We start from the raw sequence: 137,547 nt of genomic DNA on the forward strand, positions 1-137,547 counted from the left end.
ATAATTGTACACATTGGTGTTTTTATTTTATGCATATCTGGGTACTATATTATGTTACAGTAGGTATTTATATTTTGTTTTATTCTTAAGGAAAACCAGAATGAAATGAGGGGACCGAAGTAGATAAGATTCTATTAAAAATCATCCAACCTTGTCTGATGCTGTTTGTTCCCCAACTCAGCAAGCCATAGCCGTTGTTGTCTTGATGCCCCCGTTTTCTGCTCTGCCAGTTAAATCCCACCTTCCTTTGATGCCTTGCTCAAAACCTTGTCCCAGAAGCCTTCTGGTGCCAACCTGATTCTACAGTGACCTTATTCTTTAATACCTTGTATTGTTTTCTAGGTTTTGTAGGGATGGGGGGAAGGTAGGTTTCTCACCTGGTTCCTCTTAAGCAAGAGGGGCCAAGTGGTTAAGAGTGCAATCTCCAGTCAAGGCCATCTGGCTTAAAAAACTAGACTCCACCATGTTTCTTGGTACTGTGACCCCAGGGAAGCTACTTAACCTCTTAGCTTCCTCACTTGTAAAAATAGGCATAATAATAATACCTACCTCATTGTGTTGTTGTGAGGATTAAACAGCATAGAGCATGTAAGGCACAAGGCAGCAGGGTCTTTAGCACATACGTGTTGTATTAAGCTCAGCTGCTTTATTTGGTTGCTTGCCAATAAACACCTTACAGGCAGTACAGCTCAAGGTCAGGGAGTATTGTTTGATTTGGTTTTGTTTTTAAATAGTACCAAGACAGTGGACTAGTCACAGATTGAACTCAACACAGAAAAAGATGAAAGAAGACTATGATTATAGCATACCAAATAGCTTCATTAAAATAGAAACAGTCCACTGATTCACCCCCCCCCAATATTTTTGAATACCCAAATAGTTGAAAGTCTGCAGCAAAGAACCTGAACTTTTGCTGAGCTTTTGGTGTCCTTCAGACTCAGTCATAATCTTAAAAATATATAAAGTGGAGGTAAAGGAAGAGTATATACAGAGTACATAATAGGAGAATACTGTGACCAGTTCAGTCCTCTTTCATTAGCCATTCTAAGGAAGGAAATACATTTAAATTTCAATAGAAGGTATTAAAGAAGAAAGACTTTTCTGACAATGAGGCATAAAAAGGATTCAAAATATCCCCCAGAAAGAATCATCCCACAAAGAGAATAGTAGATGTTTGACGTGTAAAATTTCCAGCTAACATTATAGCACTGTAACATTGTATAAAACATTATAGGGCAGGTACTAATTGTTTTAAAATGCACATACAGTGTCAGACAGAGGGCAAAGTGTGGGGTTTAGATCAGGAAACCATGTGAGAATCCCAGAGCTTATATTTATTAACTAGCTGTTCAAAGTGGAGCAAGTTCCCTACTCTCTCAAACCTCAGTGCCCTCATTCTTAACACAATTGCTTGATTAAGATGATTTATAAGACCATATGTAGTATCATATCTGACATGTAACAGCCACTCCATAACCATCAATTTCTATTTCTTTCCTTTTCACTGAATTCATAGAAAGTGCCTGGAATCAAAGTAAGACTATAATTAGAAAACTGAAAAGGAACCTTGCTCTAGAATCAATTTCTAAAGTATTGAAGAATAAATATCAAGTTAATTAGAACCTACTTACATATCTATTATTTTCTTGCATGATTTATGAGATTTCTCTTGTTGATTAAAGTTATTAGTAATCTTGAATACATGAAAATTTAACTTTTTAAAAAAAGATTTTATTTATTTACTTTTGGAGACAGGGGGAGGGAAGGAGAAAGAGAGGGAGATACATTGATCGGTTGCCTCTCACACAGCCCCAACTGGGGACCTGCCCTGCAACCCAGGTATGTGCCGTCACCGGGAATCGAACCGGCGGTGACCTTTCTGTTCACAGACCAGCACTCAATCCACTGAGCCACACCAGCCAAGCTAACTTTTAAAAATACAATTGAACTATGTATTTTCACAGTAAGAACACGCTCAGCCAACACAAAACCACAAGCATTTTATTCACTCAGTTATGTGCCAGACTGCTAAGGCATTTGCCTAGCACTTGGATCTAACAGAAAATGATTACAGGAGTCTTCTTATTCAGGGTGCTAGGTGATAAAGTGTCAAAAGACCTCACCTGAACTCTGTAGCATAATGAGTTTGAAACAGGGAACTTAAGAAATCAATTTAGCTGTTTTTGACTTACTAAAAATAACAGAATGATATAAAACAGAAAATGTCCAGAATCATTGTGGTCAAAGTATTATTTCACGATACAGTTCTCTCCAGTTCCATATGTGTATATGTATATTTTTATGGTGGGTTGGGACAAAAAGTTGGGAGAGCTACGCTGTATTATAAGGCTGTCCTGCAGTGCTCAAGTAGTGAACAAGACTGACATTCCCTGTCCTCATTGGCTTTCCAGTCTAGGCATAAGATAACAGTCCGAACTGGCCTGGTTGAAGACTATAAAAATGGTGGGGGTGAGAGGAACTTGAGACCAATGGGCTTAAAAATATTATTTCTTTGTTTTTCAACTGCTGGCCAAGCTAAACATATCTGTAGCGAATTTGCTGGCTGATGAGAACATGTGACTCTGGATAGATTATCTCATCAAAACACAGCTTATCCATGCAATTTCATTTTTATTAACTAATTGATTTTAGAAATAGAGGGGAAGGGAGAAAGAGAGAAACATTGATTTGTTGTTCCACTTATCTATGCACTCATTCGTTGCTTCTTGTATATGCCCTGACCAGGGATGGAACCTGCAACCTTGGCGTATTGGGATGATGCTCTAACCAACTGAGCTACCCTGCCAGGGCCACTTGTCCATCTAATTTAGCATGCCGTACCTCAGAGACATGAAGAAGCCATTGTGTGGTCAGAAGAATGAAAGAAAATCTAGGAAGTGCTAGGAATTCTCTGCTTGGAAAATAAAATAAATAGGATTGTGATTAAAGTCAATGAAGGAAGTAGATTAGCTGAACATCAATTAAATTGACCTGTAAGTCAGAGATAACTTGAATCTCAAGTAAGATATTTAAGACTAAAAGGAAGTACTTTTTTACACAGCAAATTCTGACCATATAGAATTTAATTCAAAGACAAAATTATTTTGCAAAAGTTAACTTTGTTAACAGTTGGAAAAGGAGACAGCCCAAAGTGGTTCACCTCCTCTTAGTTAAAGCATTTCTTGAGTGCTCCCTGGACCCGCTGCTGAGTTAGCTTTGTGGGGTGGGGAAGTAAAAGAAAATATAATACACATTTGACACAGGGAGCTTACCATCTAGTTGCAAAGATAAATAACATCCGGGAAGCCCTTAGATAACAGCAAGGGATCATAGTAAGAGGCGGAAGGGGCAGAGTGAGAAGGGAAGATTGCTTTGGGCTGGGGGCCTCCAGGCCTGCACTTGGTATCTGAGTCACTGTGGGTTGCTCTCAGAACTCTGAGTCTCTTTCCCTTCTATAAACCAATGATGGTGCTTGAGTAGATTCAGGAAAAAGCATGAAAATATCTAGCACAGTCTGGCACATAGAAGATACTATGTATGTCAGTGTTTGTTGAATCTTAATGGGGAGAATTTTTATTTATCTGGGGCAGAGGATATAGCAGAAGCTAAGGCAGGAGTGAGCAAGTCTGCCCTGTGGTACACCAGAGAACAGGAGTTATGTGCTGAGAAATAGTAGAAAATAAGGAAGTAGCGTAGGGCCCAATTAAGAGGACTTTGAAAGCCAAGCCAAAAAGTTCAAACAGGTATAACAGGCAATAAAGAACCATTATTTGTACTTAAGCAAAAAGGATCTTCTGCTATTTATTTAAAAAGGATGTGCTATTATTTAATTATTCTCCTGATTTTGTAGGACATGATGGATTATACCATGTGCTCCTCAAGGTAACTTGGCAGCTGTTAATTGACTAACATTATTCCCTGAGTTTTGCTGTCACTGTAGATAATTCTAGAACAGAAGAACAAAGCTTTGCAAGAATAGCTTTCATAGTACAAGTTTCCTTTAAATTACAGAGGGGAAAAAGTCAATATTGACCAACTGGGAAGAACTAATTAAGTATTTCTATATAGTCATTAATCTTTTCATTTTTCTCACAGGTTACTACCATGATGTTTTATATATTTAAATGTTTTAAATGTATAAAGCAAGAGCAATTAAGTAATTTAAGACCAACAGAATTTATACTTCAAATGGGGAAAGACTGGATCATCTGAGTTTGTGGTAAGATACACAGATGCTTCCTGTTGCTCTGTCCAGAAAGATGTTAACATTAACCTCAGAGGAGGCCGTTAGCCAGCCTTGGGCTGGAGCGCAAGCACAGCCTTTCTCTGTGGAGGAAGGAGAGAAGAATTATGTTACCTAAATATATGAGCAGCAAAGTCCGAGTACTTCATACAATAATCACTGATATTTTGATAAATTATTACCCCCTACAGTATGTATGTGTCTATCTCTCTGAAATGAAGCTAAGAAAAAAATTATAATCATAACTCATGTAAATACTCCATGAAGACCATTTGTCCTTTTTGTTTTTTTTCCTATTGGAAGGGAGTTTCTGTCTTTTGTGAATCAAACTGTTTGAATAGTGTGTTACTGAGTTCTTGTTTACTTCTATCTGGACTTCAGAAAACTTCTGAAATGTTTATTCTTTCAAGCTGTTGAAAGATTTTGTGTATTTATAGTTTTACATGCTAACTCCTTAATTTGAAATAAAAGTAAAAAGCAAACATCAAAGCAACAACCACAAAAGCCTCCACAATGTAGTAAGTCATCCAGATTTTCATTTATGTATTGCACCCATCAATAGTATTCATTTTCATTAATTTATACTATTGCATCAACATCATTACCAGTTTGAGGTCTACTAAGTCTTCCAAAACACTCTCAACTCTTCCAAAATTAAGCCATGTTAAAGGAAAGTAAAATGGAAATTATTAAAAGACAAACAGTAAGCAGCGTAACTGTTATTATTTCAGCTAAGAATCTTAAAGCACATTACATTTTTTGTGTTACCTAACAATCGGAAAAAACAAGTTTTAGCAAGTGAATTGCTTAAGATTACATAGACTAGCCCAATTTTATTTATTTTTTAAATTTTTTATTTATTAATTTTTAGAGTGAGAGGGAGGAACATGGATTTATTGCTCCGCCTATCTATACACCCATTGGTTGCTTTCAGTATGTGCCCTGACCGGGGATGGAACCTGCAACTCTGGCATGTGGAATCAATACTCTGAGCCACCTGGTCACACCAGCTAGGTAGCAAATATTCTGTTTTCCTCAAACTTTCCTATACTCATTTTAACATTTATCAGTGGAACTGTCCATTCTTCATTTATTTATTGTTTGATTACTAAATTCATTGCAGACTCGTGGATAAGCGGGGGGGTGGCGGGGGAGCAAAACGGAATTTACTTATAAAAAATTGTGTATTTAGCCGTGGTTGGTGTGGTTCAGTGGATTGAGCACCAGCATGCGAATTGAAAGGCTGCTGCTTTGATTCCCAGTCAGGGCACATGCCTGAGTTGTAGGCCTGGTCCCCGGTTGGGGGCATGTGAGAGGCAACCTATCAATGTATCTCCTTCTCTTACTTCCTCCCCCTCTTTCTAAAAGTAAATAAATATTTTTTTGTGTGTATTTATTCTTACCTGTTTAAACTTCAGTCACCTTCAAAGTACTCTCCATTTCATACAATACACCCATCGAGACAGTTTCCCCCTGCTCTCTAAAACAGTTTTGAGCTCATCAACCTTGGTGCCTTATAGTGCTTCTGTCGGTTTTGTTTCACTTCTTCCACATCAGCAAAATGTTTCCTTCTGAGGACTTTTTTCATCTGGGGAAACACACAAAAAAGTTGTTCTGGGCAAGATTGGCTGAATAGGGAGGGTGGGACACAGGGTCATGCCATCTTTGGTCAAAAACTGCTGAACACTCAGCGTGGTGTGGGCAGGTGCACTCATAAATCACCCATCGCGAAACAGGCAAACTCACTGAAAGAATCTTCAAAAAAAATTCACTGAAGCCAAATGCAGCCTCTCACAACAATGCCAGCTGGTACACTTATACAGGTGGGTTTCTAGAACACTCACCTGTACTACAAGGGGCCCGCGCTCCAGAAAGTAATTCTGTTTTGCGGACGTCCCCCTTGTATTTATTTGGGGAATTATAATTCAGTACTATCATTATTTTGTTCAAATAGTTCCAGCTTTTGCTATTAGGGGCTCTTTTAGGTTAGCTCTCTGCCCTTTGAACATGCCCCATCCTTTCTGAGCACTTCTTTACTTTCTGACATCCAAAGTTACTCTAGATTCATTTGCATTTTTTCCTGCCCCTACCCGCAAATAAGTCACTTTTGCAAGGATAACTCCAATTTTAATCCAATTTACTAGAAGTAAATTTCAGTTTATATTGGCTACAAATTAGTGGCTTTAGGTTAGGTACAGATTAATGAATGTATTAGTTTCCACTTGCTGTCCTAACAAAGTACCACGAATTTAGTGGTTTAAAAACAACACACATTTATTCTCTCACAGTTCTGCAGATAAGCCTGAAAAGGGTTCTTCTGGGCTGACACTGAGATATTAGGAGGGCTGCTTTCCTGCCGGAAGCTGCAGGGGTTAATCTGTTAATCTGTTTCGTGGTCTTTTCCAGCTTTTAGAAGCTGCCTGCTTATTGGACTTAAGACCCCTTCCAACTGTCTTTAAGGAGAGCAGCATAGTGTCATCTAATCTCTGACTCTTGTCCTGCCTCCCTCTTACTGAGATCCTTCTGATTACATTGTGCCACATGGATAATCCTGAATAATCTCCCTATCTCAAGATCATTAACTTAATTGTATCTACAAAATCCTTTTGCCATGTCAAGTAACATATTCAGATGTTTGGGGGATTTGGACATAGACATATTTGGGAGCCATTATTCTACCTACCATGTGAATATCTTTGTCTAAGACAATCAATACACATAAGTCAGACTGAAAGAGAATATTCCTTTAGTAACAGGTCCCTTTTTACTTTTTCTTCTTAGCCAGTAAGTCACTTTTTAAAAAAATTGCAGCCTATTTGCACATTTGTCTAAATCCTTCATCAAGTAAATGTCATTAATCCTCCATCGGTAGAACATTGATTGTGATTTGTCCTCCAGCCACAGTGAAGAACTTCTGTTGATCCATCTGCCTGTCCTCTTTCATTTGTTTGTCACCAACAGCACAGATTTTACAGGATCATGCCTGGTTGTAAAAGCAATGGTTATAATTTCCCATGCTGCATCACTCTGCTGTCCAAACAGCTTAGTTTACACAACCTGGGTGCTCATGGCTGGTTGGGAATTACATTTTCAGATCTAAATGAAAAAGAATTAAATCTTATTTCTCTTTTTTCAGTTGGCTATAATTGTGCACTTACTTTTTGTTCATTTATTTATTGAAGAAATGTTTATTGAATATCTCTGCACAAGACACTGCAATAAATATTGGTGATGACCAGTAAGACGTATTAAGTCTTGATTCAAAATATGGGGATGTTGCTTTTAGCAGCTTAACTTCAGGGAGTAATTCAAGTATCTAATACTTAGATACTTACTTTCTGTCTGGGAGGTTGTTTCTAAAACCAAATTCCTTCAGTCTGATTACTTTTAACTAGAAATAAAATTTTGATGTAAAGTGTTAAATGTAGAAAGCTACATATTGCTTTCTATTCTAGTATTAACCTATAGATTGGTTGCATATTAAATATCAACTTACACTTATTAGCACTTACTACACCTGCCCAATGCTTTGCACATATTAAATTATTCAGTCAGCTCTATGAGGCAGGTGTTATTATCTTACTATCATCACCATCACCTTTTCAATAGATAACAGAAATAGACATGACATAGCTGGTAAGTGGTAGAGCCAGAATTTAAATCTGGGGAACTGATTGCAAAGCTTTCTCCCTTAACGCACAGATCAGCGTGTACAGTATTACATAGTGCTGACAGTAAATAGTGTTCGATATGATTGCTCCAAGTTGTGTTCGTAACTTGATCATTTTTTCCCCGCTTTGGGATATAGCTGAAAAACTAGTCTCAATGGATTGATACATACAGGGAACAGAAATGTTAGAGACAGCCTAAATGCTGCACACTTAGTAAATCAAAGTCCTGTTGAACCCACATACAATAACTAGAGCCCAAGACATTGCAGGCTAAGTTTACCATTGCTGTTGAAATCATAAATTACCTCTTTAATTTGATGGCATGCCTTGGTGAAAATGTACTTCCCACTATAATTATTTTATGTTTTTTAATCCTAACCTAGGGATATATTTATTGATTTTAAAGAGAGAGGAAGGGAGTGAGAGAGAGAGAGAGAAACATTGATGTGAGAGAGAAGCATTGATTTGTTGCATCCTGGAGACGCCCCAATCCAGGATTAAACCCGCAGCCTAGGTATGTGCCCTGACTAGGGATCCCACTGGCAACCTTTTGGTGCACAGACAACGCTCCAACCAACTGAGCCACCTGGCCAGGGACCAGCACAGTTATTCAGAACAAGACTGAAATATTACCCGTATCTGTTTTGCCTTTGGCAGTTGCTATATTTGAGAAAGACTGCTGTCAATTCAAGTATTTGCTATGACTTTAATGTTTGTGTCCTGTCAAAATTCATACACTGAAATGCTAATTCCGATGTGAGTGTATTAGGACGTGGGGTCTGTGGAAGGTGCTTAAGTCATGAGGGTGGAGCTGTTATGAATGGGATTAGTGTTTTGTTTTTTTTAATTTTAAAAATTTTATTTATTTTTAGAGAGGGGGAAAGGTGGGAGAAAGAGATGAAGAGGAACATCGAACAGTTGCCTCTTGCACGCCCCCAAAATGGGGCCGTGGCCCACCACACAGGCATGCGCCCTGATCAGGAATCGAGGTGACCCTTAGGCTCACAGGCCAGTGCTCAATCCACTGAGCCACAGCAGCCAGGGTGGATTTGTGGGGTTTTTTTAAAGAGATCTGGTGAAGAGGGCCTTCACCAGAACAGCACTATGCTGGCACCACGACCTTGAACTTGCAGCCTCAAGAAGTGTGAAAAATAAATTTCTACTGTTTATAAATCAACAGTCTGTGGCATTTTGTTATAGCAGCCCAAACAGACTAAAACAATTTTATTTTTCCAGTTCTTGCAAAAACTCTGGAAGGAAATTCTTAGGTAAATAAATTTAGGCTGCCTAGTGACAGACCCTTAAAAATATATTTTATTCATAATTAATCACAAAAAATGTTTTTCACATTTCCTGTGTTTCTACATTTGAATACTTACATGTTTCATTGATAGAAATGTGTAACTTTTTCTATTGCAGGACACCCAAGTCTAAGTTATTTCCATGTTGAAGTTTGCAGGTATTTCCCAACCCAGTTTTAAAAATATATAAATCTAGATAAGTTAGAAAGAGGAAAAATGAATTCCATTTATATAGAAATTTATACAAGTCTGAAATATGGATACACTCAACAAGAGGGAACATTACTCAAGGTAATTGAAAGTTGGGGAATAAAATAGAAGATGAAATGTGTGAGATGTGATTTATATCATCCAATAAAATACACATAATCTAAAATATATTCAAAATAAGTTTACATTATAATTTGAAAGTAAGTTTACATATGACTACATGTGACTGATTCCTACTGAATTATTGTTTAGAAGTGATTTTCATAAATAAGGTTGTTTATTAACAACTTTAAAAAAATAGGAGGTAGTGTCCTGAAGAACCAACAAATTGTACAGGGTTGGGCAAAAGTGTTTATAATTGTGAGTATATGAAACAGAGTTAATAAAACTACTATTGTAATAATCATAACCTGCATGTCTTTTTCCATACAAATAACTGTAAACCTACTTTTGCCAACCCCCTGTATAGAATTAGGAAAAGGTTTCTAGTCAATAAATGGATTATTTTTCTACATTTCTGTATTTTCCAAATTTATAGAAAGGCAGTTACTCAACATTTGACAAACCAGATAACCTTAGGCTCTGCTCTGGATGATTTGGTTATCAATTTGCCTGAGATCAAATTTTAGACCTTTAAAATGTATTATGAACATAGTTCTAAAGAAGATACAGATATTTATTATTTTAGGGGTAAAATTAGTCTTAGCTTTGTAAAGTTAACGAGTGGTCTTGAAAACTTTGTTCATTAATTAATTAATAAAACATTTATTATAGTGAGCCTGTCAGTGTCCTAAGACTTATACAGATGATCACACAGAGTAAGTGGTTGAGCAATTATTATCTCTGCTAGAGTATGTGATGCGGTAAGGCACATATGCATTTAATGACCAAAAAGATACCAGGTCTCGATTTTCTATTAGGCCTATAGTTCTTTCCCTGGTCCCTGGATGGGTATCCCTCCATTATGAGTGTTCTTAATGAGAAATATGAACAATGTGTGTACATTCATATTTGTGTCTGTAAAGCCATTGGTGGTAAAGTGGACAGTACTTAATATTCGCGCTTTGAAGATTTAAAAAAAAAAAAATCAAAGTGCCAGTCATTGAAATCAATCACTGAACTACCGTAACGCAGGCCCTAGTTCAGGGCTCTTTTGCTTCCAGTTCACCTGTCTCTACTCCTAATCAAATAACTGAAATGCCATGAGGAAAGGACATCTGGATAATTATAATACTTCATCTGGTAAAGGACTAAGACCACTTTCTAATACTTCTGCTAGTAAAACTTTAAATATATGAAGAGGACAGCTTGTTGCCTCTGATAGTATATTACCTCCCCAAAGCAAATTTAGAAGAGAAACTTCTTCCGTTTCAGGAAATATGTGCTGCTCTCTGACCCCATAATTTCTTTTCAAGGAATTTGTCCTTACAGATATACTTAGAAAAGGATGCAAATATTTATGTGCAAGGATATTTACTACTGCATTGTCTGTAAAAGTTAAAAAAAAAACAAAAATAGAGAAAGCCGTAAATATCCTATCAATAGGGAAGCAGTATAACACACTAGTTAAGAATTACCTGGATTCAAATCCCATCTCCACAGCTGTGTGACTGTGGACAAATGATCTCACTGGGCTTTCAGTTTACCCATCTGTCAAGTGGAGCTAATAATAAGATCTACTTCATTGGCTTGTGATAATATTTAGAACAGTGCCTAATCCTATAGTGTATGCTCAGTACATTTTAGTTATTACTTTTAAGGGGCATCGGAATACATTTTGGTAGAGGCACACAATGGAATACTAGGCAACTATTTTAAAGAGAGCTTTATGTACTCAACCGGAGGGCAGTCTTTGCCAGCTCAGTTTCTCTCTGCAATGCCCAAGAAAAAACTTAGCTATAGAGGGGCTAGATTTAAATTTGGTGTATATGAGTATATACTGAAGAACAAAGAGCACAATTTTTGAGGTTATTGGAAAAAAATTTGGGTTTTTTAGGGGGAAGGAAGGTGAGAAGCTTTGGAACATGAACTATGAGGAGAGAAGAGTAGCCAACACTTTTGTTGTATTAGTTTGGTGGGTGCGTTCAGGGAAGAAAGGGGACCAGGGCAAGAATTATAGGCCCTATAGGAAATTGAGATCTGGCCTTTTTTTTTGCCACTAAATGCATACGTACGCCTTACAACACCAGAAACTCTAGCAGAGACAATAATTTCTCAACTGTTTATTGTGTGCAATCATCCTGAGTCAGAGGGTGAGTCAACCTTGCTCTCCGGGAGGGAGATGCTCACAAGGGAAAAGGAATGACCTCTTCCTGGGCAGCAGGGCCAATTTAGGAAAATTCCTTGCCCGGTGCCCTAATCAGTGTCCTGGTGCCTGGGAAAAATTAACTGTTATTCTCAGGGGTGAGCAGTTGACTTGCCCTACTCAACCCTGAGGATCAGGCCTAATTCGAGTTGACATCAGACTGTTCAAATTTAAGAGCATGTTGGGTACTGCCCAGAGAGTAAAACAGAGTAGGCACAGTCCTTGCCTGGTAGCTTTAATTATAAAGCATTAAAAATAATAACAGATCACTGTATTAGAAGCGTAAAAGCTCCTAATAGTCTGGTGGCTCACTTAGCAGAAAGTTTTCTGTCCCCCATAAAGTGTTTTTCATTTTCCTTCTGAAAGGTGCCTTTTTTTTTTTTCCATTTTACATAGGACTTAATGAATTAAACCATGAATAGAAGAACCAATCCCCCCCCCCCCCCCGCAAAATCACAGTGAAATAAAATGTAGACTCTTAAGACTCAAATATATTATTAGAATTGATTAGGTATCTTTTATGGCAATCAGTGGATTTATAAAGGGTACCACACTTTTCTAAAATCACTCCCTTTCAAGTTATTTGTCCTAATATTCCATATTTAGATGAGAATCATTCCAGTTTTACCAAAGGGCAACATATTTTATATACTGAGTCACAATGAAGAAAAGGTACAGAATGCATGAGATGAGGACACATTTGAACCTGTTGAAAACACATCTTATGTATAAGTGGGAATGATGTGAAAGGAAAATAACGGGTAAGAACATTAGAAGCAACCAGAAGAGGTATAGAGTGAAAGGAGTGAGGAACACATCCCTTCTCTTATGGAACAAAAGGTTTGAAGAGAGATGGACACACACAGGTGGCTAATAACGTGCAGGCCAAACAAGGAGAGGTCACAGGCCAGTGTGAATACACAGAGGAGTTCCTGCGAGTGATAATCCTGATCTCCCAAGGGAATGCTGCTGCTCAGGGATACACCTATTCCCTCCAGGTTTGCATGTACAAAACAAGTCCCACTCCATGAAGGGGTGTGGCTGTTTAGTTCCTGCTACTAAGCGAACAGTCAATATCCACTTTATGCTCTTATGGGAATTGTAGTTTGGGTTTGGGGAACTATAGGGAGGCTTATATTCTATTGTTTAACTTTATACCTTCAATGCAGGTTGCTTCTAGTCTTAAAAGAAAAAAAAAAAAAAGGCAAGAAAAAAAATTGGCCTTTATTTTTGGCAGGGGAAATTGAGATGAATGAAATTTAGTCACACTTTACTGCTCCTTTTAGACTTGCAATGTTATCCCAGGATTTCTCAGCAGCAACGTAGACCTGAGCCAAGGTCACCCTACCCGTAGGAACATGAGGAAAATCCCAAAGTCTTGGAAGAGTTTAAAAGATCTCAGTAGGTTCAGTTTCTGTCCTTGTTTGATCTTGTGGCTTACCATTTTTTTAAATTCAGAAAATAATTTATATTAATAATGTATAGTACATTGTCTGTCTGGGAGTGCCATGTCCTGCTGAAGAATAAGGTAAATCCTGTTAAGTGGTAGTGAGTGGACTAGAGGACACTGGCTTCCACTATTGCACTCAAACTGATACTAATAATATGTTACATGAGGAAGACTACTTCACCTGGACTTGGTACTTACCCATCTGTAGCAAGCCAAGCTGGATAACGTATAAGTAACCTAACAAAGACTAATTTCCTCTATAAATAGCCTTAATCCCACAAAGAGCACTTTAGTTATGTGTGCCAAGGTTCTTGAGCTATATTTAGAAGCTTTAAGAATTTGAGCCAAAGGAAAGGCCTCATCTCTATCTTATATATGACAGGGGACTTAACAACTCTATACTGGATACAAAAGCAGTAGAGTTGGTTTGTGTGGTAAGCAATCAGAAACTAGTTATAGATTAATTAGTATACTATAGAAACTTCATTTTATAGTTACTATGTTCTTTTTTTTTCTCTGTATCTCCCCCTTCATTACTGTGCTATGTATCACAGGCTCTATGGCAGGAACTAATTATCCCCCCATATCTACCCTTGGGGTGTTTAATTCTTTGACTCGCCTCCCATCAAAAGGTAGGATATATGTTTCCTCCCCTTGAATTATGGGTGGGCTCTGAGACTGGCTTGACCAATAAAGCACAGAAGTGATGCTATATAACATCTGAGGTTGTCATAAAGACTTTTAGCTTCCTCCTTGGTTTCTAGGAATGCTCTTGCTCTTGGAGCCCTAAACCCCCCTTTAAGTACAGCTATCCTGAGACTGTCATGCCAATTAGGCCACAGATAAATGCTCTGGAAGATAATCCCATCTGAACCTGTCTTCCCAACATCTCAGCCCAGGAGCCAAACATGTGAGCGAGGATGCTATCGGTAGACTGAGCGCTTCAGCCAGAGCTGTTCCAGTCCTATTAGTTATTCCCAAGTATCTCTGCTGTGTTCTTTCTGTATTTTGGACCCAAATAAAATGGCTGTTCTACATACCTAAGCTTTGAGGGGGTGTTACACAGCAATAGATAAGGAAAAGGCCTTCTCTTAGAACTTGTGGTTTAGTTGGGCAGACGGCTGGCTGGTTAGAGGCTGTATTTCCTATCCTCCTCTCTGGCAGGGGAATATGTCTGTAAGTCTTGCCTATGGGATGTGAGTGGAAATAATGCAATTTCCAAGTCATGTCAATAAAACATTATGTGCTTGTTGTACACTTCTTCCTCACCCGCTTCTTGCCAGCTGAGACAGTGATAATTGGAGCAGCTACCTAGGATCCATAGACTGCATTTGGCCGTCAGATTAGACTCCCCGGGTAGCAGACTCAGCAGAGTTTAAAGTTCAGAATATTTATTAAGGAGTTCCCCAGGGGTCAACACCTAAAAGGAGGGGAAGAAAGCAGGAGTGGGCACAGGGAAAAGTTGGGCTGCAATGCAGACCCAGTGACAGCCTCAGCCAACCCCACAGTGAGCTCAGGGGCTACAAGTCTTCAGAATTGTCCCCTACTGGGTCTGGATGGCCTGTATACTCTGACGCGCATTAGTCATTGGATGTGGTAACACTGTCGTATGCTTTTGTTATAATTACAACACATTAGTTATCTATTATTGCAGAACAAAATAACCCAAAACTTAGAGGCTAAGACCAACATTTATCATCTTAGTTTCTGTGTGTAAGGAATTCAGAAATGTATGGGGCTGCAGTTAAGCTGTTGGCTGAGGCTTCAGTCACCTCAGTTCAATAAGGCCAAAGTCGCTAGTAGGTTGCTTCCTTACCACAGCAGCCCTTCTCCATAGGCTGCCAGGTGGTGATCTGAGAGGGAGCAAATCAGAGAGCCCAGGACAGAAGCCACAGTCTTTTTAAAATCTTATCTCAGCAAGGACCTCCCTAAATGAAATCAGAAGGCCAGCCCACAATCAAAAAGCGATTACATAAGGGTGGAATCCCAGCTGGCAAGCTTAGAGGTGCCTATCAGGCAGAGGATGCACACAATTTTGTATCCTGCTATTTTTAAGTTTTCATCAACTTAAATGTTTTGTTCTTGCTGTATGTTCTTCATTTAAAATTAGGAAAGCAGCCCTGACTGGTGTGGCTCAGTAGGTTGAGCGCCAGCCTGCAAACCAAAAGGTCACCAGAATCTCAGTCAGGACACGTGCCTGGATTGCAGGCCAGGTCCCCGGTTGGGGGCAAGAAGCAACCGATCAATGTTTCTCTTACACATTGATGTTTCTCTCCCTTTCTCCCTGCCTTCCCCTCTCTCTAAAAAATAAATCTTTTTTAAAAAATTAGGAAAGCAATATATCTTGTAAAAACTTTCAACTGATACAGGTGTAAAATCCTTTTCTTTATGCTATTCTTCATGCTATTTGAAGAACCCAGAGGTATCCACAATTAAGTTTTTTAAATCTGCTGAGATATTCCACATACACATAAACATACATATTACTGTATATTTAATGTTCTTAATATACCTTAGAGCCCCTTCCATGGTACCATGTAGAGAGATCTGGAACATTCTTTTAAACATAAGCAAATTTCATTTCATGATTATACTAAAAATATGTTAAGCAATCCCCAATTGGTAGACATTAAAATTTTTTATTTATCTGACAAAAGATGCAAATGTACATTCTTACCCATATGTCTTTGCAAATTCATGCTGCTATATCTTCAGGATAAATTCCTGGGAAGTAGAATTGCTGGGTCTAAAAAGAACGTGCATTCAAAAATTTGAGGGATAGTGTATGAGAGTGTCTGTTTTCCTAGATAATGGCTAACACTGAGTATTAGTAAATTTAAAAATTTTGCTAGGTCCAGCCATGGCCAACACCATTTTATGTACACAGCTGTATTAGACTGTTATGACATCACTGTAATGGATGTTTACATACCTTTTATTACACGGTTAGCTTCTTGAGGCCACAAACTTAACTGCATTTCTCTTTGTAGTCCTAGTACTTAATATCGTACTTGACACACAGTACTCTGCAACTGTTTAATAAATGTCAAGAGTTGAATTTAAGGTTTTGAGAAGTCAGAAGAGTTGGTTCAAACCATAAAATTTGCCCCCAAGTTGCCCCTTATTCTCTCTGGTCTCCACTTCCACAATTATAAAATGCATGTGTAATACTAGATTTTTTGCCCTGGCTGGTGTAGCTCAGTGGATTGAGCACTGGCCTGTGAACCAAAGGGTTGCCAGTGTGATTCCCAGTCAGGGCACAGGCCTGGGTTGAGGGCCAAGTACGCAGTTGGGGGCGTGTTGAGAAGCAACCCGTCAATGTATCTCTCATACATTAATGTTTCTCTCCCTCTCTAGTTATTGCTCTAAAAATAAATAAACTCTTAAAAAACAAAACAAAACACCAAACTAGATTTTTCTCTGTCTTTTCAGATCCAAAATTATATGCTTCTAAGGAAATTAATAAGTTGCTCATCTTATGATCTCTTTACATACCAATTCAAATTAAATATTATAAACTAATCACTAGTCCTAGACCATGCATTTGACATATTTTTCAATACCAAAGTATTGATTTTCAGTTTTAAGTTACTTAAGAAATAGCATGATGTCAAAGATTTTGAAAATAAGTCATAGGTAAGTCAATCTTTAATCTTCAAAATTTTTCAGTGGTAAAAAAAACACAAGGAAACACTCTTAAGCAAAGGGTATTTGGTTCTGAGATCCTTGTTCTCTTAAAATCTAGACCTTATGTCTAGCCAGTTTTCTCATTAACATTTTTGTCTCTTGGGCTAAATTAAATAAGCAAACTAATTAGAGTTCTATGCAATAGTTAAGATACCTAAAAATATTGGTTATTAGAAATTATTAGGGAATTATCAGCTATCTTCATCTTTTTATAAAATGTCACCATATATATGTACATACACAATTTTTTGTTCCAGCATATCTTTATATTTTTTTCATGTTTACTTGTCAATCACAAGCGTAAGGTCTAGCTATGCTAAGATAGGATTAGTCTTATAAATATCCTAAAAAAGTTTGCCGTACTCATGTATAGCATTAACTTCTGCATGAACCGTGATCTTCACAGCAACATCAGGCCTTTAGTAATAGGATTGTAATGACTTTGCTAGTGATATTTTAACAGTGGTCATGAATGACAATGTTAACATTTTTTTTGAAAACCTCTTACCACTGCTTTGGTTGCTAAGCTGCTTTAGCTCCTCTCTCCTTGGGAGCTGAATAGTGGTGTGGTAATTTGTTTGGGGAGCAGTAACACTGACAGTTTATATTAGCTAAACCTCTGTTGGCAAAAGGACCCACCTGTTCACTTTTATGCACATGAACAACTAACCCTCCTTCACTACCCTTTCTATCACCAGCATAGTTTTCTCTCTTCTGATAGCACTACTTTATGTTTTTGCCCTCTTTTAAGGGTCAGAATCTAACAGACTCAGTAAATCTTACTATGACTGATAAAAGTCATCAAAATAAATAGAATTCTGCATACAACAAATAATAAATGTATTTTAACAACCCTGGTGGATGATCTATGGTAGCAGTATTTCACTGATTGGACTGACCTTTGACAAGTTACTTAATTACTTTGAGCCTTACTAAAGTAATATTTTTCTTGAGAAAAATAATCAATAAAAACCCTTGAGGTTATATTAGGCATGACTCTCCCTTACAATCGATGGAATTGAGTTTATATCAGGAAAGCAGAAAGGAATGAGGAATACAAAGAATTCTGAACATGGATTTTGAAAACAACTTTGTATAACTTTAGTTTATCTCCTAGATTTACTGTAAAATTTTTACTGCTTTTTTAACAACTAAAGTTTATGAAAGCTATTAGTTTGTCTATTACTAGAATAATTTATTTGACTTAATACTTATATATGATGCTAACATAATGAATATGAAACATCAATGAGGACCTAAATTAAATATCTCTTAAGACCTCCCTCATTCTGAAAGGGTGTGTATGTGTGATCTATTAACCAAAGAAAAATGTCACATAACCATCATGACATTATATAAACAGGTTCAAAAAATTACAAAAAAGATGTGTTGCCCATTAACTTCCTCAATGCTATTTCTTAGCAGTAACAACCTAATCGTCGTCGTCGGCAGCCGTCCGTCTTGAGAGACGATGGTGTAGCTTCTTAAGAGTCTATCTGCACCGCCGAGAATGGCTGTGCAGTCCGACTCGGGAGTGACACGGTATCTGTCTCCTCCCGTGTTGAATCGACATCTTGCGATGACGCTGGAGTGTCCTCTCCAGTGGAGCTGAAGCTACAGAGCCTGGGCAGGGTGATATGGAGGGTCTGCTGTTGCCCATGCAGCAGACCCCCCCTCTCTTCGCAGCTGAAGGGTCCAAGGGAAAGACGGAGTCAATACAGCTTGGCTTCAGGTGCGCCGCAGGAGTTGCCGGTGTTGACTACAACGTCAAACCGCCTTAGGGACTCCGGCTCCGGATTTTCTGTCGGGGTTTACTCCCTTAGCCTTTCCCCTGAAGAGGTATGCCGCAAGGCAGCGGAGGTTTTTTTTTTTGGAGTCAGAGTTTTCCTTCTCTGATGTGCCCTGACTGGAAGATCGAACCAGCGACACTTAGCTCGCAGGCCGACGCTCAATCCACTGAGCCAAACCAGCCAGGGCACTACTACTAAACAAAATCTTCATTGGAATAACAAGTTCTTCTCTATGAAATTTCCCATGTAAGTGAAACTAAATTTCTCCCTAGAGACAGTTCCTTTCCCAGAATGGCCTAAGCTCCATAACCTACTGCCTAGAACACAAAGAGACTAATCAAACCTTATCAGCTTACAATACTCAAAATTTGACTTTCATGAGAAAAGTTCATAAATTTATATTTGCAAATGTAATTAATATCACTAAAATCAGAGGTTATGGCTTATGTTCACTAAAACTTAGATTACTTAACGGTCTTATTGAAACTATTTTCTTATAGGACATTTGCCATAAAACTATATATTCCAAGAAAGATATCATCCAAAGAAGCAACACATTCCATTGTACAATTTTATGGGTTTTAAAAATGTTGTTGGTAGCAACTTGAAATGCTTTTGTCTAAAAAAATAAACAGACAAATAGGTATTCAAAGATGATTCTGTGTGACAGAACTTCTCAGTAATTGAATAAATAAAAGATCAAACTATCTCATCAATAATTTCTAAACCGAAAGCAGGACCCAGAGATTGAACTCATGACCAAAGCATCACGACCTTCCTCTAAACAAACTTTGGACAAATCAAAAGAATTAGAAGCTACTGATTCGTCGTCGTCGGCAGCCGTCCATCTCGAGAGACGATGGTGTAGCTTCTCAAGAGTCTATCTGCACCACCGAGAATGGCTGTGCAGTCCGACTCGGGAGTGACACGGTATCTGTCTCCTCCCGTGTTGAATCGACATCTTGCGATGACGCTGGAGTGTCCTCTCCAGTGAACCTGAAGCTACAGAGCCTGGGCAGGGTGATATGGAGGGTCTGCTGTTGCCCACGCAGCAGACCCCCCTCTCTTCGCAGCTGAAGGGTCCAAGGGAAAGACGGAGTCAATACAGCTTGGCTTCAGGTGCGCCGCAGGAGTTGCCGGTGTTGACTACAACGTCAAACCGCCTTAGGGACTCCGGCTCCGGATTTTCTGTCGGGGTTTACTCCCTTAGCCTTTCCCCTGAAGAGGTATGCCGCAAGGCAGCGGAGGTTTTTTGAAGTCAGAGTTTTCCTTCTCTGAATAAGTAAGAGCAGTTCTGTCATAGAGCAGAACTATGAAAACAGCGCAGCTATAAATCAGCTCAACTGGGATATAGCAACGGCTGTGAAAACATCACTGCTATGGGGCAGCTCTGGACCAGACCCCTCTACAGTCAGACAGCTCTGCCGCTCCCTGGTCTGCCCTGGCTTGCGCTGACCTGCTCCATTCCGCTCCAGTGATACAACCTCAGTGTTTTAGTTCAGCCAGGAGAAACACAGCCCTCGGTCTTCAGTGGAGAAGAAAAGCTACTGATTATACCACAAATTATTACTCTATTGACTTTGTCATTAAAAAAAATCAGCCACCATGGCCAGGTGGGCCCCCGTTGTACTAATGCAAAGTGGGAAGAACACGCCCTCCCATCACGGGAGGGAAGTTGTAACCTGCCATAGCATCACCTAGATTCAGCACAGGTAGGTTCCAGGTTTGAAATACAGTGCAGCTACAAGTGTGTCTAAACACAGGGATGATGCTAAGACTTGCAACAATAATGGCTGTGACGCAGCCAGAAATGCCCCCAGTGGTCTGACAGAAGGTGGAAAGAGACATGTCTCATGACATACCTGTATTCTCCATGGTGGAGGCTGTTGCAAGTGTCGGAGATCTTGTACGCCAGGTGGACTGCAGGTGCACTGGTGGCAAGCGTGAACACTAGTGCCTGTGATCATGGGGAAGGTGTTATACTCTGCAATGAGGTTGTGGATGTTCCTCCTCCTGCAGCAGCCATGCTGTGGCCAGATGGAGCCCCAGTTAAGAAAAGAGGTGGTGACTTTAGCCAAGGGAATGTTGCCACTGGGTGGTATGTGGTCAGAATTAGGAAGGGCAAGGACAGGGGGCAGTGGTTTTCCTATGGAGCAGGAGTGGTGTCCATAGGCTCCTCGGGGTCCATGGCAGGGATTTGGTGAACTGCCATGGATCTTACACTGCCACCTGGAGATGATACGACTGTGGTGGCATAGTACGGAGGAGTCGTGTCCATTTCGGTGTCATCATCCTGTAAAGCGGGCCGAGAGGTCAAACGTGTAGATGCTCTGGCAGTGATGGTAACTGGGGCCTGCCCCATTTGAGTGCCCAGGGGAAGGGTTCCTGCAGGCACCGAGGCAGGTGGAGGCAGAGAAGCAGCAGGCTGAGTGACCTGGGTCTTGTCCCCCGCAGTCTTTTTCCTTGGACCCTCAGATCTTTCCATGGTGTGCAGCTTTGGGTCCATGGCAAGGCAAGGAAGTTTAGCAGGCGGGGGCAGCTCACCTCGATCCCACCGCAGTGGTGGCAGTGGAAGCAAGAGCGGCCCAGACTGCTTTCTTTTGCGGGGCCTCCTGCTGGCAGAGGCCGGGGGAGAATTGCTGCTGGATTGCTTCTCCTTCCCTACACATACTGAATCTGGAGTGCTGGGCAGATGCCCACTGCTGTGGGGGCTGTCCCCATGATCCTGCCCTTTTTCCTCTACCTGGCTGGTCTTGTGTGCCGGGCCTTTTGGGGACTCTTCCCGGACCTTCCCCACCACCTCCTTTGGGAAAGGAAGTGGGACGATTATAGAGGGTCCCGGCTCCTCAGCCTTGACTGCCTGCTCAGGTGGTGAGCGCAGGCCAGAAGATCTGCAACCTGAATGACGAATAGGGCCCGGTCTCAAGCTTCCAGACCTCCCAGATGTACAAGCAGGAAGCACAGGCTTCTGCGGGGGGTCCTTCCATTTCACCAACTGGTGGACTTCCATAGGGAAGCGCACTGTCTGTGGGAGAGGACACCGCCCTCTCGGGACAAGGCCGAAGGCCGATGGACCAGCAGCATGACAGAAATGAAATAGTGGGTGGAAACGGCTGACAGCAGGGTGGTCCCAGCCAGGTGGGCCATAATCACGGGTGACAGGGTGATGGCCACCAGGCAAGGGATGGTGGCCGCGGCGGAGGCGGCAGAAGAACAAGCGAATCCGAGAAAGGAAATTGCCCATGTAGGGGCAGTTGTGCGCCAAACGAACTCAAATAAGAGTGGAAACAGGGAGAGTCTCTCCTTTGCTTCCTCCTCCTCTGGGGTTCTAGCACGCACTGAACTGACTTCAGCCAGGACCTTCTGATGTCTCCATGGAAACATCAATGGACCTTGAGAGGTCACAGAGGAAGGGGCGGGGCCTCCCTGAATGGCCAATCCCATCATGACCTTCTAGCACCTGGGACCTGCATCTCTGTGTAGCAAGTGTTTGGCACCTGCCTTGCCCTCCATGAGGCCTTTGTCCCATACCACTGAGGCCCCACCTGCCTGACATCACCGTGTCTGGCCACTGGCTCTGTGGGAGCTTTGGCGCCTGCCCCACTGTTGTCCCAGGGGCCAGGTCCTGCTCAAAGTCAGTACGGGAGCCACCCGGCTCCTTCCTGGACATGGCCCACCTCCTCAGGGGACCTTTTCAGCTTCTCTTGGAAGCCCGAGGCAGGTGCACTTTCTCCATGTCTGCCCTGGCCACCAGCCTCACCAGTCAGCTGTGAAACACTGTGAGGTGGAGTGGGCACAAAGCCCTAACCAACAGGCTGCTGCACCTGGAGACATCCCAGAAAAGAGCTGGCAGCTAGCAGGGGTGTAAACCCAATGTGCTGAATTACTAATGAATAAAAAGGGAAGGAACTAATGGAAATCAAAGCATACCGAATTGCTCAGAAGGAACATACATATATATTAACTTTAGAATTTGTTAAACATGTGAAATGTTTAAAAACGACTATTAAAATGAAAACAGAAGCCTGGCTGGTGTGTTTCAGTGGAATGGGCGCCACCCTGTGAAGCAAAAGGTCACCGGTTCAATTCCCAGTCCGGACACATGCCTGCGTTACAGGACAGGTCCCCGTTTGGGGGCATGCGAGAGGTAAAATCGGTCAAGGTATCTCTTACACACTGATGTTTCTCTCCATCTTTTTCTCCCTCCTTTTCCCTCTCTCTAAAAGGAAATAAATAAAATCTTTAAAGAAAGAAAACAATAGAATTAGCTATAACTTCCAAGTCAGTAGAGAAAACACAAAGTAAAAATATTTCAATCATTCCCAAATAAGTCACTCTAATATTAGAAAAGAAGAAAAAGCAGGATAAATTGAAAGCGAAAAGTAACTATTAGGAAAAAGTACAACTCCATGAGAAATATAAGTAATTGATCAGTTCAAGGCAGATATTTTCAGATTGTGTTAAAATATCCTAGCTGTATTGTTTAAAGAGACTTGTAACACATAAGAACCCAGAAATATGTTTAAAAATCAGTTTGTTAAACATAGGTATAGCTATATTATTATCAAACAAAATATACTTAAAGGTTTAAAAAAAGAGAAAGACATTGCAACAACCTAATAATGGCAGGGAATTATGTATAGCAGTTATGAACACCAAATTTTTGAGTCACAGAGAACTAGGCTCGGGTCTGATGTTTTTGCTGTGGCCTTGGGCAAGCTACCTAATATCCCTGGACTTCAGTTTCTTCATCTGTAAAATGAAATTAATACTGCCTGATAAGGTTGGAGCAAGGACAAAACAAGGTACTACATGTAAAACCAGAGTATTTACTTAGCACACAGAAAAAGATGAATAATCATTAGCTATCATTATAGTTTTCCAAGATACATATATGATTATATATTTTTTCTATGTACCTAACCTGACAAAAATGCTTAAATATTTACTTTGGCACTAGGAAAAAGGAGATCCTAATGGAAGCTTGCTTATTTCATCCATTTACAAACATAAATGATCTTATAAACAAAAATTTGTATTTTAAGGATTTTCTTTGTAATCATCACAAAGATTATCAATGCTTTTACATGAAAGAGCATCTGTATACATGTTTTATTAAACTGTTTAATGTTTACACACAATACATAAATGTTTTTGGAACCTCAAAGTTTTCTGATGACTGCAATATTGTTTTCAAATTAGCATGGTAGAACCTTAAATATTTTATCATTCAGATTATTTTTTAAAGAGGTAAACCTCTAAGAGATCATCATTCCAACATAACTGTCTGGGAAGTATCTGTTACAAAACTGGGTCCCACGCCGTTTCAGCATATGGATGGCTCCTCCACTGCCTGGGCGCCCTCCGTGACAGCTTTCACACACTTGGCCATTGTCTGTGAGGCTCTGCTGATTGAATCTGAAAGGTATTAAGAAAAGGTGCATTTAGAGAACACAACTTTCAAAAAGCACATAGTAAAACATTTTTTCACCTTTTCAGGAACAAAAAAAAAAAAGCCTATATAAAAACTATGCAACTATATGTAAATTTTGTGAGATCAACCAACAAATTCAGAAGATAAGCCCCTTATCAGCTAAATGCTTTTAGTAAGTACTGCTAGGTATGATTAAATAATTATATACAGCCAAACAATGTGCCAGTATGCAACCATTAAACGTATTATAGAAAAGTATTGAAGACACAGGAAAAATATGTAAAATACTATTATTGAAAAAAATGTCACAAAACAATGTATACTAAAACCCACTGAATTGTACACTTTATGGGTAAATCTTATGATATGTGAATTATATTCTAATAGCTATCAAAAAAACCACAGTAACCGAATAATCTCAGTTTTTGGTTTTTTTTAAAAGCATGATAATCTCTTTTATTTATTTGTTTGTTTATTTTTAGAGAGAGGGGAAAGGAGCAAGAGAGGGAGAGAAACATCACTGTGTGGTTGCCTCTCACTCATGCCCCAAACTGGGGACCTGACCTGCAACCTAGTCCTGTGCCCTGACTGGGAATCGAACCAGTGACCCTTGGCTCGCAGGCTGATGCTCAATCCACTGAGCCACAGCAGCCAGGGCTGAATAATCTCAGTTTTTGTTGAAACAGATAATATATGTATATATCCCTGAATGACTGACCAAAATGCTAAGAAATAAATACACTTATTTCTGGGTAGTGGGATCACAGTGACCTTCAGTTATGTCTGTATTCCTTAAAAACATTCCTAACAATTTACATCCAGAAGCACCATTTAACATGTTTTACCACTGAAGTGTTTTGATTCTTCCACTTTAATTCTCAGGAAAACCTTCACAGAAAAATCCTCCCTAAATTGCTACACAATGATTTTACAAACAATAGTAAAATTTTACATTTAAAATCTGTTAACTTTTTGCCCTGGGTGGTGGGGCTCAGTGGACTGGGCGCCTGCCTGTGAACACAAAGGCCGCTAGTTCAATTCCCAGTCAGGGCACATGCCTGGGTTGCGGGCCAGATCCCCAGTGAGGAGCGTGTGAGAGGCAACCGATCAATATATCTCTCGCATATTGATGTTTCTCTCCTGCTTTCTCCCTTCCTTCCCTTCTAAAAATAAATAAAAAAATTTTTTTCTTTGAAGTTTAATATCTGTTAATTTTTCTTGAATTTCCAAACTCTGAATTTCATTTCAGAAGAAGGAATTACAGTAAAATCAGACAATATGAATTATATTAGTTCTAATGTTTTAAAAATCTTCAAAGATTAAAAATATCCAATACTACCACTAACAGGTTAGAATCATAATTCTAAGTTAGGTGATCTTATTCCTTACCACCTTTCCTACTTGGCAGTCATGTTGACGATTGCATACCTGTCATGTAGAAGTCTTTTATTGTTAGCTGCGGGGGAACAAGGGGATCAGCCAGAAGTTGCTGGTTCACTAGCTGCAAGAAGGAGTAAGAGATCAATAATAGTATAAAAAACTACTGTTACATTAGAGAATACACTATTATGAAAACTGCATATAGGTAAGTTTTTACCTTGGAGAGCTCACTTGCTTGCTGGAAATAATTAGCTCCTTCAACGTCATCATATCGAACAAGATTAGGAGAGACTTCTTCCAATCTGTTCCTTACTTGGTCCAGAGTATCATATGGAAGAGTTATACCTGCAATCTGTACCATATCAGGTCCAAAGATTGACAGAAAGCTTTAATAGTTAAAATTTTCAAATAACACAGGGGTGGGCAAAAGTATGTTTACAATTGTTGATATGGAAAATAACAGATTAATAAAAAATAATACAAGTATAAACACTGTGTTTCGCATACTCACAACTGTAAACCAACTATGCTCTTCCCTCTCTGTAACTGCAATATGGTGAAATAATGCAGTACTACCGAAACACCTACTGATATCCATCAGTGTGTATATTAAACACGTGATTAAGTGAGGAAAACAACTGTCAAAATTCTACCAATCCATTAACAGCTGCCAGTACATTAGTAATTTATCTTTAAAAAATAAACTTATTATAAAATAAATGACTAAAGAAATTATTCTATGCTAAATATGAATGCTTCTGCTAAACTGTTATTGATCATATGAGGGGTGAACCCCCCCCAAAAATGGAATTTATAAAAACTTGTGTATTTACTCTTACGTGTTTAAACTTCAGTCACCTTCAAAATACTCTCCATCTGATGCACTGCACCTATTGAGATCTTTTTCTACTGCTCAAAACAGTTTTTAAACTCATTGATTTTGATGCCCTTTAGTGCCGTTTTTTGTTTCATCTCTTCCACACTGGCAGAATGTTTCCCTTTGAGGACTTTTTCTTTGGGGAAACAAACAAAAAAGTCGCTGGGGGTGACTTTTTAAGGGGATAAGGGTCATACCATTTTTGGTCAAAAACTGCTGAACACTCAGCATGGTGTGGGCAGGTGCACTTGTAAATCACCCATCATGAAAATGGGCAAATGCATTGAAAGAGTCTTCAAAAAAAATTCACTGAAGCCAAAAGCAGCCTCTCACGATAACGCCAGCTGGTACACTGATAGAGATGGGTTCCTAGAACACTCACCTAGTAGGGGAAGCCTGTACTACAAGAGGCTCACACTCCACAAGATAATTCTGGTATTATTTTGGGTCACCCCTCATGCATAAACTTTACAGATAACTTATTTTAAACCTCATGATGATTCTTTTTACAGTTGAAAGAAATATCAAAAGGCAAGTCAAAAATTAAAATACCAATTTCAAATCCCCATTTTAAAACATTTTTTCTATAGATGATTCAAATCTACTTTGCACTTTAGACTCACATCTTCCCAGACTTTGAAAGCCATTCTGACAAGCTAACATATTAAATATCCCATTAACAGCATCACCAAGAATAAATACCTCTGAGAGAGCTCTTATGATTTTCCAGTCTTCTCTTGCCAAGCCAGGAGGTGTCACTGCTACTTTAGTCTGCTGAGCTCGGCCCTCAGTATTGACATAAGTAGCAGACTTCTCTGTGTAAGCAGCGCCTGGGAGAATAACATCAGCCATAGGAGCTCCAACATCACCATGATGTCCTGTGAGAAGATAGAAAACAGCAAACCACATTTTAATAAAAAACTGATTGGGCACTATTATGTGAACATAGTAGACAACCTTTTAAAATCCTGTTTTTTAAATTATAAGTGTTTTAAAAATTAAAATACAGTACTGAAGTAAATAAAAATTAAAGCCCACCTTGCCTACAATTCAACTCCCTTCCCAAAGAAAATTACTGTTAAAAGTATTTGATGTTTATCTTCCCAGATTACTGTTTGCAAATACACAAATATGTGTATCATACACACATAATGGGCAACTAGGTATATTATTTCTCTTGATGGTTATAAACAAAGTGGAAATGAACAGATGATCGTTAGCAAAATTTGGTAAAGTAGACTGAAACGGTGGAGGAACAAAAGTGTACAATATGAGTAAGACCATAATAACACTAAAAAGGGTATATACAGAAAATTATAGAAAATAGTATACTGAAAGACTCACTCATTAATAGTTTAACAAAGCTGTTGGCAGGGAGAACTTGAATTAAAGGAAAGAAAGCTTTAGAACAACATATAAAATTGATCTCATTTGTGAACATGTTTGTATATGCATAGGAAAACGTATGAAGCACACATATCAAAGCCACTATCAATAGTTATCTCTGGATAGGACTACAATAAAAATAGGATTTGAGTTTCTGTATTTTGGTTAAACTTTATCAAACTAAAGATACAAACTACTATATAATTCTTTTCCGTGCCATGAAAAGCCTATATAAATTTATGGTGTTTATGTGTAAAATGAAGTGGGAAGTTGCATAATATTTTTCTCTGTAAAATATCCAAGAATCTCTGGACTCCATTTATTTCAGGGAAACTTGGTTACATATACAATGAATGAGAGTTCAAGAAAATGAGTCAAACATAAAAAGCTCAAGGAGCACTGTTAACTAGAATTTATTAAAGTCCTGTAACACAGGACTCATCATTTTTAAATATTTACATTGTTTCTTTGAAAAGCTAAATTTTAATGTTATGTAATATGCCATTGTATAAATCAACCATAATTTAACCATTCCTGTTACTGGGAGCATTTAGGTTTCTTCTAATTCTCTGTTATTAAATAACATCAAGTAATAATTCTTAATAGCAATATCAATTAGGTAACAAATAAAATCTATAATTCATTTTTTAAAAATATTGGAAGGGTATGTGTGGGGAAACTCCTGAATGGAGATCATTCAATCCACTAAATATATTGCTGTATAGTTCCTATCATGCACAGTGTACTATTCTCTTTTGTTTCTGGTGTCACACATGCTACCTACCTTGATAAATAATGAAACAATCCTTTGGCAAATCCTGTCGAGTGATACAACCTCCATCTGCTCCCAGGAGAAAGAGCACTTTGGGAGGGTGTTTTCGAATTGCTTCCACCCCAGGTTTATAGCCAAGGTCTAAAGCAGCTACTTGGCTTGCAATCCTGTAAAATTAGGGATTTTTAGCATACATGTAGTGTTTTTGCTATGAAAATTAAATGTTATAACTGGTCTCTTTTTTGTCAAAAACCTTCCCTCACCTTTTTTACCCATTTAAAACATGTCAAAACCAGAAATAGTCTTTTGCTGTTTTAACAATGGGAAATAAGGAAACAAGATGCTTACGACATTGGTTCTTCAATAGCTAACATTTAATAAAATAATTCTGGAAACTCTCTGCCAATTCCACTTGTTTTAAGTTGATCCTTATTCAATACGGTTAAGCATAAAAGACGCGATTAGCCAAACATGGTCAATTAGAGAAAAAATCAGTTGGTTTTCAAAACCAAAAGGGATAAATTTAAACACCACTCATAAAACTGTAATTCTGAGGAAATAATAATGAACACAATGGTGTATGTCTTCATGGAATTTTTTCTGTGAACAAGTATAACTTATAATCAGAAACTCTTTTAAAGAAGAGTTCTGTAATAACTATATGAGTATTTGAACAATTTTAAGTCTTTGGTCTAGTTTCTTATTGTTAACTTTCTTTCTAGAAATAGTAGCTATTCTAAGGACTTACTGAGTACAGAGCTTACTGGTTTTTTTACCTATTTGTTAAGGGAGGAGAGCAGTTCAAACCAACTCCCACTATATGCTGCTGCTCTGTCAAACTGTGATGGAACAACATCAAAAGAATACTTAGATAGCCCTGACTGATGTGGCTCAGTTGGTTGGGCAGTCTCGCAAATGGAAAGGTCACTGGTTCAATTCCTTCTTAGGGCACACGCCGGGGCTGCGTTCAGTCCCTAGTCGGGCCGTGTACTAGAGGCAACCAATTGATATTTCTCTCTCACGTCGATGTCTCCCTCTCTCCCTCCCTTCCCTTCTCTTTAAAAATAATAAATAAAATCTTAAAAAAATAAAAAAGAATACTTAAGACAAAAATTTAACAAAAGCAGTGCAAGATCTGTATAACAAAAACTACAAAACAACTTTGAAAGAAATTAAAGACATTAATAAATGGAAAGAGATCCTAAATTTATGGATTAGAAGACTTAACATTGTTAAGATGACAATACTCCCCAAATTCACCTCTAGATCCAATACAATCCCTATTAAAAATCATAATAGAAATCCTTTGCAGTAACTGACTAGCTGATCCTAAAATTCATATGGAATGCAAAAGACCCAGAATAGCCAAATCTATTTTTAAAATGAACAGTTGAGGCAGTCATACTTCCCAATTTAAAAACTTAGCTCCCCTTTCTTCTGCCATGCACAAAATATTTTTTTTCTTAATTTCCCTCATTCTAAGCCTTGAAGACTTCCCCCACACCCCCTAAGATCCAAGCAGAGACTCACACTCACTTATGACAGAGCCCACCTCACCTTGAAAAACAAACTTGAGTAAACCTAAGTTTGCCTCTGGGAGAATGATCAGTAAACAAAACTACAGGGCTGATTAAAAGATATGCAACCAATGAATGCATAATTAAGTAGAACAACAAATTGATGTCTCTGTCTCTCTCTCAAATCAATCAATAAAAAACAAATAAGAGTCTCCAAGAATTAGGAAATGTGTTTTACTTTGAAACAGACTTACTATAAGGAAACTTTAAAAATATGTTTTATGTTCTCAACAAGCATTAAAAGCTATATCCTAATAAACTACAGTAAACTTTCATTAGAAAGGATATCTTATGGTAAGAATAAAATAAAATAAAAAAACAAGGTTAATAAATTAAAAATTACAATCATGTCAGAGATCTCCACAACGAAAACGCACAAAATGATAGAAGATAATTGAAGGAATTTTCTCTAAACTCATAGAAAAACGAAGTGAGAAAAATTATTAAAGAGCCAAAAGTCTGAAGGGCAAACCAATGCATAACAAATACGTATAAGCTTCTTATGAGAGCAAATAACAATATAAAAATAAACCAATAAGGGGTTTCTAAACTTAAAAGAAAAAAAAAATTTTTTTTCAATTTAAAAAAGGAGAGAATCTATGACATTCCCAGGCAAAGGTAATGACAAATGAGTGTGACCCAACTTTTTCTTAACCTTAAAAATAAGAAACCCAAATGATGGGCAGGGAGATGGACACATGTACATGTATAAAATCAGGCATCAAAGACAAGAGGGTAGATGAGATCCTCTCAAAATATCAAATGAAAGACTAGGTGAAAAATACTGAGTATTAAAGCAAAAGAGACTGTGATCTTTGTACCTAGGCTAGTGGTCATTTCTGAGAAGGAACCAGAAAAACATTGTTAGACATTCAGAAATTTAAAATAAATGTTATTAATTTAGTACTCATTCAGAAAAAAGAAACAACTATACGAATAAAGACAGATGCAAAAGTGAGTTAAAAATAAGGAATAAGTAAAAATTGTGCCTAGAAAGGATCTAGAGGTGGTCAATAAAAGTAAGCTCTATGTAAAAATATAAAGTTTAAAAAGTATTTATATGATGATCTACAATGCCAAATTAAACCAATAAGGGGAAATATCAATATTGAAATGAATGTTTAAAAATAATTGGAACATTTTAAATTTAAAAAATTTGCCTATTATACTTTAAAAGTGTTTAGTCCCAATCATTAAAAAAATTTGAAGAATCTGAAATATAATACTTAAGGTAGAAAGGATTATATGACAAGGGAAAAGGATTATATGATTCACTAACATACAAATGGTACAACCTTTCTAAAACAAGTTGGAAATATGCATTAAGACGTTTATCCTGTTTGCCCCAATAGTTCTACTTTTAGAAACATACCCTAAGGAAATAATCTAAAGTACAGAGGTATCTGTGTATCACTACATGATTTATAAAGACAAGCATCAAATTACATGGTAAGAAGAAATGGCTAATATATATTTATTCATGATATTAAATAGCCACTAAAGTTTTTATTTATAAAGTATTTCTAATCACAGAAGTTGTTTTTGTTTGTTAATAAAAATTTATCAAAATCAGGACACAAACTTGTACACACAGTATGATTTCAACAATGTAACTAAAAAACACATTTGCACGGGAAATATTAAGACCAGACAAAAGTGCACCAAAATACCAATGGTGCCCTGGCCGGGTAGCTCAGTTGGTTAGAGCATTGTCCTGATACACCAAGGTTGCAGGTTTGACCCTCAGTCAGGCACATACAAGACTCAACCAAAGAATGCATAAATAAGTAAGACAACAAATCGATGTCTCTCTCAATCAATTTTTTAAAAAAGCTATGGAAAATAGCAACAGTAATTATGTACAGATAGTGGAATAAGAATAATTTCTATTTTGCACACTTTCTTTTCTTTCGACTTTCTTAAACTTGCATTACTAACATAGTCAGCAAAAAACTACTTCAGATATATTCTCATGTTAGCTTACATTTTCATCATTTAATCAAAGACTTGTTGCAATTTTTTTTTTCCTGTGTTTGTCACACATATGCCCACTTTCTGTTTTGCAAAGAAAGAGGTGTTCAATCGTGTAACAATTCCTTTCCCACAGAGGAATGCCACAACTGCCACCACAAGAACAGCTGCAGACCAGTAGCTGTGGAATTGTTGCAATTTTTGAAACAAGTTATACTGGTACAGATTTCCAAGATTTTCTCAACACTTAACTGCTAGTTTGGATATTTTTAGTATTATTTATTTTTCTGGGGTTTTCTCACACAGAAAGTAAAGGTTTCTATTTCACATCAGCTACTAAGATAATATTAAATATTAAGTTGTTTGTGAATCTAAATGTGACAATGTAATACATATATACATAAAATTACTTGAAGTTTATATTATATAAAACTATACTCAACATACCTGTGAAGGATATTCATAACTTTCCAATCACCAGCAACACCACTGCTCGTCCGAATCTTTTGAGCAATGCTGGAGACAGCTGCAAGAATTGCTGCCCCATCATTTCTTTGCAGTGCAGAACTGCCTAAAACCACCATAGGCTTTTTAGCTTCCTTTAGGATCTATTTAAAATATATAACAAAAAAAAACTTTGATTAAAAAAAAAAAGAAAACGAAACTTAACCAAATCTGTACCTACAATATGTTGTCCCCAAGTTTTAGTCAGTCAACATATAGACATGCATACAGCTACATTTAATCAAAACATCTTGCCAATGCTATGTGAAATGAATGGTTAAAACAAACTGAAAAAAAACAAAAGAACAAAGGGAAAAAATGACAGAAAAGGGAATCCCATATCTGCACTGTTGAGTTCTCGATTAAGAGAATAGAACTAATTATGTAATAAAAAATACATTGAAATCTAGTCCAGGAGCAAATTTTCCTGAACACTAATCACCTCCTGAGACATGGGGATGAGAACCAGAGATACAAGAGAAGTATGAAATAAATACTTAAAATTCTTTTTTATTACTGTGATCAGGATGTTATTCCTATTTAAAACAAATAAGGCTGGGCTGCTTTGTCCCTCTGCACTTGACTTTCTTCTTGTATACACCTGAGGCTATAAGTGAAGCAATCTTCTTGGAACCATGAGGAGTGGCTAATGCCAACACATGAGTGATCAAATGCAGTGAGGATGACAAAGCAAGAAGGCTCCTTCCCTACTGACATCCTGGGAAACCTGCATCATCTGTCAAACTGCCTACTTCCAGAACCACTGTTATGTGAAAAAGAAAAACCCTTACATTTTTTTTTTTAACAATCACCACCCAAAACACACACACATAAATCCTAAAGTAAAGAGAACCTTGAATCTTCAGACTGAAAGGCACACCATGTTAGATAAAAAAGGTAACAGAGAACCACTACCATTAAGACACTTTCTGGTGAAATTACTAAATTTCAAGGATGAAGAATCAAGTATATAGTATCAAGAAAAACGTCATCTAGACAGGAAAAAAAAATTAGGACAGGGCTGGGGAGAACATGGCTGATTTCAGTCTTCTCCACAGTAACAAAAGGTAGTTTATAAAGTTTAAAGAAAAAAAGTGTGACCCTGGAACTTTATATCTGCGAAAGCTCTACAGAACACTAGACATTTTCAAGCAAGCAAGAACTCAAGGAATAGAACACTGATGAGCCCCTCTTGAAAAAAAATAAGAAATAAAAAACTGTATTCAATAGACAGCAATGAAATGAATGTAAACAATCAGTAATAAAAAAGTCACGTAAAATTTCTTTTAGGGATAACAACTCTTACAATAAAGACCTCATTGAAGGTTAAAGTTTAATCCTTTCAGTTTCACTTCAATTTTTCTGATAATTTCAAGCAAAATTAAACTCTAGCAAAAAAAATAGCATATATATTATCCTTTTTGTTTGCCTGTGTATTCATCTACCTTGCTCTATATATGAACAGAGAAATGATTATTACGTTTTATAAACAGTTCTTTGGGGTGGTGGAATTTTGAATGATTTACTTTCTTCCATGATCTTGTCTCTATTGCTATAATTTTTAAATGATAATCACACATTGGTATTACACAAACAAGAAATTTTGAAAATAATACTTAAAAACCAACAAGAGTAGATACAAATAACCTGAGAGCACCTGGCTGAATGGATGGCTACCGGAAGCAATGTCTTGAAGAATTTTGGGGGAATCTCCCAGATGGTCATATCTATAAGTGAGATCCACTTGGCTGCCTATAAGGGCCACTTTTAAGTCATTATGAAGCCAGCTGAAATAAAAACAACAAAGTTTTTAGAGCTAAATTACTAAGCTATAGGCCTAATTAATGCTAGGTGTTAAAAAATGTTAAAAGCATAAAAGCGCTAACAGGACATTTAACCTTAACAGAATTTAATGTATTGTGTACCTTTCAAAATAATGTGTGGCAAAAATGCACACAAAGGTAATTCAATGATTTAATTTTCTGTGTAAGGAGGCTGACACTATAAACCAGCTATAAACAAAGACTTTAATTTCAGATTAATCCATAGTTTTATTTTGTCGTATTTATACAACAGTTATTTATCTCCTAATTATTCACCAAAGTCATTTAAATATATTTTATGAAAATAAGCTACATGATTCATATTTACTCTCTATGGCATGGAAGTATGGATCCAGCTACTCCTGAAATAGTTATAAATGTGGTGACCACATATTCTGATTTGGCGGAGACAGTGCTGGTTTTTAGCTGTTATCCTGGAGTAATTAACTCCCTGTTTCACTCGCAAAGTGTCCCAGTTTAGACAATAAATTATATGGTTGACCTATTTATACATCTCTAAGATATAAAAATCGAGAGGCATTCTACAAAATAACTGGCCTTTAAAAAAAAGAAGAAAAGACTGAGAAGCCATGATACTAATTATAATATGTGACTACAGACTGGATTCTGGCAGGAAAAAAAATTATTCTAAAAGAAATTACAGGAAAAGTTGGTAAATCTGAATATAAACTCTGGATGAGATAATACTGCATCAATACTAAGTACTTAATTATTTAAGAGAATGTCCCTTGTTCTTAGAAAATCCACACAAAAGATTTTATGAATAAAAGGGCATCATGTTTACAACTTACTTTCAAACAATTCAGAAAATCATATGCACACATACATACATGGAAAAAGAATAAATATGACAAAATGTTAATGCTGGTTAATTTGGGCGAACAGTATTACACAAAATAGTGTATACAAAAACAAATTCAAGTATCTTGAATTATTTATAAATAAGACAAAATAAAAAGATCAGGGTCGAGGGTAATGGACCTGTTATAAACTGTCCTCTAATAATCTTCTGAAGTTCTTTTGTTTAAAGATTCTATTTATTTATTTTTAGAGAGAGAGGAAATGAGGGAGAAAGAGAGAGAGACATTCATGTGCAAGAGAAACACTGATCAGTTGCCTCTCACATGCCCCCAGCTGGGGACCTGGCCCTCAACCCAGGCATGTGCCCTGACTGGGAATTGATTGGCAACCTTTTAGTATGAAGGCTGGTGCTCAATCCACTGAGCCACACCAACCAGGGAAATCTTTTGAAGTTTTACTCCCACTATTAGAAATCAACTAAAATAATAATTTATCACATATAAAATAAATTATTAAATATTTTTAAACCCTGAATATTATTACTAACCTCTTTCGAATTCTAGCATTAAACAATGGTGCCTCAAACCGTGGATTTGTGCCAACCAGAAGGACAACATCTGCCTCTTCCACACCAGCAATTGTAGTATTAAGAAGATAATTGGAACGCAAATCTGTGCTAAAAATACAAAATTAAAAATACAATTTTACTTTAATGGAGTCTCCAACAACTCCTGGTTTGACTCTGGTCTACATGTGAAAATAAATAGGTGGGCATGCTGGGGAATTCAAGTTATCACATTTCAGTCATTGATACTACAGATGTGCTGGCTTATACACAGGGAAGGGAAGAGGGGGGAAGTGGAGGAAGCCCAGATGCTAGCTTTGTATTTCTCACCCAGCTCCTGCAGTGGGGAAGATCTCTTCGGTACATAGGGTGTCAGAGTCCACTCTATTAAGCAAATCTTTGAGAGCTACTAGGGCTTCAGCATCCACCAAGCCACCTGCAATTGCTGCCACATCCTTGCCTTGAAAACTCTGGAACTAGAGATGAATGCAAAGGATATCACCAAGAAGTCTTCATTCATCAAAAATCACAATGAATTATTCAGAAAATAAAACAATAATCATTTTTAAAAAAATAAAATTAGAAACAAACTGATTTTCAAGTAGAAAAAAATACCTTTTTATTTTTTTTTACTTAAGAGAGAGAGAGGGAGGAGGGGAGAGACACAAAAAGGGAGGGAGGAAGGGAGAGAAAAGAGGGAAAGAAACATAGCTTTTTGTTGTTCTACCTATTTATGCATCCATTGGTTAATTCTTGTATACACCCTGAGAGGATATCGAACGAACAACCTTGGTGTAATTGGGACAACACTCCAACCAACTGAGCCACCTGGCGAGGGCCAGAAACAAACTTCTAATAAAAAGTCGTTCTGTATATCAAAAGGTTGAAGGTTAGATCCTTGGTCAAGGCATGTGCAGGTGATCAATCAACGTTTCTCTCTCACTCCCTTCCTCTCAGTAAGTATATCCTCAGGCAAGGAGTAATTAAAAAAAAAAAAAAAAAGTTTTACACCAATTATTAATTAATCTAAAAGTGAGAAGCAGAGATATGTGGTGCCAAGGCTAATAATACCAGCTTGGAGAGAAGCTGTTTTAATTAGGAACCAAGGGGTCTCCAAATGAGGTCTGGAGGATAAAGACTAGGATATATAATTAAATACAACTTTGCAAGCCTCTGTCATCCCCTCAAGCCTTTTATGTATGTCGCCTTTTTTGACCAGAAAGATACTGCCTCCATTTTTGCTCTGGCAAGTTAGTATTCATTCTTTAATTTTGCCTGAGCAGTCACCTTATCTAGGAAGGCATCCCTGATATGCTCGCCCCGTTTAGGCACCTCTCCTGTTTGCTCTCTCATCTATCATTTCCTGCACAACTACCCACAGCAGCATATGATCACTGCATAATTATGCATCTTTCCCTACAGGACAGTGGGAGATGTGTTAGTGATCTCAATATCCCTACATCTAGCATGACATCTGGCATACAGTTCTCAATAAATGTTTGTCAGAGATAATCCTGATAAAGAGAAAGAAATGAAGAAATATATATCCCTTCTTCACTGCAAAGATTTCCCTTGAAAATCACAAATATTATTTATTCTATATTTCAATTTGTTACCATTCCAGCTACACGAGAGAGTGCATCCTCCCAGGAGGTATAGGTTAAAAGCCCCTTTTCGTTTCTGACCATCGGCTCGGTAAGTCTTTGACGTTTTAGCCCATCATAGGCAAATCTAGATAACAGAAATTACACCATTTGTGGAATCCTGCTAAAGAGGCAATTATAATTTTCAAGTTTAAAATCTAAAAGAAATGTTATTTAAATACAGTATTGGTTAAAGTATCAACTAAGATTATAAATTATCTTAATACAAGTTTTTTTAATTCTAGGTTTTTATGTAGATGAACTTATATTTTATGAATATCAGCTAAAAACTAAAATACCATCTGAAAAGTCTGAATTGTTAATAGTTTATATTCAGCTACCGAATAATCTAAAAATTACAACACAAACAATGTGATAGCTGAAAAAGCTGACTCATTTTTATTTATAAAACTTGAGTACCTCTAGGTAGTTTATCAAAATTATGTTGTACAAAATCTAATTTATATTTAGCTCTTCTCCAATGAATAAACTGACATATCTTAATCTACTTCAATTTTTCCATTTAGAAGAAAAAAAGATATTTCTTCAAATTAATATGAAAACCAGCGTCAGTTTTGTCAAATTCTCTATAGAACTATTCCATATTTTAGTATTTATTAATTAATTTGCAACTATAAAATAGTTCTTTAAAACTAAAATTATCATAAAATTTCTTTTAAATCGACTGCAAAAGGAAAACAGTAGAGCACATACCTGGTTTTATCAGAAATCCACTCTTCGTTGATGTCCTCATGCATTCTTGGCAAAATCCTCATCACCTCTCCAGTTCTTGTGCTCACCACAATATTACTTCCGACAGCATCCAGTACATCAATGGATTCTGTCTTTCTGAGAAAATAAATACATACACACTATTTACTATGTTGATTTTAAGACTAAGAACAAAGTTTCTGCTATCTGGTTTAGCCCAAACAAAAAATTTTACAATTACTTTCCTTTCTGAATTTCTAAAAATAAGGGAACTCAAAGAAAATGCTAAAACACACACACACACAAACCCTCATATTTGGACACATCACATAAATTCCTACAGCAAAAATGAAGCCTTTAAAACTGTAATCTGATATAGAAACCAACTGCAAGGGCTCCAAAGAGGCAAATCTGAAACTATTTGAATACCAAAATAAATAATGAGGGGAGAGATTTCTGGTTTTGGTCTGTTACGGAGTTTGACAAATCCTTCCCCCAAAAGGTAAAAATATAACTGAACGAAATTAACAAAAACAACCAATTCAGCACTGTGGAAATCTACCAAAGGGATACACCATCATGAGAAACTTTGGTGCCAGGAAAAACTCTGAACTTTTGAATAAGAACAGTGGGTATCAGTGGTGTTCTGGCTTGAGGCTGATCTTATCCCCTCTCCCATCACCCTGAACTGGAGGTTTTGCCAGGGTAAGGCAGGTTGTGAAGATGGGAGTTTCTTTCCTGCAGATGGAGACGCACTCAATTTGGAGCAAGGACCAAAGTTGTCTGTGGAAGTGACATCATAGAGATCCTTGAGCTGAGGAGAGCCAAAAGTACTAGCCTGAGGCTGTAATCATAGTTGGGGCAAGTGCTCCCAGTGGAGGCTGTACATGTATGTACAGCTCAGACCAAAGAGGGCCAATGCTATTCACAAACTCCTGGACAACACTGAGATTCACAGTGCCCAGTGGAAAGCACAAACTGGGCCGACTTTAAAACAGCCTGATTACTAAGCTCTGCAGACACAGGGTAACTCCTAAGAAGACTTGCTTAAAAATAAAAACAAGAATATTAAAATATGTCCAAAGAACTAAGAAAAACCACGTTTAAAGAATTAAAGAGAAATATGACAATCATGAATCAACAAGTAGAAAGTCTCAGTAAGGGTATAAAAATTATTTTAAAAAAAAAAGAAAGAAAAAGAAATTCTGGCACTGAAAAGTATAACTGGCACTGGCCAGGTAGCTCAGTTGGTTAGAGTGGTGAGGTGATACACCAAGGTTGTGGGTTCAATTCCTGGTCAGGGCACATATAAGATTCCACCAGTGAATGCACAAATAAGAAGAACAACAAATCAATGTTCTTTCCCTCTCCACCCACCTTCCTCAATCTAAAATCAATAAATTTTTAAAAAGTTTATATAAAGAAGTTACTACAGGGGCTCAAGATGGTAAAAGAAGAATGAATAATCTTGATGACAGATCAATAGGAACTACCCAATCTGAAGAACAAAAAGAAAAAAAGGATTTAAGAAAAATGAACAGTGTCTCAAGACTTGTGGGACAACATCAGAAGGGAACAAATTCTCTAATTAAACATGTGTTATGTACTGTTCCCCCCACCCAATCCTTTCGTATACATGGCCTAACACCTGGAATTTTAAGAAACTGCCATGTACTCGGCGGTGAAAGTTTAAAATCAAGAGGGCAATTTGCTGATCTGTTTCTAGAATCTTGAAAATATTAAAATTTGTTGCATCTACCTACTCCATTTCTTGGTTTAATCAAAAGAATCAGATATACAAGAAAATTTATGAATAACAATGTTTATCATGATTTATAATTACAAAAAAGTAGAAAAAACTAGTAATAGGAATTGGTTAAATAAAGTATGATGTATACTATACAATGAAGAGGTTATACATTTTTTAAATTAAGACAATGCTACTCTTTGGAAGATCAAGTGAATAAAATAATTTTGTGCTTAAGTAGTCTGGAATTTATTTCCAAGAAAACTATAATTACTTTGCACAAATTCATCCTATCCTTAAATCTATAACTATCTGTTTTCCATCAAGAGTTTATTTAAAGCAACAAATTATAACTTAGCAGACCAAAACACTTATGACTCAGGAAGAAAATAAATCTTAAAAAATTTTTAATAGTAGCAAATTAAAGGACAAAATATTGTCAAAAAATACAATGATGAGTACCTTGTTTCCCAAGGCCGGGCAGTAAAGGCATAGGGCTTAGAGGTCAGGGCACCTACAGGACAGATATCAATGATATTCCCAGACAGTTCAGACATAAACATCTTTTCAACGTATGTGCCAACTTGCATATCATTTCCTCTGCCTGTTGTTCCCAAATCATCTACTCCTGCAATCTCACTTGCAAACCTGCAAGATAAATTTGCATTATCAGTTGGTTAAATCCAGCAAAATTACCTCTTTTCCTACTCATGATCACAAAGAGATAATGATTTCCAAAGCACTAAAAAAAGATATGAGTATATTTTCACTGGCAAGCACAGTCCCTGAGAAAAAATAATAAATGGTTGCTTTTAATTTGAGGCATAACACATGTACAGGAAATTGCAATAATATGTATATAGCGCAGCAAGTCATCAGTTAATGCTTATAAATTTTGATTTTTAAATCCAACTGACATTGATATTAACAGAAAGTGACCAACTTATTCATTCTGTTGGCTGATGCAAAAAACATTAAAAACACCCCTCTTCTACCACCAAAAGTTTCTTTTTAAAAGTGTTGTTAGTCCACCAAATTTGGTGAATATTAAGTATACACATAATATTCCAGAAGCGAGGAGGGAATAATTACCTGATGCAGCGAGTACACTGTATACATCTAGTCATGATGGTCTTTACCAAAGGCCCGATGTTCTTGTCCTCCACAGCACGTTTCCCCTCTAAAAATCGGCTCCTATCACTTCCAAACATCATGGACTGGTCCTTAAACAGGTTATGAGAGAGTTAATCTAATTCTACTAACAAAATTAAAACTTGAGACAACCAAAAAGATTTATGAAATTAGATTATATACCTGCAGATCACATTCACCTCCCTGATCACAAATAGGACAGTCCAGTGGGTGATTTGCTAATAAGAACTCCATCACACCTTCTCTGTATGAAAAATTGTTAATACATAAAATGGTTTACACATATGCTATATAAATAAGCCTCACAGATGCATGCTGTCATAGTTAGTATTAATTTTACACTTATCAGAAATGTCAATGTAGCCATCATTTCAAGTAGTATTAAACACAACCTAAAAAATACTTACAGAAGGCTAGAATATACTATCATTAGAGTATCTAGAAAAGTATGACTTTTAACAATGTAAAATTACTAAAAGTTGCTGAATGGTCCTCAGAAAACACATATTATTCAAAACAAAAACAAACATACAAATGCAAAGCAAAAACAGACATAATCAGTACCAGTACGGTAATATATCACTGCAGTAATCTCAGCTCAACAATTTTCTGCTCTAAGAAAAGTTTCTAAACCAAGTAACAATAAAGTACCTGGCTTTCTTTGTTTTCTCTGAGTTTGTCAGGATATTCCAGCCTTTCATTACTGGCATGGCACAAGCAGCTACAACCTAAAATTCCAATGGAGATATCTGTAAGTATTGTATTTGTTCGTAATTTTAAGTAACTCAATATATAAAAAATGTTATACTTTTGAAAACAAGCAAAAGAGTATTTTTGAAGACTGGATTTTTAGTTTTCTTATTCTAATATGGTAATCTTGCACTTTACAGTACATTTCTTTTAGAAACAAATAAGACATCCTACATCCTAATTTTATTCTAATTGTCAATTCAATTTTTGTAAGAGGCTCTGAAACAGAACATCAAATTAACTGTTTTCTGATTAGCAGGCACTATTTAATTAAAATTGCATAAGTCAAAATGAAATTAAACTGAAAGTGAACCTCTTCACTGCAACCCTTTGCTCTAGTGAAAAGGGCACAACAGAAGTACTTCTAATGTACTGTATGGCACACTGCAGCCTAGCTGTGTGTCATGTAGCCATCTGGAAATACTGGCAACTGTTAAGAAGTCACCTTTATGTCTAAAACTGTTACAATTATACAGCACGTGTTTACAAAGCACTTTCATTGATGAGTTTCCACTTCTGAAGAGGATCAATCACATAAAAAATACATTTAGGGATAACAGTAAACAGGGCTAGATTCTCCGCTATAATAATACTGATTCTAAATAAAGTTTGCTGCAAGATTTAAAGTTTTCTGCCTTCTACAGCATGGTGTGGAATTTTAGGTATCGAGTACCTTAGGAGCTTTCTCAATTTCAACAAGGCACATTCTGCAGTTTCCAGCAATCGATAACCTTTCATGATAACAGAATCGAGGGATCTGCATGCCAACCTTTTCACAAGCCTAGAAGACAACAAGGAAAAAAACTTTTGCATTAGAATAACCTGACTTCGTCCTTGTCTTGCCTAAAACACAGGGGAGAAAAATGAGACCATCCCCTACCTACCTTATTACTCCTACTTATAAATATTTATAATTCATTCTTACTTCCTCCCTGAAGCGACTTCCCTCCTTTGCTCTGATTCCAACCCGTCGGCTCTGAAGCTGCCTCTTTTAAGGATCCTCAGTGTGTCTACACCTTATGTGGAAGAAACTAGATGACGTATCCTCAGACTGTGCTAAAGGCCTGACTCCCCATTTCCACTCTGAACCTCTGTTCACGACTACCCCTTCAAACTCTGTCCCCGTGGTTCCTTACCCGGACTTCCTCCTTGCCTAACGGTCCTCCTTTGGATTAGAGGCTCCATTTCACACCGTCGGGCTGGCTATGATCCTGTTCTTTCTTTGGCTTTGGCTCCATATACCCCACCAGGACTCACTCTCCCATTGTGGCTGAAGCTCTTCCCAGTTCCTGTTTGCCTAGTAAGGGAGATTAGTTCTGACCTACCAATTACCACTCCTCCTTCTCTGAGCCTGTAACAAATGTACGAATTCAAATTTCCTCAAGAGTTAGTTCTTCCAGCCTTAGTCCTCAGCTAAAGCAATCTCATCAATGTCCAATGTTTTAACTATTAAGTCAGCAAAAATGTATCGCATCTTCCTACCTGCTGCACGCAGTGGGTGCAGTAGTGAGCGAGACATTGTCCCTGCCTTCGTACTATCTCAAATTCCACATGCTTACAGCTAAACTTTGACCTGCGACCCAGAGTCCTCCCTTCTCCAAGCTTTAGATTTAGGTGTTTATCCAAGTGTATGCTCCACAGAGTTAAAATTCAACCTACTTCTGTCCCCTACTGATACATCCCTAAATAAACCAACAAAGAATTCACAAAAATTCCTCTGCTCTTCATCATTCCTAAAGGCCTATCTACATCTCACTCTCCTTTAAGGCTACCATCATGTTTTCATTCCCACTGCTACCATCTGTTTTAGACCTTTTCATTTCCTGCTCCACTAATGCAGACACTCTGTCCTCCTTTCTCACTCCAGTCTTGTTATTATCCCAGCCATGCTACTGTGCTGTCATACTGCTTAACAGCCACGAAAACTCTTGACGGGTCAAACTACAAGCTCTTTAGCATGGCATATAACTTCTTTCATGACTGGTACCTCCCTACCAGAATAGCTTGATTTCCTGTTACCCCATCTTCTACATATACCTCATGCTCCATCAATAACAAACTATGTGAATCTTCCTTGTCCACAACCTTTAAAATCTCCTCAGGGATCACCTGAGACACCCCTAACATCTCTTTCTACCATATCCTATACCTGCCAAAATACTGTACCTTGAATATATTTTTGTTATATATTTTACGTTTACATGTCTATACCTGGCAGAGAGCCTAAAAATGGTGGCTAAGGTGAATAAAGAGCACTTAGCTCTTGATAACTTGCAGATGGAGTAAAGCATCACTTGGGCATGACCAATTTTGTTAGTTCTAGAGGAAGTCAGAAAAACTAAATATTCAAGAATGTATTATCCTTCATTTGCCTATTTTGTAGGTTATATTCCTAAAAATATACTGAAAACAGAAAGGTTACATGAAAGTCAAAAGCATCAAGCAGGCTCACAACAAACAAAGGTTACTTTCCCCCCAAACTTACCCATATTAACTAATAAGTAACTTCAAATTTCCTAATATTTGTTTAGAAGGCAAAAGTGAAAGAATTGCCACAGTTTACTAAGAAAGTCAGAAACAAACAAACTCATAACTATCAACAATAGAACCTAAAAAAACAAAAACAAACTAAGCAAACAACCAGAAGAGGAACAGAATCATAGGTATGGGGATCATTTGGAGGGTTATCAGCTGGGAGGGGAAGGGGAAGAAGGGGAAATGGTGCAGGGACTAAGAAGCATAATTGGTAGGTACAAAATAGACAGGGGGAAGTTAAGAATAATATAGGAAAGGGTGAAGTCAAAGAACTTATATGCATGACCCATGGACATGAACTAAGGGGGGTGGGATTGCTGGAGGAAAGGGGGGGTACTAGGTGGAGGAGAGCAAAGGGAAAAGAAACTGGGACAACTGTAACAACATAATCAATGAAATATACTAAAATTTTTCAAAAATAAAGTCAGAAACAGATTGACAGCTCACTCTGTAATACCAAGATTTCAAATCAAACTTATTTTCATGTAATTTTACTACCTATAGTTCTTTTATGAGTATTTATTAAGAAATCTTAAAAATTTTAGAGGTAAATAAATAGTAAAAAGGAAATAAAATTGGTTTAAAAAAACAAAAACAACAGAACATACACAAAAATATAGCATTAGAACATATACCTACTTGAAGGACAGTAGTTCCTGGCTCCACCATGACAGACTGACCATCAACAAATACTTCGATCAAGTTGCTTGCTGCTGTTGCAGTTGTTCGAACTGACCATCAAAAATAAAAATATTGGAGTGAAAAAGAAATGAACAGAGTTGAATTTATTAGTATAGAAGATAATGGATTAACTCTAACCTACAAGCCTAAAATTACCCTAGATTCAAATGTATAAAATATTGAATTAGAAAAAATCTTTTAAATCCTGAATACCAAACAGAATATAGCTGTCTACTTTTAATAATTAAAATTTATAATACCACTGAAAATACATTCATGTAAAGACCATTTTTCAAAAGCAGAATGACTGTTTTTTTCATTTTGGCACCGATGGGCAGTTCCGATTACTTTCTATTCCATGATAATTTCTATAAACTGTTTAAGGTAAAGTTGTATTTTGCAATTATTCTATTTGACTTGGGTCATTTGTTTCTATTTTTACTTAAAACAAATTAAAGAGTTTAGGGTCTTCCAAGAAACATTCCACAGACCTATGAATTTATGAAAATTCAAAGTTGAGTACAAACAAATGCAAATTTAAAAAAATACTCACCATATTCTTTAGGAGACTTAGCAAGGCCTACTAAGGCCTTTCTTACAGGTATCCTTAACATATTGCTAAAAATAAAACAAAGAGTTACATTATTGTAGAAAAACCCTAATTATAAACATTTTGGTACTATTTTATTGTTTTTCACTGAACAGTCACAAATCCTGATATGTTCCCTCAAATTCTATAGATGAGAATATTCAGTCTCAAAGAGATTACTGACTTATACAAGGAAAAGGAGCCTAGAAGCAGCAGCTGGTATAAAAATTTGGGCCTTCTAATTTTATGTAAAGAGCAGTTTCATTGTTTTTTATCACTTTGTATGCGGGCATTTTGTGCCAACGCATCATGGTGGGAGTGGGAGATTTTTTAAAATATGCGCGCAAATTTTGTCACATAAAATCACTATAAATTGAAAACTACTTTGAATTCTTTTTAGGAAACTTTGATTTTCTTACCTTAGAACATATTCTTCATCATTATTATGAAAGATAAAGACACTCTGTGCACAGTTTGAGAAAAATGTAATTTTCCATGTCCTACATACAATGTGTTAACTATCAACAAATTATCAAACTTAAAACACTATATAGAAAAATAAAATTCAATAACAATTACCTTGTCATTAATAGCTATGTAAAATAAAGCCTACCTTTTGCCTTTTCTACCAAAATGCCTTCTAACATTCTATATTCTAAGAGTTACATATTATACTAAAGACTCCTGAGATATTCTGAGCTAGCTCACAAGCCCAACTCTTTGAAGTGTGTGGAGCAGCATTTTCTGTGCTGAGCTGTACATTTATTTTATAGACTTGCAATTATCTGTTTATATGCCTGTTCTACTCCCACTGTATTAAGAACTTCTTGAATCTTTCCATCTTTAGTGCCTAGCCCCAAGGTCAACACACAGTAAGCTCTGAAACAGTGGTTCTCTCAACCAGGAACAATTTTGCTTCCCAGGAAACATCTGGAAATGTCTGAACACATTATTTGTTGTCACAACAGGGGAAAAACCATAGGCATCTAGGTGGCAGAGGCCCGGGTACTGCTAAACAACTACAATGCACAGGACAGTCCCATAATAAAGTATTATCCAAAGTGAGAACAGTGCTGAAAGTTGAAAAATCCTGCTCTAAAAGGTTTGCTGAATTACTGCAGTATGTGGAAGTGGATAATATAAATAACACAAAGTAAAGACATACATAAAGAAAAGTTAGCTGAACTTTTATTAGAGGTTTTCGTTCATTCACTTGACCAGATGGGCTAAGCATCTAAATTATAAATTTTCACTTGGAATTTTAAAAAATGCAAATTATGTGGTAAGAAAGTATCAACATAAAACATTTCAAAGGTAAAGAGTGGAAAATACTCATACCTAAGTTTTAACTATTAAGTTTCATGTACATATTATAGGTGTGTATAATAGGAAATGTCATCAAATCTAATTTCAATAATTTATGTAATTCATTATTCTGAATTTGTGATATTGAACTTGCAGACATCAGGTCTGTCACCTACTGGTGAGTGATTTTTGGTTTCTGCTTTATTTATAGAGCAGAAAGAAAACAGTACTTCCTAGGTTATGTATTATTAGTTGGAGCTCAATAAATGTCAGTTAAAGCTTAAGTCAATGTAGGCAATTATTAGCCACTGAATATCAGTTTTAAAATGATCTTCTTTCTTACTATCAGCACACACTGTGTATATATCATCATTATTCCACTTAGAAAAGTGTAGGTTAGTAATCAATTTTAGTTCCTACTGAACTATAAGCTCCTTGACAAGGAATAATACACTTTGGTCATTTACTTTTTCTGAGGACCTGGCACCATGCCTTGGGAAAATAACCATCAATAGTCTAATCACCAATTTCCATAATAAGTAGCATCTGCCCTATTAAAATCTACTGATATAGTGGTAAACCTCAATTTGCTGAATTCAAGTAATGACAGATTCAAAATCACAAATCAATAATTCATACAATAATATAAAAACCTTAATACTATTATTTTTGTCTCCAGTATAATTTAAAAGTAGTGCCCACTTTAGCTAGGAAGTCTACCAGAACTAGGCTGGCTGTTGAAAATCAGCATCAAATGGAATAGAGTACTCCCTCACTTATCGCGGGTATTATGTTCTAGAACCAACACCCCAACCCCCCCTTATAGGTGAAAATCTGTGAAGTAGGAACCTTACATTTATTTTAGTATTTATATATATTTTAAGGCTTTATAAACCCTTCCCATGCATTTATACTGTTCCCAGTCCCTTTTTAACCTTTCCCACACTTTTATAAACGCTACTTATGTTCTTAAACATATTCTACAGTTAAACCTACGTAACTTTAACAATATACGTATACAGCACTGCAAAATCCAGCGATATAGCAAAAAATCTGCGATAAATAATTAAATATAATATTTTAAAAAATCCCGCGATACAGTGAGGCCAGGATAAGTGGACCACGATATTGAGAGGGACTACTGTACTGCACAGTCCCAACCTAAGAAATACAGATTGCAGCCCTGGCCAGGTGGCTCAGCTGGTTGGAGCATTGTCCTGAAAGGTTATGGGTCCATCCCCGGTCAGGGTGCATACCTAGGTTGCAGGTTCAACCCCGATTACTGCGCAGAAATACTGTGTATGGGAGGCGACTGATCGATGTTTCTCTCTCTCCCTTCCTCTCTTTCTAAAGTCAATAAACATATCCTCGGGTGAGGATTAAAAAAAATATATACAAATTGCAAAACTTTGATATGCACGTCACACATATTTAACTACCATGTAGGAACAACCCTTTTTGTTATAGGGAAAACAGTAGTCCATATTCTCCATTCTCCACTTCCCTCCCTCCAAGGTACTACCCTATTCCAAGCTGACCAACATTCTCCAGCCCCCTAACAGGTCTCTGGCTCCACAGTTCCCACAGCCTCTCCCCTCTTCCCACCCGGTATGACCTCAGACTGAAACACCACTCCCTCAGATCTTTCTGGCACCTTATCATCCTTCCAATTTTGGCTTAAAAACCATTCTTCAGGGTGACTTTCATGACCACCGGCCTATCTAAAATTTCCTATTTCCCAGTCATGTCACCCATTTAATTCTTCTTCATGGACTTCTTTCTAAACGGATTCTTTCTCCAATCTCTATACATAAACTTGCACTTTCCTGGAATTGGACAGCGCCGGTTCTCAGGGAACATTATAATACCCTGCTTAGCAATGCACACACAATTTGGTGAAAAAGAAGAACATTCCTCAAAAAAGAAAAAGAAAATCACCTTGATGTTTATTCATCAGAAACCGTTTACATCACATTTTCTATACCCTCAGTTTTGAGCAGAGTTATCTGATCCACAATCTTTACAGTCCTGTACATGCACGAGATCCCAAGACCTTTTAAACAATCTAACTTTATTATTCGCATTGCGACCTTGGGCTAACTTTTTATGTCTTTTCTTTCAGTTTCCCCACCAGTGAAAGGAATAAAAAGTGATGTCCAATGCATTCAATGGGCGAAACTAAACACAAACAAAAAAACAATCAGAGGCGTGGACGGTTGCTAAGGCAATAGAGGCTAAACCATGATGCACTGTACCAGCTACGTACTAATTTGGGAGGAAATGCTCAGTCTTTAGGCCTAAGTCACTTGACACAGGTCCTCTTCTAAGGAACAAAACGACCTCCTCTCCAGAAGGGGGGAATGTCCTGCATTTCCCTCGCGGAGGGAAGGTCACCCACAAGACTGTATTCAGGCCAGCGCTCCCCAAAGCCTCTAGAGCCTCCACAACTTTGCTGCTCCAACAGACCTGAGACCGTGGCTACGCAGGCCTCACCTGCCAGCTCTAGGGTGTTCCTGGGGCGGCGGACTGGGACGCGGCACCCAGTCAAGGACAAGGGGAGAATGAGTCTCCTGGGATAAAGGAAACAGTTTTACCAAGAAATAAACTCCTGTGGCCGAGGCACCTCAACCTTCTCACCCAAACACGACCTCACCTTCTCCCTAGAGCCGCCAAGGGTGCTCTGCAGAACTGTCTGCACCACACCGACCCCCTTAGGAGCCCGATTACTTATGCAATATGGCAGCGTCCGCTAACTCCGTCTGCCGGGCCTGGAGAACGGGAAGCCAGGAGGGACTAGAGATTTCAGATTCGACAATTTCACCGTTCGGACTGGGTTCGGCAATTTCCGTCACTTGGGCAGAAGGCGGGGCGGAGGGCGTAGCAGCTGGGAGGAGGCGGGGATTGGAGGCCTGGACCCGCAGTTCCGCCGGAAGTAGCCCGGAGTCTGAACCCGAACTTCTTCGGTCATCTCCGGTGCTTCGAGGGGCGGATTCTGTAAGTTTTCAGAAATCGAGGAAGTACTAGTTTGAGAAATGTCCGTTTTATTAATTTATTTCCAAACACAAAGAAGGGTCCACGGATAACTCGTGGGCCATTTAATTCATAGCCCCGATTTTTGCGTTGAGGAATGAAAAGGTTAATGTACTTTGACCTTAAACTTCCGGCGGGCGCGGCAGAGGGAAACGCCTCCGTCTCTATATAAGGAATTTTCCGGCTTTTTGTGGCCCTCTTTGCTGTTTAGCGCTCGGCGCTGACTGCCTGCGCTCCCGGGTTGGTTGACACCATGGGTTTCGGAGATCTGAAAAACCCCGCCGGTCTCCAGGTGCTCAACAACTACCTGGCAGACAAGAGCTACATCGAGGGGTAAGCGGACGGGCTTAGGCTTGGCCTGGGCTGGGTGCGCCCGAGACCACGTGGCGTCTGGGGGAAAGGCAGACCGGCCTCTGAGGTCTTGGAGGAGGGCCTCAAAGGGAAGAAGGATCAAAAATGTGCTTTCCAGTTGTTGTTTTTTTTTAAGTTACTTTATTTCAACCAGATTTTTACGCGTCTTTGCTTAGTAAGTGTAAACCTACAGTTCTACGTTAAAGAGTGCAGTCTTTGAGGTCTGTCAAGTGTTCGGCGTTCCTCAGGATAGAACATATGGTTCCTTACCTTCAGGAGTTTATTTTCTTTATATATGATGCAGTTCAGGTAGCCCGGTAAAAAATTGGCGAGATCTCACTAATTGATTCGACAAATATAGCACTTGTCCTTTCTTTGATGATGTTTGTAACTTTTAAAGTCTTGTGTACTTTCGTGTCATGGGCAGGTATGTGCCATCACAAGCAGATGTGGCAGTGTTTGAAGCGCTCTCCAGTCCACCACCTGCTGACTTGTATCATGCCTTACGTTGGTACAACCACATCAAGTCCTACGAAAAGGAAAAAGCCAGGTAAAATTATCTTTATCTGAAGAGTAGAACGCTTCCTGTGTTTATTTTTTCTTAAGATTGTATTTATTTTTAGAGAGAGGGGAAGGAGAAAGAGAGGGAGAGAACATTGGTGGGTTGCCTCTCGTACGTCCAAACAGGGAACCTGGCTGGCAACCCAGGCCTGTGCCCTGACCGGGAATCGAACCAGCAACCTTTTGGTTTGCTGGATAACACCCAACCCACGGAGCCACACCAGCCAGGTACTTTCTGAGCTTTAAGTCAGGATATTCACTGAAAGGAATTGGACCCAGGCTACTTTAGTTTTGTTGGGATATTGTAAACTTAAGTTTCTTTTGTGACTTTAAAAAGCCAGGACTGAAGTCCTCCATTGTTTTTGCAGAACAGGTAGAATATGGACAACAGCAATTAAACTTCTCCCCCCACTGCCCTGCCAATGTGCCTGACCCTGACCTGGGGGGGCAACCTCTGGGGTGAGAGGGTGGCTTAAATATAATTTCTCATATACTACTAATGTTATTTAGGTAAGAAATTAAAATATATAGAATTACCTGGGAATGTTATTTTCTGAAGAATGTTGTATGAGTCTAATAGTTTAATTTATTGTTCTTTTTTAAAGCCTGCCTGGAGTGAAGAAAGCTTTGGGCAAGTATGGCCCTGCTAATGTGGAAGATGCCACAGGAAGTGGAGCTACAGATAGTAAAGATGATGATGACATTGATCTCTTCGGATCTGATGATGAGGAGGTATGGAATAAATTGGTGTAAGAGTGTATTATTGTGCTTAAGCTCAGACTCTAGCCTAATTGCCTGGATTTGAATCCTAGCTTCATTTTATTACCTGTTCCTAAAAATTTCTTACTGGTTACATGATGAATAAAATCAAATCACCATCTTTCGGCTGAGTTCGTGATAGATTTGCTTTTTTCTGATAAAACTGGTCTTTGATGTGATGACCCCGCAATCTTTAAGTTGAGGAACAACCAGCTTTGTGAAATGTATTAAATTTTCTCTTTACAGGAAAACGAAGAAGCAAAAAGGTTAAGAGAAGAACGCCTTGCACAGTATGAATCAAAAAAAGCCAAAAGTAGGTCATTTTATAATTGTGTTTATATTCATTTCCTAATAATGTGAACAGTCTTTTTCAAAGATTAATCTGCAAAGTAATTTCCTCCGCATTTACTGAGTAGGTTAGTACTTCAAAACCACCTGTAGAAGTGGTTCTCCAAACTTCCACAGCTACTGGTCTGCAGCTGTTCTTGTGGTGGCAGTTGTGGCATTCCTCTGTGGGAAAGGAATTGTTACACGATTGAACACCTCTTTCTTTGCAAAACAGAAAGTGGGCATATGTGTGACAAACACCGGATGTACTCTATAGTTTTGTGGGGTTAAGAAGATTATCCCTTTTGAAACAAATCAAGATTTGTCATGTGTCTTGGATTAAGTTAAAAAACACAACAGAATACTTGAGTAATGCTGTTTCTTACACATTTTTTAGAACCTGCACTTGTTGCCAAGTCTTCCATCTTATTAGACGTGAAACCTTGGGATGACGAGACGGATATGGCAAAATTAGAGGAGTGTGTCAGGAGCATTCAAATAGACGGCCTGGTCTGGGGCTCTTGTGAGTTTAGTCTTTGCTTTTTGGAATTGGCATTGGGAATTTGCATAGTGTCAACCTTTGCCAAGGAACAGTACTCCTCTAAGATTTTTCTTAATGCTCTTTTCAGCTAAACTGGTTCCAGTGGGGTATGGAATTAAAAAACTTCAAATACAGTGTGTAGTAGAAGACGATAAAGTCGGAACAGACATGCTGGAGGAACGGATCACTGCGTTTGAGGACTATGTGCAGTCCATGGACGTGGCTGCTTTCAACAAGGTCTAAAATCCATCCTGGATCATTGCCCTTAAATAAAAGCTTGAAAGATAACCCTTGGCTTTTGACTATTTAACAGGAAGATAGTCCAGTTGTCCCTTGAACAACGTAAGAGGCTGGGGTACCAACACAGAAGTTCATGGTTAACTTTGTTCCCCCAAAACTTAAGCCCCTAAGTATTCATAGGGGATTGGTTCCAGGACTCCTTGTAGGTATTTAAGTTCCTTATATAAAGTGACAGAAAACCAAGCATTCAGCCTCTATCCACAGATGCAAGATCCAGGGATATGGAGAACTGACTATATATTTAGAATTGGCGTATAAATGAATCCATGTGATTCAAACCCATGTACAAGGATCAACTGGATATTCCTTCCATTTTGAGAAATTTAGTGAATATGTGATTCATGATATAAATCTGGGTCAGCATTTTTTTTTTAAAGGTTTTGTTTATTTTTAGAGGGTAAGGGAGGGAGCAAGAGGGAGCAAAACATCAACCAAGCCCTGACTCCGGGACCACACCTGCAAACCAGGCATGTCCTCTGATGGGGGTGGTCAGGTATTGAACCAGTAACCTTTCAGTTTGCAGGACGATGCCCAACCAAATGAGCCACACCCGTCAGGGCTGGGTCAGTATTATTAGACATTCAGCCCAAAAAGGGAAATTACCTGTTAGCAAAAGCTATTGTAGGTATCAGATTTTTTTTCTCTACCCATTGTGATGTCAGCCTTGCATGATGATACCATTTTTATAAGTTTTCCTATTTGTCTTGTTTTTAAAAGAAATTAGGGAGCTAAGAACTTCACCTAATGGAAATTTTAGAATAAAAAATTAGCCCTGTGGTTTATAACGGTTCAGACCCTGGGCTTTGCAAGGAGATAGTTATCTGAGCTAGTTTTCTTCAATGGAAATGTTAGGATTACCTTAAAGAATTATGACAAAAAGCTGTGTAAAGTGCTTAGGACAATACGGGGCACATGGTGTATCATGTCAGTTATAATATTTGCAGCATAAACATTTGAAGTTGAAAGGAATTTAATGCTGAGACTTAGACCAATAACCTAAATGGTTGATGAAGTAACCTAGCATCTTCAAGCTGGTTACCTGTGACTGAAAAATCACAATTTCAAATGTTAAATGTTGAGATGTGCAATGTTAACTGAATGACACTTAATGCAAAGGAGGGTAGCAGCAGGTAAGGGAATGGTTCCCGGAATTTGTCATGAATTATAACCATTTGTATAATTCCTCATTGTACACTGATAAAGGATATATTGGGAAGTGTTGGGGATGTGTTTTGAGTAGCATTGTATTCTGGAAGGGAAATGATATAGATAATTGAATACCAGGCTTTGGTTTTTTTCAAAAGCCTGGTGTGGGTGGGAAGGTGGGTGGGGTCTAAGTGGGACTTTTTACTCATGTTAGGAAATCTGATTGGACCTATTGAGATAGAAGGACTTCTATACTCATCATACTGAGGTAGTACTGCAGGTACTGAAATGAAAGCAGTATCTTAAGTGATAGTCAAATCCTTAGACATATATGTGACATTTGGATTTTTTTTTACAACAGTTTTTATAAAAGTGGAGCTTGGAAATTGCTGACCTCTAAAGGTCTCTAGACCAGAGATTTAAATGATTTAATGGTTTGAGGTCAGAAGTTTCCTAGCTGAACCATTACTTTCCCCTTTCAAATATTATTTTATTTTTATGTGATTACCTTCAGTATGGGAAATTGTTTAAATGCTAAAGAAAATTTATGTAATTGGACATGTATGTACTGACGATTGAAATCATTTTCACTAAGTAATATAGTCCAACTCACCCAGTCTACAATCACGAGAAATTATCAGTTGTCAGTATCATGAGCGCCAGCAGAGGGCAGCACTTCATTTTCTGGAGATTCAGATCTTGTGGTTTCTGGAAATGCTGCTATGGAGAGATTCGTGAATAATAGCCAAAAATAATTCAGTCGTTGACATATTAAAGGGATTGGTACTAAGTAGCTTGACCAAAACATTAAGTTTTAGACAAATTTTAATGAAAAATTAATGAGTAAAAATTTGGTTAAAAGAAGTTTAAAAATTCAGAATGGTGAGTTCAAGCCACAACTGTTTTGTAAATCTTAAAAAGAACTGACAACACTTGTGACCAAATCTTGACTCTACAGCCTTGAATAAAGAATATATTTAATAGTATCTTTTAGTTTTATATTTAAAAAATAGATAATATATTGACATGATTCAAAAATCAAGAGGTTATACAATGAAATCTCCCATCTTCCAGGCCTCCCGTTCTCTTCCATAAAAGCTGCCAATCTCACCAGGTCCTGAGGTCTCTTCAGAGCTGGTCTAAGCATCCGCATGTAGACGAACTGCAGCACACAGCGCAAACTGTTCTGCACTTTGCATTTGTCCAGAGAAATACATGTTGGAGATCCTTTATGTATTGGATATTCCATATCAGGACATAAAAAGCTTTCTCATTTTTTAAGTTACATAATCCATTGTTTTGTATCTTATGTAACCAGTCTATTGGATTTTTAGATTGCTATGAATTTTTTGCTATTTATGAGCAATGCTGACATTTACATGTGAGCCAGTTTACTGAATAAACTGTTTTTGAACTCAAAGGCTCAGAAGGCATAGGTGTATGCAGAGAAATATTTTTTTTTTCCTGTTTCTGTCTTTGGAATAGAAGACAGAAAAAGTAAGTGGCCACCTCTTTTTGCATTCCCCATACGTGAATACAATAACTGAAACCTTGTTTATTTTTCATGTTCAGCTTCCCCAGCGCAGGGCTGGGTACAGTGTGGGAGGGAATTAAAAATGATTCATTCAGTATCACTCTTCGCTGCTATAAAAATACAAAGAAAATTACTAGGGAGGTGGTTCAAACAAAAAATTGTTGAAAAAGTATAAAAGTCATTTTGTGAATAAGCAAGTAAGACAAAAGTTCAGAGGGTCAAGAAAGGCTGGAATTGAAGAAGCTTTTTTAGACACATCAGAGCTTAAGCTAGATAAACCTTGACCAGTTTGTGAACAGGAGAAAATGTTCTAGGAGGGTGTGAAAGGCAGAATGATAAACCCAGGAATGTTTGGGAGGCAATTCAACCTGTTTGACTGCATTTTGCAGTGTCTTGTATTAGATAGGATGGGGCCAGGTTGTAGAAGCATTTGAATTATAGGCTGGCTCATTCATGGGGAGCCCTGAAGGTTTCCAAGCCAGAGAATGATGAGATAAAGGCAGAGCCCTGATCTGGGAATGGTGTGGATGGAAGCAGGTAAATGAGACTATTACAATACTAACATAAATGGAAATGAAGATGAAACATAAGCTTAATAAACTTACTTTTAAAAATGGAGACTATAGCAACTTTGAAAAATGCTTGACTTAGCTTATAAACAAAGACAAATGCAAAAATAGTTGCATTAGTGTTTTGAAATGTGTGTTGTTTTTTTCCAAATACCATTTGGCAATGGCAATTACTGTCCTTAGAATAAAAAATTGAAAATATATATATAAATGCCTCATATACATTGTCTAATTTGAATTTTATTATGAGTAAGCCTACGAGATAAGGTAGACGCTGTTATCACCATTTACAGATTAGACTGGCCTCTGAAAGATGACTTGCCTGATTATTCATATAGTGAGAGGAGGAGGAGGAACTCACACCCAGGTCTTCAGAGTCTAATAATGTTCTACATTTATACACTTTAATCCTCTTTCATCTGTGCTTCACACCCTCAATTAGGGAGCATGAGAAGATATCACATAAAGGTACACACTTAAATTGGAAACGGAGACTGATAACAGACATTCTCTCATTACATGCCCCATATGATAATAGCTGCATTCAGGAAATGTCCCAAATGAGAGCCTGTCATTTGGAATTTCATTGGCCTGAGTAACGTTCGGGAAAGTGAAAACCAGAAGAGAGTGTCCACAGACTTCTAAATATTCATCCTCAAAAGACCTACTGCCCACATATAAGCATAGTGAAGAACCATGGATTACTTGTCAAGCTTGACATCAATTCTGAATCTCCTATTTTCACTTTGTTTCTGTAAAATGGGACTATTCTCTCTTCTGAACACAGCCCATGTTTCCCAGTCTCTGTACCTTTGCTCTTGCTGTGCTATCAACCTAAAATAACCTCTTTCCTCACCTGCACTTTGTCAGTAGCCCTTTTTCAAAATGCACTTCAAATACCTCTTACAAGAAGTCTTTTTAAAATTCTCCTTCCTGTGCCTTGCAGCCTCCCAGCACATTTATTCTTTTATAGAACTTATAAACTGTCTTGTTTTTAAGTTGTCTGCGTTCTTCCTATGAGATTTTTATGTTCATTCAAGAGGAGAAAGGGATTGAACATTTACTAAGCAGTTGCTATGCCAGACTATGCCAGGAGTTTCCCTGAGTATGTATACCGGCTGATTTTTATCAGGTATCTCTCTATAGGGCTAGTAAGAGCTTCAGGGAAAACGCTATAAATACCCGCATCAACTCATTTAATTTTAACAATAATCCTATGTGGCAGATACAATTGTTATCCCCATTTTGCAGATGGGGGAAAACGGCTAGATCTGAATTAATTTAGCCAAGGTCACCAAGCCAGGATGTGTTACAGTCATAATTCAAATCCAGATATTCTGCCTCCAGAGGCCTTGGGACTTGCCCTCTGTTCCTAAGAGCTTCCTTCCATTGAGGAAGAGGCAGGTCTGTCTCACTCGGTCCAGACGCCAGTACCTGAGCTTCCCGGGATTCTTTACTCTCCTGCCAACTAGGCACTGAGCTCCCTCGCTTCTCCAAATTGCTGTACTGCTGGTCCAGCTTCCAGCCTCTGTCTTTTCTGTTATTCATCCTCTTTGTCGTCATACCCCAGGAGAGCTTCACTAACCAGATTCCAACTGCCAGGGAGACTTGGAGTCCCCAATCCTGGGTCGAAGCGTGGGTCCTGTGTACTTGGATCTTCCCTCAAACTGAGAATAAAAAATTAAGTCCTGTTTCTGCTGCAAAGTGCCTGTACTGGTTGCTGCTTTCTCCTAGTGAATTCCTGTTAACATGCCCACTATCAGCTATTTTAAAAGCTACTAAAACTGGAGTTCTTGGCCTGGGGTCTAAGGCCTCCCTGGTATTTTATTTTAAGGTATTTTTCTGTAGAAAGGACCCATAACTTCATCAGATCCTTAAATGAATTCAAAGTTCCTCTAAGAGCTTTGTAGACCTTTTTTAAAGTGTTTACCCTTTTGGAAGCTCCACGCCTCATATCAAACATTGAAATAAATTGAAATCCCATGTCAAATATAAATTTTTACTTAGTTCTTAAATACTTCATTTGACCAAGGGACATAAAGGTATATATTTCATAGACATGCAATTAAGTATTCCTTTTGACTTCTCAAGTTTTCTTTTTGTATTCTAGAGCCAATAATTATTTTTTAAGCTCTCAAATATTGTCACAGGCCCTTGGAAAGCTCACAGGCCCTAGATACTGTGCCCAATGAACCAAATGCAACTAATGGCCTCGCGTGGATTCCTACTCACAAAGGTTGGGAAGCACTGCCCTGAGATGTAACTTGCAGAGCACCACCTGCCCCATCCACTCCCTTCTGCCCTTGGCTGCTCCTCACCCTTCCTCTCTTGCCCACAGCCTTGAGAGTCTCTGTTTGCTCAAAAAGGATGAAACTACAAAGCTCTCCCTTTTTTTTTTTTCCCTTGGATCCTCCAGCTTTTCTCCCGGTTCTGGGAACCCAGGACCTGTTCCTCAAGGGTCAAGGGAACCCAGAGTGGAATATCTCCAACCGTGGGTGGAGGCGGCAAGGGTAAATGCTGCCTAAAGGGCCAGAAACACATGCACAGCCTCCTCTCCCTTCCTTCCCTTAACCTGTACGGGATATAACAGAAACCATGAGGTCTGGGAATGACCAAAGTTTGGGACAGGCTGAACTATGCCACACATTTTTTGGAATAATTTCCAAAACCAGATCTGATTGTTGCATGGGGCTAATACTAAAGAACATAGCCAATAAATGATCTGATAGTAGATGAAATTTTAAAAGATACTAATTCAAGAAATAACATAGCTCCACTCACAACTTCCAAAATAAGATTGAGAAATTATAGAAAATTAAATACATATATTTTTTAATTGCAGTGAGTAGCAGAGTTTATATTCATAAAATATGAAGATGCCAGCAGAGACAAGATAGGAACAGAACCTCAGGGAACCCCAAAGGCAAGGACAGAGATTTCCAGTGTCCCTTTACCTAGACACTGGATGCCGTCTCTTCTCGCTCTGAACCATGTGCCCCTCTCCTTGCTCTCTTATGGCACTTATTACCATCTGTCTTATTTCGTGATTATTTTTATGCAAGTTTAATTTCACTTTCTAAACTGTTAAGTACCTATGGTTCTTGGCATCCCTCATAAATCTGTCTAGCTCTTCATACCTCTTAGATACTCATCTATTTGCTAAAGGGATACATGAATACAGGTCAAAATATTGTTACAGTCTAATATATAGCAGATTTGCACCTGACTTAAAGGTTTGCTTTAATGGTCTTATACGGGTATCTATATAAACACCATTATAGATATAAAAGGTTTATGATGGCTTTGACCAATAGAGTACAATGGAAGTGACATTATGTCTGTGTTGAGCATAGCTTTTAAGAGTACTAGAAATGTCCACCTTGGTCTCTTGGAGCCTAAATTGCCCTGTTAGAACTCTGGCTACTCAGAGGTGCCATGAGGGAACAGCTGTGTGAAGAAAGAAGAGAAGGAAGAGGAGAGTGGGGGAAAGGAGAAGAGAGAAGAGAGAAATGCAGAGAGCTGCTCAGCCAGCCCCCAGCTGTTGGAAACCTCAGCCATTTGGGTCACCCCAGTCCAGCTGTGGATCCAGACAGAGTGAAGCACAGAGAGGAGCCTCCCTTCAGGGCTTGTTCAAATTCCTGACTCTGAATTGTGAGATAGCATAGTAATAAATTGTTGTTTTAAGCAACTAGATTTTGGGGCAGTTTATGAAGCATTAATAATAACCAGCTGGAACAATGTTTTAAACTAATACTAAAACCAACTATTAGTTTAATTCATAAATGTATATACAAAGGTTACATGAAATAAAGACGTGCACATGTTGTATTTTAAGAATTTGTCTAGTAGGTTACTTGTACAAAGTTGAAGTGAACTTAAGGAGACTTATTTTACCATTTTTGAAATGAATTACATATTTAATATTAAGATTTAGGACTTAGAGAAATTTGTTAAGATTTAAAAAATAATAACTGAAGTTGCCTCAGCAGCTGTGATTAATCCATTATAGTATAATTAGCAAGAATGACACATAATTTAAGTAGCAGGGAAAAATGAAAATCTTTCCTAAATTTTATATCTACACAAAAAATGTGATGCCAACAAACTGACCAAAACCAACAACGAAAAGCTATGGTCGGCTCTGTATCTTGGGACCGGATAATCTGAAAGCATCTGTCGAGGGAGCCAAACAAAAGCCTTACAGTGATTTGTGGAAGAGTAGTATTTCACTGGGCCGTTTCCAGGAGACACGAGTTCTTGGTTTCAGAGTTCCTAAGCTGTTCACCCACCGTGCCAGAACAGCTGACTTCCCACAGCGTGTACTTTAGTATCTCAGCAACTGAGGCGCGAAAGCGTGCTTGGAACTTTTTACTAATTAGGACATAAAGGATGGGATTCAAGCAACTATTGAGAAATGCCAAGGCCGTGGAGAGGGGGATTCCAGCCTGCAGCACCTGGTGGAAATCACTACTGTGGTGGATCATGAGCTCCCCAATGCTGAACAGGTGATAAGGAGTCCAACAAATAAAAAAGGCCAGGACCACAGCAAGGATGGTCCAGAAATACTTATTAGAGACCAGGAGGCTTCGCTTCTTCACCTTGAAGATGAGACACAAGTAGCAAATGCTCATTGTTAGTAAAGGGGAGAGGTACCCAGTAATAAATTTCACCCAGGTCAGAACATGGTGCCTCATCGAAGCAAGGTCAGGATCATGCTTGTAGAAATTGTTATAGCAAATAGTGTGGTTATTCCACTCCACAGTGTCCCGGAAGTATAGGGAAGGACCACCCATTATGGAAGCCAAAAGCCAAATGAGTATAATGACAATCCGGGAGTTCCTTAGGGTTCGGTGCCGCTGAGCTACGATAGGATACACCAAGTGCACATAGCGGTCCAAGCTAATCACTGTCAGGAAATAAACACTGGCAAACATGTTCAGCTGGGCAATGAAGGAGTTGGCCTTACACAACCAGGTGCTAAAAGGCCAGTGGAAATTCATGGCCACATAGGAGATATACAGGGGCAAGAAGAGAAGAAAAATGAAATCTGCAATGGCCAGATTGAGAAACCAGAGAGTGGTGACTGTCTTCTTCCACTTGAAACCTGTGAACCAAATGACAGTGGCATTTCCTGGAATGCCGAGGACAAATGCTAAACAGTATAACCCCAGGGAGACCCAGTGAACAACTCCCAGGGGTACTTTCTCTTCCGACTCAGACTCTGGGGAGTAATACTCCATGGGATAGGAGTAGTTCTCAAATTCTTCATATAGTGTTTCCTCGAGATCTTCCATGACCTTGAGAAGTGGTGAATGAAGAAATCTACAGAAGCAAATTTAAAAAGAAAACAAATTTTCAAAGAACAACAAGTGTTCAGTGAATAGGAACATAAGAATAAAAATATTTCATCTCATAAACTGGAAGTAGTAGGTTTCTTAGTAGTACCTGTGATTATACTCTTGAATATCTGAGTCTTGGTGAACCTCAGTTTTGTACTGATTATTCTCAAAGCAAGGTTTCAAGGCAGAGGAAACAGCTAGTGCATTTAAGGGACACCTGTGTTAACCCTGGAGACTGAATATGGGCATGTTTGCAATGGACTATGTTGGGCTGGCAGGACTCCTGCTTTGTAGGAAAACGAGGGGCAGCTCTTGAGTTGTGATGGTACTAGACCTAGCATGCTTTGGCGGAGTTACTATTCTCTGCCCTTTATTTCATAATTTCAATGTCCCAGGAGCAGGTGGCTTTAATGGGTGCAGTAGTCCAGGTCAGGAGGCAATGGGATTTGGGTGAACCAAGAGAAGTGGACTTGCTTTCAGCCAACAGCAGCTACTCAGTTCCAGCCAATTGTTTCCATGTGGGAAATGAGCACTTAGTGTTGCCAGAGTTTTTGAAGAATGGCTGGATATTTATATTTTTAATGTGAGAAGTTTCCAAGTTCTAAATTAACTGTTTTAAACAAAATAGCTGTGGGCCCCAGTCAGCCCAGCTGCAAGTTCATGACCCTTGGGGCAGGCAAATTCTTAAAAACATTGAGCTTTTCAATAATAAAGGGGAAAACTATACATCAAAATAGAAATAGATACTCTGAGTTGGGCTCTGTGAATGACTTGCCCCTTGGTCCCAGAGAGGTAAATCATAAGGTTTAAGGCTCAGTGGCCTCTCCAGAGACCTTAACTTTAATCTTTGCCCAATTGATATAGAAGATTGACTATAGAAATTGAGACAACTCTTTTTTTCCTCTAGAAAAAAAAAAGTCCTAACTTTACTGGGTTTCTATTAGAGTTATCAAGGAGGACCCTGGTAAGGAAAACAAAATAATAAATCAGCATCTAGGGCCAGTGCTATTCTTCTTCCTCTTCTTCTTTTTTAAAAAATCTTTGCAAATACTTTTATTAAAGCTGGGGACAGTGAAACAAGGAAGGGCCTAGGATAGAAGAAGCAGCAGGAGAGGACCTGGGTGGGGCTGCTTTGGCTCATGGAAAGTCAGAGAAAAAGAGGCGTCGGAGACAGGTTCGGGGGGTTGGCCTGGGACGAGCTACCGCTGCCCATTGCTCACCTGGTTGTAAATCTCGTGGGGTCCCTTACAGTTTAGGAGATGTGTGCCTGTCGGGGGAAGAAGAGGTGAAAGGGAAAGGTGTGGGCAAGCTCATGGGAAGGAGAGCACACCCAGAGCTATTCCTTGAAGCAGGACAAAGCCCCTGGTCCATAAGAGGGAAGGGTGAGTAACCTCCCTGATAAATGACCCTCATCCTGTTTCCTGACCCCTATATCCCTGCCTCGTCATTGACCTAACCCCCATACTTTGGATCTTTCAACTCCTATGAGCTGTGCTCTGCCCTAAATGTGAACTCAACCACATTCCTAGTTCAAAGCACAACTTGGGAGTCTTCCTGACCCATGGACCTACCTCTACTTCATTCTCTGACTTGAGTAACTGGGTATTGCTTTGTTCCTAGTCCTTTGCCATGGGTTCCGGCGTTGGATTGCTATATCGTTAGCTCTTTCTAGTCCTCTGGAGAATGCTGGCCTCTATTACCACACTTCCATGACTTTTCTCATTTGCTCCCTCCCAGGCTTCATGCTTCTGTGCTCCCAATTTGTGAGACTCCTCACCTACCACCCCAGGAGGCACTGCCCTGGCTCCATGTCCCATCTCTTACTACCGTCAAGACCTACTCCACTGGTTCTCCACACAGGGCAATTTTGCCTCTCAGGAGATATTTGACAACATTACAGACATGTTGTAAAAACAGGGGATGAGGAGTAGAGGCCAGGGGTACTCCTAAACAAATTATCTTATCCCCAAAATCAATGGTGCCAAAGAAACCCTGATTTACACATATTGAGCCAAGTCTGAACCCCTTTCCTCTCTCTCTTGCTGGTGAATCTGCTCTTTACTCTCATCCTGCAGTCCTGGCTCAGCTTGGTCTGGTCCATCCCACTACCACGCAACTATGTTTTATAACCATTGCAAACCATGTTTAATTTGATTGAAAACATGGTTTAAAATATGTAATGCAGGTACTAATATTTAAATATTGGGCTATTTCACCCAAAAATGTTTAGCTTCTCTTGATAATTTATCTTATCTGTTAGGAATGGGCCTGCATTTCCTAGAACAGCATTAGATTCCTCTTTAGACTAGGAAGGTACTCTCTGACTTGCCATGGTCCCCACCACTTCTAAAGAACACACTTTGGATAGTTTCTAGGATGCTGTCAGCTCTCCAGTTTGCAGTCTTTGCTAATACTGTGTAAGAAATAAACTTGTTGAAAATATTAAAACTGCACCCATATGAGAGTGCAAGTGAAGTGTGTGAACAAGCAATCTCAAAATAATATCTGCACCCTCACAGTAAAAATGTGATCTACAGAGAAACCTCACTGCCTTGTGTATTTATGCCCATGTAAATGTAAGGGCCTAAACTTCAAGAGGTGTGTTTTTAAACTTTTAAACACTGAAATTCTCAGGGGGGTGGGGGAAGGAAGAGAAGGGGGATAACTAGGGGAAGGGTCTAGTCAAAGAATGTGTATAAATGACACATGGACATGGACAACGGGGAGGGGACTGAATGTGGGAGAAGGGGTGGGCGGGGTGGGAGGGAGCAATGGGGGGAAAATGGGACAACTGTAATTGAAAAACAATAAAAAAATTGTGAAATTCTGTGGTGTTATACTTATCTGTTCATTCTTGGTGAGATAAGAGAGAATGGGCAAAAAGAGATACAGAAGGACAAGATGGGGAAATTCGTCCTTGGTGTAACCGTGTGGCACATACACATGTGTTTTTGAGACGTGGCAGGGTCGGTGGATGATGTGAATGTGGACCTAGGTGAAGCTGGAGGAATTTCTGGGCAATGGAAAGGAGCCTTGTTGGGCAGTAAGTAGACATGGAGATGGATAGCAGACAAAATTGTCTTTAAATCCAGGTTTGAAGGAAACATAGTCATTTACGAAATGGGCAGAGTCAAACGGTGTTAGCTGGCAGTGACTTTCCATCAAGAGGCCGTCTAGTTGTGTCAGTTTGGAGGTCCTTGGAGGAGCACTGTGACAATGCCAGAATGAGGCTTTAGACTTGACTGAAAAGAGGAAATAGCTACTGTATTTCTCCTAAACCGCATGTGCTGCTGGAAGGCAAATAAATAATTCTGGCGAACAAAGACTAATAAATATCTACACGATCATAAAATCTTTTGAGTAGCCACTCAAGGATGCGGCAGGCTGCTCTGTGGACATGAATGTATGCAGCTCTACCCAAGTCTGTTAGGAATGTGTGAGAAATGCTTGGTGTGGAGCAAAGTTCAGAAAACCATCCCTGAAGTCTGTGACTTGGCCTCCAAAGAATGTGAAGAGGCTTATTTCCTGCAGGGATTCAGCTGTCCTGAGAACCCAAGTTATCACTTTCCAGGATAACATTTACCCAGATACTTAAGCAGCAAATGCCTAGTTCTGGAGCACAGAACTGTTTATTGAGTTAAAACAAATTGGTTTCTGATCTAGTCAGATTTAATAGATGGTGAAGCTGAAACTCTTTCTGAGTAAACAGATTTCAGAGCAAGAGTTCTGGCAGAAAGTGTAGTGATAAATAGTCTAAGAAATCCAGATGACTTGGGGAAAGGACATCTGGTAGAAATGTGTATCATTAAGCTTTTCAATGTGCCTTTAAACGAGGCTTGGCTTTAGAGGGAAACATTCTGTTTATCTACCTTGACAAACACAAAATGTCTTCTGGCAGGACATTTGCTGAATGCAGAGAGGTTTAATTTAGTTCCATGATGTCAAGTCAGAAGGGTTTTCTTGGACCACAGCTAAAATGGATACCTAACAGAATCTTAAGAAAATTTAGGCTCTAATCTGCTTTAAATAGAGAGAAGGATTCAATGACCTTTGTCTATGTGGATCGCCTGTATAGATTTCCTCAGACACCCTGGTGCAAAAGGACTCATGTGCTAAATAAATGTGTCCTGTGAAAACCATAGAGCTCTTGAGGGAATATGTATTTTGCTTCTCACTGATGACAGGAATGAGTTTCTGAATGAATCAATGGACACAAAAGAGAAACTCTCTGGTGGAAATCACACATCCATGACCCAGCAAACACATATGGTAAGCAAACTTCATTTTTCAAGGGCTGTCTTCTTAGGGAAGAGAAAAATTTTTGAGAAGCATGTGGGTATATGTGTATTGGGGGGAGATAATAGTTGTTTGGGTGCATTCAAGTATTTTCCACTAACTATCTAATATAAACTGTATCCCACACCCAGACTATACTCAAGATGTTTGGCACCAGAAGAATATTTTGGTGCCCTTTGGATGAACAATCTCTGCTTGGAAGGTGTTGAGGCATAGCAGTGTTGTATAAAGATACCCTGTTTATTGACCCAAGGGAAGCAAAGGAAGTTTAAATGAAAACTGAAGGTTGGGTGTGATGCTGACAGCTACTGCTGGTTGATAAGAGGTAGAAGAGTGATTGTAGATGGTACCCTCTCACCCCAACCCTGGGCAGAGCCTACCCTTTAATAGAGAAGTATCTTGATTATCTGCAGCTCCCAGGCCATTTACGGCTTAATGCCAGACATTAAAACTAATGACAATATTCCGTGGCATATGAGGAAGAATGGAAATCTTTTTGGCTTGCCTAGAAAAGAGACAACAAAAAAGGGGAGTGTTCTGGTAATGAAGTCAGGCTTAAGCATTTGGATTTTACTCCATTGCCAGTTGGGAGCAAATAAAAAGGTTTGTAGGAGGAGGTGACATCACTGAATCTTTGTTTTTGTAAATATCATCTGGTAGCAGTTTGGGAGAATGTTGTCACAATTGAAGTCAAAAAGTGAAGGGCCTCAGGCAGTGATAGTGAGAATGGAAATGAGGGAGGTATTTGAGAGACATTCCTTTAGGAAATTAAGAGAACTTTTCAGGAAGTTTAGCTAAACTGAGTATGTCATTCACAATAACTTTTTTATTGAGTTGGCATTGTAAATCAACCTCAAACAGAAAAGCTAACTAATTTTAGGTATACAAATGTCTTATTCCCTTTTAAAGGCACTGAGGTTGGGAGAGAGTTTTTCCTTTATGGAAAGGAGAAAAGAAAGAATAATTGAATAAAGTGGAAATGATACTTATTTCACTCTGCTGGGATCAAGGCCTTTTCATAAAAAGTGCTTCCAAGCTGACCTGCATGTCTAACCCCCATGCTTCACTTGGACAGTTTAAAGAGGACACAGCACAGCCCTGGCCAAGTAGCTCATTTGGTTAGAGCATGGTCCTGATCACCAAGGTTGTGGGTTTGTTCCCCAATCAGGCACATACAGGAGACAACCAATGAATGCATAAGTAAGTGGAACAACAAATCGATATTTCTCTCTCTCTCTCTCCCTTCCTCTCTCTCTCTCTCAAATCAATAAATAAAATCTTTTAAGAAGACACAGAACATACTTGAAAAGCCAATGACTACTTACATACTGGTTGTTCTAATGCTCCACCCAGAAGTTAGTGTCCCCACTTGGACAATCGGTAGGACTCTGTTGATGGCTAGGAGAAAACAGAGTGAATGGTTAACCTCGGGTCAGCGAGAAACTTATAGGCTTAATTCCTTGTGTGAAATAATTGACACAGACGTAATTTAAATATCAGACAATTAAGTGGTTTATGGGCTCTGGAATTAGAATGCTTGCCTTCAAATCCTAGTCTCCCCCTCTTCCTGGATGTGGAAGCTTAGAAAAATCACTTACTACATCAAAATTTCAGTTTCCTCCTCACTTGTAACATGGGAATAGTAATAGTACTAAGTCATTGTGTTGCTGTGATGTTCACGAAAGGAAATCCTCAAAGTGGTCAGCTCAGTACTTGGCACATAAAGTATGCTCGATAATTGCAGCTATCATTATAACCAGTTTAAGACAAAAAGCAAGACACAATGGAGGGATTTCTTTGTGTTACTTCATGAGAAGGATAAGAAGTTCGAAGTAAAGATTTTAAAATTTGTTTTGTTTTTGTGGGCTTTTTATTTCTACAGACATCGAATCTGTATGGAGTTCACACATTGTTATAGGCCTGACTCCTGAAGGTGTCTGAGTTGGGGCACCCCTGTGTCCAGCCCCCAGATGCCATTTTTATCTGGCCAAGACTGGTGAGAAAATATAATACTGTAAAGCATTATATTTCTCATGCTTCTCTCTTTTAAAAGAGCTATTTATTCACCTTTGATTAAAGGATATAGTCTAGGTCTTAGTCTCACTCCTCCCCAAATACTATCTAGAGTCTGGGGAAGAATCACCACCACTTGACAATATAATGTTTCAAAGCCTTGGTTATGGCAGTAAGAAACCCCCATATCGGTATTTCCATGAAAAAGGATCTCTGTGTGTACAAGTAATTTTAGTGGGAAGAATGTAGGAACTGAACCTGAAAACCTTGATGGCAGAGGACTTCTGTAACTTTATTTTTGTAGGACATGACTGGATAGCGACTGGAGATCTGAATTGTCCCAGTTTTGGATCTTTTCTTTCACAGAAACAGTCCAAATTCAAGCTTTCATCCTTTTTAATGTCTTCTGGGCAGTGTTATGTCTCCTGAAGAACTGACTTTGGAAGCAGCCATCACAACAGGGTACCTAACAGTTTATAAAACATTCCATAAATGGATACCACCCATGGTTTAGCATCGTTTTAAAGGTTGACCATGTCTATGTTGGTGTGAGTGTAGAATCTTTAACCATGACCTGAAATCTCTGCAGACAGAGGTAGGCTTTAGAAAAGTCAGGGGCACACGGTGGAAGTTTGTGCTGCTTCCTACCACAATATACCTTTGTTTTCTATTTCATCATTACTTGGTACTAAATAGGTTTTGGTTTTCAATCACATATTGTCAGTGAGATTTACAGAAGTCTTAGGGCATGATACTTCCTTTCTTAAAGAAAGGGAAGGTTCTTCTCCTAAAGGAGAAGAAACAATAGTCAAGGAACTTGCAGAACATATTGAAGTTGCAGCCACTCACAAAACAATACTGTTCATCACTCAGAGAAGTAGTTAAGTGAACTGGTGAGGGGGGTGGATGGGGAACTTGTTTTGATAGCAACAGTAATGTTTTTTCAACAAGGCAGCAAAAAACATGGGGGGAAGAGGGAAGATCAACATTTCTAGAACTTCCTCCCATTCGCACAAGATTGTGCCTGAAAACAGTTTTGCCTTTTTTCTCCTATACAAGAGGGAGTATAGGATGAAATGTAATAGCAAAAAATAAAATAAAGCAAGTTGAAAGGCTTGCCCATTGGTCATAATCAAACCATTGGGTCCCAGAATTATTATTGTGAACACTTTTCATTATGTTATGGTAGTGAAAAGGAAGCTAGCAATCTCAGAAGGTTGTCATGCTCAGTCTATATTAGGACTAGTTTGTTGATGTCTGCAAAACAAATTTTGAGAAGAGCATTGGAAAACTAAAGCAGTGCAAAGAAAAAACTCAGGGACTGCAGGGACTTGAGATGGTGTCATTGTTGGGATGGCTGAAGGGATTGGTGAAGAAGGAAGACTTAAGTAGTCTGTCTGATGGCCATCTTCAGATAGCTGAAGATGAGGAAAAAGGGAGGCGTTTATTCTGTGTGTTCCCAATGTGGGAGCTAAGGCAAAGAATGTTGGCATAGTAGCCAGAAAAATGTTGGCTTATTAGAAACAAGAATTTAGAGCTGTTCAAATTGGGCAACATTAAAAACCTACAAAACAACAAACCAAAAAAATAGATAGAGCATTGGGTGGGCACTAAGGGGTTCAGGCACAGCCCAAATGGTTGCCAAATGGTGGTACTCTAGAAAGCACTGATGTATGCATGAAGGGGGCCTTTAACATCATCCTTTAAGGACAAGAATCTATGACAACAGATATTATTTCTGAGGCCTTATTCTCTACTGATCAGAAAACTGAAGAGGAGGAAAACTAATGAACTTGCAAAACCATTTAGTTGGCAAGTTGGCATTGTTAGAATTCTTATCCAGTTTGTAAATGCCCAGTTTCTTAACATTTAAGCACCTGAAGCACAGGACTCTTTTCTCAAGAATATTTAAAGCAGTAGATTCTGAGAATGACAGAATTTAAAGAATAATTCTGCTGTTGTTTTTGTTTCCTCTCGAGCTGTATCTGTGGCTGAATGAAAAAACAAACAAACAAAAAAACTAGCCACGCACGAACCACTGATACATCTTGAGTTTTCCCCCATGCTCTTCAGTCTCAGTTTCTTATGAAAACGAATGAGCGCTATTTATCTAAGTACACTACTGTGTGTAGTTTGCGATCCATCTCTGAACATCTGAACATCTGAATACCTCACCCTGTATATTCAGAGATTCCTTTACAACTCTTCGAGTCATGGGAATATTTTCTTGTTAGTTTTCCCCTTGGTCAACCCAAAAGCTCAGATTGCATGCCACAGACCCAAGATGAGGGTGAGGCAAGGGAGGTTGCATTGTGCAAATACAAAGTCAGATCCTGACTTCATTTAACATTTTGATATATTGTTCAGCATGGAATTCTTTTGCATTAAGTGTGATTACTAAGCTTTTTGGCATCTGTGAAAATTTTGCCTCAATTGCCTCACCCTAGTTTCTGGCCTGCCATGACACTTGACCCATTTAAGTCCGTGGGTACTAGGTAACCTGGTATATTGAAACAGCATTGGAACTCAGGAGACACGGTTCCATGTTTTAGTTCTGCATGTCACTAGCTGCATGACTTTAGATGTGGCACCTGCCCACCTGAGACCCTGGGTGCCTCATCTAGAAAAGACAGGTGACATGTAGTTTTAAACAGTTATGAGAAGCTCAAAGATGGCAGGACAAGGTGTCTAGCTCTTTTACTCCTCTCTGTGCCTCCAAGCAGCACCAAAATCCAATGCTTGGCATCAAGTGAGCATTTAAAAAATGTTTTTGCACATTGAACCCAAAATATGAACCAAGGTCCAAAACAAAAGGCCTACACAAATTGAAAACATTCTGCTAATGAAAACAAAACCTCCCCAGACAAGGATATTGTCCCTCCCTCCTTCTCTCCAGAGGGGGGAAAAAAAAAAAGGAAATTTAAATCATTGCTCTTTCTAATTCATTTAAGTATGGCAAAGTCTTACTGACTTTTTTTGCCCCCCAGAATTTATTCAAGTATTTCAAGTTATGAGCGAACAAAACTTGTGTAATCATTCAGCCTTCTGGGATTTCTTTTCATTTAAAGATACCAGTACCACCCGAATGAGTCACATTTCATAAAATATAACATCTGTGAGAAAAGGTTATAAACATGCAGCAGTGCCTAAAACAGCTGTAGAACTTCAGAAGACACAAACTCTCCACTTCGTAACTAGTTCTTCATCATGAAGTCTGCATAACCAGAAAGGAGGGGGAGAAAACATTTGTGCATATAGCTCAAAACCTTTTTATTTTCTCCTCTTCTTTCCTTGACTGTCACAGAAAGGAAGGAAGGAGCAAAAGATACCAATTCAATGGTAAAACATATGACTATATGTTAAGAACACTTTCCTTTAATCTGAGCTCATTTTCTATTATGCCACCTTTCCTACTTACTTACTCTCTGACCCGTGGTAGAAATTCAGGGCAAGAACTACTCCTGATATCACTTAACTATATTATTTTGCAGATTGTTTCTGTAAATTTGCAGTGAATAATTTTAACTGATTTAATGTCTTTCTTTCATATTTGATATTACCCCACCTTGTCTCAGAAGTAGAGGTCTGGTACTTAAAGAAAATACAAGTAACCTTATAAAAGTCATTAAGTATGGTGATTTATAAGAAAGAATGGATGTAGGCATATGTCTGTACTGTCCCTATTGTCTCAGTATTTTGAATAACTCAAAGCCAAGTGCTTCTCCAGATATTCATGACCTAGAAAGTAGTCAGAAATGTCTTGGCTCCTATACAAGTTAAATACTATACTTTCACTGAAGCATAGCACAAGCAGTTTATTTCCCAATAGGGAACTTGGAAGAAACTCCGAAACAAACCACTTGATACAATAAAATTTATTCTTAAAAATTCTACTTTTAGAGCAGGTTCCTATATATTTTCTGCTCATCACAGATTTTCTCTAGCAAGGCAGAGTCAGACAAACCATTTCAACCTAAAGTCTGATTCCCTGAAACTGTTTAATAACTGTGTAACTAGTTATTAAAAGCAAAACTGCATGGTTATTCTAAGCTCATCTTTAAAACCACCTAAGAAGAGTCAGATTAATTAATAGTAATAGTAGATACCTTGATGACACTTTAGTTTAGCTTGTATACACGATAATGTTTTGAAGGTTCTGAACAGAGAAATTCACAATGGCCATTATAATACTTCTGAAAAAAACCTAATTCTACCATACTGACTTGGAAAATGGGACTGAAAGGCAGTGTCCAGAGAGTCCTTTAGAAATTACCTGTCTTCTGACACTTCAGAAGTCACTCGTTAAGCAACACTTGCATTGAACTTTATGCCAATTACAGTACAAAGCAAGTCGCCTCCTCCAACAGGTTTTCCCAGCTGGTAATATGCTTAAGCAGCAGTTACAGGCCCTGAATGATTTTGCTAAAATGGATTTGGTAAGCCAACATGAAAGAGATCTGTAATCAGTGCCTTTTCACCATCTGTAAGAAGGGCGTCCAGGCAGTGTGCCAATCAACCATCTTCACTTTCATTTCCATGATATGGGTACTATTATTCACGCAAGGCAGAGATTAGTGCCCTTTGGTGATCTGTTCTGACATTTAGATGCACTAAATTTCTGCCCAAATATAAGCTTTATCCTTGACTATGAGTTTAATGCAAATCAAGAAAGAGATGTGACAACTTGGGGGGAAAAAAAAGTAAATTTGCCCTTGGGCTTTTTAATAGAATTGGCGATGTATTTGTCCAGCTCTACTAGAACTGGTCGGACTGCACCTCAGGGCATTGTATTCTTTTCTGGGAATTATAATTTAAGAGGAACAATGATAAACTGGAGCATGTCCAAAAGAGAACAGGATGGAGAGAAAGCTTTAAACTCCATCATGTGAGGAGAACTGAATGAAATGGTGGAAGCTATTTATCGTGGAAAGAAAGGGCAGGGTGACTTTTTTCAAATGCTTCAAGGGTTTGCATACAGAAGAGGGAACTGTTTTATCTGCCAGACAGTAAAACTAAGAATATGAGGGAAAGAAACATTTTAGATGAATGTAAATGAAAACTTTCTAAAGATTATAGTTGCTTAAAATTGGCATTTATTCATTTAATGTTTATTGAGCATCTACTATGTGTTTTAGGCCCTGGAGATATAAAAGTGAACACCAGTGAAAAGAACCCATGGAGTTTCTATTCTTGTACAAAGCTGTATCAAATGATGGCACATTACTCATACTTGGAGATGATTAATGAGGCAACTGTAAACTGAGGGTTTTGTAGCAGGAAATCAGGAATTAAACATGACTGGACTTGATGATGTCTAAAGTTCTGGCAACCCTGAAACTCTATGTTGTGGTGACTCTTAACATTTTAGTGATGAAGTTTGATGGCTCTCTTGGCTGTTGGTCAGGATGTCTAGTTCTAATTATATGGCTTAGCCAGTCTTCTATCAATCAATGCGTATACACAGCAATGTCTCAGCTAAGTTTCTTAGAGGGATTGGGTGGCATGGAGGGTAAAGAGCGGGGACACTGTAAAATTTCTTCCATATGCAATGCACAGAGAAGGAAAACAATTTTCCTTATGTCCCATATTATCCCCAAATTGTTGATTGCTACTTCTGCTACTTATATTGTTTTTCAACTTGCCATTATTAGTTCAGGAATGGGAGTTCTCCCTTTACAAAACCAATTTCCATTCCTTAATCTCCTTGAAAGAGGGTGGAGTCAGCTAAAGATCATAAACTCATTGTTAAAATGGGATGAGGTGCTAGAGGTAATTTAATTTAATCCCTTCACTTTACACATGAGAAAACAGAAAGTTAGCAGAACACTTTACAAGACCTGAATACTAAAGACAGAAATACTAATAACTACTGGAATCTTAAGCAAAATATCTACTTTGTGAACAGGAAAGTTTTATGAAGAATGAAGTAGACCTTCTAGAAATTACAAAGTTAATATTAAAATTTAATGGATATGTGAAGTAGAAGCTTAGACCCAGCTGATGAGAGAATGTAAACTAGAAGATATATCTGAAGACGTTATCCAAAATGTGACAGAGAGAGACAACAAAATGAAAATATGAAAAAAAGCTAGGGAGGAGGGGGGAGGGAGATAAGGGGGTAAAAAAAAAAAAAAAAAAAGGAAAAGAAAAAAGCTAAAAAAATGAGGAGTTGAGAGTAAGAAATTCTAACATACATCAAACCAAGTCAAATTCTCAGAAGGGGATAAAGCCTTGTGTTAACCAAGTGGTTAAAAGTGGGTCCACAATCAGAAGCTACTTTATACTTGGATATTTTGATGATATAACAATAGAGAATTACAAAATAATGTTCACAATATTCCTGATCAGGACAGAGGAATACTGACAGTATCATTCAATCTGGTAATTCTCAGAGGTGTCAAATGTCCTTCAGAGTGCAGGACACATTATTCTATCTCAATAGCATCCACAGGTTTGGTCACATCTTTGGTGCAGGGTCATCTTTGAAGATGGGGCCCCTCTGCTCTTCACCTAAATATAGATAAACTAACTCCATAAGAGAATATAATTGCAAGATGAAATGTCATCTTAGAATGAAATCAGGACCTTTTGTAGAATTATAAAAATGCTCATAAACCTCTCATATTGATCTTGTTTTTATTATTGACTCTTCTCTAGTGATTAACTATAAAGGCCTTAAGATAAAAATAAGTATTTGAGGAGCAAAAAATATGGACATTGGAGAGATCTGTGGCAAGAGAAGTGGGCAGTAGAGTCAGCTTGAGGGAGAGGAAAATGTCTTGGGTTCCCGAGTCCCCTCCAGGTTAAGAAGAGAAAATGGAAGCTGGTTGAAGCCTGGTTCTGAGGCTGAAGAGTAGAAAAAGACACGTGGGACTCCCCCAGCAATGCAGCCACTGCAGCTTACACAATTCTTTGCTCTTTGCTCTATTCAAACAGGACATGACAGAACAGGTAGATCCTTCCTAAAGAGGAAGATAAAGAAGTAGCTCAAAAACTGGGTGGAGTAATGTTTCTTACAACATGGTTACTAAGATATTCTTTAAAAACTCTAAAATCGGTGAAAAAGACACGAAAGTCACCCATTTAAATGTATGGCTGACATGGAAAGAAAATCCTTGGTGGCTTGAACTGAAATTGGGAGCAAGAATCCAGGGAGATATCAAAGCTGTTGGCTGTCCTACAGACCACGTGGCCTTCCCTTTGTTGTCACTACCATGCAGAGCACCAGAAGTAATATGTTGGACCAGGAAATTTCCTGAAATGCTTGGAACCAATCACTCTTCAATTGTTTGGTGAAGGGCTTGTATGTATGTTTGAGGCACACTTTCAACTTGGCCTTAGCCCTCACTTTCTACTTGCACAAAGCCTCAAGCCATCCAGAGGTGAGAGCTTGGGGTCTTTTCTGCTCTTGATAATGCACAGATTCTGGACATGAGCACACCCTTTCTCTTTTCTTTAATCCTCACCTGAGGCTATGTTTTATTGATTTTAGAGAGGGAGGAATAGAGAGAGAAACATTGAAGTGAGAGAGAAACATTGATGGGTTGCCTCCTGTATGCATCCCAGCTGGTGATCAAACCCACAAAACTTTGGTGTCACCCGGCCTTCTTGATTCCTAGGTATATGTCAAAGCTTCTCAAAGTCCCTCTGTATGTCTCATTCTCCAACTTTTCTTTTATTTTTTAAAAAAGATTTTATTTATTTATATTTAGAGAGAGGTGAAGAGAGGGAGATAAAAAGGAAAAGAAACATCAGAGGTCACCTCTCTCCCACCCCAACTGGGGACCTGGCCTGCAACCCACGCATGTGCCCTGGACAGGGAATCAAACCAGTGACCTTAAGGTTTGCAGACTGGCACTCAATCCACTGAGCCAACCAGCCAGGGCTCCAATTGTTCTTTTAAAGCTTTTGGTTAATTTAATGTCTTCCTCCAGCTGGTATCCATCACCTCAGGCATCTGCAAAGTTAAGTAATAGCCTGTAATTATTTTTGACAAATGCTTATGGGTAAAAAGCTTTTCACAATGGTTGAGCTCTGAATTAGGTCCAATACAGACAATCTTGTAAGTGAGGTTTTTCTGGGAGCCACCAGACAGGTCATATACAAATTCTCTGGGAATGAAACTTTGATGGGGCGCCAGCTCCTTTCTGTTCTTCCCAGAGACTGCCACGCTACTGGTCTTCCCCTAGAATGCAGGCTGTTAGTTTTTAAGAATATCCCAGCCCTGGCTGGTGTGGCTCAGTGGATTGAGCACCAGCCTGTGAACAAAAGGGTTTCTGGCTCAATTCCCACCCAGGTCACAAGCCTGGATTGCGGGCCAGGTCCCCAGTTGAGGATGTGCAAGAGGTAACCACACATTGATGTTTCTTTCCCTCTCTTTCTCCCTGCCTTCTTCTCTGTCTAAAAATAAATAAATAAAATCTGTAAAAAAATAAATAAAAAATGAATATCCCAAAGCAGAAGACTCCAGAATGGACTGGGGCAAGTTAAGATGCCACAAAGCTCAGTTCTCTTACTGAGATTGAGCTATTTCCTCCTTCTTCCATTCCTTTGTTTAGTCCATCCTTTATCCTTCTATTTCTCACTTTTTGAATAAACACATCTGATTGTTGCTAGTCTTCGGGTAATTTCCAGAGTTCTGAAAAAGCTGATTCTGACTGCTTTGCCCATTTCCGGTTGCTTTCGTGGAGGAAAGAATTTTTTGAGGTCCTTACTTTGTTACTGAAACAGAGCAGGGGAGGGATCCCCAAAGTCCCACAGCCATAGTTCAGGGGATAGGGGAGGAGATAATACAGCTTTTAAGGTACTTTGCATATCTATGGCAAGCTGACAGCTGGGTAATAGCTGTGCTATTGCCCTGGGTGAAAGATGAACAGGACTTCCAGGATGTAAAAGGAAGCCATGATGAAGGAGCATGATGGAGGGGTGCCATGATGTAGGAGCAGGTTGTAGCAGCCACGTAAAAAGCAGCAAGCAGTCATGCAGTTTGTAGTCAGGATTCAGCCATGTGGACTATGCTAGAAAGAAAGCAGGCACACTGCTGTTTTGCTCGTCCCCACTCTAGCTGACTTCAAAGTCACCAAGGACTCTGACTTGCAGACAGACTCTATCTGGACTCTTGGAACTTGGGACATATGGAGAGGACTTCACCATGATCCAGTGTAACATGGCACACGCTTTCCTGAAGGAGAGAGCCGGCAGATAAGGAACGGGGAACTATTGCGCTTGGTTTTGGCTTATAGCTTTTTGGAGAGCAAGGGAAGTGCTAGGTGTTGTGGGAGAACAGGGCTCAGAGCTGAAGTGCTTCCAGCCTCACCAAGGTTGGTGTATTGTCAATAAAACCCTGTTTTTCTCAGCACTAATTGTTGGGTCATACACCAAGGCACCATGTGAATGAGCGCCAGTTCTCTTGGCAACATTATTTTCACTATTGTCACCTTGATAGGGAGTTGGAATAGGCATGATTTGTGCATCTGGAAACCACTTGGCCCAAATAGCATGGTGTTCTAACAAATTCGTCGTCGTCGTCGTCGTCGTCGGCAGCCGTCCATCTCGAGAGACGATGGTGTAGCTTCTTAAGAGTCTATCTGCACCGCCGAGAATGGTTGTGCAGTCCGACTCGGGAGTGACACGGTATCTGTCTCCTCCCGTGTTGAATCGACATCTTGCGATGACGCTGGAGTGTCCTCTCCAGTGGAGCTGAAGCTACAGAGCCTGGGCAGGGTGATATGGAGGGTCTGCTGTTGCCCATGCAGCAGACCCCCCCTCTCTTCGCAGCTGAGGGATCCAAGGGAAAGACGGAGTCAATACAGCTTGGCTTCAGGTGCGCCGCAGGAGTTGCCGGTGTTGACTACAACGTCAAACCGCCTTAGGGACTCCGGCTCCGGATTTTCTGTCGGGGTTTACTCCCTTAGCCTTTCCCCTGAAGAGGTATGCCGCAAGGCAGCGGAGGTTTTTTGGAGTCAGAGTTTTCCTTCTCTGATGTGCCCTGACTGGAAGATCGAACCCTCTAACAAATTACACTTATGAAATTTAAGATTATAACTCATCTAATAGTTAAATTTGTTTGGAATAATGTATTTTGCTCTAACACTTCCTTCTATTCCTAAACTTGTTTTAGCTCTAGAGACTATAAAAATATATAAATAAATGAAAGGATCAATAAATCAGTTAAATTTGTGGCTTATCAAAGTGTCCAATACAGGGACTTACACAGAAGGAGCACTCAAAGAATGATGTTGCAGGACTTCCAGCCAAGATCGAAGCCTAGGCAGACATGCTGCGTCTCCCTCCACAACTAAGAAGGAAAACAACTACCTCAAAACTAGAGACAACCAGAAGTTCCAGAAAATCAAACTGCATAGAAGTCCAACAAACAAAGATATAAAGGAGAAATACTCATCCAGACAGGTAGGAGGGGCGGAGCCGGGGCAGAGAGGACTCAGTGTGGTGGCAGCAGCAGCAGCAGTGGCAGTGGCAGACCAGCAGAAAGCACAGTCACACATTTTAAAAAGTAGGGAGGGCCACCTGGGGCACGCTACCAGCACCAGACCAGACCGCACAGCTCATGGTTCCAGCACCAAGGAAAACAAAGCCTCATTGCTTCTGACTGTGCAAGCGAGGGAGGGTTGGGGCAGAAGCAGAATCTGCCAGTCTCTCAGCAGAGTCTGCTTGTTTAAAGGGCCCCCACAGTCCTAGAACATTCGCACACTCACCAACTCTGGGAACGACGGCCAGGGCAACAGCTAGAGAGGCGCCAGTCCCATATGGATATGGGAGAAGTGACTGAAAAAGGGGTGAGTGCTGAGCAAGCAGCTTTGCTCCCTCTCAGATCCCTCCCCCACATACAACACCACAACATGGTAAAACGGGTCGCCCTGTATGACACATACCTAAGGCTCCGCCCCTTACAACATAACAGGTGTGACAGCTCTACCTGAGACACAGAGGCAAACAAACACAGAAGACTGTCAAAATGAGGAGACAGAGAGTATGGCCCAAAAGAGGGAACGGATCAAGGTTCCAGTAGGAGAACTAAGCGATGAGGAGATAGCCAACCTAAGAGATGAGGAGATAGACAACCTAACAGATGCAGAATTCCAAATACTGATGATAAAGATGCTCACAGGCTTGACAGATATGCTTGAGTATGGCAAACACATAAGAGAAGAAGTGAAGGCTATGCTAAATGAAATGAAAGAAAATTCACACAAAACCAATGGTGATGAGAAGGAAACCAGAGTTCAAATCAATGATTTGGAACATAAGGAACAAAAAAAGTCAACCCATACAAAATGAGGAAACAAGAATTGAAAAAAATGAGGATAGGCTTAGAAACCTCAGGGACAACTTTAAACATACCAACATCCAAATCATAGGGGTGCCAGAAGGAGAAGAGGAAGAGCAAAAAATTGAAAGCTTATGTGAAAAAGTAACGAAGAAAACGTCCCAAATTTGGCATAAAAAAAAAAAAAAAATAGACATACAAGTACAGGAAGCACAGAGAGTCCCAAACAAGCTACACCCAAAGAAGATCACACCAAGACCCATGCCAAAGGTGAAAGATAAAGAGAGAATCTTAAAAGCAGCAAAAGAAAAGAACAGAGTTACCTACAAAGAGGTGCCTATGAAACTATCAGCTGATTTCTCAGAGGACACTTTGCAGGCAGGATGGGACTGGCAAGCAGTATTCAATGTGATGAGAAGCAATCTACAACCAAGATGACTCTATCCAGCAAAGCTATCATTTAGAATGGAAGGGCAGATGAAGTGCTTCCCAGACAAGGTAAAGCTAAAGGAGTTCATCGTCACCAAGCCATTATTATATGAAATGTTAAAGGGACTTATTTAAGAAAAAGATCAAAACTATGAACAGTAAAATGACAACAAACTCACAAGTATCAACAACTGAATCTAAAAAAATAAAAACAAAACTCAACTAAGCAAACCAGAGTAGGAACAGAACTATAGGTATGGGGATCATTTTCAGGGTATCAGCTGGGAGGGGGAAGGGGAAGAAAGGGGGAAATGGTGCAGGGATTAAGAAGCATAATTGTTAAGAACAAAATAAACAGGGGGAAGTTTAGAATAATATAGGAAAGGATGAAGCCAAAGAACTTATATGCATGACCCATGAACATGATCTAAGTGGGGTGAGATTGCTGGAAGGAAGGGAGATACTGGGAAGAGAGGAGCAAAGGGAAAAGAGATTGGGACTACTGTAACAACATAATTGATAAAATATACTTTAAAAAAAAGAATGGCACTGAATCAAAATAGATTGGCTCAAATAGGCAAAATCTTTCTGTTCTCTGTTATAGCTTATCCTACTCATAGTATTAGTATAATTGTATAATTATAATTAGTATAATAGTATAATCTTTTATAATGAAAATTTCCCACTTAATTTTTATGGAGTATAACTTAGTTTGGATAGAAAATGAGTCCTATAGTATAGTTTTAACATTAAATTCTTTCCACACAAAAAAGAACAAAGAAACAAGGAAGAACAAAAGAAAGGTGGAAGGAGAGAAGACACGCTTGCCAGTTGTCAAGGTGGTGACCATTGACAAAATCTTAAAGTATTTTTACTAATATGCAGCAGGGATATCATTTTTGGTCAGAAAACTTTTTTTAAGTATATTTATTGATTTGCTATGTTTTCCCTTTGCCCCCATCTCTGCCAGGTACTTCCCTTCTCTCCAGCAATCCCCGCTCCCTTAGTTCATGTCTATGAGTCATGCATATAAATTCTTTGGCTTCTCCATTTACTTTTACTATTCTTAACTTCCCCCTGTCTATTTTGTACCTACCAGTTATGCTTCTTGATTCTTGCACCTTTTCCCTCACTTCCCCGCTTCCCTCTTCCCACTGATAACCCTTTATATGATCTCCATATCTATAGATCTGTTCCTGTTATGGTTGTTTGCTTAGTTTGTTTTTTGTTTTTTAGAGTCATTTTATATGGCAAGGACTTGGTGATGATGAACTCCTTTAGCTTTACCTTGTTTGGGAAGCACTTTATCTGCCCTTCCATTCTAAGTGATAGGTTTGATAGGTAGAGTGATCTTGGTTGTACATCCTTGCTTTTTATCACTTTGAATACTTCTTGCCAGTCCCTTTTTGCCTGCAAAGTTTTTTTTGAGAAATCAGCTGATAGCCTTATGGGAACTCTCAACTAGCTCAATGGAAAGACAGTAGTTAAAGAAGCCCATTTGGAAATAAACCCAAAAGATTGTTGTGTCTCATATCTTTCTTAATTTGTTAGAATGAATGAGTCACAATATTTTAAGAGAATAAAACTGCTTATAACGTTAGTGCTACATTAAAAGAACTAAAGAAGCTTTAGTAACAATATAATATGGTTGTAATACAATATAATAGGATAAAATAAGATAACATGATTCTTTCATTTCCTGTTCTTACTAACAAATTACAAAAAAGTAATACTAAGCAGCTTTTAATTTTGTCTCTTTGTCAGAGACGTGAAGATTAAGTAGAACCTGGACACACACACGCACACACACACTGAGTTAACTCGATTTTATAAGTGTGTAATAAATTACTATAATAAATCATTTTATGTCCTTCTGTAATGACTCTATTTAATTAATAATAAATAGAAAAGCAGAACTTCAATTTCTACTCCAGCAAGCATAGCCTACATCCTTTCATACTTGTTTTATCTTCACTAAGTACTTAAAATCATATAATAAAAAGCAAAGGGGATTTTTCTCAGTTCTTATGACATTGTCTTATGACTTTCAAATTTGAAAGTCTGACAAGAAGGGAGGTTCTTCAAGACATCAGGCCTGGTCTCTTTAGAAAATCTTTGTCACTGAAAAACAAATAGGGGGGTCATTCCAGATTAAAAGAGAAAGGATACAAAAACTGAATGTAATATGTGACCATGGATTAGCTACTGATTTTAATAAGCTATAAAAGAAAAAACAAACAAACCTGTTTAAGGTATTCTGAGAATAATTGTGGAAATTCTATATGGATTGGACATCATTAAAAAAGTAATTTTCATTTCTTTAGGTTTGTTAATGATATTGTTTTGTAGGAGAACTTTTTTGGGGGGGGTTGTTGTATGTTGAAGTTTAAGGCTGAAGTCTACATATTGTCTTCAAATGATTCAGAAAAAAATTACACATTATAGTTGTCAGGCTGGGAATGTATACCCTGATTCTTATCATGAAATATGATGAACAGAAATACATTTCCTCCTTCAAGAAAACCTTACTGCCCTAGCTCTTGGGAGAGTAGTCAAGAGACTGCCTCCAGCTACCAGCCCTCAAGGGACTGCTGCTCCCACACGGAGCCCAGCCTTGCCCAAGGTCATGTCCTTCAGTGATCACTGGTACGTAAGTGCAAGACCTGGCCAGTTCTGGACCAACAGGAGACATTCTGATGGGCCTATTTTAGCGTTAGAGTTTGCTATGGCTGTCAGCCCGACCTTGCAACTCAATTTCTACCCCTGCCCAGTTCTCTCCCACCCACCCCCCTGCCACACACAGATATGGATCTTAGGGGCACAACCTGATCATTAAACTCTGTCTCAGCATCTTCAAGGATAACTCAATCTGTGACATGGATGAACATCAAATAAGAAACACATTTTTTTTTAAAGTTTTGATGTTACATTTAACAGACTGACAGCGACCAGAGGGGAGTGGGGAGAAAGATAATGGTGGAAAGCAGAAGAGACTAGTCAAAGAACATATATGGCCCTGGCTGCTGTGCCTCAGTGGATTGAGTGCGAGCCTATGAATAGAAAGGTTACCAGTTCGATTCCCAGTCAGGGTACATGCCTGGGTTGTGAGCCAGGCTCCTATTTTGGGGCTTACGAGAAGCCTAAGATCGATGTTATCTCTCTCACATTGCTGTTTCTCTCCCTCTCTTTCTCCCTCCCTTCCCCTCTCTCTAAAATAAATAAATAAAATATTTTAAAAAAAGAACGTATATGAATAATCCATGGACATAAACAACTGTGTGGGGACTGACTGTGGGACCATTAGGGCAGGCCAGGTGGAGGAGGGCAAAGGGGTAAAAATTAGACAACTGTAATAGAATAACAATAAATATGTATACTATTTTAAATTTTTAAAAATAAAATTAGCAAAAACCTAAATTAAAAAAAAATACCAATGTCATCAAAGACAAAGAAAGACTGTGCATATGTTCCAGATTAAAATAAACTAAAGGGACATGACAAGTAAATGTAACATATGATGCTGGACTGCATCCTGTACTGGAGACAAATTAAATGCCCAAGAGAGCAGTATTGGATCAGTTGACAAAATTGGAATATGGATTGTAGATTAGACAAAAATATTAAATCAATTTTAAATTTCCTGTAATTGATAAGTATACAGTGGTTATGTAAAAGAATGTCCTTGTTTTTAAAAATAGACAGTGAAATACGTAGGGGAAAGTGTTCTGAAAAACTACCTACAAACATGCAGAAAGAATATAAAAGCAAATGGAGCAAAATTGTAACAATTGGTGAGTCAGGGTAAAGGGGATATGTGAAGATTCTTTGTATTTGTCTTGCAACTTTTCTGTAATCTTGAAATTATTCTCAAATAAGAAATTTAAAATTATGTACTATGCATAAATAATTACAGATCAACCAGATATAGCAAAATGTTAACAATTGATTTAGATAATGGGTATATGGTTGTGCTCTGCACTATTCTTGCACCTTATCTGAATGTTTGAAGTTTTTCACAATAAAATTTGGAAAAAAAATAGGGGCCAGGATGTTTTGTTATTGGTTAACTATAAGATATGCAAGACTATACTTTTTAGAGCACTATGCCTTTATTTCAAGTTGCTGCCCCAAGCTTAATGGTTACTCTATCTGTGATTAACTGAGAGAACATAGATTAGCATACCAATTAGACTCTTAAATTTTTCCCCTCTATAAAGTTGAATCCTTTAAATCATTAATTATTTACCTTCTTACTCTAAGAAACCCCATTAGGTGTATGGTGTAAATTCTGAGTACCAAAACTTTCTCTGTTTTTATTCTCTGCTATATCCTTAGTTGCTAGGAGAAGTCCTAGAACATGAAATATGCTCAATAAATATCTATTAAAGGGACAAATGAGAAAGACCCAAAATAAATACGATTTTCATATAGGTTAATAATTTTACCTACTAAACATCAACTCCTACCATTATGGCCAACCTTCAATTTGGTTTGACTTTTTGCTTGCTTCCTCTTTCTTACTGCAAGTCAGGAGAATCTGAATCCTGAATTATTTTAGTAATCACGTCATTAATCTGGATGGACCTGAGCCTGGAAGTAGTTGGAGGTAGGGCTGCTGGATTCCTGGAGGGAGTGGCAGGGAGCTTTCCAAATGCAAGCCCTTCACGGCACTTAGGTATAGAATGACCGACCTTGAGGAACTAGGTGCAGCTGCAGCTGAGGGCGTAGGAGGGGAGGACTCACCACACAGGATCAGGCCAACTGGAAACCAGGAGAAGCGATGCTCTGCCGCACTTGAACAGGTCCACAGGCTCTATGAAGCCACACATCAGAAAATATAGCTTATTTACAACCCAAGTGTGAACACTCACTCAATGAGAACAGAAATGAGTAAGGCTGCAAAAGACGATGAGTCAGGAGTCAGAATGCAGAAATCAGAATCAGAGCAAGAACTGAGAGGAACCTAAATAGATGTGGAAATGCGTTGCATCAGTTTTGGCCTAAGGGATATGCCTGATAATTACAAAACAGCTGCCTTGCCAAGATCATGACCTCCGGGCAAACACTGGGCGCTTGCTGGTCATACTGGTGGTTAACAGGACTCAGTCTTAACAGCAAGTGTCATCCCAGGATACACACTGCTGTCATCTTAGGGTACCTTTAATATTCTACTTCACTATACTCACTAGTTCTATTTCCAGCTCAGAATCAGAGGAATTTGAACCAGGTCTAACCAAGAGCCTTCCATTTTTCATTTTCACTCTTTGGTCCTGCCTTTGCCTTCTCAAGTTCAAATCAAGAGAGCTTCTTGTTCCCTAGGGAACTTTTATTTAAAATAATTTGTTTAGATTTATAATTAGCTATTTTGCATTGAATAATAAAAATTATCCTTTTAACTAACACAGCCAGCAAATACCTGAAGTACTTTCAAGGCAGCATCTTACACAGTGTATAAAGGGCCACAGTGCCCAACCTCTTGCCACACTATTGTTACAGAGTGGGGGATCTCTAAAAATCCCCAGAGCCTGCAGGTTGGGGGGTGGGGAAAAGGGAACACCTTTTGCATGACTATGACTAGTAACTAGTGTCTTAGTTATGCAAATAGTTTGGTTCTTCCAAGGCCCCAAGGAGATGGGAGGGGTTTTGACCATAGAAAGGTGAGGAAAGAGCATACAGGGCCTGCGCAAGGTTCTGTGAATGGTCAGAACCCGTTACCACGCCCACTGTGTCACAGGCCATGGTCAGGGGTTTAAAAATAGGCAGCACCCATTTTTAGAGAGAAGGAAGAGGAGAGGAGATCCACATAGTTTGCAAGGAGGGCAGAGGAGAACTCCATGCAGCTTGGAAAGGGAGAGAGGATAATACCATGCGGCTTTGAAAGGGCAAAGAGAGAACCATGCGTGACCCAGTGCAACACGACACATGTTTTCCTGGACTGTTATACGGAGGCTGAGGACATCGTACCCCAGATCCTGAAGGAGAGAGCTGACAGATGAGGGATGGGGAACTTCTGGGCATGTTTTTGGCTTCTAGCCTTTTGAGGAGAAATGGAAGTGCTGGGGCCCGTGGGAGAAGAGGGCTCTGAGCTGAAGTGCTCACTGCCCTCCCCAGGTTGGAATATTGTAAATAAAGACCTGTTTTCCTTAACGCTAGTTGCTGGGTTTTACACCAAGGTGCCACGTGAAAGAACCCGCTTTCGCTCTGTAACATTAACACAGAGGTACACGGTAAGGCATGATTTATGATATGTAGGTGTTCTGAGAAATATGATTAATGGTTGGGTTTTAGTTCAGATATTTTCCCCATTTATAGTAAAAGTGGTATATGTTTCTCCATTTTCTTTCTTTTTAAAAATTTCTTTTTATATATTTATTTTTAGAGAGAGGGGAAGAGAGGAAGAAAGAGATGGAGAGAAACACCCATGTGCAAGAGAGACATCAGTTGGTTGCTTCCCACAAACCCCAACTGGGGACCTGGCCTGAAACCCAGGCATGTGCCCTGACTGGAAATCAAACTGGTGACCTTTTGATTCTCAGGCTGGCGCTCAATCCGCTGAGACACACCAGCCAAAGCTCCATTTTTTCTTTTTTTAGAATTATTTCATTAATACTCAGCTGTTGGCCTATCTTAAGGTGGGGCCTATAATGGGACTTGACTATAGAGGTCACCAGTGTGGCCGAGAGCTCAGTTAACAGGAGCAGAGTACTACTTCAGAAGCAGACAAAGTACAGCAAAGCAGAAGCAGTAAAACAATAGTTTTGCAATACAAAATTCTGGAAAGAAGATATTTTACATTCATTATGAAATTTGTGAGTTTTGGTTTAGTATTTTTTATATTGAGTTACATATGTAAAGGATTAACATAATTTTTTTCCAGTACATTTAGGGCCTGTCAGGAAAAATAGTAAAAGACTTCAAAACAGTCAAAATGATTCCTAGGCATTTTACCTGGTGTATCTTTTCAGGTTCTCTCTGCCATTGCCTTTGAGGTATTTTATTTTATGATTATATTACTGCGAATGATGCTTGTCCACAAAAATACAAATGAATTGTGCCCAGTGGAATGGAACTGATTATTGCCCTCTGAGTACTGGCCAGTTTTGCAACTGTTTATAAATTCACTTCAACATTCCTGAAGGCGTATATACATGAGATACTTTGAATTCTCCTTTTAAATGTGATATTTTACTGATTCTCTCAAGTTAAATAAAAACCTTTGAAATATGTAAATTTTATACTTGTACATGAGTCATGATTTACATGTTTAAAATTATTTTATTTTTAGTTTTGCTTTTAATTAAGGTATAGTTGACATATAACATTATATTAGTTTCAAGTATAATACAAAATGATTTGACATTTGTACATACTGCGAAATGATGTCTATAAGTCTAGTTAACATCCATCACTATACATAGTTACAGAATTTTTTTCTTGTGATAAAACTTTTAAGATCTATTCACTTAACAACTTTCAAGTGTACAATACAATGTTATTGACTACGGTCATCATGCTGCACATGACATCCCAGGACTTATTTATTTTATATGTTTGTATCTTTTGACCCCCTTCACCCATTTCATCAATTCCCCACCCCACCCCCACCCCTGGCAACCACTAATCTGTTCTTTGTATGTATGAACTTGCTGTTTTTTTAAAATCTTCTAACAAGTCTTTAGTTCAAAAGTGTTGGTCTGACTTTGGGAGGAGAACTGAGAGTAGAGAGAGACAGATGGAGATGTGGTGAGGTTTTTTAAAAAAAATGTACATGAAGTTTCTTTCTGGCCCATTCAATTTCCAAAACCTAAATCTACCTTCCACCCCTAGGATAATGATGGAACTGAACATCAGGATGGGAAAGCACTCACTTAGGGGAAGTGGGAGGGTACTGAATGCATGTGTTCAAGTGCAATAACAGGCAAACAGGGAAGGACTTAAGGCAGCGGTTCTCAGTCTGTGGGTCGAGACCCCTTTGGGGGTCGAATGACCCTTTCACAGAGGTCGCCTAAGACCGTTGGAAAACACGTATATAATTACATATTGTTTTTGTGATTAAGCACTATGCTTTAATTATGTTCAATTTGTAACAATGAAAATACATCCTGCATATCAGATATTTACATTACGATTCATAACAGTAGCAAAATCACAGTTTTGAAGTAGCAACAAAAATAATTTTATGGTTGGGGGTCACCACAACATGAGGAACTTTATTAAAGCGTCGCGGCATTAGGAAGGTTGAGAACCACTGACTTAAGCGAAAAGAATTCTGATAGGATCCCAAGTTTGATATTGCCAAGGGAAATCCTTTCTTTAGGGATCCTAGACTCTATTCCCCCTTCATCCTTCTCTGTTTTCCCTAAAAACTGGATCTTGGAAGCCAGGTTCTTAATATGATTGTTGGAAATGGGGACCATTAAGCAAGATTACTATAATTGTTTTGCACAGCTGGAACATTAACACAGTACTCAAATATGTTGAGCTTTCACTTCCCCACCCCCGCTTTTATTCTTTTTTTTTTTTTTTTGCAATTAAACTGAGGCCACTTTAATCCCTGCTGCAGTTACTCAGAGGAAGGGAGCTAAACCAACGTTCCAGCCATCCACAAACAACAAAATAATTGGTTAGTGGTGGCGCTTTGCCCGAGTGCAATTTGAGAACACAGAAATGTCTTCCTTGGCCCGAGGATACTATCTGCCTCAGCAAAGTGGGATAAAGAGAAGTCACAGCAGCCCCAAAGAAGCTGCTAATCTAATCTGTGACTGTCCTTGCCTCCACTCTCCCTTGGGATATCTAAATATTTCTCGGGTGTTTACGTACACTTGAATTTTATTTCTACATACCCTTCTGTCTTCCTTCTATCTGTCGCCCTGGTCTCTGCAGTGGTTAAACCTCCCTCTTTCTCACCAGCTCTTTCTCACCGAGTGCTTCCATGTAAACAATCACACGCTTTTCTGGGCAGTATTTTACGGGCGGTTGAAAACTAGAGAGCCCTGGAGTCAGACAGACCTTGGTTTCTAATTGCAGTGCCATTTTTCACCTACCTGTGTGGCCTTGGGAAATTAGTTAAAGGCTCTTAAGCGTCAATTTCTCCACCTGTAAAATAGGGATAATAATATTTACTTTATTGGGCAGCTGTGAGGATGAAATGAGGCAATTAAGTGAAACTCAATGCCTGATACAGGCATCTATTACTATTGCAATTTCCTTCTCTGTCTCCTATTTCCCATCTTACCTCTGTAAGGATTTTTCTATTTCCTACTTTCTTATTATTTTCTTACTTGTAGGCACTACTTCACTGCCCTCCCCTCAATCCAACATGCTACCCCCAAATATGGCCTATTAAATAATTTATGCTGAAAGAATTTGAAAAACAGGGGTTAGAGGAAGGCCTTTTTTATATAAAAAAAACACTTTATTTATCTATTTTTTAGAGTGAGGGGGAAGGAGGGAGAAAGAGAATGAGAGAAACTTCGATAGGTTGCCGTTCATATGCACCCTGACCTGACCAAACCTGCAACTCAGGTAGGTACATGCCCAGACTGGGAATCAATGGGTGACCTTTCCCTATGCAGGACCCACTGAGCACAGGTCAGGGCTACAAAGGCCTCTTTGACTTTTTCCTGAAGCAAGTCATAAAATCCACATGTAAGAGGTGCCTCTCCTATACCCAGAGGAGAGGACCATTTTTATCTCTGAAGCCGGACGGACCAGAGAGGAATCAGAAAAAACAGGACTCACTGTTTTTTCCCATTCCTGACCCTTAGCTCATAATAACCCTTCTGTGCCAACACATTTTTCCATGACTCTGCTTTTCATCAAACCTCGTATGAAAACACCTTTAACTGTTCCTTCAGGTTTTCATTATGAAGCCTTTATGAAGGTGCCTGTGCCATTGAACACTTGCATTAAAGGCATTTGTATGTTTTTCTGTTCTTCAAGTAAAAATCAATATAAGTTTTAAATATAATTATACTTATAATATGTAATTTATATTTATTTGTTTATAGTTAATGTAAATTAATAAAAATGGAAATAAATGTATTAATCTGCCTTTTGCTACAGAAGCTCTAGCTGAGAATTTAGAAGGGGAGGAGGAAAACATTAATTTTTTCCTCCCCTCCAAGACAGTGGTCATATGTACCATATCATTTTTCTTTAATCCTCATCCATCCAAGGCATTTTTTTTTTCATTGCTTTTTAGAGAGAGAAGAATGGAGAAAGAAACATTGAAGTGAGAGAGAAGCATTGATCGGCTGACTCCCATACAATCCCGGACCCTGTGGATCAGCATCCAGATCAGGGATCAAACGCATCCAGATCGGGGCTGGCAGGAACTTGCACCGGACCAACCCACAACCTACGTATGTGCCCTGACCTGGAATGGACCTGCAACCTTCTGGTTACCGGCCAAAGCTCCAAACAATTGAGCCACACCGACCATGGCTATATTATTTTTTAAATTACAATCAATTCCAGTTTTTTCATCTATGATCTGGGGAGAAAACCCATTAATAAACCATCAACAACTCCTGGTTCATACTAAGGCCTAAAGAAGTGTGAGATGTTGTTATTGTCTTACATTATTATTATTAGTCCTTTTATGAGGGCGTGTTATGACATAATTCACATAGCTAACATATGACTCTGTAGAAAGGTAGTAAATTCTTGAGTTTCTAGTTAATTTAATGACCAATGGTTCTAATCAAAGAGCTCGTTTGATGTTATTATCTGTGATTACTTGAGATAACATTTTGGATTTGTGTTTCATCCTAGGAGGAAACATCAGCTGAAAGATACCCCTGTGAGCAGCAAAATCATGGTTTCCTGCTGTTATGGTAAAGCTGCATTGTGTTCATTCCTTCCTTTCCCAAAGTAGGACATTCTGATCCTGTGATAATGTCCTACTAAAGGACTTTATTTATTTTGCATCAAATGATTTGTGCCGATGAGTTCATTTCTTGGGAGGAAGATTAGTACGACATAGCTTGGGCTTCTTGCTGTAATCTCACTGACTGCTGTAACCCTGCTAGCCAGAGGACGTGTCAGTTGTCTGTCTCAGCAAGGAAAACCCCAGCTCTTCCCAAAAGTTTCTGTTGGGGCATTCTCTTAAATTTGGTGAATAAGTTATTTACTGATGGCTTGAGAAAAACATGAGAAGAAAAAAAAAGATCTTTCTATAGGAAATTATTGAAGAGCAGCCACAGGATTCAAACAGGTTCCAGTTGCCATGGCTAGAAAAGAGATCTATTTTTTCTTTCTTTAACACCAGAGCTTTTGTTTATGTAATATTGAGATAAATGAGTGAATGCTTTTGTAAATATTCTAATATAAAGGTAAAATGGAGAAACGCTCTCTACAGTCCTTTTTTTTTTTTTTTACTAAACTAAGGAAGAGAGAAAGAGAGAGAGAGAAAAACATCATTTTTTTGTTCTACTCATTTATGCATTCAATGGTTGATTCTTGTATGTGCCCTGACTGGGGCTTGAACACGCAACTTTGGCATATGGGGATGATGCTCTAACTAACTGAGCTACCCAGCCAGGGCCTGAAAATATCACTTTTATAGAGTGATATAATATAATTCTTCCTACCAAATGAGCAGTTTCACCGGTGTGCTGAAATTCCCCTTCCCCATTCGATCTCTCAGAAAACAAAAGGCAAACTGGAGAAATGCCATGTTTATATGTAAAATATCATTCCAGAGCCAGGCATCCCTCCCTGACAAGGTAGGAAGCTTAGCATTTTGCTATCTTCTACATTTTCCCCACCTTCTTGGTCAGTGCCTGTAAGGCACTGTAATTAAGTATATATTTTGTATGTGTGTTGATTATGATAAAATCATTTCAGAAGTGACTGGTTTTGTTTGGAATAGAGTTAATGAAATAAAAGCCCATATGGGGCAGAATGACAAACAGAAAAGTCCTGTTTAATGTTATCTTTGTACTTGGGCAATATATACATAATTTATGTGAATTTAGTATTTTCCATGAGGTAACCAAACAATTGATTTGACTAAGCTTTTATTTCCTGAATTTGCTAGTGGTTTTAGAATTAAGGAGAAAATCATCAACGATTCTAAACGGTAAGCTGTATTTTTAGATGTTATGTTCCTAAATGAACTCTTCCCTGACTTCCACGAGCCTATCTCACATTTCAAATCTGGATCCCTGCTCTATATTCTTCACTTACAATTTTTAGTTATATATCTGAATGCTTATTTGATAAATGTCTCTCTCCCACCAGGCTGTAGTTTAGCATACCTCTATATTCCAGTGTCTAGCAAAGAGTAGACCTCAATAATATTCATTAGCCCTGGCTGGTCTGGCTCAGTGGATTGAGTGCCAGCCTACAAACTGAAAGATTGCTGGTTTGATTCCCAGTCAGGGCACATGCCTGGGTTGCGGGTCAGTCCTCGGTTGAGGGTGTGCAAGGGGCAACCTGTCAATGTATCTCTTGCATATTGAAGTTTCTCTCCCTCTCCTTCTCCCTCCCTTCCCCTCTCTCTAAAAATAAATTAATAAAATCTGAACAAAAAAATTCATTAACTGGTAGAAAGACTATTCAGTGGGTTTCGATAAAAGACATTCATGCTCATGGTCATCTCAACAATAACAAATATTTCATTTTTCTCTGAGAAGGCAAAGGTGAGTTTGAGAAGGGAATTTAAGTTTGTAATTATTGTCAACTCCATTCATTCCTGTGTTCAGAACCTCCTTTTATTAAAGGTGTTAAAAGAATGTTGATTACCTAGGAAAGCTAGCCTCACTCCTGAGAGGTGTTAAATTTGTTCAGTTGCTTCATCAAACCAGGACTTTGATTGACAACAGGTTCCACTTCCATGGAAAAAGGATGAAAAATTTTCTCCAAATTATTATTAAGAGCAAACTAGTTCCTCGAAAACTATATGGTTGTCTAATCATGTATTGCTTATAATTAAAACCAGTTCACCTGACTAAATTCAAAAGGAAGGAAATACCAAGCACATCTACTTATATAATATCATTTAACACATTATGGTAATAACTGGTATTTCCTGAGGACTTGTTAAGTGGCTAAGCAACTTTACACGAATTTTCACATTTAATTCTCACAACAATCCTGTTAGGTACTATTATTATACTCTTATATTTCCATATGCCTAAGAATGGTCAGGCAATTAGCAAAAGTGAAGCCCTCCCAGTACTTTTGGAGCTGTCTGATTTGAGGTATTTCTTTCTTAACCCTTGTCCACAACCTCTCTGTTAATGTGTTTATCTCCCTTCTAAACTGTGAGAGCCTCAAGGCTAGGTACTATGCTTTGCTCATCCTCATCTCAAGTACAGAACAGAGTGCAGGAAATATAATAGGTGCTCAATAAAATTGTAGTGAATGAAGGAGGAAGTGCTTTCTCAATATCTCAATATCAAAACGATAGTGAGGTTAATATAGTTTTTTTTTAAATCCTCACCCAAGGACATTTTTCATTGTTTTTAGAGAGAGAAGAAGGGAGATGGGAAGGGAGAGAGAGAAACATCAATGCAGAGAGAAGCATCGATTGGTTGCCTCCTGTATGCTCCTGGACCAGGAATTGAACCCACAACCTAACTATGTGTCCTGTCTGGGAATCAAACCTATAATCTTTTAGCCAAACCAGCCAAGGCAGTATGCTTAATATAATTTTAATGTTAAATATAGTTAACTATATAAATAAAATACAGAAATCAAACACACTTATAAGAGACAATTATATATAAACATATCTCACTATTTTTATTAAATTAGTAATCCATGTTTTATATTGAAGCATAAGAAATTGCCCTTTTGTTAGGTCAAAAATGGTCAAGGTCAGATAACATCAGTTAGTTTTTTTTTTTAAGATTGTATTTATTTATTTTCAGAGAGAGAAGGGAGGGAGAAAGAGAAGGAGGGCAACATCAATGTGCAAGAGAAACATTGATTGGTCGCCCCTCACACAACTCCAACCTGGGACCTAACCCGAAACCCAGACATGTGCCCCAACCCGGAACTGCACCAGCAACCTATAGTTTGCAGGACAATGACCAATTCACTGAGTCACACCAGTACCACATCAGTTTCATATGGTACAAACTAGTGAAAAAAAATTTATGTTAACTCTTAGTTATATAATTAAGCAGAATGCTCCACTACCAGATTTTTCTTATTCAAATAAGAGATTTATCATAAACCACCAAAGAGAACCTTTTTTGAACAATTCAAGATGTCATATCTATAAGGACTTTCTTCTAGATACAATGATCTAACTTTACATACAAATCATTTTTCATGCCAGTAGTGATAATTTGGTCCTAGGAAAATCCAACCCTACACAAATTTATTAGACTTGGCTTGGATTCTCTATCTTTCCCAGGCTGCTAAGTTGCATACATCTCCTTTTGAAGTCCTCCATGAAGTCCTCCCCTTTTAATATTATTTCTGCCTTTATCCCAAGCCCTGATGCACCCCCTAGTGTTCCTCAATCACTTTTGTAATGATTATACTACATGTGTCTATAATGATCATCGCTTTTTGTAGAATATTGTATTCAATTATGCAAAGCATTTGCAATTGATGAACTAAACCCAACTGATTCAGTTATTATACTAGAGGATTGACTGGTTGACCATGGACAATCCTTTAATAACTATTTGCATTTAAAAAAAACGCAAAATTAAAACTTCAGATAGTAGCCTTGGAAACCATTTTAAGCACACATAAGATCTGCTTTGCTTCTGATGATTCCAAGAACAAGCTATGACTTCTTCTTATTGAATTCTTTGTGTTAAGTGTTCTGAAATGAGTTACTTTCTTGGCTTCACTTTACTTGGAATTTTGTCATCTAGGGATTGTCTTTTGCCGGTGATACCAACCAGACCTCCTGTTTTTGGTGTTCTAAGAATGTCTACCTAATGTACTGGTGGGCTTGAATTTTTTTTCCTACTCTACTCTTTAATTTAAAAACTGCACTCCATGTCCACTTGGGAATTTCCCAGTCCTGGTTGGGTTAGCCTGGCTTTAAACGCAGCTGTATCATCTGGATTGCTTGAATTCTGAAATACTGTATGTAGATCAGCAACACTGGTATTATAGGTTTTTGGGACTTAAGTGAGAGCCTTCATTGCAGAATTGAGTTACATATGGACTCCCTAGAGGAGAGTAAGCAGCAATGTTGTCAAAAATATCACAGTGAACAATGTGAAGTGGGGTATAAATATATTTCTATTGCAACCAGAAATGTCCCCAGTTCACAGTGGACACAAATGGGGGAGTATTTGGAGTTTTAATTCAGGATTCAGTGGGGTGTCCCAACTGGTTGATGTGGTACCCCCCTGTGTTTTCCCAATAAATATATCACATTTAAGAAAAGTTCACTAAAAAGTATTTCTGGAGCCCCCAGGAGGTGAATTACATGTTTATACACAAGGTGTCTCCTCTTGGGCACCAGGATTCCATCAGGCATACTGCCAGAGCACTGGGCTACTTGCCTGGTCAAAGCTGGCAGAGCTTTGGGACGGAAGGATGGTAGTGGGCTAGAGGATTCCATTCTGTTATAATTTTCTTTGTTATATGAGACCCACAAACAGGCTGTTTGTGTCCTGATGTTTTAATGGAAACACCGCTTTGCACTTTTCCCTTGCATGCTGTTCTCATGTCCCCTCTCCTCTCAGAGGTCAAAAGCTGTTCTGGGCTCCTATCTCCTAGTAAGTTCTCCCACAGGATCCTCAGGCCAAGAAGGACTGTTCACTTGCATACTGCTGTCTGCGTCCATCCCTCCCTTTTCTGAACTCCATATTCTGTAGGTACCACACACTTTTAAAGCTTTTTAGCTTAATAGCTTAATTCTGTCTCCCAGACAGCACAACTCTAAGCTTACTTAGGGCAAGAATCTCCCATTAAAACCCTTGTATCTTCTTCCACCACACTAGCTGACAGTTCAGTCAATATTTGCTTGATTGAATGTTGACATCAAGGTGGCTTTTCTTAGTTAATGAGAAACAACCTCCCTCCCCTCAAAAATGGAAAAGAGCAGACTTCCAAACAAGGAACCACATTTTCCAACTTCCCTCTTCCTTTGCTTAAACATGGAGGTGAAAACTGAGATTTGCAAAATGAGAACAAAATGTCAACCATTCAAAAGTTCTAACATGCCTTATTTATTTGACTTCAGGAACTCCTTTATCACAAAACAAGCTTTATGTGCATTCATCCTGCAGAAAATTGCTGAGTGCAGCATGTTACACACTCAGGTTCACATGGGCCAGTTGATTGTGTTTGCTGAGCAAGGGGCCTATGTGACAAGGCTGGATGGTTGGCTCTCCCACCACCTTCCCCGGGTTCAATTTAACCCCTGTCCTTCTACCCTCTTATTAATCATTGACCGATACACTCACTTGGCTGAAAGGAAGACTACATTATTTCCAGCAAAATGTTGTGCCCGAATCATGTGTGGTTTGCTTCTACTGACACCATTTTCTTTAGCAATGAAGAGATTTTTTTACCATCTTATTTGAGTATCAATGCAATAATCAGAACATACTATGACAACTGAAAGCTAAAGATATAAAGTCTGAATAAAAGATGTGTTTCACTAAATATTTATTCAGTACCCACTATATGTGCTAAATACCCATTACACATATCACATGGAGCAATGGTTTAATAGGCAGCGATTAAACAGGTGGTGGTGGTGGGGAATGAAAAGCTGGAAGAAATTTAACCTATCAGATTTCTTGTACAGCAGCAATTTTCAGCCAGTGTGCCACAGAATTTTAAAACATGTAATTCTTGACTATTTAGTCAGGGGTACTGACCTCTTTTCCCTTAGACTGTCAAATAAAAAATGACAGCAGCCAACACAACAATAGCTGTCTTGTGTGAAGGAATCAAAATGATACTTTTTTTTTTTTGGTCAAATGGACATATAACACATTTTTTTGGTGGGCTGCAGATTTTTTTTTTTTTTTTTTTAAGATTTTACTTTTTTTAGAGAGAGAGGAAAAGGGAGGGAAAGAGAGGGAGGGAAACATCCAATCAGTTGCTTCTCATATGGGCCCCAAGCAGGGACTGAACGGGGCATCCAACTGGTGATGCTTTGCAGGGCGATGCGCAACCGAGTAAGCCACACCGGTCAGGGTGTGCCACAGAATTTTTGTAATTAATTTATGTGTGCCATGAGATTAAAATGATTGAAAATTGCAGCTTAGAGGAAAAGAAACTGAGGTCCAGAGAATTTGTTCTGCCTCAAGCCATGAAAACATTAGAGGCAAAGCCCTGGCTGGTGTGGCTCAGTGGACTGAGTGCCAGCCTATGAACCAAAAGGTCACTGGTTTGATTCCTCACTGGGGCACATGCCTGGGTTGTAGGCCAGGTCCCCAGTAGGGGCACGCGAGAAGCAACCAATTGTTTCCCTCTCACTAACTTCCCCTCTTTCTAAAAATAAATAAATAAAACCTTTAAAAAAAATCAGAGGCGGACTTAGAATTAGAGCTCTGGGGAAACAGGCAAAATAAAAACAAGTCTAAAGATATTGTGCAACCATAGATTTTAGGCATATCTGAAAATTGACCAATTTAAAAGAATACTATGTTAGTAATCTTCATTTAACTAGGCACTTTTTTTCTATCTTTAAAATTTTTATACTATCTGTTATTATTAGTGTCTTGGTTTTTACTAGGTCAATTAGAAGTTTTTGTTTTAGTTTTAGTTTTTTTGAGACAGAACCCTTTTTAAAGTTAACATCACCAAAGAAACCAGTTGAATTAAAACTGGAGTATACACCAGATTAAGATTTAACTTTTTGTGGTATATATGAAAATTGAGACCTGAAGAAAAATGATAGGAATTTTCAATATTTTAAAATTTCTAAATTACAAAAGTAATGGACTATTATAGAAAGTTGAGGGGAAAAAAGAAAGGATGTATCACCCAAAGTGGTACAGCATATGCCACTGTGACATAAAAATTATTTTGAGCAGAAGGCATTTGAGGTCCCAGAAAAAGACAATTGTCATAAAGCCCCTTCTGGGGAAAAACCAGGGAAGATTGGCTCTTATACCACACCTAAACAGACATGTCACAAAAACTTGCCCATCTATGTTTTTTTTTAAAGATGTTATTTATTTATTTAGAGAAGGGGAAGGGAGGGAGAAAGAGAGGGAGAGAAACGTCGATTCGTTGCCTCTTATAGACACTTCAAGTTCTAAACCTGCAACCGATGCGTGCCCTGACCGGTAATTGAACGGGCGACCTTTTGTTTTGTGGCACGAAGCCCAACCAACTAAGCCAGGGCTAGTCTTCTCTTATTATAAAGTCATTCATTTTTCCATAAAGGCCCTTTCTCCTCCTCTTTTCTTCTTAAGATATCATTTGTATTCCTGTAAGTGCCCTTTCCCCACTTCTTTTCTAATATCAAGATGGTTTATAAGCCTCAAATTCTAACTCTCCCTCTGAGTCACATTTTTCTGTGAACTTCTCCTGTACATTAATAAAAATATGTGCTTAAATTTTTGTGTTGTCTTTTGTCAGTTTAATTCACAGGACCTCAAGAACTGCCCCTAAGAGGGTAGAGGAAAATTTTTCCTTCCCGACACACCATCAGCTCACTATCAGCATACCATCAGCCCAACACAACTATTTTCAATTTTGCATATTTTCTACAATTTTTTCAACTGCATTTACTTTTACATCATTATAATCATGATTAACATTTTAAGCACCCATCCATGATGCTATATAACCCTCCAAATTCTAATTTCCTAATGACTGCAAACTACTTCATTGAGATGATAAGTAAGAAGTTCCTTAACTAGCCTCCTACTGTTGGATATTTAGATCGCTTCTGATTTTTTAAAGATATAAACAATTTGGGGGAAAGAAATCTTTGAACATAAAGCTTTCCTCCTTCAAAAATTACTTCTGTAAGGTATCTCCAAGTACTGTGGCCTTTGAAAAGGGAATGTTGGGTTAAATATCTATCTTGAAGATGACACATAGTGGTAAAGTAACATGGGAAATGTCTGACATTCTTTTGTAAACTAAACGAGTCTCAGGTAGGATCATAAATAAAGGTCATGAAGAAACAAAAACCATCTTGTGTCTGGAACCTGACAAGAATTATTCAGTAAGAGGAATTACTTGAACTAGGTAATTTGAAACCCAGAGAAAGGTCCCTTGGCCTTTTTGTTTTTGTTTTTGTTTTTCACAAAACAGACAAAAAAATAATAGTGGATTAATTTAGCAACGAGTTTGTGGAAGCTCAGGTGAATGAATTTGCTTTAAGTGAAAAGTGCCAATTTCAGAGAGTAATTGCTGATGAAAGTTCCGTTATCAAACCTTCATTTGGTTTTCATTAGCTTTCATTCGAAGGAAATGATAAACTAATAGACAAAAAGGAATTGTAGCTCGAAGTTATCTGACTACCACAGGAACAATCGAGTTAGCTGAACCTTCCCTCCCAGCTACTTCCCTGCCTTTGGCCATTTGTCCTTCATTAGGAAGGCCCAGGTACCAACTACTCTTAACAGGCAATTGATTAGGAGATTTCAAATAGCAACCACAAAGAAATGTTTGTTTTGAAGAACCACAAGCTATTCATCTTTTAAAAAAAAGAGAGAAGAAGGAGAAAACAACTAAACTACATTACAACTCAATTTACAACTTTTTTCTTACTTTGTAATCTAAGGAGGGCAAAATCAATTTTCATCTCCGAGTACCATTTTCTCCTATTAGATTTCTCTACAGTGGGCTTTCCACAAATGATACTTGATTATTTCTGAGTCACTGCTGCTTAAAATCCACATTTATGAGCTGTCGTTTTCTAGGTAAAAGCTGAGGAAATTATAAAAAGTTCTTTGTGCCCTTATGTTCTCTTCCAGTGTTTTCAATTTAATCAGCAGCTGCAGCAAAGACTGGAATGATCTTCCTTCAAAACTTTTGACAGGACCAAAAATATGAACCTTCACATAGAGCTTTTCACAAACTACCAGGAATCCTTTTTCTTTTGGGCCAGCTGGTAGTTAGTCAAAATCCCGTTTTGGAAAGAAACTGCCTGCAGGAATCCTCATCAGGTCAGCTGCAACTGTGTCAGTTTGAGAAAAACAAACAAGAAGCACTTACCAGTTAATTTTCTGTGAGGAGAGAAGCTATTGGGGTGCCTGGGTGTAACCTCCTCGCTGCAGTATGAAATGGAGCGTGGTTTTCAGAACAGCTACGCTGTACACTCTTTAACCCCGTTCCCTCATTTGGCTTTTATCTGGCTATTAAAATGACACTGTAGAGGTTGGAATGATGTTGGGTTTCATCTGAATGTGGTTCTTCCCTTCCTCCACCACCCTCCATAAAAATTCATCATGTATTCTAGGAGGGGAGTAAGCAATGAACATATTCACACATTCATTCTTTTGCTCAGCGTGTTTGTGTGTGTGCAACGGAGATTAGTTTTTTTTGAATGGAAATCATTGCTATTGGCTGCAGGGCCGCAGGCTGGGAAACAATGATGGAGGAGGCACCCATTCCTCCTTTGTTTAGGTGGGCTTTGGCTTATGCAAAAGTCAAGTTAAATTTTATTTCCACCATGGAATGAAGAGAACCTTAAACATGTCAAAGGAGACCTCTTCCAATGCACTGTGTTTCGGTGTATTTCTGAGCGTGAAGAACTGGAATCACATTATTGAAGTATGCTTTTTAGTTTTATTTATTTACCGAGGCACGTTTTGAGAGGCAACTTCCCAGGCTCTAAAGGAAATTAAAGGTTGGATTTTTTATCTCTCATCTCACCTGTGGGCCTGGCAGATATGGGCTCATCTGTGTGTCTGAAGCAGGACTCATAATTCAGAAATTTGCAGGGTGAGAGCTGTGGAGGCTGAAGGGAAGCAGCCCTTGATGTGCTTAGCTTCCCTCTGCAGGGCTAACTTGATTATTTGGGGAAGGTATAATATCAGCTTGACCGTGTGATATTGGAAATCGAACGTTATTAGGTCCTGAAACATTGTTAGGCCACCTAATTGAACACTGTTTGAGGAGCACACGATTTTGTATCTGACTGCTGTGAAAGACTGCCCGGGGGGCCCCATGTGCCACCCCAAAATACGCCTCTTTGGCATAAGGATTATTTTGAGCTAATTATTTTCTTTGAAAACTGCAGACACAGAAGAAGCTCTGAAACAGTAGAAGTTACCCTTTTATAAGGGAAATCTACATCTATAAAAGAAATTTACATTAGAAAGCCCTGTGTCTGGAAGAGAGCTACTACTGGAGATTGCTTTTTCACCTGAGGGGCTTATGTGCCCCTCAGGGCAACCTTTGTTTTCCAAACGTTTCCTCTTCTCACCTTCCAGTGAATTGCCTTCCCCTCTTTAAATCCCAGACCCCTAGCCCTTTCCTTCGCTGAGGATCCCATATAATCCTGTCTTCTGGTTACCATTTAAGGCCCTTATCTTTGTAGGTCTCCTGAATGTACGTAATTAAAATGGTCTTCCCCCCCCCCCTCCTGTTAATGTCTTTTTACACGGGGTCTTAGCCAAGGACAATGAAAGGTAGAAAGAAAATTATCCCCCCCCACTCCAAGACCAAGCCTAGAAAATTTAAAGTGGTATCCTCTCCGTAATGGGTAAGGGTAGGGTGGGTGCAAATTGGAATAACCCTAGGGAATGGGTGTTTCAAACTACAAATCTCTCTTGGCCTGTAAGGATGTACTCTCACATTTGCCCCCAATCCCTTGAGTCCACATACGTAACCACTATTCATAATTTGGGCATATTTCTTTCAGTATGATCCTGGCATAGATGTGCTCATTGAAGGACGTAGCAAGTAGCAGAGCTCTCTGCTAGAGAACCCTATCTAGTCCCCAGCTCTCCGCTGGTTTGCATCAGCAATATTAGTATTTATTAACAGTTGTATGTTATCATCTGTAATCACACAAAAGCACAGTTTTACCCGCAAAAGACAGTTGGAGGAGAATTTCAAGTTTCGGTTACTTTATATGTTTTGGGTTTTTTTTAAGTACATTTATTAAGGCTAGGGACAGTGAAACAAGGAAGGCCTTAGGATAGAGGAAGCAGCAGGAGAGAGCCTGGGGGTGCTGCTTTGGCTCACTGAGAAGTCAGAGAAAAGGGGGCCCTGGAGACAGGTTCAGGGGGTTAGCCCTGGATGAGCCGCCAGCAGCCACTGCCCATTGCTCCCCTGGTGGCAAGTCTCATGGGGACCCTTAGAGTTTAGGAGATGCATGCCTGAGAAGGGAAGAAGGTGTGGGCGTGCTACTGGGAGGGAGAATGTACCTACTTTACACGATTTTGAGTTTGTTTTTTTGGTGATAGAACAGGAAATATTGAAAAACAAAGAATAGAAAAAGACGAGCAATGATATTTAGCAAGAATTTACTATGTGCCAAGTATAGTTTAAGCACAGTACACACTGAAACTCAAGAAGCTGATACATTTTTTTTTTTTTATGTTTCAGCTACCACCTGAAACAACAGAGTTGAAACATAGGATTACTTAGCTTGGAAACAGGTCCCCCCCAAATTAGGAATAGTGAATAAAATCAGCTGTGCATTCGAGGAGCTCCCCTAGATATATACGTATATGTACACCTTACAGTCAAAAGTAGTTGAAGCTGAAGTGCTCAAAGGTGCTAGAGATATCTTACCTGCTGCACTGGGGATGCAACAGGTGCAGTGGTTCTCGCCCAAGCTGTTGGGTGATGAATTGGGTAAGCTGGTGAGTCAGTTCATGGGAGATCCATTAAGAGAGACTCTACTGTAAGTTGCAGTGTGGGAGTTGAGTCCCTGGCACCGACTCTAAACACTGCATTTACAGAACATGAGATGGTATTTAGGGAACAAGTTAACAATTAGGGTCTCTGTGTGATCTCGGGCTCTGGTGAGGTGGGTATGCTCTGAAGGGTCTGGAAAAGGAGATAACTCTAAAATTTCAAAGGGCATGTTATCTTGGATGCAAAAAGACAGGAAACAGACTCTCTTAAACTCAAGGTAACCTTTGTCAAGGAAGCTACAGGCCTAGGACATGACTACCTGCCATGACCTGCTTTTAGTTAAGAATTATGTTCAGACGCTCCTATGTAGTTGGTTACTTTTAGTCTCTGAGTTTGTAGGGCCCACCATTCTAGCTTCCCCTGAGTTTACCAGGTTTTGTATGTGACCTCTTTTTCTTCTATTCTTTATTTTTATTTTTTAATCCTCACCTGAGGACATTTTGTCATTGCTTCTAGAGAGAGAGAGAAAGGGGGAGAGACAGAGAAACATTGATGTGAGAAAGAAACACCTATTGGTTGCCTCCAATATGTGTCCTGACAGGGCATCAAACCCACAACTCAGGTGTGTTCCCTACGGTATCAAAATGGCAACTTTTCACTTTACGGAATGACGCTGCAACCAACTGAGCTACACTGGTCAAGGCATGTGGCCCCTTTTTCATCCACACGTCCCCCTTCTGGTCATAAATCAATCCAAAGGATGCATTGACTAACCTCTTGGTTGGATAGTGTGGTCTCAAGATGCTAGGAAGGCTCATAAGGCTCATTTCTAGGAAGTCTTTATTTTTCTTATTAGTTGTTGATTCTTCCTATTGTTCTACCATTTCCCCAGCCAGGCCCCAAATTTTAACAAAAACTACCTTACCCATCTCCTTTCCTTCCCACCCATTCTGCAAGTTGCGTCCTTCATAGATGGCCCTTTGCTTTTCTCAGCAAAGTGCAGAGTGGTTTGCCTTGAAATCCTCATCCTCCTTCCCTTCCACTGGGATGGGCATGCAAACTCCACATTATGGACCAGCACTGAAGCACTTGGGCTGCTGTAGGGCACAGAAACCACGCTGGCTCTTCAAAGGAAATCTTCTCAAGCCACCTCTATGGTATTAAGACAAATAGAACTCCTTCCCCTTCCTACCTGAAACCCAGTCAGATGTGACAGGGGCTGGTACCCAGGAGAATTAATTCTTGTCATCGCTTTTCGTCATCATCTTCCAAGGGGTAGGAATGCCACATCAGCCTTTCCTTAGAAAGATCTTATACCCGGGGGCCACCTGCACTGTTTCCCTTGGCAAGGCCCAGGTCTGTCAGCCTCCAGCTTTTCCATTTCCTCAGGACCATGAGTCCTTCCCTGCAGGCTGTAGCTCCATCATCTGTTCCAGCTTCAAACCCCAGGCAACGCCTCGTGGCTTTTCCGACTCTTTTTTTTCTTCTTTGGTTTGCTCTCCTCTCCTCTATCTTCAGAATCAGAACCAGCCTTTTGCTTACCTCCCACTGATTTCTCTTTCACATATGCTGTTTACTGTGAGTGTAGAAAGTCAGCAATAAGGTTGGGGCTACTCAGGTTCCATTCCCAGAAGTGTTAGTGTTGTCATTTGTCTTGCTGAAGTGGTGGACCACTGGGGATGCGGTAAGTCCATAACCTTGGAGAGAAGTCAAGCCTGTATATTGTCTTTCTGCATCTAAAATAACATGTCCTTTGAAATGTCAGAGTAATATCTGTTTCTGTTTTACTTTTTATCTAATCTTAGCAATTCTCTCCCCCACCACCACTTTGCTTTCTCCACCCCCTTAATCTTCCATCAATGGACTTCAGGTAATCTTCCTTAAGTCTTCTCTTTTTATTCTAATGTATAAAATGAGCCACAAAACTGCCATTCTCTGGAGCATTTTCTCAACCTGTTGAAATTTTGCTTTCCAGGTTTGGATGTTTCTTATGTTGACAATATTTATTTTTGTTAATGATCAATTCTAATCTTTTTGTTGTTTTTTTGTACAAAAAAGAAAAAAATCAGCCCAGAACATAAACACTGGAAAACAGGTAGTATACAAATGGACAAATTTAAAATAAAAGAAACTGTTTTGTTAAGAAAGGAAAGACTTGGCTGCTTTTGCATTTTTTTCCCTCTTGTCATACAGGGAAGTGATTGTCCCCTGTTTCTTCAGGGTAGGCAGGGGTGAAGATTAGACTTTGGGGCCTTGATTGGGTTGAACAGCGAGGCTGGAACCATGCATAGCTTTTCCTGGCCACTGAAACTGGACTCATGGCTGCAGACTTACTGTCTCTGGGAGGTCCCACGGAGGAGCCGTGCCAAACTGGCCACACTGGGCAGCATTCATGCCTCTTAAACCAGAGAATTCTTTAAAGCCACTGAGGACAAAGCCTTTTCCACATTCTTGCTTTTAATTCTGAATGGCCTCTGCAGGAACTGAGCCTTAAGGATGCTGAGTAAATCTGTTCGAGGATTTAGCTGTACCTCTTTTTAATTAAGATACACAGAGCTCTAATTACCTGCGGAAATGTGGGGAACAGCTTCTATTGTTATCTCTAATTTGAATAAACCTTTCCTTTTAATATGCCAAATGCCAAATCAAATGAGGTCCACACAGGAGGATTTAGACTGTTTTTTTTTAAACTAAAACACAGAGTCTCAGGGCCAGAAGCTTTTAGGAGACAAACACTCACCTCTGGAAAGGTGCCAGTGGGGAGAGCCGCAGGGTGGGGTGTGGGCAGAAGCTTCAAGCTCCGTTTTCTGAATCTTTGTGGTTAACGATTTCTCTGAAAGAACTAGTTGCAGCCACCCTGAGTCTTGGAAAAAGTATTTCCTCTTTTTTGTAACCAAGGGAGGTCAATAATCTTTTAATTTACTGCTCTAGGAAAAGAAATGTGGTTGCCAGTGGTTAAGTAAATCTGGTGTATATCACTTAGTCAACAGGCATCTGGGTGACACCATCCTTGGTCCTGACTCAAGAGAAAGGACTGCTCTGGGGTTTTAGGCCACTCCCAGCTATTTACTGTAATTATGTTACTTTTCTTGTTAAACTGCAGATTATGGATATGATGTAAGTGTTCCAGGATTTATCTAAAATGTCACGTTTTTGCGACAGGACAGGGTTTGGAGAACAAAGACCTACTTGCAGTTGTCATTAGAAGGGTGGCCCGAGGCACAAGCAGCAGCTGCTGCTGTGTTCTGTTTGTGCTGCACAGTATTTTCCAGAGTTTAAATTAATTTCTGTCATTTAAAAACCAGGAGATCTTACATAGCCATCAGATTATCAGCTCCCCATGGAAAAAAAGTGCCAGATCTGGTGACAATGGGCCTGTGTCCCTGTCCCACAAGGATACATACAGACAGCTGGAGAAGGCTGAGTGCTGGCTGCTCCCAGTACCACCTGACCACTTCTGTCAGGCTTGACCTTGCAGTTCCACATCTTTCTCCCCTGCCCCCTCGTGTTTCTATTTAATTCTTTTCCTGCTGAGTTTCTTCAGTTTAGGAACATTGAGAACACAGAAAGCTGTCATCGGGCAATCATTTTTATTGTGTAAAGTATTTCAGATTTGCTCATTTAGAAAAATACAAATCTCAGCCCTGGCTGTGTGGCTCAGTGGATTGAGTGCCAGCCTGTGGACCAAAAGGTTGCCAGTTTGATTCCTGGTCATGGCACATGCCTGGGTTGCAGGCCAGATCCCCAGCTGGGGACATGTGAGAGGCACCCGATCAATTTCTCTCGCACACATCAATGTTTCTTTCCCTCTCTTTCTCCCTTCCTTCCCTTCTCTTTAAAAACAAACAAATAAATAAATATATAATTAACTGAAAAATATGAATCTCCTAGTAAAACCTGAATGCATTACACAATATGATTAAACAGACAAAACCAACTTGACCATCTTAACTATAGAGCAGCAGTGTGCCAATGCAGGCACAATGGGTAGTGATCTGTCCAGCGCAGGCGATAAGAGAGTGCACTGTCTGTAGGGGATTTAAAAACAATAATAAAACCACGTAAAGCTCTTCTGCTTTTATGAGTCAGCAATTCTAAACAAGGTCAGGGATGAAATATTCATCCCCTCAAAAAATCTTTTGTTGGCTTAGTCCTGGCAGGGTAGCTTAGTTGGTTAGAGCATCGTCCCTTTACACCAAGGTTGCAAGTTCTATCCCTGGTCAGGGCACATATAAGAATCAACCAATGAATGCATAAATAAGTGGCACAACAGGAGAGTGTTTCTCTCTCTCTTCCTCAATCAATAAAGTAAAAATTTACTTATTTAATGTTTTAATAAATTAAAAAGAAATTGAATCTTTTGTTGGCTTAAATTCTAAAAGTATTGCTGTGATTATTATGTATTTCAATTATATATACTTACATATGTAAAAGTATTTATTATTTTTAAAACTTTAGCGTACTTTTTCCATTACCATTTATCCTCTTTCACCTCCACCCACCATGATCACCATACTTTTGTCCATGTCTGTAAGTTCTTTCTAAAATTTATTTCTTAGTAGACAAATGTGTGTTACATAAAAGTTAATTTATTATTCTTATTTTAATTTGTATTACTTACTCTTTAATAGATCATGTATTTTACACGGAAGGTTATTGAAAAATCTCCCATTTCTAGTCACCCTTGTGCTACACATGGACTCAGTTAATCTTTCTTTTTGAGATTTGGTTGGTAATGGTTCCAAGTCATTGGTGCAGTTTGTGTTTCCCTCCACTTAAACAGGAGATCTGGAACACACAGTGATAGCACAGCCATGGTAAAGACAAAGGAACAGAGTTAATGGCCTTTCAACTTCTTTATTCCGTGCCACCAATTGGAGTTTCTAGTTACACTTAAAATGTAAAATGGTGAAAGCAAGAGCAGGCTACGAGGTGCACCATCTTTTGTCTGGCACATGTAAATTTAGTCCACAAACTTTTTTTAAAAATTAATTAATAAATTTGTTTGTTTATTAATTTATTTGTTTATTTATTTTTAGAGAGAGGGGAAAGGAGAAAGAGAGAGAGAGAGAGACATCACTGTGTGGTTGCCTCTCACTCGTGCCCCCAACTGGGGACCTGATGTGCAACCTAGTCATGTGCCCTGACTGGGAATCGAACCAGTGACACTTGGTTCACAGGCCGACGCTCAGTCCACTGAGCCACAGCAGCCAGGGCTAGTCCACAAACTTTTAAAAACAAAATTTTGATACTCTTTAAATTAAATTTTATTTAAATGTTGTTTTAGAACAAAAGACTGATACAAGAAGTAAAAGCATTACAGCAATGATGAGACTTAATGGTTGCCTAAGTTGTATCTTCTGCAGACATATCAGTTTTATTAAAACTCAGTTATTAATTGCTGATGTACAGGAGAAAAAGGATCTTCTCTACCCTATCCATCTAAGTGGGGACCCTGTAACAAGGATGGATTAACAAGAGAAAAGCATATGAACTTAGTTAATACACATTTTAGAGGGTACAGGAACCTTCATAAGGAAATGAAGATCTGAGGAAACAGTTAAACCTGAGTGTTTTTTTTTTTTTTTTTCCTTTTTTGTCTAATATTTTATTATTAAAAAAAGGGAAAAACAAAAGTACAATTTTCTTTCAATAAATATCATCTGGTCCTCAAGCAGTTATATTGCAGAAAGTGAAGTCCGTAATTTTAGAATCATGGCAGCAATTTATCAACCAAGTTAATCAGTGTTCACACAGTTTCCATAATTGCAGCAATTTCCTTGAACTGTCTGTAGAAATTCTGAAACTGTGGAATTGTCATTTCAAAAGACTTGGTCTTCACTTGGCCTGAATGATCTGCCACTTTTAGCATCACTGCAACATAAGGATACTTAAGTGATCTGCAACTGTCTGAGCTCACAGCCATTCCCAGTTTCCACTGAAAATCTACAAGCTGGTTGGTGACCTTGGCCTTAGCATCCAAGAGCGGCTCGCCAGACCCCTCCATGGCACGGGGCCAGGGAACCGGACCACCGACTCAAAAACCTGAGTGTTTTTATATTAGCTTTGATGGTGAGTGGAAAATCGAGAAAAAATGTGATAGGACAAAAAAGGGTTTGAGTTAAGTATAGTAAGTTGGTGGAGACAGCAAGACTTGTTTACTCAAATTCCTTTTGACATATTGGAGATAAGGAAGGTCCTTTCCGGAATGTAGGTAAGGCACCTCTCACAGGTGAGTTTATGACCTGCTTTGGGAGAGGTCATAGATTTTTCCTACACCTGCTGTTTCTCAAATTCCTTTAGCTTAAAATATTCAGTATGCCAAGGTGCCTATTTTGGGGTAATGTGTTTTGAGCCCTGTCACTGGACAGTTACTTGCATAAAATAATATTATATCAGACTGTAACCAAGGGATTGATAGTCAAATTGTTATATATAAAAATTATTGAAGAAATAGTTGTTCTTTTTCCACTTTTTGTACTTCTTATTTACTTAGTTTTTCATTTTGTTTCCTGGCATAATTAAATAGACAAAGGTTCAGTAAATAAAAATTCTCACCATCTGTCTTTTGTTTGTTTGTTTGTTATACTTCAGGATGCTACTGAAAATAATTTGGTCATATTGAGGAGGGGAGCTACTAACAACTGATCCACTCTGGGAGTCAATGTACAGTCACACCACTGCTATGGCACACAAGGACTGTCAAGGTAGTTAATGTAGGACAGGAAAAGTTTTTCCTCTACCTTCTTTGGTTCTTATAGCTGGGGCCTGTGAATTAAACTGGAAAAAGATAGATTAACCTGAGAAAAGGTTTATTTCTCATGCACATGGAACTTCACCAAAAAGAAGTTAAAATCCAAAGAAGCAGTTAGGTTTGGGAGCTTCCTACCCATTTTAACAAATGGCAATAAACTGTAGAGAAGTGACCAGACAAAAAAGAGCAGTGGCTGTGCTTCTAGCGATGACATGCGATGAGGTCTGTCCGGAAAAAGCCCAGCCATTGTTAATAAGGAGAACAGTTTGTGTGATATTGGTGGAACCTGGCAGCCAAGGAGAGTGACTGGAATGCACATGTGTGAACAGTGACAACTTCACTGTACTGGTCAGTGGGGGCTATAGACCCTGTTGAATGAGCATGTGTGCTGTGTGGCTGTTGCATTCAAAATGAGCAAGTAGAGCAATGAATCTGTATCAGATTTTGCATTAAGCTTGAACATTCCTCTGTGAAAACTATTTGGATGATTCAGAGGCTGCAGCTACGGGCACCTGGTGAGTGGCAGCTTCACCACAACAATGTGCCCGCTCGTGCATCATGTCTCGTGCTGAGTTTCCTGGCAAAACACCAAATTACCCGGGTGATTCAGCCCTGCTACAGCCCAGATTTAGTACCCCATGACTTCTGGCTTTTCCCAAAACTAAAATCATCCTTGAAAGGAAAGAGATTTCAGACCGTGGATGAGATTCAGGAAAATATGATGGGGCAGCTGATGGTGAGTGGGAGAACTGTGTGAGGTCCCCAGGTACCTACTTTGAAGTGGACTGAGATGTCATTATCTTATGTACAATGTTTCTTGTATCTTGTATCTTCTTCAATAAAGGTCTCTATTTTTCATAGCACGGGGCTGGATACTCTCTGGATAGACCTTTCTCTATCGCGGAAAGGTAACAACTAGGAAATGTATGATAGATAAAAGTTTTTAGTAGGTGTTATAGTCTGAATGTTTGTGTTCCTCCCAAATTCCCATGTTAAATCCTAACTCCCAAAAAGGGAGGGCAGAGTGTTCCTCCTATGTCTGCCTTTTCTTAAATTACCTTCAGCTCAAAATAATCCTTATGCCAAATGCATGTTGTAGGGAGGCATAAGCTGATTTCCTTGAATAACCTGAACTCAACAAGGTATGGTTATGTCCACTGGGTTTATTCTATTGGGCTGGGGGTACCTGTACCAAATTAAAATTCTTTTCTTTTTTAAAAAAAACATTGTGGTAAAAGAACACATAAGATTCATTATCTTCATCATTTTTAAGTATATAGTTCAGTAGTTCAGTATTTACATAGTCATAAAATAGATCTCCAGAACTCTTTAATCTTCCAAATGTGCAACTCTATACCCATTAAACAAGAAGTCCCTTTGTTGTGCTGAATCCTTAAAAGAAATTTCAAATGTAAGGTTAGTCAAGGGAGAACACCAGGCTAAGTATTCTGCAAGAAGAAGGGCAGCGTGAGGAGTGAGGTTATGAACTTCATAGTGGATAGAGAAGAGAGTACAAACTGGTTCTGAAAGGGATAGTTGTATTTACCAGGAGTGGCAGAAGTCTACGTGGACTTCCTGGAGAGGCTAGAAAGGGGCCTGGGTCATTATTGTTACCAGTCCTTAAAGATGCGTGGTATCCTTGCACTGACGCTATCCGTGGAATGAGATGCCTGCTGCTTATTTAGGCTTCATTGCTCCACAGCCAATGTCATGCTATAACATCTTTCACCCACCCCTTCAAAGTGACTTTTAAAATAATAACTTTATTCAATTATATTATTTTTTCATAGAATATTTTTATCATAGAATATTCAGAAAATACAAAAGAGCATAAAATGATAGTTATGAGTTCACCCTTGCCCCGGCGGGGCGGCTCAGTTGGTTGGAGCATTTTCCATACACCAAAGGTTAAGGGTCTGATCCCCAGCCAGGGCACATACCTAGGTTTCAGGTTCGATCCCAGGACAGGCATGTATAAGAGGCAACTGATGGATGTTTTTCTCTCACACTGACTTTTTTTCTTTCTTTCTCAAATCAATAAATATATACTTGGAGGAGAATTTTTTAAAATCACCCTTACCTCCACCATTTTGAGGAACCAAACCCTTGGCATTTTGGCATATTTCTATATTTTAAAAATATCTATGTGAGATGAGGTTGTACTCACAACTTCATCACTTACACATATTGTTTACACCACAAGCAATTTTCCATGTCATTATATATTATTCAAAAACATGTTTTAATGACTGTATTCTACAGTCGTTCTTTAAGGCATTTTAAAAAGTGGCAACTTTGCCCTGGTTGGTGTGGCTTAGTCAGTTGGAGCATTGTCCTGTAACCAAAAGATTGCAGGTTCAAGTCCCAGTCCGGGTGCCGGAGGCAACCAGTCGATGCTTCTTGCTCACATTGATGTTTCTCTTTTGCCCTTCCTCTCTCTCTTCTCTTTCTGAAAGCGATGAAAAAAAAAAAAGTCCTCAGATGAGGATAAAAGCAAAAAAACAACAACAACAAAGTGGCAACTTCATTGCCATTCTGGAACACAGAAGTGCAGTGCTATCATACCTGTTTTCAAAACAATTCCTGGTACATCTTATGCTGAAATAAAGCATTATCAAGTTGGATCCCAAAGATAAGCACATTTTAAGAAATGTTAGCGCAGGCTGCAATTTAGGCAAACAGAACATGAACGTGGTATTATCTGTCAACAAACAACTTAGAAAGCTTTTCCATAAAATTAAGTAATGATATGATGTGCTATCCACCACATTTGTAGCAGCGTAATTACAATAATGAGACATATTTAATATAATGAGACTCTATATTTTAAAAATGTTAAGTCATGCCAAGCATGCTATTTGGTGTTGCTCAGCTATTAAGCCATTTTATATTTTCCATTTCAATTTTATGAGGCCCAGGAAGCAAAGTGAAGAGAAATGTTTGTTGAATGATAAACATATTGAAATGGAAAAACGAAAGCTTCTCCTGCATCCTCCAGATCAGTTAACAACAAACTCGCAAGTTTATAGCCTCAGTTATAGTCCACCGGCCCTCTCCAATGAACACAAATTCGTGGCATTATAAGGCATAATAAAAAGAGCATACTTAATATTTTATTTTCTTTCCTGTTATTTCAGCTGTCAAAACATTGCAATAAATGTTACACTTGGAAATTTACCTGAAGAAAAAAACTTCAAATCATTATGGTACTGATGCTCATAAGGATGATAAATGCAAAGAACAGAAAATGAAAATGGCACTGAAGAAATTACTCATTGGGAGAAAAAGCAGAGTCTGATTAAGAGGCATCGTACTTTGATATAAAGGGCCCCAGTCCTGAGAAAGGCTCTGACTGCACATTTTTCCAGGAAAGATCTTTCCTTTCTAGAGCAGAGACTCTCAATTTTGTGATTAGTAAGTTATTGCAGAGGGAAACCACCAGATACTGACTGCAGTCTTGGCTTTAGAATCACCTGGATTCTAATTCTAACTGCTCCTCCACTGACCTTCTGAATGACTGTAAACAAGTTTCTGAAATGCTCCAAGCCCAGGTTTTCTTATCTGAAGAATGAGGATAAGGATTTTACCTACATCATCATGTTGCTGTGAGGTTTCAGTGAGACAGTATATGTAAAACACATAAAGAACAAGGTCTCAATAAATATTTATGTGATCATTATTTGCCATGTATTACCCAAGGTGCTTTCCATTTGTACTATCTGTTCATGCAAAGCTATTGTTACCTGTTTACTTTGTAGCAAGGACAACAATCACCTTAAGATCCATTCCTTCCTTCTTTCACATCATCAGAACCACAATTTTATTTAGGACAGAAACGTATCCAGATAAAACATTGTATTTCCCACCTTCCACTGGCGCTGAGAATGGTCACTAAGATTTATGTAGAAAACATTGGCTGGAGCTTCAAGGAAAGCTGTTTATGCCTTGGAGGTGTGCCTTGGAAGGTAGACAAGATGACAAACTTACAGCAGCTCTTTTGGAACTACATGGAGAAGTTACAAAACAGAATCCCAGTGATCTCAGCCTTGAAATTCTTGAGCCACTAAAGTAGTGCCAACAAACCTTCTATTTCCAACTTACTGTTCTTGAGAGATGTAGGCCTTTATATATTAAGGTAACCATTACTTTGAGTTTATTATCATATGTTGCCAAACCAAATTATAACTCATATACACCACACCATGTTAAAATCCTTGAAAAATAATGACAACTTCATCGTGTGCATTGGGTAAGTTTGTTTTTGAAATAAACAAAAAACGGACTGAGAATCTACCTCACAGTGTTGTTATAAGGATGGAATGAAAAGCAAGCAAGCACATAAATGGACTGTCCTAATGCAGTCCCTGAACATGTAGTGATTATTTGGTTTATATTGACTAACATTGTAGGGTTCTCACAAAGAGAAACAAGCTCGAGACAACCTTGTTTGGCCTTGGAGTAGAAACCAGGGACAATCATTTTTTTAGTTTACCAATTGACATTCTGTATTATTATTATTTTCCTAAATTCACTGTCTGATGAATTCATTAGAAGAATTTCAGCTCAAAAATGATTGAGAAAGCAAGGCATAAAGGGAAATCAATAAACCTCATGAAACTAACTGGAAGCACAAAATTTGTGGCCTTCAACTCAAAGAGAGTGCCGGGCAACAATCTATTATCTTCTGATGTTGTGTTTCTGTGCTATGAGAGAAATCATACAATCGTATCCTGTTTTTAAGTTCTGAACTGATTACGTCATTGTTCAATGTGCAGGTAAGATGTACATTTGGAAAAACGCAGCGGTGCCAGGTCCTCAGAGCTTGACCCACCATTTTCTGACTCTGCTCTCCTTTGCAGGTGATACAACCAATGCACCACAACACAGAATAGGAATGAACTCAGTGGCTCTGGGTGAATGTTTTTAGTGGTGGAAGCATCTACAAGAAACTTCATCCCAAACTGTGGTGGCCAATGTGACCAATGGGTGACTCTGAAATTGTCAGATGGACATCATTGCCAAAAGTCCTGAGTGAAGTCACAATTCACATACTGAGGAGAATTTTTTTATTGGCTTAGTCTGCTTTAGCATCACACCCTTTTAAGTTAAGCTCCAAAAGAGCAATAAAATTTCAAAGACAGCTCTCAGGCAATGTTTATTTCATCTTCAGTTTATTCTCATTGGATTAGGAGAGAGGCTAATCTCAAAGTTGTTGGCATTATCCTGAGACATCTTATTGTACAGCCACAGTGTCCAAAATGATGTGCAAAACACATAAAAGATAAGATGACTGCTTTCCTAGCATTCTGCCCTTCTTATCCAAACTATGACCTAATTTAAGTGGAAGAAAACATTTTTCTATGGCAGCCATTTATAGATGTTATGCACATATAGTGTAGAATTGGTAACCACATTCTAAAGTTATAAATAGTCTTCTAACATTAAAAAACAAGTTAACTCAATTTTATGCTATACATGAGAGACATGCCTAAATCAAACAGATTATGGTCCCTCCATTCAATGGAGTCTCCTGCAGGTGAAAAAAATGGTTCCAGCTGTGTTATAGTATACTACCTTTTGAGAGTGTGTATGTATGTATGTGTATTTGTGTATGTTGACAAAGATTCTTTGCTTGGCCAGATTTACTCAGGTTCCCCTGAACCTTTTCCTCAACAAGGGCTCTTCCTTGTAGAATCCAGTTGTAGCAAGGATCCTGCTTAGTCAGTTTAGAAGAATTCCCGTCAGTGAATGTGCTGAATGTGCTAAAGTAGCAGTCTTTTTGGCAACCACTCAAGAAATCCAAGCAATTTCCTTGGGACTATGCCCCTAGGTCCCACTTCAAGGCCTTAGACCTTCGGTGGGATTATTCACCCTTCCTTGAGGAAGAGAACTTCTCTAGGATGCCACCTCAGGAAATCATGAAAGAGACCTACAAGGTCCAAATAACAGCTTTGGACTCAAAGCATTGGATAGGAAAAAGCTAGAAGTTTAATCTACTTAGATGAACATTAAAAACACTAAGATGGCTTGGTAGCTCCTGAGTCTGTCTCTCCAGTCACTGTTTATGGTTTATATAGCATGACTCACCACGGAAAGGATGAATTGAGGGACAGACTAGACAAACAGAGGTTTAGGTCCTTCCCATGGAGGATGGGGGACTTTTACTAGACTGATTTAGCAGGGTTTTTGCTACTACCAGATTTTTAAGGAAGTGCACAGAGGGGCCTAGCATTGGGTTCAGGAGTCTGACTAAAGTGGTTGAAGACTTTTTGTCAGTAACGACATTTGTTTTAAATAATTAGAAGAACACAGTATAATCAAATGAAGAAAATATAAGGGAAGACAAATTCTCTTCTCCTCTCTTTGGGTCTACAGCTAGGCCTAATATTTAAACTGATGTAATCCTGACATTAACAGGAGAAAGGATAAAATGTTATTAAGTGTTTACAGGTACATGGAAGCCTTCACAACAGAATGAAGATTCAAAGAAGTCACTAGAGCAGGAAGCTCTTATACCCTTAGACAAAGTAACAAGAAATTTGTGAAAAATTGGCAAGACACAGGGGTTTGAGCTAAGGGTAGTAAATGATGAAGTAACAAGGAAGATAAGGGTTAGCTTAACAAGGTTTGTTTGGACAGATTTTGTGGCTCCAAATTTCTTGTCTCTGGTGATAAGAATGTCCCTTCCTTCTGGCATGGGGAGGACACTTTTCACAGGGGAGATTTATCTTTTGCTTTCCAGACAAAGGAGGGTCAGAGTGTCCTTCTTGTACCAGCTGCTTCTTAAATGCCTTTACTTCAAAGTAATCAACATGTGGAAGTGGCTTATTTTCGGATAGCGTATTCTGGTTTCCTTCAAGAACAATCCTTAAAAATTGTGAACAAACCAAAGCTGATGAACCTAACTATATATGAAGTTGGTAGCATACCCATTCAAAGAAAAAAATTACTGTAAATGCCTTTAAAATACAATATTTTGCCTGCACATCCTCGTGGAATATAATTTAAGGAAAAAGAACTGCGAAGAAGTTTTAAATTGCAGTTGATAGTTACTGTTAGCAGAGATACTGGCATAGCATTACATATGAAATATTCTTGCTCAAAAGAAATTGAACCATACCTAATGAAGTCTCTAAAACAATCATTTTACAGGAAATGCAGGGAATAGAGAAAAAGTTAAATGACATAAGAAAGCAATCAGCCACATCCAAATGTGGAACATTCTAAAAGACAAATGATTCTCCAACAAATCAATGGTGTTGGAAGAAGGGGTTAAAGAGGCATTATATTATAAAAGTGGCCCTGGCTGGGTAGCTCAGTTGGTTAGAGCATCATCCTCCCTGTTGAGTCCCTGATCTGCCAAGGTCGCAGGTGAGATCCTGGGTCAAGCACCAGACGTGTGAACGGGTGGAGCAACAAAATGGTGTCTCTCTCCCTCCCTCGCCCCTGCTCCTCTCTAATAAATTTTAAAATGTATGAAATAAAAGAGAGTTAAAAGACATCATAATCTAATAAATATGTGGAATTTATTTGAATTCTGATTTCCTTTGTGAAAATCAGATAAAGTTTAGTATGCCTTGGGTAGCAGATAAGACAAGTAAAGGAATGATTCATTTTATCAGGTACGACAATGGAAATGTGATCATGTTAAAAAATTATTAGCTAGCAACACATCCTTAAATATTTATGGATTCTATCACATGATATATGAGTTTCTTAAATATTTCAGCGTCTAATGCTGAACAAAAGGATTTAAAGAAGAGTATGATCATTAGATGGAAATGCTTCGGAGGTGACTCATAGGGCAGAATGGGCAAAGCATTCTTTGGTTTAAGTCAGCGGTTTTCAACCTTTTTCAGCTTATGGCACACATAAACGAATTACTAAAATCCTGCAGTACAACAAAAAATATATTTTTTTGCTAATCTGACAAAAAGATAGGTATATTTTTGATTCATTCACACTCGGTAGCTATTGTTGTGTTGGTTATTGTCATTTTTTTTGACAATCTCAGGGGAAAGAGGTCAATGCTCCTGACTATATAGTCAATTCATTGCATGTTTAAAAACTTCTGTAGCACACCGGTTGAAAATTGCTGGTTTAAGCAAAAGGAAGTCATTGGCAACCTTAGGAAAAGCCAGACCAAATGATTTCGTGTTTACTTAGAGAGGGAGGGGTTTGCAAGTGGAGGGAGTGAGATTCCATTTTTAAAGGGCTGGAAAAATACTAATAGAAATAATAATAATAATAGTAACTAGAGGGGTTGGAGAAAGGTTGGTTTGCTGAGTTTTTTCTTCTTCTTTCTTTAATGTGAAGCTATTCGATAGGGAGGAAGAAGAGATTCCTATTTCTTTTTTTTATAATTCATTCATGCTCTCTCTTTTCCTCTGCCAGAGAAAGAGGCAATATTCCAGAAACTGTATGCTCCATCCCTGAGGTCCTGTAGTGAGCAAACTTGGAGCAAATCTTCCAGCCATGGTATAATGAGAGCAAGAAATAAACCCTCATCGTTTTAAGCCACTGACATTTTGGAGTTGATTGTTATTATAGTATACTTTAGCCCATCTGACTTAGAGAAACTTTTTAAAAGTTATTTATTTATTTATTATCCCACTATTGCCTTGCCCCCTCCCCTTTGGCAACAATCAGCTTATTCTTTGTTTCTAAGGGCCTATTTCTGGTTTTGTTTGTTTGTTTTTTGTTTTAGATTTCACATATATGTGAAATAAAGTGGTGTTAGTCTTTCTCTATCTGACTTATTTCACTTAACATAATATCATCTACCTCCATCCATGTTGTTGCAAATGGCAAGCTTTTATTCCTTTTTTATTGCTGAGTAATATTCCATTGTGTGCGCATTGTCAATGTGAGAAACATTTACACCTGTAGAGAACTTTTATGAATTTATTTGAGCCAAACTGACAATTGTTCAATCGATTGAGAAAATGCTCCAGAAAATGGTAGTTTTGCACCTTGTTTTATATATTACAATCAAAGGAGGAGGTTAAGGGACTTATCTGCAATCCATTGGTGATAAGTTAGGGAGGTAGAAGAAAGCAAAGTGGGGGAAATCTCTGGGATTGGATAAACAGTAAACCAAATAGACACAAACTTCTTTTACATTTGTGGGTACAGTTAACAACTAACATGGTAACAATAACAATGAGCAGTTTCATGGTCTCTGCTCTGGTGCAGTGAGGGGTCTGGAAAAAAGGAAATTACCCTGACATTTCCAAGGTATGTTATCGTAGATGCAAAGAGACAAAAGACAGGCTCAGTGAAGGTAAAGATTGATCTTTGTCAGGGAAGATACCGGCTTAGGATAGGACTACCCACCAGCATGACTCGTTTTTAGTTAGAGTGTTTTAATTTCAGATCATCCCATGTGTTTACTTTAGGTCTTTGGAGTTTGTAAGGTCACTATGCAGGCCTCCCCTGAGCTTGTCAGGTTTAGTATGTGGCCTATATATATGTTTATTGCAGCATTATTTAAAATAGCCAAGATATGGACCTAGATGAATGGATAAAGAAGCCGTTTTCAGAGAAGGTTTTTGCATATCTTTTCACAGGAAGAGAAGCAATTGGGGGATGAGACACCCAACCCTTAGGAAGTCTGTAGAGAATTTGGTAAACATTCAAAGGACATGATTAAGTAAAGTAAAGGGTTGGAAAATTTGATCCAGTCCAGGCCTGAAAACGCTGAGAACCAAGTGTGATGGAATAATAGGAAACTCTTTCCCCATCTTCAGGCAATTTCTGGAATTTGTTACCTGCCTTAGTCTTGATGCCATCATTGAGGCACTGCAGTGGTAACTTAGCAAATCTCCTGGCCTTCTGTGTGTGTGTGTTTGTGTGTGCATGTGTGTGTTTGTGTGTGTGTGTGTGTGTGTGTGTGTGTGTGTGTGTGTGTCTGTGGAGCCCCACTGAGCAGGAATGTGTTTAATTTGACCTAACATAAAATCCTAGCTAATGCTTCAGAGGACCAGGCTTTGTCTTAGAAATATTTTCCAGTGGATAGAAAAACAGTTCTTTCTGGCTCACTGCAGGGTCTGTTTCTACGAGTGCTGATGGAACTGCTGATACAGCGGTTTACTTCAGCCAGGCAGTGTTAGCTAGCTGCTGCGAGGGCTGAACCCATTTACCCTTTAGGCAGGTTTGCTAATGTAGCAAGGGTCCCTTCTGGACATCCTAAATTGGGTTCATCCAGGATTCAGGCTTGCCGTAGCCTGTTCTGGAAGGCTGATATATGACAGGGGATTGGTCTTTTTGCATAAGGAGCCTCATGGGAAAAAAATCATCTTAACGGAAGAGAGAGTTGAAATCCATTCTCTTTGATTTGGTGCAAAGACAGAGAGAGGGGGAGTGGTAGGGGGCAGGGGATTCTGAGGGCAGCGTGGTGGCTGTGGGTCACTCAGAGTGCCTACCCCCTGTGTCTGCTGCCTGGGCTGAGTCCTGGGAGGAGGAGAAGGAGAGGGAGAAGGAGCTGCAATAAACATCGAGGGAAAATGGAAAGAGCTGCTTCACTTATCACCTGAAAAGGACCAGTAAACCTTACTCTGATGCCTGATCTGAGAGCACTCTGCTCTTTCCATGTCCTGTGGGTTGTTCCCACGGTAACCTCTGACCCCTGCTCTATTGCACTCTGTACCTCTGGCCCCCTTGCGTCTCCTTCTCCACTGATTCAGATTTGGAATTCAGGAACTTCCTCATGATTCTTTCTCTTGCCATTTTTCAAAGATGCCCTCATGTAAGGGGCTTAAATATGTGGCAGATCTGACTGAAAGTTTAGAGCCCAGAAATTACATGTCACTTGGGTGGATAGTAATAGAGCATGCTGACCCTCCTCACCGAAGGCCTTAAGTGCTCACCACCTAAGGAGTTTCTCAGGCACCAGGGAGCCTCTCAGGCCAGGGACTCCGGTTTAATGCACCACTGCCAAGCCTCACCTGTTGAGAGAGTTAGTGATAGGTGGCTACTCCAGTTTTCCCATCTGCAGTGGGACAACTCTGTGACATGCTCTTCACAGTCCCCAGCAGGACTGAGACAAACTTGCCCAGGCCTTAATCTCCTCATTAACATATCTTCTCAGGGCTTCTCTCTCTTGCTTTGTTCTTAATTGACTCATCCCTATTCTTTAGCTTCTGGGTAATGCCTCTCAAACTGCTGGCGCCCAAGCCCTTCCTCAGGGGCTGCTTTTTGGGAAAATCTAAACTAAGACACCCAGTCTCTACTTCCTGCCCTTGCAACCAGTTTAAATTCTCTACCCTCTCTTCATTCTTCAAGCCTTTCTTCCTATAACTGACATCTCATTAATATCTGTGCGGAAACAATGGACCATCTACTTTTTAATACACAGCTTAGCAACGTAGAGGAGCTGTGTATTTAACACCTCCGTCTGCTTTTTCCTGTCTCCTCCACCAGCATCTGTATGTAAAAAGAGGCAGTAAAGGCCCTTAGTCCAGGCAACCATCATCTTACTGTTTCTATGGATTTGGTTAAAAAAAAAAAATCCTACATGGAAGTGAGACCATACAGTGTTTGTCATTCTCCATCTGACTTATTTCACTTAGAGTAATGCCCTCAAGATCAACCCATGTTGTCACAAATGGCAGGATTTCTGGTTGAATTGTATTTCACATTATCTTTATCTATTTATCCATTTATGGACACTTAGGCTGTTTCCATGTCTTGGTTATTATGAATAAAGCAATGACCATATGGGTGCAGAAAACTTTTCAAGTTAATGATTTTATGTCCTTCATTTATATACCCAGAAGTGGGATTACTGGGTCATACAGTAGCTCTATTTTTAATATTTTGAGGAAACTCTGTACTGTTTTCTATAGCGGTTGTATTAATTTACATTCTTACCAACTGTGCATTCCTGGTTGTCTTCCCTTTTCTCCACATCCTCACCAACACTTATCTCTTGCTTTTTTAATAATAACTATTCTCACAGGGGTGCATTGATACCTGATTATGATTTTGATTTGCACTTCCCTGATGTTTAGTGATGTTGAGCACCCTTCATGTACCTGTTGGTTATTTGTGTCTTCTTTGGAAAAATGTCTATTTGGAACGTCTGTCCATTTTTTATTTGGATTATGTGATATTTATTTATTTATTTATTTATTTAGTACTTCAGTTGTATTAGTTCCTTATATATTTTGGTTATTAACACATTATCTGATATATACTTGGCAAATATTTTCTCTTATCCCATGGGTAGCCTTTTCATTTTCTTAATTGCTTCTTTGCTGTGCAGAAGATTTTAGCTTGATGTTGTCCCACATGTTTAGTTTTGTTTTCTTGCGTGTGCTTTGGTATTATAACCAAAAAAAAACTGTTGACAAGTCCAATGTCAAAGAGCTTTTTCCCTATGTTTTCCTCCAGAAGTTACATCGTTCAGGTCTTACATTAAAGTCTTTAATCCATTTTGACTTAATTTTTAGAAATGGTGTAAGATAGGGATGCAATTTTATTCTTTTGCATGTAACTATCCCACTTTCCCAACACCATTTATTAAAAGACTTTCTTTTCCTCATTCAGTATTCTTGGCACCCTTATCAAATATTAGTTGACAATATATGTCTGGGTTATTTCAGGGCTTTCGAATCTGTTCCATTTGTCGATGTGTCTGTTTTTAGGCCAGTACCAGACCATTTTGATTACTGCAGCTTTGTGTTATAGTTTGAAACCAGCTTTGTTTTTCTTTCTCAATATTGTTTTGGCTATTCTGATTCTTTTGTGATTCCATACAAATTTTAGGACTGTTTTTATATTATGTGAAAAATAACATTGGAATTTTGATAAGAATTCCATTGAATCTATAAATGACTTCAGGTATTATGGACATTTGAACAATATTACTTCTTCTCATTCATGAACACAGTGTATCTTTCCACTTACTTTCATCTTCTTCATTTTTTCATCAATATCTCACTATTTTTAGTGTACAGATCTTTCATCTCCTTGGTTAAATTTATTTGTTATTGTTTTATTCTTTTTGATTCTAGTATAAATGGGACTTTTTTCTTTATTATCCAGATATTTTGTTGTAGTTGTATAGAAATGCAACTAACTCGTATATCAAGTTTGTATTCTTGCAGTTTTACTTAGTTCTAACAGTGCTTTGTTAGCATTTTTAGGGTTTTCTATATATAAGATCATGTCATCTGCAAACAGAGTCAATTTTATGTCTTCCTTTCTAATTTGGATGCTTTTTCCTTTTTTTTTCTTCTTTTTTCCTAATTGCTCTGGCTAGGACTTCCAGTACTGTGTTGAATAGGACAAAACTTCTTTCTCCATTAGGATCAGTTTTCTCCCAGGAGGCTCTTTCTTGACTCATGCTTACATTTTTTTGGCAAGAACAGCCCCATGGTTTTCCAGATGTGCACAAGCATGTATGAATCAGACCAGAAATGCACTGATGAGTCTCAGAAGATGGGTTTTGCTGTGTTAGTAAAGCATCTAACCTTCAAAATTGATGACAACCACTCGTCCTGAGCTTGACTCAAATCATCCTTAATTGGGCCCTGGCCAGGTAGCTCAGTTGGTTAGAACATTATCCCTGTATGCCAAGGTTGCAGGTTCAATCTCTGGTCAGGGCACATACAAGAAGCAACCAATGAATGTGGTATTTCTCTCTCTCTCCCTACCTCTCACTCTCCAAAATCAGTAAAAAAAAAAAAAAATTAATAGAAAAATCATCCATAACTGAGGAACACAATGTAGGGCAGTTTCAAAGTCATTTACACCTAAATTTGGACTCCAACTCTATTGATTACTTGTTTACAATTTCTTTGTTTTTTGCTCTAATTCTTATGATTTCTTTCCTTCTGCTTACTCTGGATTTAATTTGCACTTTTTTTTTCTAGTTTCATAAGGTGGAAAGTTCAGACTGTTGATTTCAGATCTTTCTCTTTTTCTAATACATATGCATTCACACTATAAATTTTCTTCTAAGCATAGTTCTTGCTGCATCCCTCACATTTTGGTGAGTTGTGTTTTCATATTTATTTAGTGCAAAATATTTTTAAATCTCTCTTGAGACTTCTTCTTTGACCCACATGTTATTTAGAAGTATGGTTTTTCCTTCCTTCTTTCTTTCCTTCCTTCCTCTCTTCCTTCTTTCCTTTCTTCCTTCCTTTGAAACTGTTTATTTTCCATCAACTATATTTCCATTTTCTCTTTAAGACTACTTGAGACCACTCAGTGGTTGTTCTTACCCATTCAGTGGCCTGAGCAGTGGGGGCTGCAGACCAGTCTTCAGTGGCCGGCTGAGTGCTCCCAGCCTCAGTAGGAAACTGCTGAACAGGCGCAGAGGGCACCTACTTGCCTTCAGATCAGCCCGCAACCTTGGGTTGAGTGGCAGTAAATTCAGGAGCTGGAGCAGTCCCTTCACCCTGAAATTTTTCATGGGCCACAGTTTTTAGCAGCATCCTGCTTTTCTATTTCAGTCCCTACAGGATCTCTGCGAGGGTAGGGATCAGGTGTGACCTCCTGCAGATGTATGATGCCATGAATGTACAGAACTTCCTAGACCAGCATTCATGCATCAGAATCACCAGTGAGCTCCTTTATTGTTGCACTTGATGGTAATGTCCACACAGTACAGAGGAGCATCTTCTGATACAGGGCAGTGGTAGGTGGGATGACATACAAGTCCTCTGTGAAAGGCTGGTATTTAGCCCTGGGATCCGTAACCACCAGAAGTTAGGACTTCCAGAAGGTTGCCTGGATCTGGTTAGTGAAGGTTCTAGTACTAAAGCGGCAGCAATAGAAGCGGCTCCGGCCAGCAGCAAACTTCAGTATAGCCTGCTGACCATTATTCCTGAAGGATATGACATTGACATCAGCCAGAATTTCAATGGCATGAACTACCAACAGAAGCTTCTCTTTATAGTGAAGCTGCCATTACTTTTCCTTTTGTAGATGTATGTTCCATTTGGAAGTCAAAGTTGGTGCCGCCTAAGTGGGTTCCTGCTGCAAGGAATTTGAGGACCTCCCCCTTATTCATCTGTAGGACAGCAAAAGCTCCAGACATTGTGAAAGTTTCCCTTTATGTTATGATGAGAACTCACAACAAGGCCGTATGGACACCTCTCTGGGCAGCACAGAAAGACTAGAAGTGAATTTTTTAAAACTTCACAGAATTTGTAATTTTTCAGCTATCTTTCTGTTATTGGTTTCTAGTTTAATTTCACTGTAATCTGAGAGCAGACATTGAATAAGTTCTATTTTTAAAAATTTGTTAAGGTGCGTTTTACAGCTCAGAATGTGTTCTCTCTTGGTCGATGCTCCATGTGAGCTTGAAGAGAATGTGTATGCTGCTGTGGTTGGATGAAGTAGTCTAGAGATGTCAGTTATATCCAGTTGATCAATGATGTTGTTGAATTCAGTTAAGTTTCTATTGATTTTCTGCCTGCTGGATCTGTCTATTTCTGATAGAGGGGTGTTGAAGTCTCCACTTATGATAGTGGATTCATCTATTTCTCCTTGTGTTTCTACTAGTTTTTGCTTCACATAGTTTGATAGTCTGTTATTATGTGCATACATATTAAGGGTTGTTACGTCTTCTTGGAGAATTGACCCCTAATGCCATCCTTTATCCCTAATACATTTTCTTGCTTTGAATTCTTCTCTGTCTAAAATACAGTTACATGTGTCTTCTTTTAATTAGTGTTAGCTGATATATTTTCTTCATCCTTTCACTTTTTATTTTGTTTTATATTGAGGTATAATTTACACACAGCATTACATTACATAACACATGATTCCATATTTGTATATAGTACAGAATGATCACCACAATAAGATTCATTAACATCCAACACCATACGCAGTAACAGAATTTGTGTCCTAGTGATGAGAACTTATATCTATACTCTCAGAAATTTCAAATATGTAACATAGTCTTATTAATTAAGGTTGTCATGCTGTATGTCACATCTTCATGACATATTTTGTAACTGGAAGTTTGAACTTTTTGACTCTCTTCACCCATTTTGCCCTTTCCCTGCTCTGGCAACCACAAATCTGTCTATTCTCTGTATCCATGAGGGGTTTTTTTGACCTATGTTTTGTTTTGTTTTCTTTTATTGTTTTATTGCTTTATTTATTTATATTCCACATGTAAGAGATATCATATGAAATTTATTTTTTCTGTCTGACTCATTTCACTTAGCATAATGCTCTCTAGGTCCATCCATGTTGTCACAAATGACAAACCTATTGTTTTTTATGACTGAATAATATTCCATTGTGTATATATACAATTTCTTTGTCCTTTCATCTGTTGGTGAATACTTAGCTTGTTTCCATATCTTGGCTATTGTAAATAATGCCAGAATGAACACAGGGGTGCATATTTCTTTTTGAGTCACTGTGTTTGTTTTCTTTGGATAAATACCTAGAAGTGGAATAGCTAAATCACATGGTAGCTCTAATTTTAATATTTTGAGCAACTTCCATACTGTTTTCAACAGTGGCAGCACCAATTTTCATTTCCACCAACAATGTACAAGGGTACCTTTTTCTCCACATTCTCACCACCCTTTACTACTTCTTGTCTTTTTGGTAATTGCCTTTCTAACAGGTGTGAGGTGATATCTCATTGTGGTTTTGATTTGCTTTTCCCTGATTAGTGATATCAAACATCTTTTCACATATCTGTTTGTCATTTGTATGTCTTCTTTGGAAAAACATCTATTCATTCTTCTGTCTATTTTTAAATTGGATTGTTTGTTATTGAGTTGTATAAGTTATTTATATATTTTGGATATTAACCCCTTATTATATATATGAGTTGCATATATTTTCTCCCATTTAGTAAGTTGCTGTTTCATTTTGTTAATGGTTTCCTTTACAGAAAATTGTTTAGTTCGATGTAGCCCCACTTGTTTATTTTTGCTTCTGTTGCCTTTGCTTTGGTATCAAATCTAAAAAATTCCCACCAAGACCAATATTAAGGGGCTTACTGCCTATATTTTCTTCTAGGGGTTTCCAGTCTTATATTCAAGTCATTAATCCATTATGAGCTATTTTGTGTAAGGTGAAAGAGAGCAGTTTAATTTTTCTTTTTCTTTTTTGTATGTGCCTATACAGTTTTTCCAACACCATTTATTAAAGAGGCTATCCTCTCCCTATTGTATATTCTTGGCTTCTTTATTGTAAATTAATTGCCCACATAAGCATGGATTTATCTCTGGGTTCTCTATTCTGTTCCATTGATATGTGTCTGTATGCTATTACCACACTGGTTTGATTACTATAGCTTTGTAATATAATTTGAAATCAGGGAATGTGATGCCTCCAGCTTTGATTTCTCAGGATTGTTTTGGCTATTAGGATTCTTGTAGTTCCATACATGTTTTAATATCACTTGCTCTATGTCTAAGGAAAAAATGCCATTAGGATTTTGGTAGAAATTGAATTGAATGTCTAGATTGCTTTCATTGTTAAGAATATTAATTCTTTCACTCCATGAGCATACACTTCTATTTATTTTTATATTCTTCAATTTCTTTCATCAATATCTTAGTTTTCAGTGTATAGGTTTTTTTACCTTTGTTAAATTTATCTCTAGGTATTTTATGTCATTTTTCTTGGTGCAATTGTAAATGGGAATGCTGTCTAAATTTCTTTCAGATTATTTATTATTAGTGTATAGATATGCAGCAGATTTCTGTATATTGATCTTACATTGTGAAACTTTACTGGATTAATTTATTAATTCTAACAGTTTTTAGTAGTCTTTAGGGTTTGCTATATATAATGTCATGTCACCTGCAAAAACTGAGTTTTACTTCTTTCTTTCCAATTTGAAAGCCTTTCCACCCATTCAGTTGTAATTTATATCTGTCCTTATATTTAAAGTGAGTTTCCTGAGCTTCTAGATTGGTGAACACATGGGGGTTTGGAGAGTGTGGTACATCTAGAGAAGGCACGGAAGCTCCTTGCTCTTTTCCCATACCTACCCCTATGCAACAATCCCATCTGGCTGTTCTTGAGTTATATCCTTTCATAATTAACTGGTGATCTAGTTGGCTATCAAAAGACATGGAACAAGAAGATGCAGCAGAAAGAGTAAAACTAGGGAGAATGAGCCATTTGTTATCCTGACAAGATTAGGAGACTGCAGTTACTCTTTCCAGTATCTATTATTGGTAATGTTTATCTTGACACTGATGACTCGTTCAACCTCTTGGTGAAAACTGCAGACTTAATTTACTTTGCCTAACCTGATAACAGTGGTGAATAGAGTGTAGTGTAAGTAGAGACCCAGGATCCTGAGATGAGCTATAAAAACTTGGGGCTATACATGGTGCATTTACAGGAAGTTATGGGGTAGGAGGAAGCAATACTACTTATTCATCAGGTTTCTCTTTGGTTTTTGTAAGTGGAGAGGACGGTTCTTGGTCCAATAACTATGCAGGTTATATGTAATAAATTTTTGTAAGCAAAGTTTATTTCTGTCAAATGTTAGAACTTGTTATATGTTAGAATTAGATTTTTTAAAATCTGATGTCTTTAAGTTTGTATCATTAATTTGTTAAGTGGACTCTAGCAGACCTGTTTCAAATGCAAGAACAAAAAAAGAATGAAAAATTTGCTTAAGATTTTGTGTCTAGTGTTTTTCATTTTCTCTTGGGCTGACCATTCAGATTGACAAACCAGCAGGAGATATAAAAAATACTTAAGTTGTGTGTTCCATCATAGGACAAGTACACAAAACTTTTCTTAAAAATTATTGTATGATTGCACAGTGAAATAGCAAAGTGTGCCAACTATGCGCATCCCTGGAGCAAGTTATTAGGGTAGGAAATAAGCCATTTACATTAGTGCAAGGTAAATAAAAAGTGAGTCCAAAAGAATGTAAGTACTATTCTTTTTCATCAAAAAACAATATTATGTAGGTGCAAATACAGCAAATATTTTTAATAACAGAAGATAGATTAAAGTCACAAAAATGATCACTCAAAACTGCAGACACTGACATGCTGTCAAGGATGGTAACTTGATAATAAAATTAATATGACACAGAACTTTTACATTCCCCATCTCCTGCCAATCAGATGCTGATTTAGGTCCAAGGTTTTCTTCTAAATTATTTCTTATTCTAAATAATTTTAAAGACAATGAAAATTTGTTGTGCAAATAACTATGCAAACATGTAGACTGTGGATTTAAATGGGTAAAGTATAAGAAATAAATTTTGGCCCCAGAACTAGCAACATGGGAAAAGTATTGAGTCTGTACCAGGTGTGAGGCCAGGGAGCTCTTGCTAAGGGTGCTGCTGTCACTGGTGCACTGTACTACCTGTGCCCAATGTTCCTGGCTCTGCAGGCCCATGGCAAAAAGATACTCAAGAGTGGCAGTGTGCCCTGGCCAGTGTGGCTCAGTTGGTTGGACTGTTGTCCTGCAGAACTAAGAATTGTGAGTTCCATTCCTAGTCAGGGCACATGCCCAGGTTGCAAGTTCAATCCCCAGTAGGGGCATATACAACAAGGCAACATATTGCTGTTTCTCTTTTGTATGAATATTTCTCTCTCTCTTTAAAAGCAATGAAAAAAATGTCCTTGGGTGAGAATAAAAAAATTTAAAAAGTGGCAGTGTTACAGAACCCCTGGGCTGCTCCAATTGAAAACAAATCCACAGGCTCTTTAGTTAGGGGCCCGATTGCCCGCCGCCAGAATTATAACTCTCAATACCAGAGTTTAGTGAAAAGAAAAAGAATTGTTTATTTAACAGTTATACTGATTTAGTTATTTGCGGATTTCTGTTGTTAAGTTTTATGTTCTTTAAAACACCCTTAAACACATATCCTTGCCTCCCCACTACCAAACCAGGCTAGCTTTAGAAAAGTTAGAGAAACCGTTTCCCTACTTTCCAAACACAGTTCAGCTTTACCAGCAGCTGCCAATTGCTCTTCTGATTGGGGAGGTCCTTTCTGTGCTGTGGTGCCCTCCAGCTCTCAATGCAGAACTGCCTGGATTCTCAGCCTCCTTGCAAACTGCCTTCTTCCTGCAAACCGCGCGGATCTCCTCTCCTTCTCAAAACCGCATGGCGAGAGCCTCTTAAAGCAGCCTGGAGACCCCTTCTCCAAGCCACATGGAGAAGGCCCCTTCACCAAGCCGCATGGAGGGGGCGAGAGCACGTGAGAGCAAGAGCACGATCGAGAGAGAAGGAGAGAGGGGGAGAGAGGGAGAGAGCGAGAGAGAGCCAAAATGTCCGCAGCTGCTTATATATCTCTGACTGCGTCCTCTGATGCAGTGGGCGTTGCAAACAGTTCTGACCATTCACAGAACCTTCCATAGGCTCTGTGTGCTTTTTCCATACCATCCCCTGGTTCAAGACTCCTCCCATCTACCTGAGGCTTTGGATGCATTAAAGCCATTTTGCATAAAAAAGACACTAGCCACCAGCCTCAGGCATGTGGAGACTTTCTGAAAGCTGCTTCCTTCTCCCCATCCCCCAGCTGCAAACTCTGGGGATTTGTTTTTGGACTCCCCTGTTTCTGTAACAGCAGTGGTTTCTAAATGGAACTTCATGCTCACTTGAATGGATCCATTAGTTCTAATACCATGAAGAAATTAATAGCTAAAAAGCCAGCTCTTAAAATTCATAATCAGTTGACTATGATTTATAAGGGAAAGAAAAGAACTTTAGAAGAATGTTTCCAAGTGTTGGAGATTATTCATCAGCTTACTACTAGCACTGAAGATATTCTAATGGTCACAAAAGATGTCATTAAAGAATTTTCAGATGATAACACCAAGTATCTGGAACTAAAGGACACACCCAGACAAGAAAATGCTGCAGAAAAGACTAAAAAGACTTACATGGAACCTGTACATGAGGGTATAAAACAGCCTAAACAAGAAAACTTGGAGACTGGTGTTATGTATTTGCTATCAGTCGACAGAAAAGCTTGCCCTTCAGTGGCCAAGGAGACTGTTAAACCTCCTGGAAAATTCTTCCTTTCTACCAAATATATATTTCTTGGACTTGACCTCAGTGGAGACCCTATAACAGGACAAGCAAAATATTTCTTTGAACCTTTCTTAGAAACAAACAAACAAATAAAAACCCCAATAGTTCTGAAGGTGGCATTGCCTCTTCCAGAGATTCAAAACCTCCCAAAAGAAACACAAGTACTCCTGGATCTGCTTCCTGACAGAATCGGGAAGGAGACATTTCTCAACTCATCTGAGGAAGGATTTCTGGATTTGGTGGACTTTGTGAGGAAATACAAGATCCTAGTGGAACTCTGTTCGATCTCAAATCTTCAAAGTCAGACAGTTCTGTCTTATCACCAGCACCATTTCAGATCCCCACAGCATTGCCTGTCCTTATGTAATCTATACTGATGATAAGGGCGGTTTTTTTGCAGTATACTTTTCCCAAGAGCACCAGCTGGCAGCTGAAAAGTTTGACCCAGTTTCAGGTACAGGACATGTCTTATGAATCCATCAACTATGTCTTTGCTTCTGACAGCACCAGGTCTGAACTGAGTAGGAAGTGTAATCCTCTGAAGCTCAAAGTCTAACACTTAAAGCTGTAATGAGGTGAATTACTTTTGCATATGTTTTGCAACAAAGATCTTCCTGCCATACTCCTCTTAGCAGCCAAGTAGCATGGGCCCCATCACCAATATGCTACTCATGGTGGCTGCTCAGTAAATATGTCTTAAATTGGAAAAAAAGACCTGCATCCTCATTTTCTTTCCTTCTCTCAGCTACTGCTCCTCCCAAAGCCGAGGCCAAAGCAAAAGCTTTGAAGCAAAGAAAGCAGTGCTGAAAGGTGTCCACAGCCAAGAAGAAGGAAAAGAAGGAAGAGGATGAGAAGGAGAGGCAGGAGAAGAGAAGAAGGAAAAGAGAAAAAAGGGGAAGGAGGAGGAGAAGAAGAAGATCCGCATATCATTCACCTTCTGGTGGCCGAAGACCCTGCAGCTCTGAAAGCAGCCTAATTATCCTGCGAGGAGCACCGCCAGGAGAAACAAGTTTGACTGCTATGCCATTATCATGTTCTCCCTGACTACCAAGTTAGCCATGAAGAAGACAGAAGACAAAAATATGCTTGGGTTCACTATGGATGTCAAGGGCAACAAGCATCTGATCAAATAGGCTGTGAAGAAGCTCTATGACATTGACGTGGCCACGGTCAACACCCTGATCAGGCCTGAGGGAGAGAAGAAGGCATGTGTTCCACTGGCTCTTGACTAGGATGCTTTAGATGTTGCCAACAAAATCAGGATAATCTAAACTGAGTCCACCTGACTAATTCTAAATATAAAAATAGTACATTGTAATTTTTTAAAAAAGAAAAGAATTTTTTCAATTTTTTAAAACCGTTCCATGCATCACATACCACTTGTAAAATCTTACCAACTGTTAACATAAAGAGGACCTTTTGAATAATTTGACTTTTCTAAAAGTTAAGCTGTGGAAAGTATGGCTTCAGTACAGGGGTTTAATGAGTCTAACGAGCTGTACATTGCTTGAGAGGGAGTTCTTCTTTGCTATTTTGAGGAGTCAAGTTGAAACTAAGTGATCTTAGATAGTTGTTGGAAAATGAGGTGAAAGTTTTCTACTTGATGATATCTTATAGAAATTCTAACAAATATGAGAACGCACCAGGGTTTGCATTATATCCAAGAAGATGCTTGAAGGGATACTTACTGCCTAGCCATATACCAAAAAAGAACCTGGAGAAACTACAGTTTTATAGGTGATGGTTATGACGATATCAAAAAGTAGTTTCTTTTCTTTCCTTTTTAAAATCTAAACCTGCTGGTTATAATCACATCTTTAACCGCAAGCAAAATAAGCAATATTGAGCTCAAAAACAGGTTAATCCCTGTAGAATCAGAGGAGAGATTAAACTTCCTGTTCTGAACATCCTAAAAGATTGGTTTCAGAGCCATAGTATAATCATTTATGTTGGTACTTAATTCTCTTTGGGGAGAATTATATCAGAGACACCCCTAAACAAACAAAAAGTGATTTAAAGATTATCTTAGTTAGCAGATTATTATAATAAATTACCACAGATGATGACTATTGAAGCCCGTCAAAAACAACAGCCAGGTGGCCTTCCTCGAACACCTCCTTCTGTGTGGGAGAGGCTGGCCTTTAACTGTTTAGTGGGCTAAATATGAGCTCTCCTAAGTATGGTATGGCTTGTAGAACAAAATGCAGTCTGAAAAAAATGCAGCAAAAATATTAAGGAATAGGACTTCTGGACAAGACAGAGGCCTAGACAGACACGCTGCATCTCCCTCCACAACTAAGAAGAAATACAACTACCTCAAAACTAGAGACAACAAGAAGTTCCAGAAAATTGAGCTGCATGGAAGTCCAACAAACAAAGATATAAAGAAGAAATACTCATCCAGACAGGTAGGAGGGGCGGAGCCAGGGCAGACCTCTCTGCAGTGGTGGCAGCAGCACGCTGCCGGAAAGCATAATCACACATTTTGAAAATTCAGGAGGGACACTGGGGAGCACTCCCAGCACCAGATCAGAACACCCAGCTCACAGTCCCAGCGCCAGGGGAAATAAAACCTCATTGCTTCTGACTGTGAAAACCAATGGGGGTTGGGGCGAAGGAAGAAATAGCCAGTCTCTCAGCAGAGTCCATTTGTTTAAAGGGCCCCCACAGTCCTAGAATATCTGCAGACCCACCCACTCTGGGAAGGACAGTCAGAGCAAAAACTAGAGAGGCACCAGTCCCATACAAAGTGAGAGAAGTGCCTGGAAAAGGGCCAAGTGCTGAGCAAGCGATATTGTTCCCTCTCAGATCCCTCCTCCACATACAGCACCACAACGTGGTGAAACAGGTGGCCCTGTACTGATGAGAAAACCTAAGGCTCCACCCCTTACAACATAACAGGAGCGACAGCTCTACCTAAGACACAGAGGCAAACAAACACAGGAACCTGTCAAGATGAGGAAACAGAGAAATATGGCCCAAACGGGGAACTCATCAAGGTTCCAGTGGGAGAACTAAGCAATGAGGCGATAGCCAACCTAACAGATGCAGAATTCCAAATATGGTGATAAAGATGCTCACAGGCTTGACAGATATGCTTAAGTACGGCAAATGCATAAAGGAAGAAGTGAAGGCTATGCTAAATGAAACAAAGGAAAATCCACACAAAGCTAATGGTGAAGGGAAGGAAACCAGGGTCCAAATCAATGATTTGGAACATAAGGAGGAAAACAATAGTCAATCAGTACAGAATGAGGAAACAAGAATTTAAAAAAATGAGAAGAGGCTTAGGAACCTCTGGGACAACTTTAAACATGGCAATGTCCAAACCATAGGGGTGCCAGAAGGAGAAGGGGAAGATCAAGAAATAGAAAACTTATGTGAGAAAATAATGAAGAAAAACTCCCCCAAACTGGTGAAGGAAATACATACAAGTCCAGGAAGCACAGAGAGTCCCAAACAAGCTAGACCCCAAAAGGACCACACCAAGACACATCATAATTAAAATGCCAAAGGGTAAAGATAAAGAGAGAATATTAAAAGTAGCAAGAGAAAAGCAGAGAGTTACCTACAAAGGGGTGCCTATAAGACTATCAGCTGATTTCTCAAAAGACACTTTGCAGGCTAGAAGGCACTGGCAAGACGTATTCAAGGTGATAAAAAGCAAGGACTTACAACCAAGATTACTCTATCCAGCAAAGCTATCATTTAGAATGGAAGAGCAAATAAAGTGCTTCCCAGACAAGGTAAAGCTGAAGGAGCTCATCATCACCAATCTATTATTATATGAAATGTCAAAGGGACATCCTTAAGAAAAAGATCAAAACTATGAACATTAAAATGACAACAAACTCACAATTATCAACAACTGAATCTAAAAAATAAAAACAAAATCCAACTAAGAAAATCAGAATAGAAACAGAATCATTGGTATGGGGATCATTCCAAGGGTTATCAGCTGGGACGGGGAAGGGGAAGAAATGGGGAAATGATGCAGGGATTAAGAAGCATAATTGTTAAATACAAAATAGACAGGGGGAAGTTAAGAATAATATAGGAAAGGGTGAAGTCAAAGAATGTATATGCATGACCCATGGACATGAACTAAGGGGGGTGGGATTTCTGGAGGGAAAGGTGGTACTAGGCAGAGGGGAGCAAAGGGGAAAAAACTGAAACTACTATAACAACATAATCAATAAAATATACTTAAAAAAGAATATTAAGGAATAGGCATTAATTTTCACTTCAAACAACTTTCTTCATTTTCCATGGTGTGTTATGGTAGACTTAATGAAAGATTTTAAAAATTAAGTTATTGCTGACACTCATTAAAAAAACCCAAACAAAATATAATGTCAATATGTGGCAAATTCAAATTAACCCATATTTCTTATATATCTGACAGAAGTTTACCTATAGAATGTCTCATATTGTATTCTTACAAGAATCAGAGATATGGAATAGTTTTTCTCAACATGCACAGAACATGTATTTTGTTTTATAAACCTATCTAAATAAAACAGAGTTTAAATGTGTGTGTACTTATGTATGCCATAATCATTACTTTTGGAAAGCAAAACAGCATTCTTTATCAAGCTACATTTTTTTTCAACTGCAGTACTGAGTGAGTTTTTCTTGTGTGGTATAGCAACCTCACAGTTTTAAGTTACTAGAAAGACTGTATTTTTTAATGTCATTTGAACTATAGATAAAAACACTCCTCATAATTAATAATTTCCTGAAAGTGTACATAGGGCATCTTATTAAAATTTGAGATCTTTAAAAATATAAGTTAATGCTTTGCCTACCCAAATGAAGGTGTATATATACATATATATATACATACACACACACATATATATATATACACTACATATAATGGTACAATATATATTGTGTGGAAAACATGGCCAGATTATAGTTATGTGTACTCTTCTTGTATCACTAGATCTTTTTTAAAAAGATCTTATTTATTTTTAGAGAAAGGCTAAGTGGGGGAGAAAGAGAGGGAGAAAAACATCAGTGTGCAAGAGAAATATTGATCAGTTGCTTCTTGGATGCTTCTTCCAAGCCCCCAGCTGGAACCTGGCCCCCAACCCAGACATGTGCCCCAACTGGGAATTGATCCCGTTGGTTCATTTGCCATAGCAGCCAGTACTAACATTAGATCTCTTTAATAAAAAATTTTTTCCTTGACTTTAAACATTTTTGTTTAAGTGAGCTTCTTGTAGACAATATACAATTGGGTCTTGTTTCTCAATCCACTCTGATAACCTCTTTTAATGGTTTATTTAGACCATTGATATTCAAAGAGATTATTGATGTAGTGGGTTAATAGCTACCATATTTATTATTCTTTTCTATTTGTTGTAACTATTACTTGTTTTAATTTTTACTTTCTACTCTTTTCCTTCCTTTTGTGATTTTAATTGAGCTTTTTATATGTTTTCATTTCCTTCCTTTTTTGGCATATCAGCTATACATTTTATTTTTTTAATTTTAATTAATTATTTAATTAGTTACTTTTAGATTTTTCTGGTGAAAAGTTTATTGATTATATTGGTCCTTTCCTAGAATAAAGTTTTTGTTCTGGGATGTTATATGTACATTCAAATATAAGCAAAAAACCCCACCAGCTATCAAATTCACAATAGAAACTAGTTGACTAAGCTGGGAGGGAAGGAGGGAGAGTTAAATTTATCACACATTTTAGAATAAGGATGTCAAATAATCACATGAATTTTTCATTCATGCGGGTGATTATTTAAATACCTCTGACTGGGCTTTTATAATATTTATTCATTCAAAAAGTATTTAGAATCTATTATACAACATATGTATACAGATATATATTTCTATTTTCAGTGAGACCTCTAAAGACAGACTATAGCTCTCCTTGCAAACTCAAGTCAATTTTAACATCCAATTCAATATCTTTTTAAAAACTTTAATGATCGTCTTAGACTTTTAAATACTGCATACATTTACAAATAATCCAAGTCTACTTTCCAATAACTCCATACAACTTTGGGTAGTATGAGAACCTTATACTAACAAAACAATCCTAATTTCTACCTCCTATCTCTTGTATTATTGTTGTCATTTCACTTATACATATGAATACACAGCACTTTATATATATATATATATATATATATACGATATATATGCATACGCATACATAGTTGAATACATTGTTGAGATTAACATTTTAAACAAACTATTAGTTCAATTAAAAATAAGAAAAATAAAAGTTTTTATTTTATCTTCACTTACTCATTTGATGCTCTTCCTTTCTCTATGTTGATCTGAATTTCTGACATATTTATTATTTTTCTCTGTAAAGAACATCTTTTCACAATTCTCCCAGGCAGGTCTAGTGGCAATGAATTCGCCATTTTTTTCCTTTGAGAGTGTATTTCTCTCTGAATGGGATGCCATATATACCACTGGGTTGGGGTACAGATTGTGAAATGAGAAAGGTCTGATCCTATGGGGACAGAGCTGCTCACTGCCACGCAATTGTCCAACGCACTTGAGGGAGTATTCCAGCAAAGCACTCTCCCACACTCTGCAGAGGTTTTTTAACTCAGAAAAGCTCAGAGAGGAAAGAGCAAGTGGGTTATTAAGTGCTCATTGGAGCACATGATCTGGAAAAAACGTTGACTACCCTAAGGTGGTGAGTCTCAGACTCCTGATACTTTACCCTGCACACCATGTGTGGCAACATTTGCAGCACCTTATGCAGGACGTTTAGGAAAGTTCGTACGCAGCACTATGTGGCACTATAAGCAGCTCTCTACATGGTGGCTCCAGGAAGACTCAGCTTTTAGAACGCCCCAGTTTTAGGCTGGAGAATAATAGCAACACCTGACAAAAATACAACACACTGCCTTAGACATCAACCAGCACCGTACCTCGCTTTGTAGGTGGCCCCACAGGCAGTACCGTATCTCAGCATTGGACCAAGGCATTCTTTGGTGATATAATATTGGGTTGGCCAAAAAGTCCACTTAGTTTTTGTCCACGAAATAAAAGACACATTTTTCATTTTCACCAATAACTTCATTGATTTGGGTATTTTGAGTATGTCAGCTATCTCCTGCTCTTAGTTTCTAGTGGGTAGAGCCCAGGGGTGCTGCCAAACATCTTTCAATGCGTGAGACAGCCCCACAGCAAAGAATCATTTGGCCAAAATGTCAATAGAACCAAGAAACTTCACAAACCACTTTTGACATGTTTGATCAGTCATAGCACATTTTTTTGTACATTGCACAAATATTTTTCTGTATTTTAGTTGCATTTTTACCTTTCTTGAAATAATAAAGATAATACACTGAAAATATTGCATCTATTTTCTTCCAGCTTCACTATTTAAATGGCTGCACAAAAATTCACCTATTTTGATAAGTTTTTAAAAATGCACGCTGCTGATATGACAGCTGTCACAATACAATCTAGCAAGATGGTTTTTAATGAAGTTAAAGACAACTAAGCACTACTAGAGACAGCATACGAAAAAAAACAAAATGAGCTTTATGGTCAACTCAATATTAGTCAGCCTGTTGAAATTCTCCTAGGCTCATCTATGCACTTTTTAAAAATAAAATCCAGTTTTAGCAAGAACTCTGTTAAGTCAGTTTCACCAGAACCTCATACGGAACAACCACAGTGGACCTTGACACTGTACCAGATGTACCCTAGAACCACACCACAAGTGTATCCC

The 137,547-nt window shown here is 38.6% G+C and overlaps 3 protein-coding genes, 3 non-coding genes and 2 pseudogenes across 9 annotated transcripts; 4 read left to right on the forward strand and 4 right to left on the reverse strand.

Annotated features, from left to right (window-relative positions):
- Window positions 1-23,752: 23,752 nt before the first annotated feature.
- NDUFS1 (NADH:ubiquinone oxidoreductase core subunit S1) lies at window positions 23,753-49,676 on the reverse strand. Of its 3 annotated transcripts, XM_090282893.1 has the most exons (20): window positions 49,535-49,676; window positions 48,138-48,228; window positions 45,541-45,605; window positions 44,946-45,037; window positions 42,445-42,552; window positions 41,673-41,749; window positions 41,184-41,265; window positions 40,962-41,092; window positions 40,332-40,517; window positions 38,126-38,260; window positions 37,385-37,499; window positions 36,099-36,244; window positions 35,751-35,879; window positions 34,216-34,345; window positions 32,502-32,662; window positions 28,519-28,673; window positions 27,051-27,226; window positions 25,689-25,823; window positions 25,520-25,592; window positions 23,753-24,075 (listed from the first exon to the last, which is right to left on the reverse strand). In XM_090282893.1, the coding sequence occupies exons 3-20, from the start codon at window positions 45,599-45,601 to the stop codon at window positions 23,984-23,986; spliced, it is 2,184 nt and encodes a 727-aa protein (XP_090139019.1). In that variant the 5' UTR covers window positions 45,602-45,605; window positions 48,138-48,228; window positions 49,535-49,676; the 3' UTR covers window positions 23,753-23,983. The 3 variants fall into 3 exon arrangements, with proteins under 3 accessions (XP_090139019.1, XP_090139015.1, XP_090139024.1); XM_090282889.1 differs by lacking the exon at window positions 48,138-48,228; XM_090282898.1 differs by lacking the exons at window positions 48,138-48,228; window positions 49,535-49,676 and adding an exon at window positions 49,375-49,453.
- Window positions 32,111-32,243, reverse strand: LOC150022555 (small nucleolar RNA SNORA41). Its single transcript, XR_016513682.1, has one exon. It is a non-coding gene; the product is annotated as a small nucleolar RNA SNORA41 (small nucleolar RNA).
- Window positions 49,677-49,940: 264 nt separating the features above from the next.
- On the forward strand, window positions 49,941-52,738 carry EEF1B2 (eukaryotic translation elongation factor 1 beta 2). The gene is made up of 6 exons (XM_090282904.1): window positions 49,941-50,244; window positions 50,690-50,812; window positions 51,429-51,555; window positions 51,829-51,895; window positions 52,307-52,432; window positions 52,539-52,738. The coding sequence occupies exons 1-6, from the start codon at window positions 50,165-50,167 to the stop codon at window positions 52,691-52,693; spliced, it is 678 nt and encodes a 225-aa protein (XP_090139030.1). The 5' UTR covers window positions 49,941-50,164; the 3' UTR covers window positions 52,694-52,738.
- Window positions 51,670-51,748, forward strand: LOC150022557 (small nucleolar RNA SNORD51). The gene has a single exon (XR_016513646.1). It is a non-coding gene; the product is annotated as a small nucleolar RNA SNORD51 (small nucleolar RNA).
- LOC150022558 (small nucleolar RNA SNORA41) lies at window positions 52,040-52,172 on the forward strand. The gene has a single exon (XR_016513684.1). It is a non-coding gene; the product is annotated as a small nucleolar RNA SNORA41 (small nucleolar RNA).
- Window positions 52,739-59,801: 7,063 nt separating the features above from the next.
- On the reverse strand, window positions 59,802-84,166 carry CMKLR2 (chemerin chemokine-like receptor 2). Of its 2 annotated transcripts, XM_090268623.1 has the most exons (3): window positions 84,107-84,166; window positions 66,960-67,032; window positions 59,802-61,321 (listed from the first exon to the last, which is right to left on the reverse strand). In XM_090268623.1, exon 3 carries the CDS (start codon window positions 61,291-61,293, stop codon window positions 60,226-60,228), a length of 1,068 nt encoding a protein of 355 aa, XP_090124749.1. In that variant the 5' UTR covers window positions 61,294-61,321; window positions 66,960-67,032; window positions 84,107-84,166; the 3' UTR covers window positions 59,802-60,225. The 2 variants fall into 2 exon arrangements, with proteins under 2 accessions (XP_090124749.1, XP_090124741.1); XM_090268615.1 differs by lacking the exon at window positions 84,107-84,166 and having other exon boundaries at window positions 66,964-67,022.
- Window positions 84,167-107,684: 23,518 nt separating this feature from the next.
- Window positions 107,685-108,107, reverse strand: LOC150022560 (COMM domain-containing protein 6 pseudogene; annotated as a pseudogene).
- Window positions 108,108-129,367: 21,260 nt separating this feature from the next.
- LOC150022561 (N6-Methyl-AMP deaminase pseudogene) lies at window positions 129,368-130,377 on the forward strand (annotated as a pseudogene).
- Window positions 130,378-137,547: the final 7,170 nt, after the last annotated feature.

This window comes from Furipterus horrens, unplaced genomic scaffold (assembly GCF_987537825.1).
Source record: "Furipterus horrens unplaced genomic scaffold, mFurHor1.1.pri manual_scaffold_1, whole genome shotgun sequence".
Lineage (NCBI taxonomy): Eukaryota > Metazoa > Chordata > Mammalia > Chiroptera > Furipteridae > Furipterus > Furipterus horrens.

Bases quoted from the DNA above. Each gene is read 5' to 3' on its own strand.
- NDUFS1 (XM_090282889.1), bottom strand. From the start codon at position 45,601: ATGTTAAGGATACCTGTAAGAAAGGCCTTAGTAGGCCTTGCTAAGTCT. The intron at 27,227-28,518 runs GTAGGTAGCATG...ATCTTCTCACAG, and splicing joins TTGTTTCATTATTTATCAAG to GACATCATGGTGATGTTGGA. The intron at 25,593-25,688 runs GTAAAAACTTAC...TCCTTCTTGCAG, and splicing joins AAGCAAGTGAGCTCTCCAAG to CTAGTGAACCAGCAACTTCT.
- EEF1B2 (XM_090282904.1), top strand. From the start codon at position 50,165: ATGGGTTTCGGAGATCTGAAAAACCCCGCCGGTCTCCAGGTGCTCAAC. The intron at 50,245-50,689 runs GTAAGCGGACGG...TGTCATGGGCAG, and splicing joins GACAAGAGCTACATCGAGGG to GTATGTGCCATCACAAGCAG. The intron at 51,556-51,828 runs GTATGGAATAAA...TTCTCTTTACAG, and splicing joins TCGGATCTGATGATGAGGAG to GAAAACGAAGAAGCAAAAAG.
- CMKLR2 (XM_090268623.1), bottom strand. From the start codon at position 61,293: ATGGAAGATCTCGAGGAAACACTATATGAAGAATTTGAGAACTACTCC.